At 40.0% G+C, this 144179-nt stretch overlaps 2 long non-coding RNA genes and 1 other non-coding gene across 4 annotated transcripts; all 3 read right to left on the reverse strand.

Moving 5' to 3' along the window:
- Positions 1–16188: 16188 nt before the first annotated feature.
- On the reverse strand, positions 16189–100541 carry LOC131237369 (uncharacterized). Of its 2 annotated transcripts, none has more exons than XR_009167201.1 (2): positions 100157–100541; positions 16189–16446 (listed from the first exon to the last, which is right to left on the reverse strand). It is a non-coding gene; the product is annotated as an uncharacterized LOC131237369 (long non-coding RNA). The 2 variants fall into 2 exon arrangements; XR_009167202.1 differs by lacking the exon at positions 16189–16446 and adding an exon at positions 46087–46304.
- LOC131238249 (small nucleolar RNA R71) lies at positions 24331–24437 on the reverse strand. The gene has a single exon (XR_009167655.1). It is a non-coding gene; the product is annotated as a small nucleolar RNA R71 (small nucleolar RNA).
- Positions 83732–84348, reverse strand: LOC131237370 (uncharacterized). Its single transcript, XR_009167203.1, has 2 exons — positions 84226–84348; positions 83732–84067 (listed from the first exon to the last, which is right to left on the reverse strand). It is a non-coding gene; the product is annotated as an uncharacterized LOC131237370 (long non-coding RNA).
- Positions 100542–144179: the final 43638 nt, after the last annotated feature.

The raw sequence follows: 144179 nt of genomic DNA on the forward strand, positions 1-144179 counted from the left end.
TATCATTTTATGAGGCACATGGCCCACTAATGATGATCAGCACTGTCCAAACATTATCCAGGTAAATCAGCACCATCCAAACATTTCCCATGTAAATCAACACCATCCAAACATTGTCTATGTAAATCAACACCATCTAAACATTACCTATGTGAATCAGCACCATCCAAACATTGCCTAAGCAAATTAGCACCATCCAAACATTGCCTATGCAAATCAGCACCATCCAAACATTGCCTATGCAAATCAACACCGTCTAGCCATTGTCCCTGAAAATCATCATCGTCCAAACATTAGACAGCACTGTCCAAACACTGTCCAGTACCGTCCAGCACCAACGTTATGGATGGAATAAATACATCATGGTGGGGTCCCACGAAACCTGCTGATGTCAAAATAGGTGGGACCTGCAGAACTTACTGACATCGATGGGCAGCGTCCAGCTACTGGCTGTCCAATAGATGGACGGCCCAGATGAAAATGGGTGGATGGCATTGATAATACACATGCATCATGGTTAGGACCCACCATCCATGGGCTGGACGGTGGATGCAACGCATCATCAAGGTGGTGGCCCACTAAAATTGCTGTGTACAGTAACAATATGGCTGGCTACTAACCAGCGTACACCAGCCAATCTGTTTTCCCAAAACAGGCGAGTCCCACATGGGGCCCACCACACATATATAATATAATATAATATAATATAATAATAATATTATTATTATTATTATTTTCAGGACTGAAACGTCTAGCATCCAGATGGATGACTGGATAAAATACATACATCATGTGGCCCACCGTCCCAGCCCTGCTGGACGGACGGCCGAATATAAAGCACATACATCTGGTGGGCCCCACCCTTACACATATCACACGTGTGGGGTGGGTCCCACACAAATGAATGAACAGTTAGATAAAACACATATCTCATGATAGGGCCCACAACTTGGATGGTGCAAATACAGCAGCCATCTAGCTATTGTAAGATGGATGGACGGCGTGGATAAGATCATGCATCAAGGTGGGCCACAAGCCATCACACAAAAAGAGAGAGAGTGTGTGTGTGTAAGACCCATGTCCTAGTCCGTACCGTTCCGTTGGCTTCCGCGGTCCTTCCGGTCGAATTTCAGCAATCCTCGACCCGTATCCGATGTTTGCGCGCGATCCTAAATCGGGTCCCGTATACCGAAGTCGGTTCGAACTGAAACTTGTATCTTAGCGACCGCGTCGTCGCCACGGTTCCAATGCCGCGACTCGTGCACCGAACCGATACCCAGGCCAGAAGATGTCGGCCTGCGTTTAATTCGAAGAAAACGTCGTGCGTTGATAATTTTGAGGGAATCTCTACAAAATGTCCAATCAATCACTCATGTCAAGTACAAGTCAAGTCACTCCATACCCCAAGTACAACAACCCATACCCTATCCTTACCTCTCTCTTACACAAGCTACCCAAAGTCAACTCTCTCTCTCTCTCTCTCCACCCATCACTTTCTTACAACCCATCACTTCACCCATCACCCATCACACCTCACCCATCCTTTTCACCCATCACTTCTCTCTCTTCCTCATTTCTCAAAAATCTCTCCCAAGCAACAAGCACCATACGTCCAAGTTCCCTCTCTCTCAAAGCCAAGTATGGCCCACTTTCCCTACCCTCTCATCTCTCATCCCCACCATCAAAACCCCATCAACCTCCATCAAAGTTGAAGGCAAGGAGATTAGGAGCCTAAGGGAGCAAGGAGAAGGCCTAGAGGTGGGTGATTCATAGTTTATTTCAACCTTAAGGGCCCACTTGTTGTGGGACCCACTTGATGTATGTGTTGTATCAATGGAGGGCCCATAGTGGCGGGGTCCCTCCTCTCCATCACCGTATCTCTCTCTCTCTCTCTCTCTCTCTCTCTCTCTCTCTCTCTCTCTCTCTCTCACACACACTCTTTCATTGTTGATGGCCCACCCGATGATATATATATATATTGTATCCATGCTATCCATTTAATGGACCACACTACAACCCTCCGGTGGAGCCCAGCTTGCTGTCCAAGCATGGATGAAGGAAAATACACATATTAGTTGATCCAAACCTGGGTGGGCTGCCACATGGACCCCACCATGGCAGTGCGTGGAGCCCACCATGATGTCTGTTTTATATCCATGCAGTCCAGCGTCTCTGGACGCTGGACGAGCGTGGCTAACATGGGGTGTGTGTCCTGACAGGGGTGTGTACTTACAACTAACAAAAAAAAGGTACTTTTGAGGTGGGCCACTCATGTAGGCCCTACCTTGATGTTTGTATATAATCCAAGCCGTCCATTTCATTCCCCAGCTTATTTTACGCGTTAAGCCTAAAAATGAAGCTGATCCCATTTTTTGGCGGGCCATACCATAGGAAATAGTGGTGTCTACCATTGAAAACCACCTGGATCTTCTTTTCTCGCCAAAAACAAGCCACATATTGGACTCATTTGGTCGGTCTTAAGCCGCACGATTCAATGGTTGGGCCGGATTTCCTTGATGCAAGACCCACCTGTGAAAAACCACAGGAAAACCTGATTTTTTTTAATTAAAAAAACAAAGAGGGCATCGCTGACACTGCTGCTGCAGAACGCAGGCAGCGCCTGCGCGCCTGGTGGACAGACGGCCTGGCAGGCACCCACGGTCCCAGCCGTGGGCCCCACCTTGATGTTTCTTAATCATCCACACCGTCCATTTTGATGGAGCCCCTTAGGGCTGTAATCCCCCCAAAAATTAGGCCGATCTGATGCTCAGGTGGCCCACATCACAGGAAACAGTGGGATTGAATGTATACCATTGAAACCCCTTTTTAGGGTCAGAAGTTTTGGATCAAAATGAAATTTATTTTTCCTCCTCAATCCAGGTCCACGTGACCTTATGAACAGTTTGGATGCAAATAAATATTACAGTGGACCCCCTAGTCCACGTGACCTTTTGCACGGGTTGGATGCAATTAAACATTATGGTGGGCCCTGGCCCACATGACCTTATGAACAGATTGGATACAAATAAACATTACAATGGGCCCAGGTTGGGTGGAAAATAAACATTACAGTGGGCCCAGGTTGGGTGGAAAATAAACATTACTGTGGGCCCAGGTTTGAGTGACCTTATCAATGGGTTAGATGGAAAATAAACATTATGGTAGGCCCCACATAGAACCCACTTATGTATGTATTGTAATCCACACCCTCCATTAGTGTGGGCCCCACCATGATGCATGTGTTTCATCCAAACCGTCCAATCATTTTGAAAATTATTTTAAGGCCATGTGATGAGGCCCATCTTGGTGTATTTGTAGGCCGTTCATTGAGGCCCACTTTGATTTGTATAAGGCCCATTGTTGAGGCCCACCTTAAATTATATAAGGCCCATTGTGATGTGTGCAAGGCCCATGGGTTATAGCCCATTGCAATGTACATATGGCTCATATATGAGGCCCATATGATTAAGCCCATCTTAATGTAGTTATGGCCCATCCACTGATATATATATAAATAAGGCCCATGTTATGAGGCCATTTGATGCATTAGAGGCCTATGGGTCGAGGCCCAATAGGACGTACATAAGGCCCATTGTAGTGTGATTCCACCATGGTATATGTGTCGACCCTTATGACGGGCTATGCTTTGGGAGCAATGATGGTTTGATGTCCACATTGCAAGGATGATGTTGGTTAAATGTCCGCATTGTCACTCTCCCTAAGGACAATTAATAGGCCCATACTTGCAGTGTGTAGGCCATATAGGCCCATCTTCATTTTGATCAAAGCCCATCACCACATAACATGTATAGCATAGATCCATGATTCATGATCATACGCATCATATGTATGCCTGATATGAGAAGTGACTGATCATAGCATATGCCTTCGAGCAGATCGTTTATAGGCACCCTAATAGGCAAAGTCGCCCCACTTGAGCGCTCGGTACGCGCAGGATTGTTGCATGTCTGATAGTATGATTCATGCACTTGCATTTGTGTGATTGTGATTATTGTATACCCTAGTGACACCAGGGCCATAGCCTCCACAGACACATCATGGGTGGCTGGATTGGATGCCGAAAATATTGTTACTAAGCATCAAGGCATCATAGATGTCCTTGGTGAAAATATCTAAACCTGATGGTACCAGAAGATGACTCCAACGTCGAGACTGAGTGGATATATGAGCGCACAAGGGCCGAATACCAAGAGGCCGCGTCTCCCACTTTGTCGTGGTCGGTTGGAAAGGGGTGTGGCCTTACTCGCCCGAGGGTAAGGGGCAATACTAGCTTGAATTTGACCAGCTTATGAATGGGTCCGCTATCAACATGCCGGATAGGTATTGGCAGATTATTGGCCAGGCGAATAGTGAGGTTTCTTACGCTCACTTGGACTGTGTGGCTAGGAGAGCGGCAGTGCCACTTAGAGTGTACTAAACCCCAGTGATTATCCAGAATGAGAACTGTACTGATATATGATGAGGATTGGCATGCTTGAGTTGCATCTCGCATCGCATGGCCATGTTATGGCCGATAGCATTCATATATTGCACCGCATAGCCTTGGTACGGCTGATTGCATTCATGTACTCATCACCATGATTCCACATTACTCTGACCTTATATTCTGAGCATGCGTATATTGCGCATACACTTACACCACCCTCTAAGCTTTCTATAAGTTTATGCACGATTGATGTGTGCAGGTAACACCAGGACGCAGCCGTAGCCTCGTCAGAGTTGGAGCGTGCAGTTGAGCTTTTAGAGTTTTCATTTTTTGCACTATCTTGTATTTCCTCTCAGACGCATTGTACTTAAAAGTTTTTAATCATAGTGAATTTTGTGATGGTATTCTTGTGGTTATTGTTCATGGGTTATGCTTCTGGTTTCGCTCACTACGAATCAGACTGATGATTATAAATCCTCTTTGTAGCATCCCAAGATTGGAACCTGATGTATGGGTGCCGGGAGCCGAGAATGGGGTACTATGGAGGCTGTCGGTGCCGAATTCGGTGATTGAAAATTTTGTGAGCCAGGTTTTCGAGTTCGAGACGTGACAGAGTGAGAGAGAGAGAGAGAGAGAGAGAGAGAGAGAGAGATTGGCGGTGGTGGAGGGGCCCCGCCATTATGGGGCCCTCTTTGATACAAAGCCTACATCAAGGTGGGTACCACCATATGCGGCCCCTTAAATCACAAAAATAAAATAAAATAAAAATGACAAAGATGTAGATCCAAGATCACCCACCGTCGATCTCCTCTTCCTTCTTTCGCCAACACGATCTAGAGCTGCAAGGGGTGTGATTCAACGGTCGAGATAAACTTTGGATGGTGGGATTGGGTGGTAGGAAGGTGGGCCACACCAAGCTCTCTCATGGAGGTCAGACGATTCTCATGGTTACTAGGGAGATGGGTTTAAGAAATGAGAGAGAGAGAGAGGGTTGTAAGGAGAGAGAGGGATGGGTGATGGAGTGATGGGTGAAGTGAGTGATGGGTGTACTTGATGGGTGGAGAGAGAGAGAGAGAGTTGACTTTAAGGGTTGCTTGGGGATAGGACATGTACTTGACATATGAGGTGATGTGTTCTTGATTGATGGGATTGATGTGATGTTCTTTAGGTTTTGTAAATACGCGGTGTTTTTCTCAAACTGAACGCGGGCCCACATCTCCTGGCCTGGGTATCCCCTTGGTGCGTGAGACACGACGTTGGAACCGCGGCGACAATGCGGTCGCTAGGGTACAAGTCTTGGTTCAAGCCGACTCTGGAACATGGGATACGACTTAGGGTTACGTGAAAATGCTATCTACACATCGCGGCTCGCTGGAATTTAACCGGGAGGACCGTGAAAGCCTACAGAACGGTATGGGCTAGGATACGAGTCTTACATAGATGAGCCCCATTAAGCACGTTGATGAAGATCTCCTCCTTGATGATGAAGATTCTTTAGCTCCCTTGATCCGCAACACTTGAAGATGTTCCAATAAAGGTGACGGGTTAGGTCAAGGTTATGTTGGAATTCTACTCTAATAAATGTTTTCCTACTTTAGAGATGGAGTGATTCTAAGCTTTCAAGCATTCAAGGTATCTCAGCTCAATGATTCGCCAGTAAGATAGTAACTGGATGATCCTTGAATGAGAAAGTTCATTCCTTAATCCACTCTATTGATTATCAATGATGAGGGTGGATTGAAAGATGAACTTCCATGAGAAAAATGAGCTTAGGGTAGGTGATATTCTATTACTCTCTCAAAGCTCTCTCTATTTTTTCTCACTAGCAACAAAGAACAAGCTCTCCTTATATAGCCAAAAAGTTTCAATGGAAATAAAATTGTTAGGATCTGACTAAGTTCGATATCATCGATCCTAATTCGATGTCATCGAACATATACTTTCGATGTCATTGAATCATAGATCGATGATATGAACTCTCTTAAAAATATTCTAGGAGCTTTTTGATAAACTATCGATGATATCGAATTAGATTCGATTTCATCAATATTTGAATTTCGATGTCATCGATTCATGTTTCGATTCCTTGACATTATAACACAAGAGCTTACTGGACATTTCAGACCATGATGATATCGATACTGTTTCGATGTCATCAAAATTCAAGTTCCGATATCATCAAAACCAATTTTGATTCCTCGAACTTTTTGGAATATATTCCTTGAAAGCTCGCTGGACATATTTTGTCTTGAGACTTTCTCGATATCATCAAAGTTTGAGTATCGAGGTTGTCTCGATTCTTCCAGCATTTTCATTTGATTTTCCTATCAAGATCGCTAGACATAGTCTGTGCAGATTCGATATCATCGATCAGCTCTCGATGTCATTAAAGTTTGAATTTCAATGATATCGAGGATGATTCGATTCCTCGAGTAATGCCAGAATATTTTCCAAGGAAGTTCAATGGACAGTAATCTAAGTCCTTCGATATTGTCGACTAACCTTCAATGTCATCGATATTTGAAATTTGATACTTTCGATTTATCGAACATTTTGTCCAAAAACTTTGTGGTCGTTGGACATGTAAAGACTTAATTCAATAGCATCTAGTACAGGTCGATGTCATCGAACAGGAGTGTTCGATGACATTAACACAGACTCGATATCATCAAACTTATCTAGAAAACTTAGAAAATTTTCTTGTTTAAAACTTAAGTTTTCAGACTTTTTCATCCTATATTGTTCTAAGTCTTTTAAGGCTTTTAAGATTTGGGATGTGAGGCTAATTTACCTATGACGAGTTCGGAACACACATCCATTTGAGGTAATTGTTTGATCAATCTTCATATGGGGCTCACCAGACTCATGACTCAATTTACACGCTAATTGACAAACCAGGGAACTTTCAATCTCCCCCTTTGTCAATTACGTGACAAAACACAAAACACCTAGAACGATACTTAGACCAACATTCTAAATTGTGTGTACATGAACTTTACACAATTTTATAAATGATCTATTTGAGTTCACACACAAAACGAAGTCTCCATGTAGCTGCTCCCCCTATCACCTGCATCACCATGCATATAATCCATACACACAATTGTTCTCATGGTGGGATTTGTTCTCCCACTTTTTGTCAGTAATTGGCAAAGATTAGTATATACCTATAGCAGATTTAACTGAAGTTTGAACTTGAAGAACATGGGAGAATCAAGGGAATTATATCTCCAAAATGCATAAAGCCAACAGATATCAGTTTAAACTATGTAATTATATCTCCAAAAATGCATAAATAGATAGCAGAATATTCAACATTCTGAAGAGCACATTTGCATTTGAATTAAGGTATTGAAATCATCAATGATCATTCGCAATTAAACACTTTCACGGGCATGCAATAAACAGTAGTCAGCCTATCATCATGTTATATGTATCATTTATCCCATAAACACTCAATACTAAGCTCAAAAAATCACCATTCATCCATAAGAGCATTCAAAAGAACTGCCCAAGCTTGGCAGAATTGAACTTTTAAAGTATCCAAAAATGTAGCCCATCCATGGGCACCAAAAAAATATTCTCCTCATCCAGAGGCAAAGTCAAATGATCAATCCAAAATATTCTTCCCAACCAAGGGCTAGACAACCAAAACAAATGTTAATTTGTCCAAGTTAGCTGACCATCACATACACTCATAAGTACGTAGGACATTTAAAAAGATACTCATGTCCTAAGTATGAATGAGTAATCAGTGTATGTGATGATAAAAATTAACACTATGGTGCTGGGGCTGAGTGAGATGGAGTCGTGTCATCCCGACGGCACGTCAATAGATCGACGATCTACTGTGCCGTAAGCTGTAATCCAGCCACCATCCTCTAAAAGCTAGAGAGTTGTTCATCCTGTTTATCAAGCCTGTCCTCAATCCGCGCCACTCCTCGCAAGGTTGCCCCGACCCGATCCTGATGTAACTTATGTCGTTGAGTTTGTGCAGATTCAGGTGCAGTTGGAATGGCTCGTGGATCTTGAGGTTCTCCTTCAGTCGGCGCTGCTTCATCCCCTATGTATGTTTCTCCTTGCATCTCCTCCTCAATCTGTCCTTCTGTAAGTGGATGGAACTTAAGGTCCATCTTACGGATGTTGACCTTGTTGAAATGTTGCAGTGGTCGCTCAGGATCATCCATCATGGGCAGACTTATTTCATTGCATAGCACATGGATGATATGTGGGAAAGGCAGATGAGTTTCCCTAGAAGTGTGAATCACACTGGCTAATTGGTGGACTATTAAAGTGGGTAGACACAACTTAACGCCAGACGCGATGCTGTATAGAATAAGAACCATGAAACATGTAAGATTAGCTCGATTTGTCCCCCTAGGGTATATATTTGTGGAGAAGATCCCGTGCAAAACTCGGTATTTAGGGACCATGTACTTCACTTTTAGCGCATTCCCTTGATACCAAGGGACATCTCTTTTGTTACACAAGAATTTTGTGACCATGGATCGAACCGTTAGATCATCAAGGTCAAGACTAGATAGACCAGTAGGAGACAGTGAGACCAAATATGTTTGCAACAGATTCTACTATGATTTCGACACTGAGTTCCCCAACAGTGACAATTACAGATGGAGGATCAAGGACCGGAGAATGACAATAGGCGAGAAACCAATAGCTCCTTTCATCATGACACGGGCCACCAAAATCCAAAATAAGCGACTAATCAACTGTAAACAACAGGGATTTCAAGTGGTAAGCTTGAATACATTCCCTATCAATCCGACGCTCATGCACAAGGCTCCTCCCCATATATTTTTCCAAGACATTGGCATGTGGAGGAGGAATGTCTGCAACTAGAGGAGGTATAGGCGCCACAGCAGGAGCCTCACCATGTGACGACTGTCTAGTGGTGGATCCATGGCGGCGTGGGGGTGATTCTGGAGCTCAAGCTCTTTCTCACGGAGCCATAGCCTTTTTCCTAATAGGTCGCGAGGATTCTCCAATGATTGGCTCTTTTCCTTTATTTTACGTGATTACTTTGGCAAATGTTGATACAAGATGAAGGATGAAAAAAATAGCTACTAGATAGTTTAAAATACTAAGGAACACAAAAGAGGATATTTCCAAATCAACCTTAGGATGACTCAATCAAAATGATGAATACCTTGGAAGAAACGGAGGAATATGCCTAGGGATCTTCAGATTTGGGGTCTAAGTAGCTGCTCAACTTGTTAATTGCATCAAGAAACCCCTGGAAGAAGAAACGCCTAAAAACCAGAAAGAAAATAAAAAATTGCCGCTCGTCTGCCTTTTATCGGGCAGGATTTTTTGATATCATCGAGTTAGTTTCGATGATATCGAGATCCCTGTGTCGATGTCATCGAAGAAGTGTTCGATGATAGATTGTCATGCGCAACACTTCTAATTATGAAGGATCGTCGATGATATCGATATCATTGAGGAGTCATTCAATTCATTGTCCGGCTTATCGAAGAGAAGAATATGACATTGATCTGCGTATTTCGATAACCTCTCAAATATGCATATCATAACATATTTTCTTATCAGCTTGTATACACAACAAAAATTTGTACAAAAAGTTGTGAGTCTCAAAATTATGAACATTTGTTATGTTCATTGTCAAAAAGAAATTTTAAGGTATAGAAACCTTAGATATGTCATGATTCTCAGAAAGGTTCACCATTTCTTACATCCATCCATGTCTAGATGCCATGACCTAGACTGATTTATGTATGTTCGATTGATATTAGGCAGATGGATCAACCTCTCTGTTTCCCTTAACAACATAGTAGTGATTGCTAGTGTGAAGGCCCTTCATAACTGATTTTCCTGATAGGCCCGTGATTGCACATTCTAGCTTGTTAAATGTTACCACATGCTTGTTATCACATATTTGAGAAATTCTTAGAAGGTTGTGTCAGTCCTTCTACAAAAAAAGGATTCTCATTTTTGGGCTTTTCTAATATAGCAATAGTCCTATGCCTCAGTACCTTAGCGGTGCTTCCATCACCAAAGGTGACCTTCCCATCATCAAGATTTGAATGGTTAGAGAGAAGAGTTTTGTCACCCGTGACATGTCTTGAGTGCCCGCTATCTAAGTACCACTTAGAATTATTGCCTATTTTTGGACTTGAATGAGTTACTAGGCAATTTTTCTTTTCTTTCACTACCCATTTGGTGACAAGTTTCCTTGAAGATGTTGCTTTTACTTTACTATGAACTTGTCAGGGTATGTTAGGTGACTGAATCACTTTTCCTTGTTTCATTAATTTCTCTTTTTCTAATTCAGTTGAGCCACTTGGCTTATGAGTTCCTTCATCCTTTTTGTCATTTTAGGTGGAGTTGGATGGATTCCTTTTGCCATGTACCTTGGTGGACTCATGATATTTTGCATTATTTTTCTAGTTGGTTTATATTTGCCAAGAATGTTTAACCCGAAATTGGGTTGAATCCCCCCAAAGGTAATACATTCAAATTTATAATGGCCTGAATCTCCACATGAATGACAAATAGGAGTAGCCCTTGTGTTACTTCCTGATGTAGCATTTTTTCCTACCATTGGTACTGCAGGAGTGAGGCTTGGTTTGAATTTTTCATATCCCAGTCCTCTCCTATCTTTTCGTGGTCTCCCCATCCCTAAGAGTCTTTCTAATTTTTCATTGCTTTGCGAGAATTTTTAAGTAAACTCAACAGATTTTTTGAATTTTTTTGCATCAAAAATAAGTGTGTGATTTTCATTCTTACAAAGCATGTTTTCATATTTCAATGACTAATCTGTTTGTTTAGTTTCATCGACTCAAATTTCAAAAAAGAGTTGATTCTTTCCAGCCTATCATTCTTTGAGTGGTATTGCTGAAGATCGTTAATCAAGTGTGTATTGATTTCCAAGGTTTTATTTAGATCCATTTGTAGCAATTTATTTTTATTTTCATTTATCCTAAGCCTTTTAAGTATATTGATGTAATGTATGTAAAGTTGATTATAGGCATCCTGTAAATTACCCTTTTCTTCCTCTTCTTCTTCTTTCTCCTCATCTGATGGAAATGTCCCTTCGACTCGTGGTTCATCAATTTTCTTGGTTATCAATGGAATGTTTGTAGGTGTGGAGGCCATGAGTATTTTCAGGAATTTCTAGTCTCCATCACTCTTTGAATCACTGAAGTCCGAGTTTGATTCTTCAGTGTCATCCCAAGTGGCCGTTATAGCCTTTCCTTTGGTTTTTCTGTTGGGGCATTCAGTGGACAGGTGCCAAATTTTTGGCACATGTAACACTGTGGCTCTTTGGACTTTTTAATAGGTTTACCTGTATAACACTTGTTGTCCAACTGTTTCCCTTTGAATGGTCGGCCACAGTTTTTGTGGAAGAATTTTTTGAACTGTTGAGCCAAGAGGGCCACTTCCTCATCTTCATTTTCCCTTTCACTTTCCTCCTCATTACTGTTGATATGTTTTGCAGCTTTGAGGGCATTAGTTTTGGATTTGATGGTTGGTTTGAAGTGTAGTTCAAATGTTTGTAGGGAACCTACTAGTTCTTCTACTTTCATTTCATCCAAATTTCTACATTCTTCAATGGTTGTTACTTTGGAATTGAACCGTTCTATTAGGGATCTTAGAATTTTCCTAAAGATTTTAGATGCCGGAACTTTTTCTCCTAATCCACCCATGGAATTACAAATGATGTTCAGTTTCGTAAAGAATTCCATAAATGTCTCATGTTCCTCCATTCTGAGATGTTCGAATTGAGACGTTAGAAGTTGCAGCTTAGATCTTTTTACTGTGTTTGCTCCCTCATGGGTTGTTTCCAACAAATCCCATGCTTCTTTAGAAGTACCACTCAAGCTTATTTGATTAAAGACTTCTTGGGACACTGGCATTCATTGTTTTCACTTTAGCAGTCTGTTTCTCTTTATCATATGTAGTCCACATCTCTTTGGATTTAGGTTTGTAGATAGTGGTGCCATTTTCAAGTATCACTTGATCGGTTGGGGGCAAATATCCGTTTTCAACGATGTCCCAAACATTATGATCTAAAGATCTCAAAAAGCAGTGTATCTTACCCTTCCATTAAGCATAATTTGAACCATCAAATACAAGAGGTCTAGTTACAAATGAGCCCTCTCCTTTGGCCATGATTCCAACTTCAGTCAAGATCAATCTCTAGGCAGTTAAGCCCTTAAGAGAGACTCGATTTGATACCAATTGAAATTGCAGTAAGACCGCTTTAGTAGAAGTTGGAATAGGTCAAAGTGTCCTAAAGGGGGGGTGAATAGGACTTTACAGACTTTTCTTTACAATTTAAAATCCTATTAACCCTACTCTTCATTTATCATATAGTTATCAAGATAAACTCATTTTAACTCTAATGGCTTCCAAGCGAAATAGAGGATCCAATCACAAGACTACTCAATATTCAAACAAGATGCGATAATTAGTCTAAGATGGATGAGGTTTATGACAGTGTGTGTGGGATATGATTCTTAGCAGTTATAAGCAGTCAAGTTATCATGTTTGCATGCAATTTCAAAGGTAAACATAACACAAGATCAAACAAATATCAATCTCAAAAATAGTTGTTTATAGTGGTTCAGCTATGTGCCTACTCCACTCCCGGCGAAGGCACTCATCACATGAGTGTATTGGATTTCACCAACGTAGGTTTCAAATCAGGTTCACCTCAAACCTTTACAACCTACATAAGGTTGATTCTAGGACCTACATAAGGTACCTAAGACGTGCCTACACAAGACACAAGTTTATGCCCTACACAAGAGCAAAGGTCAACACAAAGCACCTAAGTTTTATGCCCTACACAAGAGCAAAGGATCCACACTTGGAACCTAGGTTTTAAACCACACAGGTCAAGGGCCTATACTAAGGACCTAAGTTTATACCCTACACAAGAGTAAGGGTCAACACAACACCCAAACATACTCTCCCGTCGGAGGCCTCCTATGAGGACTTGAAGGGGTGAGAAGCACCTGTGACCCAATCTTACACAAATGAATGATCAACAGGGTCTCTAGACTCTAATGACTTACAGATAAGTAAATGAGCCCGTTAAGCACGTTGATGAAGATCTCCTCCTTGATGATAAAGATTCTTCAGCTCCCTTGATCTACAACACTTGATGATGTTCCAATAAAGGCGACGGGTTGGGTCAAGGTTATGTTGGAATCCACGCTAATAAATGTTTTCCTATTTTAGAGATGGAGTGATTCCAAGCTTTCAAGCAAAGGTATCCCAGCTTAATGATTTGCCATTAAGATAGTAGTTGGATAATCCTTGAATGGGGAAGTTCATTCCTCAATCCACTCTATTAAAGATCAATGATGAGGGTGGATTGAAGGATGAACTTCTATGAGAAAAATGAGCTTAGGGTAGTTGATACACAATTACTCTCTTAAAGCTCTCTCTATTTTTTTCTCACTAGCAACCAAGAACAAGCTGTCCTTATATGGCCAAAAAGTTCCAACGGAAATAAAATTGTTAAAATCTGACTGAGTTCGATATCATCGATCTTGATTCGATGTCATCGAACATATGCTTTTGGTGCCATTGAATCATAGATCGATGATATGAACTCTCTTAAAAATTATTCCGAGAACTTTTTGATAGACTATCGATGATATCAAATCAGATTCGATTTCATTGATATTTGAATTTCGAAGTCATCGATTCACGTTTCGATTCCTCGACATTATAACACAAGAGCTTACTGGACATTTCAGAGTTTAACCACGATGATATCAATACTATTTCGATGTCATCGAAATTCAAGTTCCGATATCATCGAAACCAATTTCGATTCCTCGATCTTTTTGGAATATATTCCTTGAAAGCTCGCTGGACATATTTTGTCCAGATTCGTTATCATCGAGACTTTCTCGATATCATCAAAGTTTGAATATCGATGTTATCGAGGTTGTATCGATTCTTCAATCATTTTCATTTGATTTTCTTGTTAAGCTCGCTAGACACAATCTGTGCAGATTTGATATTATCGATCAGCTCTCGATGCCATCAAAGTTTGAATTCCGATGATATCAAGGATGATTCGATTCCTCGAATAATGTTAGAATATTTTCCAAGGAAGTTCAGTGGACAGTACTCTAAGTCCTTCGATATCATCGACTAACCTTCGATGTCATCGATATTTGAAATTCGATGTTATCGAAGATACTTTCGATTTATCAAACATTTTGTCCAAAATACTTTGTGGTTACTGGACATATAAAGGCTTAATTCGATGACATCAAGAGATGATCGATGATATCTTAAGATATTGAATTGCGCTCTAGTCTTGAAATATTGAAGTGAGCTAAAGTTCCATACACTATATATTTTGTCTATGAAATTTGACAATTTACTTGCGTGCATAAAACATTAGCACTTACACACACTCACACCCCACACACCCATGCACTCACACCATAGTGAGATTTCACCACTATGGTTACTCGAACCCATGACCTCGTGCACTCTTATATACCTTCTCAGTAACAACCAAAAGGCATAAACATATAACACATTGTAAAGGCATATCATTATGATTTATTATTTTAATACTAAAAATGAATTTAATTTTTTAAGTGGAGGGGTTAGATGTAGGAAAAGTCAATGTCAATTTCCTGATGACCATGATAGAAAGCAATAGAGTACAAAGTTCATTCAAGGGTTTGGCGCACATCATACCTTTCGAGACCATACCTTGTCACTGGTTATCCATTTCATGCATGTAATATGTCATTAAAAAATATTAATGAGCCCTATATGTTAATCAATGCTAAAGACAATTGGCCTGCATATGGTTTTCTAAAACGAGGTCATTTTAGGGGTTAAATTTCATTTTCAATCAAATTTTACTACTTATAGTAAGTTAATTGTTTTTGTTATTTTATGATTAAGTTAATTTAGAAATTGTTTACTATTTTTAGTAAGTTTACTCTATAGAAAACTTTACTTTGAGAAAGTTATAAATTTAGGGTTTAGAGTTTATACAAGTCGTATCAATAGCTTTATAACCAATTTTATTTTATTACTCTTAATAATATTTTCTCTTTTTGAGATTTTTTACACTGTGAAAATAAGGTTTCCTTTAGGATTTGAATTTTATCATAGAAGAAGAAGATGGTGATCTCCTATTCCCTCTTACCACCATGCACTTGCTACACCAGAACCCAACCGATTTCAAATCTAGTTGGAGTTTTCTAGAGCTGACTCAAGTTGACGATCCTGACAACGTAACCCAACCCTACTCAACAGAACTCAGGTTGGGTCTATCGAGTTCGTTGACCTGAACCCAAGTTGAAACCCTACTTTGGGGACATTACTAACTTCCTAATTAAGGTGGGGATATTTACATTCCCCTATACAAAGAATCAAGGGTAAGATCAGTGGTGTTGATAGGGGAAAAGGCAAAATCCAATTAATGGGTTGTACGATAAATTACAGTCCACCGGCCCAGACCATGTGTGTGACATCTAACCTATCCAATTGGTTAGCCTCACCATGAGGATCATCTTATACCAAAATCAACGTGATCTACCAATCAAGTGGCCACTCCATAAAAATTAATATGTATTCCTAATCATGAATTACAATTTGGTCTACCTACTAAGGCTGATTTTGATAGAAGGTGATCCACATTGTGGGGCCAACTTATTGGACAGTTGGATATCGCATGCACTTAATGGGTACCCAAGGCTACTCAGGATCTGAATTCCAAGTCCATTAAGTATATTATTTGATTTTCAATACAATATATACATTCAATTGAATTCACAAAACATTTAGTATAAAAATAAATGGAATATAGTACTAAAATAAACCTCATTGAGATAATGTCCATTATTCAAGTCCTTACTCTTTTGACAATTCTCTATTAATCAGAAATTGAATATTCAAACTAAACCTAATGAAACTAAAATGGAACTAGAAGTAGAGGCTCGCTTGCTCGTAATATTCTAACTCAACACCTGTAAAATTATTAAACTAGGGTGAGCATAACAACTCAGTGGAATCATCTCATGCCTAAATATTAAAATTTCTCAATCTATTTTTAAAATATATAATCGCAACATATACATAAATCATGGAGTATTAATCAAAGAACATGTAATGATATGCTAAGATCACAATGATACTATGAATAGTCATGAATAATATGCGATCTTTTAGAAGAAATCCAGGGAAGAGCACTTGTGAATCTTTTAGGAACAATCTAAGTAGAGAACTTGTTTTGTGGATCTTTTAGGGATAACCTGTAAGCCCCGTATCCTAGACCGTACCATTCCATAGACTTCCGCGGTCTTTCCGGTCGAATTTTGGCAACCTTCGACTCTTAACCGGTATTTACGCGCGACCTTGATTCTCATGTCGTCAACCCGAGTCGACTCAACCCAGGACTTGTACCTTAGCGACTGCGCCGTCGCAGCGGTTCCAATGCCGCGACTCACGCGCCGAGGCGATACCCTAGTCAGGAGATGTGGGCCAGCGTTCGGTGCGAGGAAAACGCCGCACGTTGTAAAATCTGAGAGAATCTCTCAAAATGTCACATCAATCAATCAATCCCATCAATCCCATCATGTCAAGTACACATCATCTTTCACCCTTTCCCAAGCAAGCCCCAAAAGTCAAAAAGTTTCTTACAACCCATGCTTTTCTTACAACTTTTGCCACAAAAGTCAAAAAAGCCTCTTACACCCATCACTCACCACATTAACACATCCATCACCCATCCCTCTCTCTCCCTTTACAAGTCTCTCTCATTTTCAAACTCTCCCAAAAGCAAAAAAAAAAAAAAAAATCCATACGTATGAGTCTCTCCAACCCTTCTAAGCTACAAGTGTGGCCTACCTTTCCATCCCTAGATCTCTCATCCTAGCCATCCATTTCTCATCTTCCTCCATCAAAGAGAAGAACAAGGAGCTAAGGAAGCCAAGGGAGCAAGAAGATCAAGTAGTGGGTGCTTTGATAGGGTAGTTTTAATTTTTTAAGATGGGCCAAGTGAGGCCAACCAATCAATGGTTTGGATCTCACTTTGAACCCTGAGATGTGATCAATGGCCCACTGGATCATCATGATCATTCCATGATGGGGCCATTCTCCATAGACCCCATCATGATGTTTATTTTTCTTGCATATTTAGGGTCATCTAGACCGTCTAATTTAGTGGAGAAGGGATCTCCACCATTGGATTTTGATTTAATGGGCCTATATGTAATGGGACCCACTTGATGTATGATTTAGTGCAAGGGAGGGCCCATAGTGCCGGGGTCCCTCCATCACGCGTGTCCCACTCTCTATCTCTCTCTCTCTCTCTCCCTCTCTATTTCTTTTTTTATATGTGATGATAATGAGGTTGTGTGGCCCACTTGAATGGACCTCACTATGAAGTATGTATTTTGTCTAAGTCGCCTATAAGTGAGACCCACTTCATGTGTGTAGTACCCATAGCATCCATCATTGGTGGCCCACCTGAGCAGGCCCACCTTGCACGGCCAGACCGTCCAGTGTCCCTAGACGCTGGACGTTTATTAAAAAAAAACACAAATATTAGCTTGGTTCCAAGCCAATGGGGAGGCCCACTTATTTTGGCCCCACCTTGATGTATGCCTTCAATCCACGCCGTTCATTCCTTTCCCAACCTCATTTTAGGCGTTGAACCGAAAAATGGTGTCAACCCAGGGTCCTGGTGGGCCATACCATATCAAATGGTGGTTTTCACCATTGAAACCTTCCCTGATTGTTTATACGCTGAAAAATGCCCAATATTGGGATTATTTTGCTTGTCGGGAGCCATAGAGGGCCATTAGACGGAGTGGATTCTCAAGAGGTGGACCCCACCTGTGAAAACCACAAAACAATTGAAATTAAAAAAAAAATACGTAACACAGCAGCGTCGGCTGCTGTGTCAGAAGGCAGCAGGCGCTGCCTGCGCACCAGTGTCCGGGCGGACGTACAGCCACCCACAGTTGTAGTCGTGGGCCCCACCTTGATGTTTATTTGTCATCCAATCCATTCATATGGTGGGCCCTAAGGGTAGTGGACCACCCTCCAAATTTCAGGTCCATCCAAGACTTAGGCGGCCCACATCATAGGAAACAGTGTGAATTGAACTCTACCCTTGAAACCCTTTTTAGGTCCACAGAAGTTTAGGATCAATATGAAATTTGTTTTTCCACTTCAATCCAGGTCTGCGTGACCTTCTCAACAGGTTGGATGGAGTGTAAACATTATGGTGGGCCCCACGTGGAGCCCACAGTGACATATGTGTTTTATTGCCACCGTCCAGGCGGACGGTGGAACCTGCTGTGATGTACGTGTCATATCCCCACCGTCCAGGGGACGGTGGGTGTGTGCGCGTGTGCGTGTGTGTGTGTGTGTATATATATATAAAATATTATATTATATATATAATATTGTATATACTATATATAATATACTGGGTGGTGGGCCTTCATGACCCCACCCCACCGCCCCCCCCACCATGAGGCAGGTGCTGCATCTAATCTGTCCATTCATTTTTAAAATGTTATTTTATGGCATGGACATAAAGAATGAGCCAGATCCATAGCCCAAGTGGACCCCACCTTGGCATGATGTAAGGCTCATTGGTTGTATTTGTGGCCCATGGGTTAAGGCTCATTAAGATGTATTGGGGCCTATGGGTTGAGGCCCATTTGATGTACATATGGGGCCCAATTGGTGTGGCCCATTTGATATACATAAGACCCATGAGATTAGGCCCATTTGATGCATTTTAAGGCCCACGGGTTATGGCCCATTGTAATGTACATAAGGCCCATTGGTGCGGCCCATTGACGTGGCCCACTTGATGAATACAAGGCCCATGTGATTTGGCCCATTTGATGTATTTAAGGCCTAATGGGATGTACCAAAGGTCCATTGCAATGTGTGATCCCAACATGGTTTATGTAATTATGTTTATAACAGTCGTGCCTTGGGAGCAATGTTGGTTTGACGTCCACATTGCACGTTTAAATGTTGGTTAAACGTCCACATTACGACTCTCCCTAGGGCCCATTGATAGGCCTGTACTCGTTGTGTGTAGGCCGTCTAGGCCATCTGCGTTGTAAGGATAATGCATTACTTTATAACATGTGTAGTATAGCTCCATAACTCATGATCATACGCATCATATATATGCTTGATATGAAAAGTGACTGATCATGGCATATGCCTTCGGGCAGATTGTTTAAGGGCTCCCAGATAAGGGGTATTACCCTACATGAGCACATGATACGCGTAGGATTACTGCATAACTGGATAGTGTGATTCATGCATTCGCATTGTGTGATATAGTTACTGTACGCCCTAGCAACATCAGGGCCGTAGCCTCCACAGGCGTATCATGGCTGGCAAGATTGGATACTGAAAATCTTATTCTACATGGGGTGCTATAGATATCCCTGGGTGAAAGTCCCTAAACTCTTATAGTACCAAGAGATTGCTCCAACGTCTAGACCGAGTGGGTGCATAAGCACCGAGTGCCGATTACCAAACGGTTGCGCTTTCCACTATGTCGTGGTCAGTTGGAAGGGGGTGTGGCCTTACCCGTCCGAGAGGAGGGGGCAAAGCTAAGCTGAGTCTAACCAGCTCGAGGAATGGGTCTGCTATTGATGAGCCGAGCCTGATATTGGCAGGCGGATAGTGAGGTCTTTTCCACTCACCTTATTACGCGCAATGGGGCGGCAATCTGGCTTGGAGTGTAGTAGACCCCGGTGATATTCCAGATTTGAGCCGTATTGACATGTGGACTTAGATGAGGGTTTGCATGCTTGAGTTGCATTTCGCATTACATGGCCTTGGTATGGCCGACATCATTCATGCTTTGCACCGCATGGCCTTGGTACGGCTATGGTATTCTTGGCTTTCATCAGCATGTTCCGCATTACTCTGATACTACATAACTGCATTACCTCCTTAGCACACACTTTAACCACCCTCTAAGTTTTCTATAAGCTTATGCACGACCGTTACGTGCAGGTGACGTTGGATCGCAGTAGCGCTGAGGCAGGAGCACTTATCAAATCATTTTGGAGTTTTTGTTCATCATCATTGTATTTCCCTTTATGCTTATTGTACTTGTAAAAATTTTTATCATAGTGGAAATGTGATGAAGTTTTTGGTTATTATTGTGGGTTATGCCTTTGGTTATGCTTATTACGAACCAAACTGATGTTAAAAATCCTCCTCGTAGCATCCCAGGATCGGAACCTGGCGAATGGGCGCTGGGAGCCGAGAATGGGGTTATACGGAGGCTATCGATGCTAGATTCGGCAATCGGGAATTTTGTGAGCCCGGTTTCCGAGTTTGGGGCGTGACATAACCTAAGGCAAAGCACTTGTGATCTTTTAAGGACAACTCAAGGTAGAATATCTTTGATCTTTTAATGGTAACTCAAGGTAGAGAACCTTTGATCTTTTGGAGATAACCCAAGGTAGAGCACCTTTGCTTTCAATTTTAATACTCATTCAACAATAATATGTGTATAATATGAATGCAACCTCACAGGCCGCATTCTAATCTAACACCAATACTATTACCACTGCACATATACACCCATCCACATTGAATTTGGTCATTAACTTTAGATGCAACATGCTAATTCATTTAAAACTGATAGTTCAATCTTAATAAATTGGTTTAAATGTTTTCATCTTAGGGTATAAGCTCAAATTAAATTTTTAACAATGGTTAGATACAAGGCATGAAATATAAATTTATAAAATTTAGAACTAACAAAACTAGGAGGATCACCCAAATGTTTTGGTACAAATTGGTCTAAAAAATGGCTTGATCTGATTTGTACTTGATCTAAACTTGACTCAGCCCTAACTCAGTAAGTCAATGAATCGAATAGGAAAAGGGAAGAAAAGAAAATCTAGGTTTCCGAATGGGACATTGTGTGATACAGCTTACCTATTATAAGGTTGTTGACTTGACCAGACTCAACTTAAAAATTAGTGAGTCACAGAACGAGTTAACTTAGTGACTTGAAACTCCTCTCTTCTTCTCTGTCTCCTTCTCTTTCTTTCCTTCTCTTTCTCTTCTTCTTTTTCTTTTTTCCTTTTCTCATCTTCTCCTCCAGCTATGACTAACAAAGGTTTGGACATGAATTGACTCAGTTCGACTTGATAGGTTGAACTTGATTCTCTCTCTCTCTCTCTCTCTCTCTCTCTCTCTCTCTCTCTCTCTCTACTGAAACTCTTGACCAAAACTCTCTCTCTCCTCTTGGTTTCTCTTTCAAGACTTATGAAGGGATTTAATAACTCCCTAAACCCTTCTCTATGATTTTGAAAACATAACTCGAATGGAGATTGTGTCAAGTTTACACACGGAAGCTTTCAGTGATTTCTTTCCAATGTTGGATTATTGGTTTTGATGTTGTTGAATGTTATTTTTTTTTATCTTAGTTTGAATGCTCATAATGGATGTTGATTATATGGGCCTTTCTATGAACATATTGGATTTTGAATAAGTTATCTTTTAAGGATCTACAATGGGTTTTCTTGATTAAAGATGACAATGATCATTAATGGCAAATTTCTATTTGTGGTGCTTTTCGATGTTTTATCACTTCTAGATAGTACAAATGGGTCCTATCAAGCTTGTGGACGTCCAGGGCCATTTACCCGGTTCTTCATGTGGAAGAATGTTGAGTGTCAAATATTGCATATTTTCTCCCATTTATATCTTGGTTTTATGAACATGATAATGTTTAGTGGTATATTTTATACATGTTTGTGTTGCAAAGTGAGTTTAAGAACTTGGATTGAAAACAATGTTAAAATCATGAATTTGATGCTCAAGAATCACCAAGGCAAAGAATGGATCTTTAGAAAACAAAATTAAACATTTCAAGACCCCAAGATTCAAGAAAACCAAGGGGAGAAGAAAGGAAGTAAAGAAATTCACAGAATCTAAGCTTAGATGACATCGAAGCCGGTCTTTGACGACATCGAAGGCTGTTCTATGACATTGAAGAATTACAGAAAAATTGAGTTTGGTCGCTGGACAAACTGGATGCAGTCTTCGACGTCATCGAAGGTTGTTCGATGACATCGAACACTGTTAGATGACATCGAAGAATTACAGGAAAATTAAGTTTAGTTGCTGGACGAATTGGATACATTGTTCGATGACATCGAAGAATTATGCAAAATTTATGCGGAGTGAGTAAATTTGAAGCAGTTTTGCGAATCGATGCAGACAAGGCTGTAAATATGGGTTTCCTAAGGACTCTTAAGGATATCTAGGTTTTTAAGAAGCAGAGAAAAAGGATGGAGGAGCTTCCTAAGATTTTTTCTTATTTTCTTTCATATTTTTAATGCTTTCTTTTATGGTTTTAGATCCAATCATGTCTATGGTTGGCTAAACTTCTTAGCTAGGGCTAAGAGGTGAAGCTTGTAGCGTGTTGGGATGGTTTTCTTGCTTTAATTCTTGTTCTTATTGAACTTCTTTGATTCTAATTTGATATTAAAGTAATATTTTCAATTTTTTATGATTTATTGTAACTCAAATTACAATAGATGTTGTGATAGCTTTAGATATCTTCTTTTCCTGCTTTGAGATTGTGAGATTGGAAAATCCTGTTGTTCACCATCATCTCCTTGGCATGGTAGGGTGATGGAATCCCTTCTAATCATCACAATTCTCTGCCATTAAGAATTAGGTCAATGAAAGTTCAGATTTAATCTAATTGCTTTATCTTCCAATTAGATAGGATAAGACTCCAATTTCAATTGTGTTCCTTAAATCAAGTAAGGAAACATCCTGATAGTTACAAGTGGATCCTTGGCACCCTAGTGTCCTTTTGATTATTGAAATCCCTTTCAAAATTACTCCCTTATATTCCAGATTTAGATTTAGATCTTCATCTAGTTTTACTTATATGTATTTTCAGAATATGCACAAGATTAGTCCCTGTGGATTTGACCTCTGTCTCACCGAGATTATTACTACATCGCGACCCTACACTTGGGGTTGTGAACAAGTTTTTGGTGCCGTTGCCGAGGACTATGGCTGCTCTTTCCTGAATTTAATTAGTATTAAAATTAGGTTAAGACTGGGATTAACTTTCTGTTTTGTTTCTAGTTTAGGATTTTTCTGAATTTGCTTTTAGAATCTAATTTGGTTTTCTTTTTTGTAGGATTTTAACATAGCAACCGCCGATCCGGTAACCTCTTTCTAATTCTCTCTCTTAATTTTCTTAGATCTCTTATTTATCTTATTTTTCCTAATTTTCTTTCTTAGGTTGAGGTTTAGTTACTTGAAGGTTGCGAGTGTTTCATGCCTAAGTGGGTTCGTGATAACACTCGACGTCTCTTAAGTGAAGGAGGATTGGTCGAAGGGCTGTCTATCCATCACTGGATTAGACAACACTTGAGATCCTCAGAGTCGATAGAAGTGATGGCTGCAAATCAACTCAACCTCCGGTTGAGGAAATTCAAGATGAAAACGAGGTGCATAATGCACCCCCGCCTTGTACACTACGAGACTTTTTACAACTGGCGGGGGTGAGTACACTTTATATGATTTTTCCAGAAAATAAATGAAATATGGATATTAAACCAGGGGTGATCCAACTCCTCCTAAAGTTCCATGGACTTGAATCTGAAAGTCCATATCTACACACGAAAGAATTTGATGAGATAATAGCCACTTTATACTTTCCTAATGTGTCTGAGGACACAATCAGGCTAAAACTCTTTCTTTTCTACTTAAAAGAAAGAGCTAAGACATGGTAGCATTCACTATGTCCACAATCCATTGGCAGATGGAACAACATGACAAGGGAGTTCATAAAAAAATTCTTCCCATACCATAAGACGAACACCATCAGAAAGTTGATCATCAACTTCACCCAAAAGGAAGATGAAACATTCTTCCAATGTTGAGATCGGTTCAAAGATATTATCAGTTCATGCCCACAACATGACTTTGAAACGTGGCGCATAACGAATTTCTTCTACGATGGACTATCATCTTCCATGCGCCAATTGGTGGAGACAATGTGCAATGGGGTATTCATGAACAAAGATGTCGATGATGCGTGGGATTACTTTGATAAACTTACTGAAAACGCACAATCATGGGACATCTCCGAAAGACCTAGCACCACTTCTAAGCCTACTCAATCAAAGGGGGGGGCGAAATATATATATATATTGAAAGAGGAAGATGATATCAATGTTAAAGTGGCTAATCTCACAAGAAAAATTGAAGCTATGAAACTTAAGAATGATAAGACTAAGGAAGTTGTTTGCAATATTTGTGCTTGTAATACACATACAATTGAAAATTGTCCAACAATACTTGCTTTTCAAGAGGTATTGAATGAGCAATTGAATGCCGTAAACATTTACCAAAGACCTTTTAGTAGAACCACCTCAACTACAAACAACTCTAGCTGGAGGAATCATCCCAATTTCAGTTGGAAGAATGGACAAACTGCTACTCCTCAAGGATTCCCTAACCAACTCTTAAATCAAGGGAAAACTCAAGAGGATTCGGCCTTAAAACACATCCAAAACCAAGATCTATTCAACTAGAATACAACGCAAACATTCCAGGATCTCAAAACAACAATGGGAATGCTTGCATCATCCATTCAACGGATGGACTCACACTTTATGAATGGGGAGAAAGGGAAGCTTCCAGCCCAACCTCTCCCCAATCCAAAACCGCAATGTGAAATTAGTAACCCAAGCTCTTCAAATCAAATGGAGCAAGCCAAGTCTATCACCACTCTTAAGAGTGGAAAAACAATTGAAAAATCTATTCTGGAAAGAGTTGAAAAGTCTAAGGACCCGGAAGAAGATATGGATGATAGACCTAACATTTCCCCACATGGTTTGGAACCGGAACCTCAAAGCAAGCCGATTGCTCCATTTCCCTAGCGGTTGATTGCACTAAAATCTCTAGCCAATTCTTAGGATATTCAAGAGGTGTTGAAATAAGTGAAAGTTAGCATCCCTTTGCTGGATGTGGTGAAACAAATTCCATCATACGCCAAATTTCTAAAAGACCTATACACAACCAAGAGGCGGCAAAGTATCAAAAAGAAAATTTTCCCGACAGAAAAAGTGAGTATCATCCTCAAGCAAAATGTGTCATAAAAATATAAAGATCTTGGTAGCCCAACTATCACTTGTACAATTGGGAATCACCAAATTAAGAATGCACTTCTTGACTTAGGCACGAACATAAATATGATCCCTTACTCAGTCTACGAACAACTGGGTCTAAGTGAATTAAAACCCACCTGGACCACATTATAACTTGCTGATCGCTCAATTCGTGTACCAAGAGGGATGATTGAGGATGTATTGGTCCAAGTTGATAAATTCTACTATCCAGTGAGTTTTATCATCCAGGATACTCAGCCCATCGCAAATATAAGCTCTCAAATTCTTGTCATATATGGCCGCCCGTTCCTTACTACATCCAATGCTATCATTAATTATAGGAATGGGGTCATGAATTTATCTTTTGAAAATATGACATTGGAGCTCAATATATTTTTCAACATGAGTAGACAAGTAAAGGATGATGACAATGCCCACGACATAAATATGATAGACTCTTTAATGGAAAATAGAGCTCTGATGACCTTATCCTCTAACCCTTTAGAGACGTGCTTGGTACACACCCCCAATTTGGATGATGACATGATTAGGAAGATGGATGTCATGCTTGATACTGCACCGGTACTTGAAGTTAACCGGTGGAGGCCACAATTTGAGAAATTACCCCAAACTGACGCAATGCCTTTACCGTCTAGCCTCAAAGCATTGAAGTTTGACCTAAAACCTTTGTCAGCTGATCTTAAATATGTCTATTTAGGTCAAAATGAGACATACCCGGTGGTAATTTCTTCCCACCTTGAGTAAGAACAAGAGAGTATGCTTATCTCTAATCTTATTAAGCATAAAGGAACCTTTGGATGGTTGATTGCAGACCTCAAGGGAATTGACCCTTTGATTTGTACTCACCGCATTCATCTTGAAGATAATGTGAACACCTTCCGACAACCACAACGTAGAGTAAATCTAAACATGAAGGAAGTGGTTAAAGCTGAGGTAATTAAATTATTGGATGTGGGTATTATATATCCCATATCCGATAGCCAATGGGTGAGTCCAACTCAGGTGGTTCTTAAGAAGTCCGGAATCACTATCGTAGCTAATGCTAACAATGAACTCGTGCCAATTAGAGTTACTACTGGTTGGAGAATGTGTATCGACTACAGGAAGTTGAATATCATCACAAGGAATGCCACTTTCATTTGCCCTTTATTAATCAAATTTTGGAAAGGCTAGCTGGTTACTCCTACTATTGCTTCCTTGACGCATATTTGGGCTACAATCAGATAGAGATAGCACTTGAAGATCAAGAGAGGACAACGTTCAAATGCCCTTATGACAGCTTTCCTTACCGAAGGATTCCATTCAAACTATGTAATACTCCTGCCACTTTTCAGCGATGCATGTTGAGTATATTTTCTGACATAGTAGGGCAATATTTAGAGGTCTTCATGGATGACTTTTCTATCTTTGGTCCATACTTCAATGAGTGTTTGAAAAATCTGAAAAATGTGTTGAAGTGATGTGATGAAAAGAATTTGGTACTCGATTGAGAGAAATGTCATTTCATGGTTTCTAAGGGAATAGTTCTTGGACATATAATCTCATCCAAGGGAATTGAGGTGCACAAGGCTAAAATTGACTTTATCTCTAACCTACCTCCACCTAAGAGCATACGAGATGTGTGATCTTTCTTAGGATACGCAGGATTTTAAAGACAATTCATATAGGACTTTAGTCACCTCCCTCGTCCTTTATGCAATCTACTTAAAAAGGATGTACCATATGAGTGGACTGAGCAATGTCAGGAAGCTTTCACTAAGCTCAAGGGCATGTTGACTACCGCACCTATCATGCAACTACCCGACTGGAGCATTCCTTTTGAGATTATGTGTGATGCGTTTGACTATGTTATTGGGGTGGTGTTAGGCCAAAGAAAAGAAAATAAGCCCTATGTTATTCACTACGCAAGTAAAACTTTAAATCCTCCCCAAGTGAATTACTCTACTACGGAGAAGGAACTCTTGGTCGTAGTATTCACTTTGGACAAATTTAGGTCGTACTTGATCGGATCAAAGATCATCATCTACACCGATCATACGGCGCTCAAGTACCTTATTTCTAAGAATGATGCTAAGCCCCGCTTGATAAGATGGATCCTCCCTCTCTTTTAATTTTTTATAGTGTTTTTGTAAGGGCTTTCCATGTAGGAAAGGGATTGGTCTGCATTGAGGTGTCATGGAAGTTCTTGCACATATAGTGGAGGGGTTCCGCTGGACTTTTGGCCACCTCTATCGGGCCACTATGCTGGACCCACCCTTCTCGTCTTCACCGATCAACTTCTGTACTTGTGGGCCGCATGATCGAATGGGATCTGAGATTGGTGGTCGAGCTGACACTCTTTCGGCGACGGAGACAACTTGCGTTAATGGGAAATTTTGTTCATGCCCTTCTTTCTTCGAATCGTTTCTTCTAGACAGTCCAGATTAATTAGTGGAAGCTTAAGAGAGCCTAAGATGAAGGCTCCAATAGGTTCAATCAATGATTTTTGCAAAAGAAATCAACGTGAGGTGCGTCTTGGCTTCGGGAAAAATGGAAAGACACCGCAATTTTCTCACTTCTCTCATCTCCTATTCTTGTTAAGAAGCGTCGAAAATTCCTTTAAGGAGGATTGGACGGCTCAGATTCGATAGAAGATCCCAAAACTGACCGTTCTTGGTGGAGAAGTTCCCCTCGAACTCATGTTTCTCGGGCGGGAGTGGAAATAGGAAGTTTCCGGTTTGAAAACTGCTTTATGTGGGGCGTTGTTACAGCTTGCGGAAGCCACCTGCTTCTAGTTCAATTATAGTAGCCAAGTGGGGTCCACTGTGATGAGTTTTAAGAGATCCACTTCGTTCATCAATTTTGGAGGGTCCTGTTAGGCCATGGTTGCGAATATGGAGTTGATTGGGGTCTTATTTTGAAAGTTCTCTAGCGGACGTCAAAACGGACTTGATCTTAATTAACAATCAATATTTAAAGATCAGGACCCAATTTTGGGGAAGGTGTGTAGTCAATAGAGGAAAACGATTAGACAAAGTTTGGTGGTTGATCGATGGTGGAAAAAGCCCAAATCTAAAATTTCACCTTTTGCAGCAAAAGAAAGGAACTGACTTTAGCGTTCAACAGTGTAGGATCATAGATCGGGGTCTAAAATTTGTATGATATCATAGTCATGTGAGGCCAAGGTTTGGTCCAATTTTGATTTTTGATGGACAAAAGAAAGTGTTTAGATCTGAATATCTAGATGTATATAGAGTTGTTAAGCCTCAAAAGGATAACTTCCCGCCTAAGGAAAAGCCTACCAACGTGGGGTCTTCATATTTCACACTTAATCCATATTATGGACAATCCAAGTCGTTCATATGGAGGAAAATATCCTACTAGGACTATCCACGAGGTTTCTTCACTCGATGGACAACAAAATCAAAAGTTAAGGAGTTAATTTGTCAATTAGTTCACTTTTAGAATGATCTAAGGCCTGAAATTTAACATGTATAGTTAACTTATGATACATAGGCATGGTATAAGTTTTCACATCAAATGGATCGTGAGGACCATGTGATCTAGAATTCAAGGGTCAAGGTTAATGGCATTTTCGTAATTATTTCTGATATAAGAGTTTTGGAAAATCTAATGGGTCTACAAGGTTATAGACACATTTCTAAGTAATTCTTACAAAAGAACTTATATCTAAATCATTATGAATGAAGAATTATTCACCAAATTAATTAAGGGAATATACATAGATCAACCAACGTAATGGATAGTCAGATGACATGTTAAAAATAGAAAAACTTGATGGTCAGTACTCTGATCATGTATGCAAGTGGGTGTACGGTCAGTTTTGTAACCGGATTATTACAAGTGGATTTTTGGAGTGATTAATAGGCGGAGAACATGTATACCATTAGATTCAGGTGACTTGTTCATATGTGTAAGTTTCTCAGATTATAATTTTGATGGTGGGTTAAGCATATTCATAGGTGGTGAACAAGATGAACGGATCAGAATCTCAATTTGATATGTGTACGAGTAGATGTAGATATCAAGTAGTTAGTTTACTATGATAGTCCAAACTGAAACTTGACGGTCAGATATCTTTACCTATCGATGGATAGTTGGCTGAACGGTTAGTTAAGATGTACAAGTGGGAATACTTGGACATACGATGATATTGTATTAAAATCAACAGTCGAATGGCTTAATATATAGATGAAGATCATTCTCAATGGTCAGATTCATGTTAAAGAATAGATATAAGGTTAGGATAAGCTAAATTAATGACATACATATGTTTATACTAAATTAAATTTCATGGTAACACTCAAGAACTTTTAATACTCGGGTATTGAAAAGTTCGGGGTGTTACAATATACCCCCTTTAAACAAAATTTCGTAAATAAAATTTAATTATTTTTATCATTGTCACTGATTCATTATGCTTAAGTTTTCAATGTATTCCTCGCAAGATAGATATATATATATATATATAAGTACAAGTATAATTGGCTACATGAAGTCGAGACGCTACAATCTACCCCCCTTAAATAAAAATCTAGAGCATGAAATTTATATATATAATTATTTCAATTTTTTTTATGTATCTGGGCAGCACGGAAAATAGTTATAGTACAGTTAATCCTGACACACTGAACTTTTTCCTAGCCAGGGCAATGAGTTCTTTGGTACCATCCGTTCTAGGTGAGTCTCGAATTTTTGCTTGATCAAGGCATTGAGTTCATTGGTAAGTGTCCGGAATTTGGTACTTGGATCAAACCACTTATAACTTGTTTGAATATGATTTCGTAAATCCGTTGTCTCAATCGTTCTAAATCCTTGAGGAATATCATGTATATTTTTTTTCATTCACCCATAAAATTACTTTGGGTTTCCTAAAGGATAGGCCCAAATTAGTCATTCATTGTTGAACCTAAGCTTTAGTGTAGCCTTTATATAAAGGGTTGTAAATTCCCAAAATCATTTTATATTGATAGTCTGTCACTCTCAAAATTTTAATTTCTGATCCATACGTCCAATTATTGTAACTAGTGGAGATTTCATAATATGTTAAAATTTCATTAAAATAGTCAAAAATTCTGAAAAAATTAGGAAATCGCTATTTCCATATGGGAGGCTCGTCCTTCTTGATTGTGACCCTATTTAAGGATGACTCATAGTTCAAAACAAGTTTATTTGGGATTTTGGGGATTTATTATGTGGATACATAAATTCATAGTTTCTAAATACCACGTCTAACATAATATTTCCAATGGAGAACTTGAATATGGGTTTCTAATTCCTCAACATCCTAGTTTATTGAAAATTCAATTGAGTATATGTATCTAATTCATAATCATATCCTGGTCATATAAAGCTTATGATGGTTCATTCCCTCAGGCTCAGTTAATCCCATTCTCATGCTCTGATACCAACTGTAACGCCCCGAACTTTCGTGGCCTGAGTACATACTCGTGCCTGAGAATTTTGGGTGTTAATAATGTAAAATTTGGATCCTTCAAAATCACACCTTGTTTTTTTTTTTAGATCATGTTCATGAAAGTACCCAATCACAAGAATAAAATCGATTGTACTTATTATTTCATTAAGGCATAAATTTTAAATTAACTGTCTAATGCCCTCTCAATGGGAGCTTATTACATTATAAAAGTTGGCAATGGAAATTAAATAAAACTAATAGTGCACTATTCTTCTTCTCTATTTGAACCCATCTTCCACAGAACAGTTGTCATCCTTTACATCAACCGATGATTCACCTGCAACATCTGTATGGTTGGAGAGAGTCAACGCCTTACTCATAGTGGTGGTTCTCCTTTAAAGTTTATAATGATTCAAGTGATTCATAACAATAATAAAAGGGTTCCGATACATCTCGTACTCTAAAACTACAAGTGATATCAGTATGTGCAAACATTCTATATGACATGCATGCCTAGCAAAGTATGTGCAATCCATCACACTCAGCAATCATGATCACAATGTGAAAAGTAATTTAAGATATCTGACTCGCCCCACATTCTCACACTACGGAGATTCGTCGGCGTATCCCACATTAATGTGGATTTATACGAACATCTCAAGGCGACACAACAACGTGATTGGGGATTTATGTGACATAATGTGTTCATGGAGCGACTATTTGCGACATCCAATCCCGAGAAATGATGTAACACACATGGCAATTTACTTATATCGATTGTGCACCACTCACCAAACCACGGGATTACATGTCGACCAAAAGGGCCACTACCCATAACACATTACGTCCACGATATTATATTGATCATTAGAAGTGTGATTTCCAATATCATACTTATGTGCAAGATAATAATGTAGTGATGTGAATTATGTAACATTGATTCATACGGTGAACATAAACAATAAGTAAAACTTGGAACATGTTAGAAAGATGTAATCAATTAAATTGCAAAATTTAAAGGAAAAACCCTCACCTCTTAAACTCGATTACACTTTATTGTCACTAAAATTGAATATATGTGTTATCGTACCCAACTCTAGCATAATTGACATGATTCATATGTTTAGATCGTCACAGTACATGGAGTGTACGGTTAGATCGTAGCACTACATTCGTTACATAGCTAGGCTCAAAACTTAAGCTAAAGCTAGTTGAGATCTTAATTTATAGTTATTGTATTATTACACTCATATAAGAAAACTTAAATTTATATGGAATATGGACAATACTTACCCTGTTTAAGCATTTATTATTAACCCAAACAAACCCACGATCCAGCGTATGCACTTGCTGAGTTGAAAATTGAAAAACTTGATGGTTAGTACTCTAATCATGAATATAAGTGGGTGTATAGTCAGTTTTGTAACCGGATTGTCACAAGTGGGTTTTTGGAGTGATTAAGAGGCAGAACATGTATACCCTTAGATTCAAGTGACTTGTTCACATGTGTAAGTTTCTCGGATTGTAGTTTTGATGGTGGGTTAAGCAAATTCATAGGTAGTGAACAAGATGAACGGATCAAAATCTCAATTTAATATGTGTACGAGCGGATGCAGATATCAAGTAATTAGTTTACTATGATCGGGTGATCTAAACTGAAAGTGGACGGTTAGATATCTTTACCTATCGGTGGATAGTTGGCTTAACGGTTGGTTATGATGGACAAATGAAAATACTTAAACATATAATGATCTTGTCTTAAAATCAACGGTCGGATTGCTTGATCTATGGACGAAGATCATTTTCAATGGTCAGATTCATGTTGGAGAATCGATGTAAGGTTAGGATAGGCTAAATTGTTGACATACATATGTATATACTAAATTAAATTTCATGGTAATACTTGATAACTTTCAATTCTCGGGTATTGAAAAGTTCGGGGTGTTACAAAAGATCTAATAGGAAAGAGTGTAGACCAACACTTATACTATAGCATGATAAGGAGCTTACTATACCTTATAGCAAGTTTGCCTAACATTTCATTTAGCATAGGAGCATGCACTAGATTCCATGCTGAACACAAAGAATCACACTTAACCATTGTTAAAAGAATTATTAGATATGTGGCTGGGTCTACTGATTTTGGGTTTTGGTAGCCATTTGACACATGTATGCAATATCCTTGTTGGGTATTCAGATGTCGATTGGGCTGATAATATTGATGATTGCAAGTCAACTAGTGATGGTTGTTTTTACATCGAAAATTGTCTAGTGTCTTGGTATAGCAAGAAACAAAACTCTATATCATTATCTACCACTGAGGCCGAATACATTGTCACCGGTAGTTGTCGTGCACAGCTTCTTTGAATGAAGCAAATGTTGTTGAATTATAGGATTGAGCAACACACAATGACATTATTTTGTGATAATACTAGTGCCGTCAACATTTTAAAAAATCCAATTCAACACTCTAGAACCAAGCACATAGACATCCAACACCACTTTATTCATGAACTTATTGAAGAGAATGTCATTGTGCAAGACTGTGCCTACCGAGAGACAACTTACCAATATACTAACGAAGCTGCTGGATGCCAATAGATTTGGAGATCTTCAAAAATCTATTAAGATATTCGGAATCTTGTTTCATTATTGGCCCACCTGTTTTAACTGTTATATTTGAGAATTTTTTGTCTCATTAAACATTTTTGCGTAAATATGTGTTTGTTTACCTTGGTTTACTATTTGTTTGTGAGTTTCGCATGTCCTAAATAAAGTGTACAAATCTTGCATGATGTGTGTGTGTGTGTGTGTGTGTGTGTGTGTGTGTGTGTGTGTGTGTGTGTATATACACATCTTTAATTTTAAGTCGAAGCATGCTAAAAACTAGAAATTCTAGGCTTCAATGGGACATTTGATGACATCAAAGTGCTCATGGAAGATGAGTCATCGGAGAAAGTTCGATGACATAGAAAACATCTTCAATGACATTGAAACTTGAATTTCGATGACATCGAAGAAACGCAAAATCGAATTTAAAGGGTTCAGAGTATAATCAATTTTCATTTCCCCTTTTTCCTCTTTTACAACTCGTCCGCCCATCTTCCTCACCGCAAACCCTTGGAGCTCCCGAAGTCGTTCTTCCTCAAATCGATCATTTCCAGTAAGAAAACCCTCGGTTCTTCTTCATTTCTGTTTTTCGTCTAGGGTTCTATCTGTTTGGGCATTTCTTGGGTGTTCCTTCTTGCAAAATCCTTGTCTTTCTTTTTCTTAAATCATACTATGAGCAAGGGCAAGGGCAAACAACCACTTGCTAGGGAGTCATCTCGCCTAACACACACTAAACAGTGTGCTCCCCGCAAAGTCGACCGAGCCAAAGCCCCACCAAAGCCTCTGTCACTGGCATCTCCTGCCTCACAACAAGGTACACCGCGACAGGGAATGTCGGCAAAAAGTAATTTTGGAGCGACAAATCAACCTTGAGTGTATTCGTCCCTATGACGTCGAAGCCACTCTTGAGGCAGTTGGCTGGAGCCAGGTCTTGTCCTTCGGCAATACAACTCAAAAGGAGCAAGTTTACCAGTTCCTTGCATATTGTCACTCTCTCGTACTTGATCCACCGTCTGTAGATGTGACCATAGGACAGACAGCCACTCGTGTCACCCTTGGCCTCATTGGTTATCTTTTGGGTGTTCCACTATATCCAGTTGGTTTTCCAAGTCATAACACCGACTCTTCTGAAGTCGATCCACCATCACCCAGTTCTTGTGTAATGGGGTGGACAAAGGAGGAGATTGAAAGTGCTCTTATTTGTCAATTAAAGTGAAGTATAAGTCTTAGAGTCAAGTGAGCCCCGAATGAAGAAGTCAAGATTGAAGACTCATCAAGTTGGGAGGTTTAAGTACAATACAAAGGTAAATCAAGCCTCACAAACCTAACCAAACCCCCACGTTTATAAAAATCCCTTAACCATGGACCATGCTTACCTAAAACCATCTAGGAACATCTTTTAGTAAGTATGTTAAAAGCCTAACCATGTAGCTTTCAGAGTTAAAAGTTAATCTGAAAATTTTGCTACATTCGATGTCATCAGAGTGACATTGAACAAATTCGATGTCATCGGAGACAGCTTGATGACATTAAAATTGAGTCATGACTGTCCAACAAACAAAATGAAACTTTCTGGATATTGACAATGGCATTGAAACTTAATATTCATTTACATCGAACCAACTTTGATGACATCACAAATGGTCCAAAACACTCCAGTAAGCCTTTAAGAAAAATCATAATGCTCGACGACATCGAACCATGTTCAATGACATCGAAGGTAAGTCATTGATGACATCGAAGTAGGCTCGATGTCGTCATAAATGGGATAAATTGGTCCAGAGAGTTTACAAGGAAAAATATGAAACTCTCGATGACATCGAAGTGAGTTCAATTACATCGAAATTTGAATTTCGATGACATCGAACTTGACCTAGATCACATCGCAAATGTTCAACATCAGTCCAGCAAGAAAATGGAATTTATCCTGATTGATTCAATGACACCGAGCCCATTTCGATGACATCAAAATTTGAAATTTGATGACATTGAAGGATGTTCAATGACATCGTAAATGAACCTCGTTAGTCCTGCAACATCAGAGTATTTTTCACAAAAATTTTGATGACAATAAAGATCTCCTTCAATGACATCGAAGGACACTTGATGACATCGGACAGGAACTGTTAAACACCTATTTGAAAATCTTGTGCAAGGTTCTATGACATCGAAGAAGGTTCAGTGACATCGAAGGAAACTTCAATGACATTGAACCTGGCAGATTTCTGCCCATTTTTTACCGTTGAGAATTCACTTTATAAAAAGATTAGGGTTGCTTCTAGGATTTTTATGTGAGTATTGAAGAGAGCTTTGAGAGACTTGTTCGAGCAGTAAATACCCTTCCTCTAAAGCCTTCTTTCCTCATAGGAATTCATCATTCAATCCATTTTTAAATACAATCATTGTGAAACTTATTGCTTAGATTGAACTATGAACTCATGCATTCATTAATGTTCCAGCAACACATCTTAAAGGCAAATCTCTATGCTGGATACATTGAATGCTCAGTTTGGGGAATCACTTCTAATTCATAAAGATACATCATTAACTAGATAGGATCTACCCAAAACCCCTTAACTACCAACCTCGGCATCGACATTGGAGCATCTACGATTAGTTGTGGTTCAAGGGAGCTGAAGAATCTTCAACAACCAAGAAGATCTTCATCAATGTGTTGAATAAGGCTCACTAACTTATAGGTAAGTATTTGAGTCCACCTAGTATCTAAAAACCTTTCCTTGTGTAAGATTGGGATTCAGAGTTTGGTTACCACAAACTCGCTAAGCCCTTTCATAAGCCTTTGACGGGAGAATACTTATAGTGTCCTTGTGTAGGATTGTTTTGTAGTTCTTATGAAGACTTTTAGTTCTTGTGTGGAACTTGTAGCTCTTGTATAGGGCTTTTCAAGTGCCTTGTGTAGGCAAGTTTAGCAACCTTTTGTAGGTTGTAAAGGTTCATGGTTAACCTGATTTAAAACCATTGGATAGTGAAATCCGGTACACTCTAAGAGAGTGCATCAATCAATAATGAAGTAGAAATGTAGCCAAATCACTATATATCGTTGTGCAATGTGTTGAATGATTTACTTCATATTTGTGATTAATTAACTGCTTGGTATGCTTTAAACAATTCCTGCAAAATACATGTTTGATAATATACCACAACTATGTATATCACTATACTGATTTTGTTTGCACACTTATTCTACCTTAAATCTTTTTATCTAAGTGATTAGAAGTAAGTGCTTGCAAAAAGAGTTAATAAATTTTGAAAAGTCCTATTCACCCCCCTCTAGTACAAGTAGACGTATATCCAAGTTTCGCTTGTAACGGTTACCCGCAATTTCAGAATGAAGTTTTGCTTTTACAATGAAAATTATATATATTATATAAGCTCAAAAATTTCAACTTATCTGAAATAGTAATCTTTCTCCAAAATTGAAAATTACTAAAAATACTAGACATATCTAAACTGACTGAAATTCACTTAGATGAATTAAAATGAGGTATTTAAGTTATAATTGGACTCTTTAAACATTAAAGAATTAAAGAACTAGAAAAATCATAACTTAATAAATGGTAAATTTCAAATTTGAACTGATTGAAACTTGACTACTAAAAATAGTAAATTTGGCTTTGAATTTGCGTGAGATTTGTTTGTTAGCTTAGATTAGGTGCAGGATTGGAAATAGAATAATAAAGTAATTTGAAGAGAAAGAAGAATCATCTGCGTGATGGAGGTTTGCTCCTAGAAATGATAATTTGTCAGTTAATATCTCTGTTTCTATTTCTACCATTATAGGTTCTTATCAATGAATTCACTGGTGAAATTATTTGTTTAAGAATGACATATTAAGAATTGGAAAAAAAGAAAAGAAAAAGGAACTTCCACCAGGCTTACTCTAATCGTGGGTCTGCTCTCCGATTGTAACTACTATTCCAGCGTGTCCCAAAGTGGGCCGTTCATTGGAAGAAACACCATTGACTGGACAAGGTTCACGCTGGCCTCCAAATGAATGGTCAATGTTGAAGATGGTGACCGACCTCATCATGTCCACCAGTTCATTGTAATTTTGATTTTATCACCAACCAATATATTTTCGAATTTATTTCTATTTTTCTACTTTTCCTTATGGATTCGAGGAATCTTCGTGAGGAGTTCAAGAAAGCTCTATGTATTCGGAGTAATTATCCTATTGAGGAAGACGGTGATCGACCTCATCATGTCCATCCCTCCAAATTTATGGCCATCAGAACCTATAGTGGGCAACTGTTAATTTTTTCTCCATCGTCGTCCCTACAGATGGATTTGTTTCATTCTTGGACCTTCATAAAGGCCTCTGTAACTATCCCTACATCATTAAATTATCTTTCTTGATGTGATTAGCTTGAATTTATTCATTATTTGTAGATGTTTTCTAGGCTTTTATCAACAATTCATGGGCATAATGATTAGTTTATGAATGACATGTCAGAAGAATCTGAATAATATATGGGACTTTACTAAGCTTCCTCCAATTACGGGGCCGACACTATTATTTCGACTACAACTCCATCGTATCCACAGTGGGCTGTTCATCCGTTCATTCATTCAAGGAAACGCCATTGATTGCACGAGGTTGACGCTGGACTCCAAATCAACACTGAAAGTTGAAAAGGTGGAAGATTCATATTCAATGGACGGAAGTCCACAGATGGCTTGATGAATGGGACAGTCTGATGAGTGCGACCTTTGCACCCTATGGCATTTGGGAATCATAGAAGGTGGATGTCTACGAAACTATAGTGTCTTGTAATCATGGTTCCAGACTCTACCAAAACCGACCATTGAAATACATGTTCATTGAAAAAAGTAAATGAGAAGTTCAACAAAAAGAAAAAAGCAGCAACAACAACAGCTAGAAAGTCGTTCCATTAGCCGTCAAGTTAAAAATGGAACTCCGCAAGAACCCAAAAGCTTACACTTATTCAACCAGTTTGATTATGACAATGTGACTCATAGTGGGTCCCACAATTTAGTTAGTTTAATTTGAGTTTATGTATGCAATGTGTCTAATTTCTCAGTGCATGCATATCAAGTGTCATACGCTGCAGAGTATCAAATAACTCCCCTTTTGTCCTGATTGATGCATTTGGTTCAAAATCAGTAGCGGTCCAAACCCTAGGCAACTTGTGTTCAATCGGTCCCTTACGTTTTGTTTTGCTTGGGTTTGTCAAAGATGCCCATAGCTTCCTTGGCTACATCATTCAGCCATGTATGTAGGGCTAACAATAGGCCGGGTCCGGGTAAAGCAAAATCGGAATCTTTGAGCATGGGTAGCCTGGTATAGACATGTCCCGTTGACAATCCTAACATGGGCCTGGGAGAGAGAAACATAGCCCTTGGAAAGGGATTGCAACCGGTTTATCCAAAGTTAAACCGTCCAGCCCCTGAACTGAGGACCTGAGTCAGGCCCACTTCATCAATGAATAAGGATTTTGGGTTCGGTTACCCACTAGCTAAAACACTCTCAATCAAGCATGATGAATTAACCCGGTATGCAACAATGTGCTTCCGGTGCCATTTCTTACCTGTAATTGGCAAGATTGGAAAATATCTTTGATCAATCCAAATTGAACAACTGAATGGCCAAATCATGGATGGCCCACTGATAAAAAAATTTGCAGAGATAGGAGGGGCCTACACAGTCATTCAGTAGGAGTTTTTACTGGACCGTTGCTCTATCTAAACTTTTTATCTAACGTCAACATATGCATGATGGATCTTGTTGTACTTTATTTCTGCCCATTCCTTTGAGAGCCAATTAAAGAGAGATACGTGTTATTTTACATGAGATGCGTAGTGTATTTAACATATGTAGAGATATCTAAAGAAGATTTTGCTGGTTTACAACAGGCGTTTAAAGAGCAATACCACAACATCCATAAAGTAATAGTGGCTAAGCAAAACATGGTTAAGTTGGCAAGGAAGTTTGGAACGGTTATCTGCACATGTGCTAAGCTAAGAAGAGAAAAGGTTCCAAGGGTTCAATAGTGATGAAACAGTTATAGACACAATCCGAACAGGAGAAGTATCAAGAGGATCAATTTAATGTTATAAATAGCAATAGAATTCAGCAGAAGAAATCGTCTTATACTAACCAAACTAAATCAAATTTATCTTTCAATTATCCTTCATTTACATTCCTTAATATAATCTTCACCTTTATCTGTTATTTACGTTCTTTAGTGTAAGATAAAACAATAATCAACTAGTTATTAACTTTAGCTGTAATTCAAGTCTATACTCATACGTTGGATTCAGTTCGATTATCAAACAAAGTTCTTTATCCAAAGAGGCATTCTCTAGTTGTTGTCTACCGCCGACTGTAATAATTTCTTCTTCTTTTATATGTTTTTTTTTTCTATACTGCAATTCTATATATATATATATATATATATATATATATATATATATATATATATATATATATATATATATATATATATATATATCCTTCGTACGAAAGGCAAATGTGTGACCCATTTTTAGTAGATGAACTCCCACCCTTTGACAATTGCCCAATCATCTTAAAAAATGTTGTGCAAGTTGCTGAATAGGCGACCAATCTTATTAGATCTCAGTCATATACGTTTGATTTTCTATATATTTACATATCTTGGTGGGGTCATAGTTGTTCGGTTTGAATTGAGCCATACATTCAATTCTAGCACGCCCGCACTAATCACGTGAGCGAGATTGAAATAACAACAACATATTCATGATTTATCAACTTCTAGTTGGCGCAACTTTTGGGTTATGAATCATCCAAGAGTTGTCCCACTAATTTGATGGTCTAAATCTATGCCAAAGTGCACCAATCAGTGAGGCATGGGCTTGATGCCATTTGCTAGATGCAAATGAAAGCAAGGATGGACTAACGACCACATTCTAGGCACACTTGTGCGAGATGATGGCTGTCCATCTGGTTGCCCCATCTAAACGCGGATTGCGTCCTACCCTCCTCGGGATGGTAATTCGACCAGGCAGTGCTCTGTGGGGCCCAACGTGATGTAAGTATTTTATCCACGCCTTTCAATAATTTTCTTAGATCATTTTAATATATGAACCAAAAAATGAGGCAGATCCAAGGCTTAAGTGGACCACAAGGTGGGGATTGAACGTCCACCATTAAAAACTTCTTGCGAGCTGGAGAAGTTTCGGATCAAGTTGATATTTGTGTTTTCACTTCATCCACTTCTACATGTCCTTATGAATAGGTTGGATGGTTTAAAAAAACATAACGCTGGCCCAATGTCATTATCAATGCAGCCTCCTTTGTTGCGGTCCACTGGAGCTGTGGACATCCCTCATTTTTAGTATAATACCTTAAAACGATCTGAAAAAATCTTTTAACAGCGTAGATAAAATACTTACATAACGGTGGGCCCCACAGAGCCCTGCCCGGACGGATTACCGTCCTAGGGGGTGGTAGGACGCAATCCGCGTCCGCCCATGGGCCGAAAGCTGAACCGGTACGGTCCTCAGGTGGGGAACACGGATTGCCTGTGCCCAGGAAGTTCGCGTAGTCGGAAGCTGCGTGGGGCCCACACAAATTCCCATCACAAATCCACTCCGTCCATCGTTTTGTAAGACAACAATAGGACAGTATTATAAAAATCAGGTAGATCAAAAACTCATGTGAACCCACACCACATGAAAAAGCATGGATTGAACACCCGCCATTGGAAACTCTGTGGGGGACGGAAGTTTTGTGTATCCTTGTGCCTACAGTTTATCTGAGTGCGAGGGTATCTAGTAACCCTATGAATGGTTTGAAGAGTATATAAACATCATGCACGGCTCCATGAAGGTTTCAACGGTGGAAGTTTCCATTCCCACTTTTTTATTACGGTGTGGCCCAAATGAGTTTTAGATCCACGTAATTTTTAATTATTGTCCTATTGTTGTCTGGCAAAAAGGATGGACGGAGTGGATTTGTCACGGGCATCTGTGTTGGCCCCACACAGCTTACGACTACAGGAACTTACTGTGCCGGGGGGCAGAGGCAATCCGCGTCCTCAGATGTGACGAATGTGGACCCCAAGTAAAATATTCTAACTGTCCAATATTTCGTTATGAAAGGGCATATAGACAGTGGGTCCCAACCTGATCAGCAGCTTGGACCACCTAGGCAAGTAGACCATCGTGTAGGCTATTCAACTAAAGACGTGTGAGACCCCTCATCTAGTTGGGTGACTTCTGTGATTCAATGTACTCGTGGATGTATCTGTCCATGGTCCAAAAACCAACATGTGGTCCACAGCCTGCTACTATAACAAACAAACGTAGGCTATTCCTCTAATACGACTTTGGAGACGGTATATGTTAAAAAAGGGGATTTTACCGTTTTTAATGTTGTTTAACTTCAGTTGACTGGTATAGTTGAATTTCCTTAGCTGCCGACGCCCTAGTGGACACGGATTGATTACTCAGTACGCTACAAAGCCTGTGGGGGCCCACTATGATTTATGAGTCCTATTCACGCTGTCCATCCGTTTCTTAAAGTCATTGTAAGGCATGATCCCAGAATTGAAGAATATCCAAAGCTCAAGTGGACTACACAGAAGTAAACAGTGGGGATAATAACGTTTATCATTAAAACCTTCCTGGGACCTGCAGTGATGTTTATTTGTCATCCGACCTATTCGCAAGGTCACATAGATATAGCCTAAGGGAAAGGGAAAACACAAATATCATCTTGATGCAAAAATTCTGCACTAGCCTCCAGAAAGTTATCAACTGTAAGCATTCAATCCTGACCGTTTCCTTCATGCTGCCCACTTACGGTACAGATATATCCTTCAATTCTGGGCTTGAAAAATGGATGGAAAGCCTGGATAAGACATATACATCACAGTGGGCCCCACTGTTTACTTGGTATGCAATCCGCGTCTCCATTCAGATTGAAAACGAGATTTTTTTGGGTCAGTTTATCTTCCTTCCAATTGAATTTGAGAGGCAAACTAGAAACCTAAACAAGACACAACTTGCCTGAGTTGACTTAACGAATCTCCAAGTTGCATATAAGGCAATGCTACTTGTAGAAATCAGTGTAGACCCGAAAGAACCAACTAAACAATGGACTTTAGTTCTGCACCATTTGAAAAATGATGGTGACAGATGCTCCTCATGCAACGCGTGGGACCTATGCACAGTTACTCTGACAATTCAAATTGTGCACTTCATTGCTTATCTAAGCATATCTTGAAAATTAGATTCATCAAGCAATTTGACCATCCAATTAATGGCAGCAAGGTTGAAAATAAATAGTGAGTACTCCAAATTCAAAGGAAAGAAAAAGAGAAGATGTTTAATGTTATGTTCTCAATATGAGTTTTCCATTGAGTTCTATTTACAGTTAAGTGGTTTGGAACGTTTGGATCATTCTACAACTGTGCCATGTGTACATTTGAGGAGTAGAGTAACAAATCCATGGCATGGTTGATTGTAGTCGAGCATCTCAAGCAATTATCAAACCCAAATCCCTTTCTCCTTGAAGAGAAACAATTTATTTCATTCAACAACTGCATAGTTATAATGCAAACTAAGTATTTATTCTAATCTTTAAACCTAACCAATCTAAACCATTCATTTTGTATCCTAACTTTAAATTAAATTATTTATTTTAAGAAAAAGTATCAAAATGATAAAAATATCCATTAATCCGATCACAATTGTATAAGCCTTCATTGAATTTATTAAAACTCAATTAAACATTATTGGAATTACATTATCTTGGGCTTGTTGAAAGACTAACTCAATAAGCTTTAAATAGGGAGAAATTCCATCTTGTTTTAGCATCATTTAATATATGATATGTAGACTACACAAATTAAAATATGTCCAAGCTAAAAAAAAAAATATTTAAACTATAAATTAAAGAGAGAAGAATAGCCCTTGATAAGTATATGCATTTTCAGAAGAGTAGGGAGACCTATCTGAGCAAAACAAATTAAACTATAAAATAATTAAAAACACTAATATATGAATTTTGATGCAGGCCCACTAAGGTATCAATGGTCTTCAAACAATCACGACCATGGTCCTCCACAACAATGCGGCAACATTTGGGCCCAAAACTCATCTCACCTTTAATTGCCATATGGCCCACTATCAACACACTCAGTGATTTGGATTCATGTGGAATCGTGTATGGGTAGCCACCCTTGACCCTAGAGGATTGTGTGTCATCATCTGAGGTGGGACCCACATCTACATGTAAAGATTAGATTTTCTTTTATTTTATTGTTTATAGTTTCACAACAACTCTCTTATTTTTATTACTCATGTTGCATCTCACTTCTAAAGTATTAAATTATGTGAGGATGATATAAAATTGGTCTTGTTTGAAAGCTTTTGTACTTTTTTTTTTTTTAATGAGCCCAAGAATTTATGATTCTAATATTTTTTATAAGTTATGGTCAATTTATCAATGGCATTTTGGTTGAATGAATTAAGGATATTAAAAGTTAGGGTTTTGAATGAAGGGTATAGATTGATTAAGTTTAGGGTTACTAAAATACTTAGCACTATAATTAAGTGATTGTTGAATGAAAAGAATTAGAGTTTTCTCTTTCAAAGGGTAAGGTAGAAGAAGCAAACGCTGAATTTCCTTTTCTATTGCTTTTGATCTTAAAGTTGGATCAATCATCATGGCTTATAAGCTCGCAAATGAGTCATCTTCAGAGGATTTAGTGTTTTCATACTCCAGTCACTTGTCATATTCAAAATCCTCTACTAAGGCTTATATTGGTATTTTACTTGTTATCAAAGTAAGTTCGATTATGTTGTGGGATGGATTTCCTAATTATATCCATGTTCACAGGATAGAGGTAATACTAATGTCGTCATTTCATCAAAGAAGTTGCAAGATTGACATAGGAGTTCTCCAGGGCAGATTCTTGAGATGCACTTCACCCGTTTGACAAATTTCTAGATCTGCATGTCTTTGAGGGATTGCTCTTATCATTTATAAGATTCTCTACCAGTTTGATTTAATATCTGGTGTTGCTTTTGAAGAATTACCTGAGCTATGTAACCACTTCTTTTTCTATTTTACCAAGGTAAGAGCACACCAACTGTAATTACATTGCATCTGAAAACACATAGTTCATGACTAAAAATGCATATATTGAAAATCAAGACACTTAAGGACATCCCCCAACGACGCCAATCACTAATAAGAAGCATTACAATTGTTGATAAAAGGCCGTCCACCCTAAAAAAGACAAAAGTATGCTTTTTCGTTGTAATATACCAATAACCTTAAAAACCATATGTATGTCATTAAGCTGCTCCAAAGCATTCTTAAAAGACTCCCATGTACCCAAAACATAAGAAAATTAAAATTTTGTGGTAGAAACTACCTAAAAAAGATGGGCCTTAATCTAGGTAGACAAACCTGGTTGTCCAGCTGAGACCGTAGCCGTGCATGCAATCCCAGCTGCATAGCTAAAACCCTACATATTGTTCAAAACAAAATGTCTTTTGATGTTTTGACATTTCCATCAGTCGTTGAGTATTAGGTGTCTCATGTAACCAAGTTGGCATCATGGATTTAACCATACGAGCCGATGGTGTCAAATAGCCTATTAACCAGTGACGCATGGAAAAGCCAACATTTTATAGTGATGAGTGTAAGACCTGTAGCCTCGCGAGACCTTCCGTACAATTTTATTTCGACAACATGATGTTCCTGGTGGACCAGATCGACTAGTTTTGATCGCGACCCCATTTTTAGTACCGCAATACTCTAATGCTTGTACCCTAGCAACCGCGCGGGCACTACAAGTCCAATACCAACGCCGCGTGGTACGCCCCATTTCGACCCCTACATTAGAAGTTACAATTTTAGTACAATCAGAGGTGAGCCGCGAAACGCACGCGGGCCCTACTTGCACAAATTTTCATGTTGTTAAATCAATCAATCCGTTAATCCATCAATAAAGCCATCAATCAACCCATCCATCACTTATGTCAATCTCTTCATTAGTCAAACAAACTCATACCTTTCTCACGCAACACATACCCCTACCTATGTTATCCATCATTTTTCTTTTTTTCTCCCCAATTTACCTCTCTCTTTTCATAATTCGCTATCTACCCAAAACTCTCTACTACAAAAACTTTCAAACATCCTCTCATTTCTACCATTTTCGAGTAAGAGTAGATAAATATTGAGAGAGAGAGAGAGAGAGAGAGAGAGAGAGAGAGAGATTAAGTGTAACATTCTGAATTTTCGCAGCCCGAGTACATACTCGTGCTTGAGAATTTCGGGTGTTAATAATGTAAAAAATTGAATGCTTTAAAATCGCACATTATTATTATTATTATTTTGGATAAATCATATCCAGTTACATTAACAAAGGTAACCATTCACGAGAATAAAATCGACTGTATTTATTATTTTATTAGAGTAAAAAGCGTACACATAATTCTTTAATGCCCTCTCAATGGGAAATTATTACATTATCAAAGTTTGCAACGGAAAATAAATAAACAATTCGTGATATTATCCTTCTTTTCTTTTCGAAAGAATCTTCCATAGAATGATTATCGGTCATATCATCAACCTGTAATTCACCTGCAATATCTATCTAATTGGAGAGGGTCAATGTCTTACTCATAGTGATAGTTATCCTTTAAGATTAACAATAATTTAAGAGATTCATAAGAATAATGTGAGGGTTCTGATACGTCTCGTACTCCACCACTACGAGTGGTATCAGTATGCGCAACCAATCTACATGAATGCATGCCTATCATAGTGTGTGCGGTCCATCATACGTAGTGGTCATCATAATGTGGAATATAGTTCATAGAAAACCCGACTCGCCCCACATCCCATACTACAAAGATTCGTTAGTGTGTCCAACGTTAACGTGTATTTATGCAAACGTCTCAAGGCGACACAACAACGCGATTGAGAGATTTACATGACACGATGTATTCATGGAGCTACTATTTGGGACATTCAATCTCGAAAAGTGATGTAACATACATGGTGATTTACTTACATCGATTGTGCACCACTCACCAACCCACGAGATTACGTGCCAGCTAAGATGGTCACTACCCAAAACACATTACATCCACGATAATATATATGAACCACTATATATGAGGCCTATAACACATCACTTGCATCAATATAGAAATAAGTCAAACCATGAGAGTTTTGGAATTCTAAGACGCATGCTTAAACCATAAAGGGAAGTAGCACAAGCTGACCTGATAAAGGAGAAGAGTAGAAATAAACTAATTCAATAAAAGAGAAGAGTAGCAAATAGGCTAACTCAATAAAAATAAGGGGAGATGAGTAAAAGGTCATCTCAATATAGAGTGAAAGCACGCGTCGCTCTCAAAATTAGCAAAGGGCAAGGCTTGTGTCCATCACTCCACATAAATTAATAAAAATCACGCATAATCAAAATCATACCTTAACCATAATTCTCAAAATGATAAATAGTTGATGATGGTAAATTAATCAATTGCATGAAAAATCACAGTAATATGAAAGTATGCAAAAACAAGATAAATTATATCAACTCAAATTAGTGTAAGCTTTAACGGAATCACCCACCTTAGCCTTAGATCTAAACCTTAGATAGATATCCATGTAGGAAAGTTTCTACATGAATCACGACATCGCTTGAGTAAGAGGGAAACACCACACATGTGGAGAAGGAATGGGATGATGGTGTCTAGGCTCTTCCTTGGGCATTGGGAAGATTGGGCATGTGAGTGGAGAAGGGATGCACACCTCTTTTTAAAAGGAGTACGCGTGTGAGAGGGGTGTGTTTCATATCCCGCTTGGATTAGGTTTCTCCAATTTTTCCTTTTCTGACAATCTTTCTTTAAATTTAATCTGTCCATTGTGTCAGGTCGTCGAATAGAGCCGAGGTATATGATTTTCTTGGTGATCCGAAATTTAGATTGTCCAATCTTGAAAATTCTCATAACGGGTGCCAAAACGAACTTGATCTCAATTAACGATCCACACTTAATGATCATGACTCAATTTTGAAAGAAATGTTTAGTCAGAATAGACAAACGGTTGAACAAAATTTGGTGGTTAATCGATGGTGGAAAAAGCTTAAATTTAAATTTTCACCTTTTGTACCAAAAGAAAGAAACTGGCTTCAACATTCAATGGTATTGGATCATAGATCGGGGTCTAAATTTTGTATAACCTCATAATCATATGAGGCCAAAGTTTGGTCCAAATTTGAGTTGCGATGGACGGCGGGAAGAGGTTAAATCGGAATATCCAAATTTATAAAGAGTTGATAAGGCTCGAAAGGATAACTTCGCGGTTAAGGAAAAGCCTACTAAAGTGGAGTCTTCATATTTCACACTTGGCCAAATAATGGGCAATTCAAGTCATTCATATGAAGGGAAATATCCTACTACGACTACCCACGAGGTTTCTTCATTCGATGGACATTAAAATCAACGGTTAAGAGGTTGATTTGTCAATTGGGTCACTTTTACAATGATCTAAGGGCCGAAATTTGACATGTATGGTTAATTTATGATATATAGGCATGGTATAAAATTTCGCATCAAACGAATCGTGGGAACCATGTGCTTTAGAATTCAAGCTCTAGGTTAATGGTATTTTTGTAATTATTGCTGATATGAGAATTTTATGAAATCTAATGGTTCTACATGATTATAGGCATGTTTCTAAGTAATTCTTACAAAAGAACTTATATCTAAATCATTATTTATAAGGAATTATTCACCAAAGTAATTAATAAAATGTACATATATCAACCAACATAATGGATGGTCAGATGACACGTTAAAAATAAAAAAACTTGATCGTCAATACTCTGATCATGTATGTAAGTGGATGTACGGTCAGTTTTGTGAACGGATGATCACGAGTTTTTAAAGTGATCAAGAGGTAGAACATGTATACCGTTAGATTCAAGTGACTTGTTCACATGTGAAAGTTTCTCATATTGTAGTTTTGATGGTGGGTTAAGCATATTCATAGGTGGTTAACAAGATGAACGGATCAGAATTTCAATTTGATACATGTACGAGTGGATGTTGAGATCAAGTAGCGAGTTTACTATGATCAGGTGGTCCAAACTCAGAGTGGACGGTCAGATATCTTTACCTAGCGGTGAATAGCTAATTGAACGGTTGGTTATGATAGACAAGTGAGAATACTTGGGTATATGATGATCCTATCTCAAAATCAATGATCGGATGGCTTAATCTATGAATGAAGATTATTCCCAACGGTCAGATTTGTGCTAGAGAATGGATGTAAGGTTATGATAGCTAGATTGGTATCATACACATGTACATAATAAGTTAAATTTCATGGTAACACTCGAGAACTTTCAATACTCGGGTATTGATAAGTTCGGGATGTTACATTAAGAGAGAGAGAGAGAGAGAGAGAGAGAAAAGAAAGAAAAATTAGAGAGAGATTAAGAGAAAAGAAAGAGAGCTTGTGATAGGATTAGGAATAATCAAGAGAGTAAGAGAAAAGAGAAGAGTGATTAGATGAGGTTAGGGGTGGAGAGGAGCTTGGTGGACCATCAAAGTTGTCCGATCAATGACCTGACCCGATTCGACCATCCATCGTCATTGTGAGTGCATGGGATTTGACCCTCCCTTTTGTCGTGATTTTCCTATTTTGGTGGGCCCACAAGGATGGGACCCACCTTAATCATGTATAACTTATATGGTGGACCCCATAGTGGTGAGGGGCCACCCCGATGATCAGATCCCTTCCCTTGCTTCTCATTCTTTTCTCCTTCTTTTCCTTTTAAATTCATGATGTTACAGGGCTCACAAGTGGGCCACGCTATTGAAAAGCATGCCCCACACGCTATCACAGCATGGACCACCTTATGTAACCCACTGTGATATTCATTTTCCATTTAAACCTATTGATTTATTTAATTACATCTTAATGGTGGAAATATGCCAAAATTGATATGATTTAAAACTCATTGGCCCACAATGACCTGGCCAATCTAAAGGACGTAGTGGATTTGTTTAGGTGGACCCCACCACCTTGCAAACAAAAGAAAGAAAGAGAGAGAAAGGGGCAGATGCTGTTAGTGGGTGTTGGGAGGAGATCCACTCGTGGGACCTACCATGGTATATATGTTTCATCCATGCCGTCCATTAGATTTCCCTTCTCATTTTAGGCGTTGATCTCAAAAATCTAGATGATCCACCAATCAGGTGGACCACACCAAAGGTGACGGTGGGGCTAGGAGCACCCCCTCGCGTCAACCATGCGGGCGTGGGGTGGGGGCATCCCAGCCGTAGACCCCACCTTGATGTGTATATATTAGATCGCCATCCACATTTTTCTATAGATCATATTAGGTTATGGGCTAAAAAATGAGACAGATCCTAGTCCCGAGTGGACCGTACTGAGGGAAACAAATCCCAATGTTAAAACTTTCTAAGGCCCACTGTTATGTGGGTGTGTGATGAAAATCTGCCTAATCCTAGACTCCTTTGGTCCAAGGAGAGTTGAACGACAAAATGGATGGAGTGGATCATCCACTCGTGGACCCTAGTCAGCATTAAACACTATAAAAAAAATTTAAAAAAATTTAAAAAAAAAAAAAAAAAGAAAAAGAAAAGAAAAGGTAGTGGCGATGGGCATTACTGCCCAATGAGGCTGCCCCCACTCGTAGACCCCACCATGACGTATATGTTTAATCCACATCGTCCACCATCTCTTCCAGATTATGTTAGGCCATGGGCCAAAATATGAGGAATATATGAATCTAGAGTGGGTCGTACTAAGGGAAACAATGCCCATCTATTGAGAACTTCTAAGGCCCATTGTGGAGTCCCTGGTCATTCAAATCAGTCCTAGTCAATCTATTGGACCTCATTTGGAACGCCCTGAAATTCGGGGGTCGAGCATAACTCAGCTCCCGAGTTCCAAAACATCACTTATGCAACATAATTAATGAATGATGTATGTTGACTGTATTAGCACATAAACATGGGATAGATTAAGCCAAAACGCAGATATGATTCAGGGGTAAGTGAATAAAGCAAGCGGAAGACTTATAGTAAAATATGTGTACAAGTGTAAGTCTCTGAATTACATATACAACCAGATCGTGTAAAAGTGTTATTTATCAAAATTATAAGTACAAGTTACATCATTTCAGTTCCCAAAATAATCATCCCATAGATCCCGCGCAACAGACCGAGGCTCGCTAGAACCCGTCTGAAAACTGCATATAGGAGAAGGCAGCCTCGTCGTCATCCAGCTCCCGCTCTGCCTCAGACGTCGCATCCACATCTGCAACATCAGGGCCTAAGACAGAGTCTGGTGGGTGTGCAACACCGCCCCAGAAACGTGGGAGTGAGTGATCAACTAGTGGAACAATAAGGCACTGGTTAACATGCTATCAGTTCAATCAAGCAGTAATGATAAAGCAGGACAATTAAATAAATCCTAAGTACTCTTGTTAATGCAGGTATGAATGCAATATGATGCGTGCCCTCACGCGTACACCCTCAGCGTCTTCATCTTACGTTACGCATGACATCGCCTCAAAGTGCGCCACATCTACAAAGCACATGCAAATGCGGTGCATGGATATGATTACCAAGTTGTTATTAGTCCAATTCATACAGCAGGATTGGGAAGCTAAGATACCTTCCTCATATCACCATCCAACAGTGATCCATACTAGGGTCGTCAATCCTAGACATCTCATACGATCATATAGTTGAGGTCGTAGCAAAGGGCTCGTCACCAATCAATGCACGCCTTTCATGCCTTTACTACCACAGATCGGCTCGTCACCTCCTTGCGGTATCCAGGTATGCTCGAGGTCACTACAAAGGGCTCGTCACCAATCAATGTAGGCCGACAAAGACGAATATAGTGTCCCATACCACCATAATCGGCTCACGAGTTAAGTTGCTCAGGTCACTACGGGAGGCTCGTCACCCAGCGTAGGCCGACGGCTCGACCACGGTGTCCCATACCACCATGTCCGGCTCATGAGTCTTAGCGGATCAGGTACCATGGTTATTAGGATTTCACTGGTAAGTTCGGTACCCTAGATTCAAGCAGTAGCGTCCATACATGGTTAACATACACTGGACAATCGGGTTAGTTGACGAACTCGACTAGCACGAGCGCACGTCGAAATGAACGACATGGAGTGCGCAAACACTCCGCGTGGCCAAACCACTGCCGCCAACTCTAATACGACTCGGGTTCGTCTAATGCGTCTCACGTGGCGAAAGCAATCTCAACCACGACCAAAGGGTCAATTACCGATTTCCTGGACTAAGGCATAGTCCCAAACATCCTACACTACGACAGATATTCATATGGAATGTAAAACAGTAATGGAACAACCACTCAAATCATGGTGCATACACATCTGAAGAATATCAACTTAACATAAATGTAAGCATAGGAATGCTTGAATTTAAATAACTTGGAATGTAAATGCATAAGGGAAATCATGCGCATCCATAGAAGTATTGAGAATCACTTCTCAACGCCCACATTTAGTGTAATCAGTTACACTTAGATCATCCATGCATTTCTACAAACACTTAGCATACATGGAACAACATACATGACGCATGTTGAAATACATGCACTTAGACAATTCCTTTTATCAAGGAGTTGTCATACATGCATCTAGCATACATACATGACCAATAATCATGGCAAGCACAAGTGCGTATTTTATACGTATACGGTACTTTATAAATACACTTAGAATACACAAATCTCAATATAGCACATGCATATCAGGAAAGCAATGTAAACATAACATTTGACATGTGAAATCTCATCCATAACAAGAATAAATCACTAACTGGGATTGAAAGCCCTGAAAACCATAACCTATACACTTAAAGTCCGCACCTTAAGCGAAGAAAGAACCGCCGAACTGATTTAGACGTTGTCTTCGTCCACGGCGCAAGAATATCCTAAAATAAGGATAGAAATGAGATACAACAACACCAATTCTAATCTAAGCTCTAACACATGTTAGGGTTAGGTTAACTTACCCCAAAAGATCTCAGAATCGTCAGAGGAACGATTCAAAGTGAAGGTTCAAAGGTGAAGAAGAACAAGGAAGAATCAAGATGATTCACCAACCAATCTCTCTCACTAACTCTCTCTTTTCCACTCTCTTTCCAAGCTAGGGTTAGAGAAAATTCGTATGGAAATGAGAGCTAGGGTTTAAGGACTATATATAGGCCTTAAAATGATGGAAATAACCCGTGGTCAAGGTATACTTAGGTTATAACCAAAGTACGCCTTTCTCGATCCAACGAAGCACTTCGGTGGGCCTATAACCACGAAAGGTCGGACTTAAGCTCACCGACCATGGATCTAGGTCAGCCTGAGTTTTCGTTCCAATCGGATCAGATCAACCGTGGCGGACCACACTCAATTCAACGGTCACGAAACTCGATCAGTCCACAAGCACTAGGATATGCCCGGGCCAACCATCCTATTCGAGGGTGAAATTGGGTCGAATCCAACGGTCGAATGCTTAAAATCGTCGCGCAAGCGACCGACTCCGATTTCATAAAAAGCTTATTAAATTCCAACCGTTCTCACACTCTTCACTCCGAACTCAACCAAATCGACCCAGAACATCAGATCGACTTGATTTTTGAGGTGAAGACCAAGCCCAACTCAGTGACCGCAACAGCCTAAGATCATCGCCATCGGACTTTCGACGCGCGGTCTAGATCCGATCCAGATCTTCCAAAAAATCCACAGAACAACTGGATTTAGCGATGGATCCCAGATTTCAGAGTAACGTAGCGCTCACTAATCTGCACGTTTAGAGCCATGCAGATACAATTTAAAGTGATTGATGCGAATTTCACAAGCAATCAAGTAAAGCGCTAATTACCCCAAAAACAACTACTTAAGGAAAGATTAGCACAAAAATTTCCAAGGTCGTTACAATCTACCCCCCTTAAAGAAAATTTCGTCCTCGAAATTCATACCTTCGTATAATCCTCAAGGATCAGAGGGTAGGTCTTCCTGACCTCAGCTTCAGATTCCCAAGTAGCCTCTTCTACGCCATGATGCGTCCATAACACCTTCACGAGAGGGATAACCTTGCTACGCAGTACCTGCTCCTTTCTATCCAGAATACGTGTCGGTTGCAGTACATAAGTGGCATCCTCACTTAACTGCACTTGCTCCCAACTGATAATATGCGAAGGATCAGGAACGTACTTCTTCAGCATAGAGATATGAAATACGTTATGCACGCCCGCAAGAGGTGTGGGCAAAGCAAGGCGGTAAGCTACCGCTCCCACTCGATCCGAACTTGAAATGGACCAATAAATCTCGGCGTCGGCTTCCCCTTCTTACGAACCGCCGAACTCCCTTCATAGGAGAGACCTTGAGAAAAACATGATCTCCCACTACGAACTCAAGCGGTCGACGCCTCGTATCGGCATAACTCTTCTGTCGGCTATCTGAAGTCGACGTCGAATGATGTCAACCTTCTCTCAAGTCACCTGCACCAACTCGGGCCAAGCAAACTACGCTCACCAATTTACGCCCAACAATGTGGTGCTCTGCATGGGCGACCATACAACGCCTCGAAGGGAGCCATGCCGATACTCGCCTGGAAACTATTATTATACGCGAACTCTGCATACTGAAGACAATCATCCCAACTGTCTTTGAAATCCAAAACACAAGCTCGCAACATATCCTCCAGGACTTGATTCACGCGCTCCGTCTGCCCATCTGTTTGCGGATGAAACGCGGTGCTGAACTTCAGTTTCACACCCATTGCTTCCTGGATACGAGTCCAGAAGATAGATGTAAAACGCGTGTCTCTATCAGACACAATCTCCAGGGGAACTCCATGCAGACGCACTATCTCCTTGATATACAACCTAGCCAACTCATCTGCAGAGTAAGTGACTCGATCGGTAAGAAATGCGCCGACTTCGTTAATCGATCGACGATCACCCAAATAGAGTCAAATCCCTTTCTCGTACTCTGCAACCCAGAATTAACATCCATAGAGTTGTAATCCCACTTCCATTCAGCTATGGGCATGGCTGCAACAGGCCAGGAGGTCGGCGATGCTCTGCCTTGACATGCTGGCACGTGAGACAACGAGAAACAAATTCAGCAAACTGGACCATCATATTGTCCCACCAATAAGACCTCATCATATCCTGATACATCTTAGTGCTACCTGGATGCATCGCAAGCTTAGAACTATGGGCTAACTCGAGAACCTCACGCCTCAAGTCGGGATGTCGGGAACACATAACCGCCACGAAAACGTAGGCCCCCATCGGAACTAACACTCCAATCGGAGTTCCCATCTGTACCAACCCGCCGCCTCATCTTCACCAAAAGCTCATCATCCGCCTGAGCCGCAACGATCCTCTCGTCGATAACGGCCGTACACGAATGTGTGCGATAACCTCATACGGCTCAACCACCGTAAGCTTCGCTCAAAATCGCGCACGAACTCCAACATCTCCCACTCTGCTATCATCAGCGGAGCCGCAAACTCCAAAGCCTTCTTGCGACTCAACGCATCTGCCACAAGGTTCGCCTTACCAGGATGGTAAGAAACATCGAACTTGAAGTCCTTCAATGTTTCCATCCATCTGTGCTGCCTCATATTCAAATCACGCTGCGTGAAGATATACTTAAGGCTCTTGTGGTCGCAAAGAGCTCGAACTCCTCACCATAGAGGTAATGTCTCCAAAGCTTTAATGCGAAGATGACATGTGTTATCCAGGTCGTGCGTAGGGTAATTCCCTTCGTGTTTCCTTAACCGACGCGAAGCATAAGCAATCACCCTGCTGTTCTGCATCAGCACAACCTAGACCAACGCGAGAGGCGTCGGTATATATAATATACTTAACCCCTTGCTCGCAATACTAGCACAGGGCGGACGTCAACTTGTCCTTGAGCTCCTGAACTAACTCCGCCCGCTCACTCCAAGCAAACTTCAAATCCTTCCGTGTCACCTACGACAACGGTCCGGCAATCTTCGAGAAGTCCTGAATAAAGCGTCGATAATATCCTGCAAGGCCAAGAAAACTCCTCACCTCGATAACCGAACCAGGTTTCCTGCACTGCACCTACCTTGGCAAGGTCGACGGCTATACCTTCCTTGGACACCACATGTCCCAGAACTTGACTTCTTCTTTCCATAAATCACACTTCTTGAACTGTGCGAAGAGCCGATGCTTCCTAAGAGTACCCAAAACCGCTCTTAAGTGCTCCTCGTGCTCTGCCCGCTGGCCGAATAAATCAAGATGTCATCAATAAATACAATGACGAATCGAAACAGAAAGGCCGAAATACCCTGTTCATCGATCCATGAACACGGCGGTGCGTTTGGAACGAACGACATCACAAGGAACTCATAATGACCGAGCTAGTCCTAAACGGTCTTCTGGACGTCCCCATCCTTGACGCGAAACTGATGATACCCTGACTGCAGATCAACCTTTGAAAAGTACCGTGCCCCCTTCAATCGATCAAACAGATCATCAATCCGGGCAAGGGGTACTTATTCTTCACGATTACCAGAAGTTCAACTGCGATAATCAATACACAATCGCAAGGAACCATCCTTCTTCTTCACAAAGACACAAGTGCTCCCAAGGAGACACACTCGGGCCGAATAAAACCCAATTCCAACAAACCATCTATCTGCTTCCTCAACTCCTCCATTTCACTCGGAGGCATCCGATAGATGGGTAAAGAAATGGGCGCCGCACCAAGCATAAGATCGATAGCAAAATCAATCTCACGCTGAGGAGGTAATCCAGGAATCGACTCAAACACATCTTCAAACTCCTGAACTACCGGCGTACTAACCAACGCCAACTCGGCCGAACTCTCCAACAGAGAAGAATAAAAATCAATACGAAGAGGGTAACTGACCTGAACTGGGAAAGTAACAGTCTCGTCCTCAGGTCCATGGATCGTCACTGATCTCGCTTCACAATCAATCTCAGCTCGCATCCTCGTGAGCCAATCCATACCCATAATAACATCGTAGTGATAAAGCGGTGCGACTAGCAAATCAACACGGATCGATCCACTTCCCAGATCGACCAAACAATCCATACAACGCTTGCCCAAGGCAGGACATCCCCGTAGCGGTAGTAAGCGTCACTCCTTGCATAGGAACAGATCTCAAACCCAAACGCCTAACTGCCGCATAAGAAATAAAAGAAGTAGTGGACCCTGTATCCACTAGCACAGAAACCGGAATACCTTCTATATGCGCTGTCACCTCAAAGGACCTCGGCACCAAGTCAGACATAGGCGCTTCAGCTGAAAGCGCATGAACACGAGCTGCTGCTAACGATTCTGCGGAGGAACCATGGGCCGCTGAGGTGGCCTAAAGCTAGGAACTACAGGTCTGAAGGACGGATGAGCTGGCGCTGATCGAAGAGGAGGAGGAGAAATAACTAGAGGCATCGGACGGCTAACCCTCTGCGGTGGAGTAAAACCACCTGCTCGCATACGGGAGAAGCAGAAACGGTCCAAGTGTCCAACCTTCCCACAATAAGAACATCTCAGATCAGCTCTCATCTGCTGAGCGGGCGGCGCTGAACGCCTAGGAGGAGAATCAACTCGCGGCCTCTTGCCAAGGAAAGGTGCACCCTGGAAATCCGGTCGCGGCCTAGGAGGCATCGGTGCTCGCATGCGGGACGCTCTATCTCCGTCTTGCTCTGCTCGCAAGGACATGCTCACTAGCTCCGCATATGAAGAAATGCTGGCACAGCAAATCTTTGATCGGATCTCAGGTCGCAGCCCCTCAGAAAAACGCCGCATCCTCATCGGCTGATCACCCAGGATCAAAAGAACATACCGCCCCAACTCAGTAAACCGGTTCTCATACTCCGTAACCGACAACCCTCCCTAGCGGAGGCGAAGGAACTCACTCTCCTTCTCATGTCGGTACGTCACCGGGAAATACTTCTCGTGGAAGCGTGCCTCAAACGCCCGCCACGACCACACGAAGTCCTCCTCAACAGTGCGAAGCACACTGTCCCACCACAAACTGGCCTCCTTCTCAAACATGAAGGTGGCAAGCTCAACCTGCTCGACCTCAGAGCTGCAACGGCCTCGGCATCTTAGAGATGCGGTCAATCCAATACTCGGCCTCCTCGGGTCATGAGAACCCGCAAAAGTAGGAGGTCGCAAGCGCTGGAATCGCTCGAATGTGCCGCTGGCACTAAACTGGCACTGGCGCTCCCGGATGGAGGCATAGGTGAAACAGTTGGAGTCTCCCACCGACTGAGCAAAGATGCCGGCCATGGAGGAGAGGAACTCCTGCTGCTGCTGCCGCTGCTGCTGGCTGCTACTGGATCAACAACATCATCTGCTCAAACCTATCAACAGTGGAGGAGAAGAAGGTGCATGGCTCGGCTCAGAACCGAGGGTGTGACTGGAGGAGCCATAGGTGTCGACCCAACACCGGCACGAGATGGACCCGCCTGCGGATCCGACTGGCTATCGCTCAAGGGAGGAACCCCCTCAAGCGACTCAATCAGAGAAAGACGGGCCGAAGTCTTCGAACCCTTAGGAGGCATCCCTACATTAAATCAAAGGATGCAACCTGTCAGATTCTAAGTCACATAATCCATCCACACAACAACAACACAGCACAACTCCAAAAACAAACCACATGCATTCCATTAACCAAAATCGTCGCAATACAAGTAGTGCAGCAATACATGAATCACGACTAGGAAAGCATGAAAACAACAACATCTAACACTTCAAACAACCACAACTACTACAACCACTAACAGCTACAACACTACAACAACACCAACTACAAGCCAACAACGGCCACACACAGAAAGAAACACCAAACAAAGCAAAGACGGCCACGACGATGCTACTCGTCGGAGTCAGGAGACGGAGGCGGAGCACCCTTATCCTGCAAGCAACACAGGATAGACTTCAAAGTCCGGGACATCTTCTTGAACTTGTGCTTAACCAAGCCTCGAAGATCCACCATCTCCTGGCGTAAAGCAGCTTGCCCTTCTTCAAGCCGTGTAAGACGGGCATCTCTGGCAACCTGCTCTGCGCCCTGCTCTGGCACCACAGGAGGAGAGCGATCACTCGAATCCTGTGCCCCAATCTCTTCCTCGTCTTGCTCTGCTTCTTCCTCAGACTCCGCACCACCTTCAGCATAACTCTCATCATCACTCTCAGACCCGGCCTCACCCTCAGAGGCAAGCCGACCAGAACCAACCTCCATCAGCTTAAGGGTCCTCAAGTTGATATAGCGAACAGGGACCGGCTTCTCGGCTCCAAGCCTATAGCCAAACTCATGTGCGATCTTGCAAACGAGGCGACAAAGGGAAGAGACTCGGTCCGTCTACTCGAACGAGCGATGAGAATATGACGCAGGACGTACGTGGGCACACACAACTTCGCATCTTGCCCCATCGATACAGAAAATCCACCATCAGACGCGTACACTCGCTGCGGTTGCTCCACCTTGGATACACATTGAACGTAAAGATGTGGTGAAGCAAACAGAAGTCGTCCGTCATGAAAGAAGCCAGAAGACTCCTATTCGGCTGCCATTCAACCAGACGACCACACAAGGATCTGGTGCGACGATCCCTCTCACGCACACTGTCCACATTCTTCTCGTTGGCATGCACTTCCCCAAGTGGCACCTTTAAGAGTCGGGATATCAAAGCAACATTGACAATACCAACTCGACCGGTACCATAGGGAATCTTGAACTGCAGAGGATCCAGCGAAGGCTCTAGAATGTTGGCATAGAAGGCCCGAACAGTGCTAGCATTCGCGCGATACTCGCCTTCGAACAAGGGACCCCAACCTGCCCCTTTTAGGCGCTCCAACAAGAAGAACTCACCAAAAAGCCGCGGATCAACATGAGCCTCAAAAAGGACTCCACGCCCTTCATAGACTCCATGCGACAATTCCGCCAACAAAGTCCTACTGACAGGAGCTCGAGGATTGAGGTCCCGCTTCATCTGGAACTCGCGCGTGGCGGACGTGCTAGAGGTGGCACCTCTCGGCCTCCGTGCACGGGTTGGGCGGCTCGGCCCGGCTTCATCCACGGGCGCTCTCTTCTTCCTCATCAAGGAAAGAAGGGAAGAAATGGAAAAGATGGCCGTCACAATCTCAAAGAGGGCCATGAGAAATGAGAGAAAGAGAGAAATAGGAAGATGGTGAAGCTTCCACACAACTATGAGCCAAAAAGGGAATGAAAGGGCTCAAATGAGAGGGAAAGATGGAGAAATCAGCAATGGAATGGAAGATTTGAGAATGGGGTGATGGGTTTGCACGAAAATGGGAGGAAGATGAAGATTTGGGAGAGATTTGAGAGAGTTTGGAGAGGTTTTGGGAGGAAAGGAAAGCTTGGAGGTGGGTGTTGTGAAGGAAATAGATGAAAGGAAGGGTTTTAAAATGAAAACCGTGGAGGGGTGGGCCACACAAGCCCCATGGACGATCGGCCCGCGTCGGCCCGGCCCGCCAAGCCCGCTGACCGGCGATCCCTCGCCGAACCGACGATGGCATCGCCGGTCTCTGGACATATCGGCGATGCCTCGCCGATTTGGCGAGGTCCTCCTGGTCCTCCTTGGTCCAAATGATGTGGTTCCCCCACAGGTCCCACAGAAAATGCCCCGATTGGCCCCTTGTGTAGTTTGAAGCCTATCGGGTCATTCTGACAGAAATCTAAACAGCGATTTCTGAAAGGTTTAAAGATGAATAATGGGAAGATAGACCATCTACACTCATTAATAGAGGGTCTAGAAAAGATTTCGGGTCGCTGTGTGTGATCAGGTAGGAGTACAGACTCGATCTCGGCAAAGGTTTTCAGGAAACTTTCGCCGATAGAAACTACGGAGCACAAACACAAAGCGATGATAGACCCGCACCCAATTACACTATAGTGGTGACAACGTGCGGTGTGTGACCATAACCCAGGTCCAGTTTAATCCAGATCATGCTCTGATACCAACTTGTAACGCCCTGAAATTAGGTTGTAGAGCATAACTCAGCTCCCGAGTTCCAAAACATCACTTATGAAACATAATTAATGAATGATGTATGTTGACTTTATTAGCACATAAACATGGGATAGATTAAGCCAAAAAACAGATATTATTCTGGGATAAGTGAATAAAGCAAGCGAAAGACTTATAGTAAATTATGTGTACAAGTGTAAGTCTCTGAATTACATATACAACCCAGATCGTGTAAAAGTGTTATTTATCAAAATTATAAGTACAAGTTACATCATTTCGAGTTCCCAAAATAATCATCCCATAGATCCCGCGCAAAACGAGGCTCGCTAGAACCCGTCTAACTGCATATAGGAGAAGGCGGCCTCGTCGTCATCCGGCTCCCGCTCTGCCTCGGGCGTCGCATCCACATCTGCAACATCGGGGCCTAAGACAGTCTGGTGGGTGTGCAACACCGCCCGAAACGTGGGAGTGAGTGATCAACTCGGTGGAACAATAAGGCACTGGTTAACATGCTTTCAGTTCAAACAGTAATGATAAAGCGGGACAATTAAATAAATCCTAAGTACTCTTGTTAATGCGGGAATGAATGCCATATGATGCGTGCCCTCACGCGTACACCCTCGGCGTCTTCATCTTACGTTACGCATGACATCGCCTCAAAGTGCGCCACATCTACAAAGCACATGCAAATGCGGTGCATGGATATGATTACCAAGTTGTTATTAGTCCAATTCATACAGGCAAGATTGGGAAGCTAAGATACCTTCCTCATATCACCATCCAACAGTGATCCATACTAGGGTCGTCAATCCTAGACATCTCATACGATCATATAGTTGAGGTCGTAGCAAAGGGCTCGTCACCAATCAATGCACGCCTTTCATGCCTTTACTACCACAGATCGGCTCGTCACCTCCTTGCGGTATCCAGGTATGCTCGAGGTCACTACAAAGGGCTCGTCACCAATCAATGTAGGCCGACAGCACGAATATAGTGTCCCATACCACCATAATCGGCTCACGAGTTAAGTTGCTCACTGGTCACTACGGGGAGGCTCGTCACCCCAGCGTAGGCCGACAGCTCGACCACGGTGTCCCATACCACCATGTCCGGCTCATGAGTCTTAGCGGATCGGTACCATGGTTATTAGGATTTCACTGGTAAGTTCGGTACCCTAGATTCAAGCAGTAGCGTCCATACATGGTTAACATACACTGGACAATCGGGTTAGTTGACGAACTCGACTAGCACGAGCGCACGTCGAAATGAACGACATGGAGTGCGCAAACACTCCGCGTGGCCAAACCACTGCCGCCAACTCTAATACGACTCGGGTTCGTCTAATGCGTCTCACGTGGCGAAAGCAATCTCAACCACGACCAAAGGGTCAATTACCGATTTCTTGGACTAAGGCATAGTCCCAAACATCCTACACTACGACAGATATTCATATGGAATGTAAAACATTAATGGAACAACCACTCAAATCATGGTGCATACACATCTGAAGAATCTCAACTTAACATAAATTTAAGCTTAGGATTGCTTGAATTTAAATAACTTGTTATGTAATTGCATATAGGAAATCATGCGCATCCATAGAAGGATTGAGAACCACTTCTCAACGCCCACATTTAGTGTAATCAGAGTTACACTTAGATCATCCATGCATTTCTACAAAAACTTAGCATACATGGAACAACATACATGACGCATGTTGAAATACATGCACTTAGACAATTCCTTTTATCAAGGAGTTGTCATACATGCATCTAGCATACATACATGACCAATAATCATGGCAAGCACAAGTGCGTATTTTATACGTATACGGTACTTTATAAATACACTTAGAATACACAAATCTCAATATAGCACATGCATATCGGAAAGCAATGTAAACATAACATTTGACATGTGAAATCTCATCCATAACAAGAATAAATCACTAATTGGGATTGAAAGCCTCGAAAACCATAACCTATACACTTAAAGTCCGCACCTTAAGCGAAGAAAGAACCGACCTGATTTAGACGAGTTGTCTTCGTCAACGGCGCAAGAATACCCTAAAATAAGGATAGAAATGAGATACAACAACACCAAGTCTAATCTAAGCTCTAACACAGGTTAGGGTTAGGTTAACTTACCCCAAAAGATCTCAGAATCGTCAGAGGAACGATTCAAAGTAAAGGTTCAAAGGTGAAGAAGAACAAGGAAGAATCAAGATGATTCACCAACCAATCTCTCTCACTAACTCTCTCTTTTCCACTCTCTTTCCAAGCTAGGGTTAGAGAAAATTCGTATGGAAATGAGAGCTAGGGTTTAAGGACTATATATAGGCCTTAAAATGATGGAAATAACCCTCGGGTCAAGGTATACTTAGGTTATAACCAAAGTACGCCTTTCTCGATCCAACGAAGCACTTCTGGTGGGCCTATAACCACGAAAGGTCGGACTTAAGCTCACTGACCATGGATCTAGGTCAGGCTGAGTTTTCGTACCGACCGGCTCTTCAGATCAGCCGTGGCGGACCACACTCAATTCAACGGTCACGGAAACTCGATCAGGTCCACAAGCACTAGGATATGCCTGGGCCAACCATCCTGATCAGAGGGTGAAATTGGGTCAGAATCCAACGGTCAGAATGCTTAAAATCGTCGCGCAAGCGACACGACTCAGATTTCATAAAAAGCTTATTAAATTCCAACCGTTCTCACACTCTTCACTCCGAACTCAACCAAATCGACCCAGAACATCAGATCGACTTGATTTTTGAGGTGAAGACCAAGCCCAACTCAGTGACCGCAACAGCCTAAGATCATCGCCATCGGACTTTCGACGCGCGGTCTAGATCCGATCCAGATCTTCCAAAAAATCCACAGAACAACTGGATTTAGCGATGGATCCCAGATTTCAGAGTAACGTAGCGCTCACTAATCTGCACGTTTAGAGCCATGCAGATACAATTTAAAGTGATTGATGCGAATTTCACAAGCAATCAAGTAAAGCGCTAATTACCCCAAAAACAACTACTTAAGGAAAGATTAGCACAAAAATTTCCAAGGTCGTTGCATCATTCGACCTAGTCAAGACGATGGACGAAGTAGATCATCGACTTGGGGGTCATCTTGATAGTGTGGGTGTGTGTGTGTGTGGGTGTGTGTGTGTGTGTGTTAAAAAAAGGCCATGCACGTGGGCGGTAATCCATTTCTAACCAAATTTGGGTCTCACAAGTGGGACCCATATTGATGTATATATTTAATGTGAACCATCCACCAACTTCTCCATATCATTTTAGGCTATGGGCTAAAATATGAGACAAATTCGATATTCAAGTGGACCGCACGGATGGGAATAATTTTTATATTTTAAAACCTTCACAGGCCGACCATGGGTCTCTGTTCATCCAAACCAATCCTGGTCAGAGCCTATTGGCCCCATCTCGAGCTATTCTTCGCAGTGAACAAAGTAGATTATCCAAGTGGCGCCTTGAAAAGGCCAAGTTAAGAATCCTAGAGGAGGAGGTGAATAGGACTATGCCAAATTAAAAAATTAACTGTGGAAATAAACAGATATAAATAAAGAAAACACTAAACAATCCCACAAAGCGAAAATGAATAACAACCTCAAATGTACAAGTATTGAGAGGTTGATACAAATGCTGTTATAAGGATAACCTTACACCAAAAACCAATGGCTTATGGTAGGACAACCTGATTTCTAGAAAGGTCTGTGTATCAAAATCTCAAACCGATACAGAGGACTAAAGAATAAAAATAGTAAAGAAAATTAACTAAGCTACTATAGCATTCTTACACTTGCATAAAAAAGATTACAACATTCTCTACAAAGGCTTAAAAAGAAATTACAACATTCACACAAAGCCACAATCAATCATCCACCACAAGACCAGAAATTATAGTGGTTCGCTTGTGTGTACACTAACTGTTTAGAAAAATAGCCACACAACTACTCTACTCCCAATATCCTTACACAGTGGATATTAGTGTTCACTATGAAATAGGTTTTTCAAAGTTCACCTAAAACCTTCACAATTGTCTTTCAAGTGGGCTTACACAATTCAAAAACCCTACACTCTGAGTTTTTTAGATCACCTTAGACAAGCCAAAAAGAAAAAGATTTTTCCTTGCATAACCTCAAAAACTATAAAAGAAATTTACAAAAATGTAAATATACTTATCTAGATATTCTCCTTTGATGAAGCCCAGTGGAACCAATTCAAAGTACATGTTCAACGTAGATGTTCAATGTCCACACTCACTTATGAAAATGTTATAAGTTCTAGATGATTTTTTAGATTAAATCACCTTGGGCTTGCTTGATTTGATTTTGATTCCAAGAAAAGGGGAAAACTTAAATCCCTTCTTCAAATAAGATTGGAATATAAAACTCAAAATTAAATGCAAAAAAACTAAATTAAAGAGAATATTAAATGAGCACTAAATAGCTTAAGAATATCACAAAATCTCTTAGAGTGGTATCTTGATTTTGCTTGAATTTAATGAAAAACTCTGAAAATCGTGCTCTATTTATAAGTGCAGAAATTGTTCACTCGACTGGCCCAGAGGTCAGCTCGACTGGTCGAAGGACCAACAAGAATTCAAAAATTCAAGCGCGATAAGATAAGACCGTTCCACGACTGGTCGAGTGGCTGGTACGACCGATCGAGTGGCCTGCACGACCGGTCGAGCCCTGCTCTCGACTGATCGAGTGGGACCCAATTTGGTTACTGGACTTCAAGTCGAGCCTACTCGATTGGTCGAGCACTGTTCACTCGACAGGTCGAGCAGTCTCCAGGACTGGTCGAGGGTTCAACAAAATATTTTGAAAATTAGTAACAACCTTTGGACTAGTCGAGGAAATTCTTAGACTGGTCGAACTAGTACTAGGACTAGTCGAACATAAGCTAAGACTAGTCGAGAAAAAGTCTATAAAATTATATAATGACCCATTTTAAGTATGCAATCAATATGACCTAACCTATGGTCAATCTCGGGTCATTCATACCTATTAAGTGATATTCGAACATTGAATCATCATTCGCTTCAGTTGAAAGTTGATCTTGAAGTGCTTGATGTAAAGCCCGTATCCTAGACTGTACCGTTCCGTAGGCTTCCGCGGTCCTTCTGGTCAAATTTTGGCAACCCTCGACCTGTATCGGATGTTTGTGCACGATCCTAAGCCGAGTCTTACATACCAAAGTCGGCTCAACCCGAAACTTGTATCTTAGCGACCGTTCCGTTGCCGCGGATTCAACGCCACGACTCGCACACCGATCCAATACCCAGACTAGAAGATGTGGGCCCACGTTCATTTCGAGAAAAACATCTCGCGTTGCGAATTCCGAGAGAATCTCTACAACCTATCCCACCAATCAATCAATTTCAAGTACAAGCCATACCCCAAATACAACAACTCATCCCTTCCCAATCCTAAAGTCAACTCTCTCTCTCCACCCATCCCTTTCTTACAACCCAATCACTCCACCCATCACCTATCACCCATCATTCCATCCCTTTTCACCCATCACTTCTCTCTCTCTCTCTCTCTCTCTCTCTCTCTCTCTCTCTCTCTCTCTCTCCCAAACAACAAAAACATCTCACGTCCAAGCTTCTCTAAGCTCTCCCAAAAACAACAAGTGTGGCCCACCCTCTCATCTCTCATCCCCACCATCAAAACTCCATCATCCACCGTCAAAAGTTGAGCATAGGAGCTAAGGAGGCTAAGGGAGCAAGGAGGCCAATAGGTGGGTGATCCACCGTCGATTTCAAAACTCAGGGCCCACTTGATGTGGGATCCATTGGTGCATGTATTGTATTGAGAGGGACCCATAGTGGCGGGGTCCCTCCCATCTCCACCGTACTCTCTTTCTCCCTCTCTCTTTCTCTATCTCCCTTTCATTTTTTTGTGTTGATAATGGTGTGCGTGTGTGGCCCACCATTAAGTAGGTATCTTATCCATGTCATTCACCTTTGCGGGACCCGCCTGATGGATGTGTTAGATCTACACCGTTCAACCCGTTACCGAGCCTGGATAGAAAGGAAAAACACTAATATTAAAGCGATCCAAATCAGGTGGGCCACGTCCATGTGGGACCCAACATGATTCCTATGTTTATCCATGTCGTCCAGTGTCCTTGGACGCTGGACGTGATGGCAGTAGGGTGCGGCTAGCATGGAGTGCGTGTACTGACATGGGTGTGTACTAACAAGCATATATATATACATGGGCTTTTGGGGTGGGCTGCTCATGCAGGGCCCACCTTGATGCAAGGATCAAATCCACGCCATGCATCCTATTTCTTAGCTCAATTTAGGCATTGAGCCAAAAAATGAAGCACATCCGACTATCTTGCGAGCCATAGCATAGAAAACAGTAGTTTTTACCGTTGAAATCCACCTTAATGTTTTTACCCGCCAAAACACATCGCATATTGGCCTTGTTTGGTCCGTCTTGAGTCCTGGAATCCAATGGTTGGGTTGGATTTACCTTATGCGGGCCCCACCTAGGAAAAACCTCAAATTTTCTTTTTTAAATATAAATAATAATAATAAAACAACAGTAGCAGACGCTGCTACTACTGACAACCCAAGGACGCGCAACAGCGTCCTACTGCGTGGGCGCTGGAGGCAGGGGTCCCAACCGTGGGCCCCACCGTGATGTGTGTTGTCATCAACACCGTGCATTTGGGTGGGGCCCATTTAAGTAATGGGCCCCCCTAAAAAAATAGCCGTATACAAACTCAGGTGGCCCACGTCACAAGGAAACAGTGGGATTAAGCGTCTACCATTGAAACCCTTTTTGGATTGTCACAGAAGTTTTGGATCATTATGAAATTTGTTTTCCTCTTCATCTGGGTCTGCGTGAACTTATTAACAGATTGGGTGGAAAATTAACATTATGGCGGGCCCCACGTGGGACCCACTGATGTGTGTGCTTCACACCTTCCATCGATGTGGTCCCCACCATAAGGTATGTGTCTTACCCATGATGTCCATCCTTATCAGACCCACTATGATGCATGTGCTGCATCCAAACCATCCAAACACTTTGAAAGATAATTTTAAGGCTTGAGACAAATATAAGACAGATCTATTCATCAAGTGGACCACATTGCACAGTAAGGATTGAACGTCTACCATTGAAATCTTTTGGGAATGCAGAAGTTTTGGACTAGTAGGAAATTGTTTTTCCCCTTAATTCAGGCCTGTGTGACCTTATGATCAGATTGGATGGGAAATAAATGTTGTGGTGGCCTTAGAAATTTTAAATGATGGAAATCATTATCACCACTTATATTTGGGTGTGGCCCATTTGATATACATGGGCCCAGTGGTGTATCCCATTTGATGTACATATGGCCCATGTGATATGGCCCACTTGCCATTTGAGGGCCCATTTTGATGTATTTAAGGCTCAGTGAGATGTATTTAGGTCCATTGTATTGTGTGATTTCAGCGTGGTGTATATTGATGTTTATAACGGGCAGTGCCCTAGGAGCAATGATGGTTTGATGTCCACATTGTAAGGATAATGTTGGTTAAATGTCCGCATTATGACTCCCTAGGGCCCATTGATAGTCTCATACTTGTAGTGTGTAGGCCATCTAGGCCCATCTTCGTTATGACAGAGTCCATCACCACATAACATGCTTAGTATAGTTTCATAATTCATACTCATACGCATCATATGTATGCTTGATATGAGGAGTGACTGATCATAGCATATGCCTTCAGGCAGATTGTTTTTGAGACTCCCTAATAGGTGGAGTTACCCTACATGAGCACACGGTATGCGCATGATTGATGCATGATTGGATTACGTGACTCATGCACATTTGCATTTGTGTGATTGTGATTACTGTGTGCATTAGGGTCATGGCCTCCACAGACATATTGTGGATGGTCGGATTGAATACCGAAAATACTGTTTCTAGCATCGGGGCACCATAGATGTCCCTGGGTGAAAATTCCTAAACCCGATGGTACCAGAGAATGACTCCAACGTTGAGATCGAGTGCATGCATGAGCGCACGAGGGCCGTATACCAGTAGGCCGCGTCTCCCACTGTGTCGTGGTCAGTTGGAAAGGGGTGTGACCTTACCCGCTTGAGTAAGGGGACTATTTCTAGGTTGAGTTTGATCAGCTTGAGGAATAGGTCCGCTATTGACGAGCCGGGCCCGATATTGGCAGGCGGATAGTGAGGTCTCTTCCACTCACCCAGTTGTGCATTCGGATAGAGGCGGCAAGCTGGCGTAAAGTGTACTAGACTGTGGTGATTTTCCAAAATGAGAACTACACCGATATTTGCTGAGCTGTATGAGGATTTGGATGAGGATAGCATGCTTGAGTTGCATCTCGCATCGCATGGTCTTGATATGGCTGATAACATTCATATCTTGTGTCGCATAGCCTTGGTACGGCTGATTGCATTCATGTACCCATCAGCATGTTTTCGCATTACTCTGGCATTGCATTCTGAGCACGTTCATATTGCGCGCACACTTACACTGCCCTCTAAGCTTTCTATAAGCTTATGCACGATTTATGCATGCAGGTGACGCCAGGACGCAGCCATAGCCTCGCCGTAGTTAGGGTGTGCAGTCAAGCTTCTGGAGTTTTTGTTATTATCATTATCTTGTATTTCCCTTCATACGTATTTTACTCAAAGTTTTTTATCATAGTGAATTGTGTGATGGTGTTCTTGTGGTTATTATTCGTGGGTTATGCTTATGGTTATACTTATACTGAATCAAAATCATGTTTAAAATCCTCCTTGTATGATCCCAGGATCGGAACCTAGTGTATGGGTGCCGGGAGCCGAGAATGGGTACTATGGAGGCTGTCAGCGCTGGATTCGGCGATCGAAAATTTTGTGAACCCGATTTCCAAGTTTGGAGCGTGACACTTGAAGCTTGATATCTTGACATACTTTGAAGCTTGAGCTTGAAGTACTTTGAAGCTTGAACTTGAAGTACTTGTGACTTGTATTTCTCCTTGAGCTTTGAGTTCTAAAGTAAAGCACATTGTCTTAAAGTTTGAAAGCTTAATTTATCACATGATGTTGTACTTGAATCTTTTATTCTTGCACATGAAGTTTTTGATGTAAAGACCTTTATTCCTGTACTTGAATTGCTTGATCTTGAATATGAAAATGAGCAACACAAGATACAGATTCCAAGAAGTTTTGGCGCTACAAAATTTGACAATCCTAGGAGCTAGACATAATAGCATTTACACGCCTGCTTTGATGACCATATATATATATATATATATATATATATATATATATATATATATATATATATATATATATATATATATATATATATAAGGGCATCTTCTAGCACCCTGGGCCGGCGAACTCCCAGCCAAGGGTGTGGAAGTGGGGCCACTCATGGGACCTTATAGGATGTATGTATCCTATCTACTACGTTCATCCATCTTGTCAAATCATGTTCGAGCTTGAGCCCAAAACTTAGGCTGATCCAGATCTTAGGTGGGCCACACCACAAGGAAATGTAGGGGTAAAATCATCTTGGACTTGGGATTTTTTGGTTTTGGGATCCCTTGGGTCTTTGGTTATGTTTGGCATCTTGGATTGAAATCCTTAAATTAGTAGGTGTATGAATGTTGAAACTATGGTTATATTAAATCCATTTAAGCATATACCTTGTCTGAACTAATGAAATCCCAAAACTCAGATGGGCCATGAGCATAGGATCACATCCTAATGACTAATCAATGATCTGTAATCGTCAATTTACGTTAGATTTGATCAGACGGTGCATATCATCCTAATAAAGTAATTATAGTAATGTCATTGATTATTTGATTATTTTGGGGACATCATTAGTGGGTCATGTGCCCAAATGGATTGGTAGCCTAGTGACACTCGTGTTGTACATGTGGGTGTCCATTCGGATCACTCCCTATAACACCCCAAACTTTTCAATACCCAAGTATTGAAAGTTCTCGAGTATTACCGTAGAATTTAACCTGTTATGTATATGTGTACGGTACCGATCTAATTAACCTAACGTTACATCGAATCTCAAACGCGAATTAGACCATTGAGAATGATCTCCATTCATAGACCAAGCCATCTGACCGTTGAATTTAAGACAAGACCATTTATCAGGTGAATTGACATATGTACATTTCTCTAAATGATTTAGCGAATAACATTTTATCTGTAATGATTTAGATATAAGTCCGTCTATAAGAGTTTCTTAGGAAGATGCATACGGCCCCATAGAACCATTAGATTTCACAAAAATCATAAATCAGCAATAATTACGAAAATGCCATTAACCTAGACCTTAAATTCAAAATCACAAGGTTCCCACGACCCGTTTGATGAGAAACTTTATACCATGCCCATATATCATAAATAAACCATACAGGTCAAATTTCAACCCTTGGATCAGCAAGATTAATGATTAAAATAAAAATTCACCGAAGGGTGGCCCACTTGAGCTTTCGACCTTCCTGATCTCTGACCAGGGACCCCATTTGGACCCTAACCCTAATACAGGTGGAAAAAACAAATGGACGGGGTAGATTTCTTAAAAACATCGCAGTGGACCCTACGCATAACCCTGACTGTGCATAACGCATGTGCACCGGCATCGCACTAAACCAGAAGTCGAGTCAAACAAGGTTTGACCCGATCTCCAAAACGAACTCGTATTCCCGCAGTTGAGAATTTAAACGGATAGCATCCGTTTGAGAGATTTGTGGCCCACCATGATCGCCCATCCGGATGATTTGGACCATCCATCATGTCTAGGGGGCAGATTCGACCATACCATAGGTCGTTTCACACACAGACAAGCTCCCACGCACACAATCTCAGCCACAAGTTAGGTTGTGTGTGGTTGATTTTCTGAAAACGGAAAGATTCTGTTTCCTACTCCTTTCCACGACTGGAAATCCGCGTGCCCTCGCCATTTCATCTTAACTGCACAACCTAAGACATCCTAGCCCTTCGTACTAGGGCTTTACCAATAACCAAACTGATACCCACCGCTGCCACATGCGAATCTCGAACCCATCAGGTAAAAGCTTATCGTCGTCCGTTCGATGGATCCCACAGTAATCATAGGGCCTATCCACATTGTTTATACGATATGGATCCTAATATCGACCATTGATTGATGATCTGCCATTACTGGCTGGATCATCCTCACCATTGGACCGAGAACCCATCTTCGAAGGATGGGCCTCATTTTTCAAACCGGGGTCGTTCATCATATGGCCCACTGTGTCAAGAATCGATCCGATAGCAAACGACAACCATGCAGGGGTTTCGGTCCAAGATCGCGCGGTTAATCTTGTGGGAAACAGGAAGTTTCCATGAGTGTTGGGATGCCGAACTTCAAGGGATCCCGGATTTTTCCAACCAAGAAAGGTATCAAAGAAGCCGAAGAAGAAATGCCTCGCCTTTCCTCCGCTTTTCATGTTAGAACCACGTTTCCGGAAACAAGGTCGCAAGCCTCTGAACGTCATGCTCACAACGTGATCGAATCATGTATTCGGTGGGCCAAGAAGCAACAAACAACAACCTGAACCATTCAACAAAACAGATCCAATGTAGGAAGGACTGCGAACTAAACTGCCGTTAAAATAGAGGTTCGGCTAGACGACCGGGAGATGATCGCGGATATCCACTTGATAGCCATTCATCAAGAAAAACTTCCCCAGCAATTGGATGGGATCGATTGCCAAGACCAGGCTGTGACTCAAAGTCCCTGCACAGACCAGCGGCATAGTCTCTGTGCGTAAACAGAGCTGCAAAGGACGAAAGTTCAGTGAAATCACTACAGCGTGTGCACGTAGGATCACGCACAACACGTTCAGCATATAATCTACGCAGGAACACCCTAAAAAAATCCTATAAATTCCTCCCCTCCCTGACGTTAGAGAACGTACTCAGCAAACAAAAGAAAAGAAAAGAAAAGAAAGAGAAAGAAGGAAAGAAGTGAGAGAAAGAGACCAAGAGAAAGAGAGAGTGTGTGTTGGACAAGCACCGAGTCGACTCAGCTTGACCGAGGCTAAGTTAGGCCAGGTTTTGATGTCCATCACCGGACCTTTTTTAGCAACAAAGGAAAGAGAAAGGAAAGAGAAGGGAGAGAGAAAAGAGAAAGGAAGAAAAGAAAGAGAAGAAAAGCCTGCATCAACTCACCGAGTTGTTGCATGAACAACCAATTCCAATTCTACTAGTAATATATTTTATTTTTCTTTCTTTCTTCATTTTCTTTCCTTTTCAAATCCCTTCTTCCAACAAAAGAGGTGGAAGAATGTGCCTAAACCTTCTAGGCTAAAACTCACCAACGAAGGCGACACAGAGTACATCTAGATCTAACCAAGTTCTCTCATATTCACTAAACCTAGATAAATCTAACAATTTCCTTAACCAATTCAAGTTAGGCGAATAAGGACATGATTAAATCCTAAAGTGCATCTCCGAACATCTAACATTAGTGGATGATTGATGCAGGACATGAAAATTAAATATGATATGTGAGATTTCAAGCTTAAGATCACGTTAGTTCAGAAACAATTACACAAATTCCATGTCCCACATGAAAGTCCAAACATTCAATTAAGGGGAATCTATGCGGGTCCAGGCCTACACATGATAGGACTGGATCAATAAAAATTATGAACCAAACGATACTCAAAGATAAGAAATAATCATCCACGCATGCATAATAATTAGTAACTAATCCAAGGGATTCAGAAATTCCAATTCGGGGAACCCTAGGGTAAGAAAATTGGCAAATAACTTAGGGAAAACGTAATCTAGGGCTAGGATTCATGAAAAACGGCTATGAGAGGATAAAAAAGGGTAAAAACCTGAGCCAAAAGACGATCCTGCGTGTGGACAGTGGGCTTGGGGCGCTCGCACGTGCGCAGGTACCTGGCCGCACGTGCGAGGGGACGTCGATGACAAAAAAGCTCTCCTTGACCCTGGTCGGCAAGGGGTATGCTCCAAAACTCCCAAATCTCAGCTCCATCCGATGTACAGTTTGTGCGTGGTGCTCTACCGAAGTTTCAACTCGCCTACGGGCCGAAATCTGGAAACCTACTGTAATGAAGAAATCTGATGCAACAAAAGGACGAATTCGAAATACGGATGGTGAGAGAAGATGGAAAAAAAGATGATAGAGGATGGGGGTAAATCGGGATCGATGTGGCTTCGCACCACGGTAATTAGCTCTTCGAAAAGGGAGGGCTTCGCACCCACTTTTCAATTCTTCCACAACTCACAAAGAGAGCAGAAAAATAAAGCAGGAATTTTTTTTATTAACTTCAATGAATCAAAAGAATTACAAGGGGTGCCTATTTATAGGAAAAATCTTATACCCCAAAACTCGCACTATGTGCGCAACCTATTACTTGGCGATGAAGTAAACTAAAATAAAAACCAAACAGAGAAATCTAAAATGTTCACAATGTTCTAAATAATAACAATAAACAAAACCTAAAATATGAAATCAATCCGACAAGTGGGCCACAATCATGAAATCCCATGATGGGCTTTTCTTGATTATCGGGCCCAATCTTTTAAACCAAACTTCATCTTATAGGTAGGAGGCCCTCCCTAGACGTCGTCATCAAGACAAATCGATGGTGGGGTCATCCTACTCCGTGCCTACGTGCATAGGTGAGGCCGCGTGCGTGCACGTATGCGCGAGATGTCCCCATCAATTCTCTTCGGTTGCGAAGATTTCGCCACTGGCGAAATAAAACTCCTGAACCACTCCAGGACGTCAAGATCAAGTCTCTGAAGCTCCTCCGCAGTGAGTCGTGCTGTCTGAAGCTGGGCGTGACTTTTACTTGATCAGGTACTTCTGAAACTTGCCGTCCGACGTTAAAACTATCTGATGGTCCAGGATATCCTCTATTTCCTCTCTGGGTGTGTGAAGGTTAGGTATAGGAGAGAGTGACTTAGAAGAAATGTCAGGAAGAATAGGCATGGGAGGTAAAGGCTGAGAAAATGGAATAGGATGGGTAGGTATGAGAGGTAAAGGCTGGAAAAATGGGTCGGGACGGGTAGGTATGGGAGGTAGATGCTGGAAAAATGGGTTGGGAGGGGGCCATGGATCAATGGAAAGATCTGATGAATCAGGATGGTTATGGGAAAGACTAGACAATGCATCAATGGCCCCTTGAAATGCAACTAGATCCTTCACATTGAACGTGGAACTAATTCCCATGAAGGGTGGAAGATTTGCCACATGCGCATTGAGACCGTTTCGTTTTATAATTTTGACGGGTCCAGCACTACGCGCGTGTAACTTACGAACGGCCCCCGGAGGATACCGCTCGGGCCTGATGCGGACCATCACAGAGTCCCTTACATTGAACTCTTTGAAACATTTATATTGGTCTGCAGAAAATTTGCAATGTTCATTACTAGTAATGATCTTTTGCCTGATTTCTTGATGTCATGAATAAATGTGATGCACAAAAGACTCTTCAGGCTCTGACGGCCTATGGGACAGTGACATAGGGACAAGATCAATAGGTTTCTCAGGTTTATAACCAGTAACGACTTCATAAGGACTGAGACCTGTGGACCGATCGACAGAACTATTAAATACAAACTCGGTTGTAGGTATCACGGTGTCCCATGTTCTGGTGTGCTCTATATCCCTCCTAGGGGGAGACTCATCCGATAGATCATCAGGAAAGACATCACGAAACTCATCTACTACCAGAATGACCTCAGTGGGTAACTCTATATTAGCCTCTGGGGCACTCTCTCTAGCCACAAGGCCGTACGTGTTGTGCCACTCAAAATAGTAGTCTTGATGCCCTTGTTGGGTGGGTGCACCAGTGCATGCCCATGACTAACTCTTTGGCCACCTCCATTCATTAGTCTATCCTCCTAGCCACCTGCCTGAGATTGGACATCTACCCCAATGCTAGAATTTGTCCTGTGGAGGCCTTTAGTTGGGTAATGCGCGCATCAAATTGATCAAAGCGTTGGTATATATATTGTTCATAGCACTTACCCAAATACTCAATTTGCTGGGACAACGTGTTCATTGGCTCTAGCAATTGTTCCATGTTTAGTGTAGGGTGCAAGCCAAAACCATGACCCGTACGTGTGGGCATACACTGGCTAACTCAACCTAAGGACTTTCTATGACAACTATATGCATCTAAAAACTAAATGACCCTACGAGACTCTATATGAAAGAGACTACACGCCATTACAAAAATTCAACTATATATATCAGGGACTACGGTTTTCTAGCAGCTATATATGATGGACTGGATGCATGAATGACTCAAACAAACTAAACCCTAAATATGTGGTGAATTCCCCTACAAGAACCCTAGGCTTTGATACCAAATTTAATGCATGACATGAAAATTAAATATGATATGCGAGATTTCAGGCTTAAGATCACGTTAGTTCAGAAACAATTACACAAATTCCATATCCCACATGAAAGTCCAAACATTCAATTAAGGAGAATCTATGCGGGTCCAGGCCTACACATGATAGGGCTGGATCAATAAAAATTATGAACCAAACGATACTCAAAGATAAGAAATAATCATTCACGCATACATAGTAATCAGTCCCTAATCCAAGGGATTCAGAAATTCCAATTCGGGGAACCCTAGGGTAAGAAAGTTAGCAAATAACTTAGAAAAAACGTAATCTAGAGCTAGGATTCATGAAAAACGGCTATGAGAGGATAAAAACCTGAGCCAAAAGATGATCCCACGTGTGGACAGAAACAATGGCCCAAACGAACGTGAGTGTGATCCCGGCCGCACGTGTGTGGGGCCCACTATTCAGAAAAGGTCACCTTGGCCCTGGTCGGCCAGGGATGGTCTCCAAAACTTCCAAATCTCAACTCGATTCGATGTACGGTTTGTGCGTGGTGCTCCGCCAAAGGTTCAACTCGCCTGCCAGCCGAAATCTGGAAACCTGCTGTAATGAAGAAATCTGATGCAACAAAAGGACGAATTCGAAGTACAGATGTTGGGGGAAGATGGAAACAAAAGATGATGGAGGATGGGGGTGAATCAGGATCGATGTGGCTTCGCACCACGGTAGTTAGCCCTTCGAAAAGGAAAGGCTTCGCACCCACTTTTGAATTCTTCTACAACTCACGAAGAGAGCAAAAAAATAAAGCAGAATTTTTTTTATTAACTTCAATGAATCAAAAGAATTACAAGGGTTGCCTATTTATAGGGAAAATCCTATACCCAAAACTCGCACCATGTGCGCAATCTATTACTTGGCAATGAAGTAAACTAAAATAAAAACCAAACACAGAAATCTAAAGCGTTCACAATATTCTAAATAATAACAATAAACAAAACCTAAAATATGAAATTAATCCGACGAGTGGGCCACGATCATGAGATCCCATGATGGACTTTTCTTGATTATCGAGCCCAATCTTTTGAACCAAACTTCGTCTTCTAGGTAGGAGGCCCTCCCTGAACGTCATCATCGAGACAGATCGATGGTGGGCCCCTTCTACTCCATGCGTACGTGCGTAGGTGAGGCGGCGTGCATGCACGTATGCGCGAGATGTCCCCATCAATGATCGAACAACCAAATGTGAGGGTTTTTATCCTTTAAGCTTACTTGATTTAGAGATGATATCATCTTGACATTTACATGCTTTCATGACACTGTGAACTTCCTCATATTTGTTTAATCTATCAACACCAACTATTTATCCTTGGGGAATAGTGGTTAAAGTGTGATGTTACTCTTCGTGGCCTTTTAGAATTAATGTGAAGGTTTTTCCTTAAAGTTGACATTAATTTAAGTTAATGTGAATTACCTTGCCTTTTACATGCTCTCATGATTTCCTTCCTACAATTATTTAATTTATCATCAACAATTATTTACCCTTTGGAAATTATGATATGATGTTAATTATAAGTTGTCTTTATAAATTTATGCAGAACGATGGATACAGGCCTTACTATTGCCTTTATCAATTTGTTGAGTTAGCCCTTATTACTCTTCTCTTTATTGAGTTGGCCAATGTTACTCTTCTTGTTATTGAGTTGGCCATTGTCACTCTTCTATTTATTGAGTTAGCCATTGCTACTCTCCTTTTATGAGTTGACCATTGTCACTCTCCCCTTTATGAGTTAGCCATTACTACTCTCTTCCTTACTTTACTAGCCTTATATTATTTACCTTTGAGGCTTGGGCATGTGTCTTGATATTTCAAAACTCCCGTGATTTGACTTTGTTCTCTTTAAGTACAAGTGATGTGTTAAGAGGTATCACAACTAGTGATTCAAATATTATATCATGGACGTCATATGCTCTAGGTAGAAACCCTCTTGGTCGACACGTAATTCCGTGAGTTTCTGGATAATGGTATACAAATTGATGTAAGTAATTCGCAATACGTGTTACATCACTTCCAGGATTGAATGTCGCAAATAGTCACTCCATGAACAAATCGTGTCACGTAATTCATCTGACTCATGTGTTGTGCCACTTTGAGGTGTTTACGTAAGTCCATGGTAGCGGTGACCATGCTGGTGAATATCCGTAGTTATAGGGTGCGGGTCGAGTCGAGTTTTATATGAATCGTATTTCACATTGTGATAATCAGTACGTATGATGAGCCACACACACTTTGCTAGGCATGCATCTCATGTAAGTTATTTGCGCATGCTGATTACCCTCATATTAGTGGAGTACGGGATGTATCAGAACCTTTATATTACTCTTATAAATCTCTTGAATCATTGTTAATCTTAAAGGATAATCATCATTATGAGTAGGGCGTTGACCCTCTCTAACCATACAGATGATGCATATGACATACAGATTGAAGACTTAGAGTATTATCTCCTTATGGAAGATTATGCTAAAAGAATAAGAAGATACTTTTATAATTTAGTTTTATACTTCCGCTGCGAACTCTGAAATTGTAATAAGCTCCCATTGAAAGGGCATTTGACAATTTGCTAAATTCTTTTATTATTATAGAATGAGAATTACAATTGATTTCATTCTCGTGAATGGTTACCTTCATGAATGTGACCGGATGTGATCTAAATGAAAAAATAATAATAATAAGGTATAATTTTTAAAGCATCCAATTTACACATTAATAACACCCGATTTTCTCAAGCACGAGTATAAACTCTGGCTGTGAAAATTCGGGATGTTATACTCCCAGTGAACCTCGCCTTGGTGTATATATTTTACCCATGCCTTATAGGCTACATAAGGAGCCGATTCTAGTCTCAAGTGGGCCATGCCACATGGACCTTTACATTTCTAGTGAGGCCTGTCATTCAATTCCAACTCTTTGCATATGATGTGTCAATTAAGGCCGATTATCTTATGAATGTCTAATACAATGTTCATGTATTTAGCCCGGTAGGACACACTAATAACATGCTTAGTGTAATGGATATCATGCCCAATTATATGCTCATACACATCATTTGTATGCTTGTTGTGGATGACGATTGTTTATAATATATGTCGTTCATCTTGAGACACTTAGGGTACTCTATATGAGACAAGGCCACTCCACATTATTTGCGCGATACGCGCAGGTTTCATGCATGCCTCGGATAGTGTGATTCATGCATTCATACATCTACTCCCCAAAGTCACCAGGGGGTGGTCCCGTAGCCTTGTTATGGCTGGCAGATGATGGATACCGAAAACTACTAAGGTTACAGGGTATCACAGGCATCCCTAGGTGAAAGTCCTTAAACCCAGTGGTACCAGTAGGATGCTCCAACATCTATACTGTGTGGATTCATGAGCGCACGATGGCTGGATACAGATAGGTCGGGTCTCCTATTGTGTCGGGGTTGGTTGGAAGGGAGTTTGACCTTACCCGCCCAAGTGTAGAGGGTTATATGCTAGGTTGAGTTTGACCAAATCATGAAATGGCTTTGCTATCGACGGACAGGGTGGTTTTTGTGTACCACTGAGGAGGCGAATAATGAGGTCTTTTGCACTCGCTTGGTCTTGTCCGCGATGGGCAGCAAGCAGTGTCAAAAGTGTACTAGACCCTGATAATGATCCAATTGAGAATTATTCTGACATGTGGACTAGTGGAGGATTGGCACATTGCATTGCATATTTAGCATATGACATTTGGCCATGTAAGCCTTCGCATTGCATAGCCTGGGTATGGCTGATAGCATTTATAGACTTGTCAGTTTAGCCCTCCATCATTTTTGCTTACTCTGATTTTTGTATGCTTGGCATATGTATTGTGCACACACGCATGCACTGTCTAAGCTTCGTAGTAATCTTATACACGTGGTTTACATGCAAGTTATGCTAGACCACAACAACAGTGAAGCAGGAGCACGTGCCTGATATTTCGAATTTTTTTTTTTTGATCTTATATTTCCCTTTCAACATTGTACTCAAAGATTATATTAGTAGATATGTGGTGAAGATGTTCTGTAACTTAGGTACACTTGTGGTAATGCTCCTTTAAAAAAAAAAAAAAAAAAATCACCCTGAAAATCCTCCTTGTAGGATCCTAGGATTGGAACTTGGTGCATGAGAGCTGGGAGTCGAAAATGGGGGTACTACGGAGGTTATCAGCACCGGATTCGGTGACCGGGAATTTTGTAAGTTCAATTCTCGAGTTTGGGACGTGACATAAGTGGATGGATTATTTCTTATTATGAATCTATGAGTGGATGATGAAGGGTTAGAGTCATGTGTAACATCATGATTGAGTTATGATCGTCCCTCCATGAATGGTGTCATGGAAAGGGTAACGACTATCTTAGGTTGTGGTGGACCATGGGAATGGGTTATGGTGGTGACATGTTGACCGTGGACATTGTTAAACCAACTGGATGCTAAATCAAATTAATTAAAGGATGGAGTTAATCTCATGCATTCACTATAAACCTCTCTGGGTGTTACAATAAAAGGTAGTGAGATCACTGTTTCTAGTTATACACTAACTAGTGAAAGTGATGGTTTCCCCATTTCATTAGTTAGGTTCTTTTAGAGTATGCGAGAGTGGTGGGATCACTGTCTCATTTATGGCTCGGTAAACTCTGATGACTAGTGGCTATTAAGAGTGGTGGGATCACCGTCTTATTTAGTCAGTGCATGCATATCATGCATTACATTAATCAAGATTTTCTTATGAATGTGTTGTTTTGTTATTATATATGAGATGATTATGTTATTATTTTGATAATCTTAAGGGGATGCACTCATTGAGTTGAACTTGGGTAACTATTCATCTTATTAGAAAAGCAACTGTAGGCTATGTAATGTGGGTAACAATCTAGTAAGCGATCCAGAACTTCAAAGTGAGCAATACGAAGGTTTATTGCAGCAAATGATGGATGATGAAACCGATGCAACTTAAACAAGAATCATTTATTTTATTTTATATTGCTCTTCTATGATTAGTTTATTTGCATTTGAAATTGTAATAAGTCCTCCATGGGAGGGCAAAACTTGAACTATGTTATTTAGTTTGATTGAACACTGGGTGAATGGAACCTATCGTAGAGAACTTAATGGAATAAGATTTATTTTCCATCATTTATACTATGAATGCCATGAAATTATGAAAATTATGAGAATGCATGGAATAAGTTTATACCCTTGAAATATTCAAATTAACAACCAAGAACTCGACTTTTTGTGTCATCCATGAGAGTTAAAATTTTGGGGCATTCAGAGTGGTATCAGGCATAAAATGGAACCTTGGGCTTAAAACCCAATCTATCACATAATGAACTCATTTTAAGAGTTAGTGAAATTGCGTGTGGTGAGACACAAGGGGCTATTCGCGGAAGCTTGATGGAGCTAATAAATGAAGGCTATATCCTAGGGGGTGATTAGGATCAATTAAAATTTTCATCTTTTTAAACTTAATTACCTACTTAAGCTAATATGCTAATTAAAATAAGCAAGATAATTAACTCTAAGGCTTTCAAGCCAATAGAAGATCCAATCACATAAATTACAAATGATATGCCAACATACATGTGTGTGGAGGATGTGGTAAATATTATCTCATAGCATTTATTTAATCATGCATATATATAATTTAAACATTCACTACATAAGCATAACTAAACAAGTGCTCAAATACAATCCCAAACACAAGCATATATAGTAATTCGGTTTCCCTACTCCACTCCCGACAGAAGCACTCAACCCATGATTGTATCAGATTTCACTATATGATGTTTTAAATCAGGTGGACCTCTAACCTTTACAATCCTACACAAGGACCGGCTCTGGCAAGAGACTTTGCATGATTTTCTATAGGCTCGCCATGAACCCCAATCTTAAACAAAAACCTACTGACATACACTCCCGTCGAAGGCTCTCACAAAAGACGTTAGTTAGTTTTCTTTACGCTAACCAACAACTTTGGTCCTAATCCAAGGACATACGTTTACTCTCATCAGAAGCTCCTACTGATACTGACATGCAAACACTTGTGCCCAATGGCCTACACAAGAACTTGATTTAGGCCCTACATAAGAGTCAAGGTCCTACACGAGAACCTAATTGAGTTTGGCAATTCAAACTCTACACTTAAATCTATACAAGGAAAGAGTGCACACGTACTCTAACAATTGACAACTTGTTAGATTGAGCCACTTTCGTATCGCCTTCGTAGGTTGTTTGATTAATGTTATCCTGTACTTCAATTAACTCTCTTTTGCTCCCCCGATCATAATGTTGATATTTTGCCAAGACTTCAGTTCCAAGATCAAATACCTTGCATGTAGTGCTCTAATGCGATGACCAAGGTAATGGGAAGTTTGTTAAATTTCCTACAACTAATGAAAAGTTATAATTCCAACGAGATTTACCTAGATGGGTCTTCTAGAGGATTTAAACAATTGCATGCCTATAGAGGTTGAGTCTAATATCTAGAAAATATTAGAGTTCAAGCTTATCTTCATAGTGGGGGTTGGAATCATCATAAGAGTGTTAATTTTAAGGAAGATGACTTATAACTCATTGGTTTAGAGGCTTGAGATGAGGGATATGATCATGAAACATTCTAAGTTTCTATTGGACAAAAAATCAATCCTTATACTCAAGAACCGAATGTCCTTTATAAGAAGTTTGAGTTTCAATGGTAAAAAAATGGGCAAATAACAACTGTTTCGATGGGATCAAATAGGGCTTCGATGGCATCGAAGAAATCATATTTCTAGCTAAATTGTTGCTGGACAGTTTTACACAGTGTTATCCGATGTCATTGAGTGGTCTTCGATGGCATCGAAGGTATCCTTCGATGTCATCAAAAGTTCCTCAATTCTATCGAAAAACTCCGACAACTTGCTAGATATATTTGAGTTACCTACTTGATTTCATCGATATGTCTTTGATGTCATCGAAGACCCCTCGAGGTCTACTCGATGACATCGAGCAACACTCGAAATCTGTTATTTTAGGTGTATGATTTCATAGCAGCTTCATACATCTTTGAACATTTCTTATCATGTTCCAATTAGGTTACTAAAGCTAAGGGATGATCAACAAGGTTTACTTATTAAGCCTAGATCATCTAGAGGTTCAAGGGTTATTTTGAGTCAAAGCTTAAGGTCACCAAGGCACCTCATTTACTTGTTCTTTTCTTCTTAATGCTATTGTCCTCTAATGTCTTCCGTCTTCACTTTTTAGAAGCTCAACTAACTATATGACACATGGGCGTACAAATCAGCATACTAACAATTCATTCATTGTATTAGTGACAAATACGCTTAGAAATCTCTCAAATTTATTTTTGTATATGGTTGAACATAAAAACTCACGTCTAGATTTTTCCATAAGAACTTTAAGTTAGCCGTTCAGAAACTCTAATTTTAGGACCTTGGGAAGGAAATTCCCATTTAATTTTCTATGTTATGCCTCTCATAAATTCTTATGCTTAAATCAGTGTTCTCGTTGCATGGACTAGTTGGCACCTATTGAAAACTTTAGTTTCCTAAATTTCTTTGATTTTTATTATTATTATTATTTTATTTTTTTTGCCATATGGCAAAGTTTCAAACCTAGCTGTAGAGACCCTATTGAAAAATAACCAAAATAGGTTGGTAAATTTTTAGGATTTTTTTTTATGTCCCTAATTTGAGCCTTAATGCTCCTGTAAATTTTTAGGACCATTGGGCAAGTACAAAATTTAGGAAAAGTCCATAAGTGACCTAATTCTTGTATAAAACTGTGTTGACCTGCAATATTTCTGTCCTTAGGCTTGGTGAAACTTTAGGTTCTCCAGTGAATCTGGATCTGTAAAAATTCAAAGACGCTGCAAATCTAATTAGTAACCTACATGGGTCCGTACTCTTGCTCGGGTGGTAGACTCTCAGGAGTTTCAGCACCCGGTCAAGGGTTCGAGTACCCATAGGTGGTGAAATTCCACTAGCGTGAGTGTGTGGGGGGATGTGTGCGCGTGTGTAAAAAAAATAAAAAATAAAAATAGTAACCTACATTTCAAATTTAGGAGGCATTAGACATCTGAATTGGGTAGAGTTTTCTAACCAGGTATCCTTGCTTGGCGGGCTCTTATGGGTTCTTTTTACGGGTAGGTACAATTTTATCGGAGTGTGTCAAGGCTGTGAGTTGTGGTACAATTTTATCGGAGTGTGTCAAGGCAGTGAGTTTTGGTGATGGCTACCTAAGTGTTGTTGTCGTGGGACTGGAAGTTGGCATGCAATCTCTAGATCAGGCCGGGTAATTTTATCGAGGACGAGACATGGGTTCTGCTTCTAACTTGCTTTGGTCGTCTAACGGTGATTAGGGAGGTTAGATGTGGCTTTATTGAGAGCAGTAGTGTCTTTATGATTTAGATGCGACATGCATGGATCTAAAAAATTGATGTAGATCCAAATCTCATACAGAAACAGTGGCAATAGACCATTAAAAGCTTCTCGTGGGCCACAAAAACTTCGGATCAAGGTGATATTTGTGTGGTCTCTTCATCCCCGTAAATAGGTTGGATGGAAAGGTGGAATCCATGAAGTTTTTAATGGTGGGGATTCAATCACAACGGTTTCCTATTGTGTGGCAGACTTAAGATTTCGGTATGCTTTCATTTTTCCGATCATGCTCTAAAATGAGCTGTCAAAATGGTTGAACGGTGTGGGTTTAAGGCATTTACATCACTGTGAGCCGGGTTCCACCCAGCTCCATGGAAGCCGCATTTTGGACGCGGTTTGGCTGGTGACCCCACCATCAGCCAGCTAACAAGCTCTGTGAGCTCCACTATGATGCATGTGCTTCATCCACATCGTCCATCTATTTTGGCAGCTCATTTTAGGTTATGGACCCAAAATTGGGGCAGATATAAATATCAGGTGGACCACATCAGCCGGAAACAGTGGTGATTGATATCTCACCGTTAAAATTTTCCTAGGGCCCGCTGTAATGTTTGTTTGTCATCTAACCTGTTAATTAGGTCACATGACCACGGATGAAGGGAAAACACAAATATTAGCTTGACCTAAAACTTCTGTGGCTTCCAAGAAGATTTTCAATGTTAAGAATCAAATCCTCACCGTCTCCTGTAGTGTGGTCTACTTAAACTTTTGATCTACATCGTTTTTTGGCTCAAGCACTAAAATGAGCTGGAAAAATAGATACCACATGTTTAACACAGCAATCAGGGCCCACGGAGATTTGATACCAGCTAGCTGGCTGGTGTTGGGATCAACAGCCAAACCGTGTCTACCGTTTCGGTGGTGTGAGGACTCTCTAATACCCACCTGGTGCAAGGACTTTGTGGGATTCAGTGTGGCACGTGGTGTAAGGTTCCGTGACATGATCCCAAAATTGAAGGATATGTAAAGCTTAAGTGGACTACCTTACAGAAAGTAGTGGGGACAATAACACCCACAGTTGAAATTTTGTAAGGGCCCACCATGATATTTATTTGCCATCCAACCTGTTAATAAAGGTCATAAGGTGCTGGATGAAGTTTAACCCAAACCCTTATAACCCCAAAATGTTTTCCCTTCATCAAGGACTTTTATTACCTTATTAATGGTTTAATAAGTTGGATGGCAAACAAACATTATGGTTAGGGCTGAAAGTCCAGACAGGTTCAACCCAACCAATCCGTGACCGACCCGATACTAGGTTGGGCTCGAGCAGGATGTATCGGGTTCAATCTCGGGCTTGGGCTATACAAACACCAACCTGATAAAACTTGGGTCGAGCTCGGGTTGCCCGACCCAACCCGAACCTGATCAATGTACAAGTTATAAATTATAATTGAGTATAGATCGTTAGTGTTGAAAGCATATGAAATTCCTGTCTCATCAAGTCTCATTGGTCCACGTCATTTCCGATGACTCAAGGTAATAAGATATGCCGGATTTCTCTCCCAAATGGATTGGGTGCTACACAACATGACTTTTAAAGGAGTAGTCCTATATTTTAGTTTGTTTGTTTAGAAAAAATGAAATTTTTTACTATAAATAACTACGTATATAATTGATAAAATCATAGGTACAAAAAATAAGACGTGTATTGAAATATACATAATAGATTAACGTAATAATGAAAATATTAGCAGACATGAACCTGACAGAGCCCGCTTGGGTTGGGCTTGGGTTGGGTTAGGGTTGAGGTATAAGAACCTTGGGTTGGGCTAGGGTCGAGCACCAACCTGATGCCCGACTTTCAGCCCTAATTATAGTTAGCCCTTGGAAGGTTTAAATGGTGAGTGTCATTATTCCCACGGCTTTCTCTGAGGTGGTCAACTTGAGCTTTGCATCTACCCTCATTTTTTGATTCATACCATAAAATGATATTGCAAAATGAATCAATTAATGGTATGCATGTAACACAAACATTATGATGGGCCCACAAAGTTTGCCTCATTAGCATACGGTTGATATGTTAAATGCGGACACAGATTGGGTACAACCCATCCTGTTTCTGGGCTCCAAACATGCTGGGGCTTCTAACAGCCCACCTTGCTGTATGGGTTTATCAATACCGTCTATTTTTATTTTTTCATGTCATTTTAAAATACAAGTAAAAAAAATGAGACAGATCCAAAGCTTAACTGAACCACACCACAGGAAGTGGCAGGATAATGACTAGGGCAGGTTGGGTTGGAGCTCAACCCTAGCCCAACCCAAGATTCCTATACCTCAACCCTAATCCAAACTAACCCAACCTCGGGTTGGGAATTCTCAACCCAAGCTGGCTCGGTCATGTTGGTCAAGTTGATACATGCTAATATTTTCATTATTACATTAGTCTATTATATTTCAATACACGTTTTATTTTTTGTACCTATGATTTATTTATTATATATGCAGTTATTTATCATAATGAACTTCAGTTTTTTCTAAACAAACAAGCTAAAATATATATTTGGGAGAGAAATCCGGCATATCTTGTTAGCTTGAGTAATTGAAAATGGCGTGGACCAATGAGACCCAACGGCATTAGAATTTCCTATGCCTTCAACATAGACCATTTGTACTCAATTATAATTTATAACTTATATATCCATTGGATTCGGATTGGGTCGGGCAACCCAAGAACTCGCCCTACCTAACTTTTATCGAGTTGGTGTTTATATAACCCAAGCTTGAGACCAAACCTGATACGTTCTGCCGAGTCCAACCCAATGTCGGGTCGGTCACAAGTCAGTCGGGTTGACTTTCAGCCATAATAATGACCCCAGTGTTGAAACTTTCTTAGGGTTTAGAGTGATATTTATTTTCCATCGAACCTATTCATGAGATTACATAGTCCTAGATGAAGCCAAACACAAAGATCAGCTTAATCTAAAACTTGAGTGGTTTCCAAGACGGTTTTGATGGTAGGAATTTAATCCCACTATGTGGTCCACATGAGCCTCAGTTATGCCTTATTTTTTAGGCTATATACAAAAATGATATTAAAATAATAATAATAATAATAAATGAATGGACTGTTGATAAACCTATACATCATGGTGGCCCCTCGGAGCCCCAACCAGTTCCGAGCTCATGTTGGCACGGGAGAGACCTACGACGTGGATTAATTAGAGGAGACACATGAACTCGCGGCTCCTTCAATAGAGAAAGTTTTGAAACATTCATGCACATAAACCAATGCAGAGTATCGATTTTAGCTGAAAGCCTCTATGTTCTCCACAATTGCGGGTCGTTTCTCCCTAGCTGCTTCGAGGCTTATAGCTTTTCAACCTAAGAAGATTCGGAAGAGATCTTTTTCCTTTCATACAGTCTGTACCGAAATATTCTCCAGCGACGCGGATTGCGTCCTACCCCCGCCCCACGGTAATCAGTCCGAGCAGGGCTCTGTGGGGCCCACCGTGATGTAATTGTTTTATCCACGCCGTTCATCATTTTTCTCAGATCATTTTAAGATATAATCCAAAAAATGAGGCAGGTGCAAGGCTTAAGTGGACCACAAAGTGGGGATTGAACGTCCACCATTAAAAACTGGAGCTGGAGAAGTTTCGGATCAAGCTGATATTTTTGTTTTCACTTCATCCATGTCCACATGACCTTATGAATAGGTTGGATGGTAGAAAAATATCGCGGTGATCATTGGAAAGGTTTCAACGGCGGGTGTCATTATCACTGCAGCTTCCTTCAGTGTGGTCCACTGGAGCTTTGGACCATTTCAACGGTCAGTCAACTTTAAGAACTTTTTCATTGAATTTGCATTGTGGACCATTTCATTTATAACCCTCTTTTGATTGCCATTAATTGATAACCTGTGGGCCATAGCATACTACGTTGAATCATGCGCAACAACGGTTGCAAAAAGTGAATTCATATTACTGTGGTTCAATGGTTTGATATGCAGAGGCTTAGAAATTACCAAGGAATTGCATACGTGGAAAAAAGTATCAAACTTTTCAAATTAAGGGTGCCAGTTTAGATGTACCATGAAACAAAAATTACATTTACTTTATATATGATTATTAGATTGGTGGACATTTTGTTCTATGGTTTAAGCTAAAAATTATTCCATGGCCTGATTTCAAAGGACAAGTATCCATGAATGATGGGTTAGGATTGATTAATCAATTTGATTTTGGTATTTTACTTAGTGAGTGTTCCAAAATTTAGTGGGTTTACTTTCAATTAATGTATAATACTTGTACTGTTTTTCTAGATGCCTGTGTTAGGATTTATGGGGCATTATCATACGTGTTTACACATTTTACTTTTATTTAAAATCTAATTTATTTGGAGTGATATATATTCTCACGTGGTGACGAGGGAGATATTATTATACTGAGAGTTGCTTCTTTATTATTATTATTATTATTATTATTTTGTCCAAGTGCATAGTAAATTGAAGTGAATTTGTGGATATATCAAGAGAGAATGAGTTAAATCTCTATATTGTCTTTTCTCTATTTTCTTTTAATTTCAATATTGTTGTGTTGTTGATGTAGAGCGGATCGTGGACAGTTTCATGGCCAAGATGGATCAGAAAAGGCCCGATCGGAAGTGGAGGTAATCCAGACCGTCAGAACTTAAAACAGACGTATCTTGCAAACCAGAATGAGCTATCAGACATACTTATCTATGATTTTGGGGTAGGACGAGCTACTTTAGCCACCCAACCTAGCAAAGCATGCCGAATTTGCGAAATATCATCAAATCGACGGTCGAATCCAAGTTTTAATTTCATTTTTACTATTTATAGTAAGTTTTAGTTTAAGTATAACTCTTCATCCGTTGGGCTTTAAGAGTTGCGCCCAACATGAAAAGTGCTTAGAATAATTAGGGGAACATCATGATTCGGCCAAATAGGACACTTACTATTTTTAGCCGAAAACCATGCGCACTTGTAGAGATCATGACTATCTATAAATAGTAAGTTTACTATTTATAGTAAGTCGTGAATTCTAGGAGTTCTAGTTGTGGTTTGATTCCAAAACTTCTTCCATTGCTTAGTATCCCTATTTAAAAGGGTGTATACTCGTTTATTCAATCATCAATCAATTTACGAATTTTATTTCTATTTTCTTGTTTTTTTTCCTCGTGAATTTGAGAAGTATATATGAGGAGTCCAGAGAAGCTTCATGGATTCGGAGTGGTTATCCCCTTAAGGAAGACGGTGATCGACCTCATCATGTTCATCCCTGTGTCAGTTGTTGAGAAGAAATTCTTCTCCCAACATTTTATATATGGGGGCTAAAACTCCACTAGAGTATTAAAAATCTTACCATTTTGTAGCCAATCAAATTGGAAAAGGAATCCTTTCAAAATAACAAACGGTATTAGTGTACAATTTTTGTGTGTGAATAGAACATACATCAGAGACTGGGCGAATGACAGGTTTTAGAGATCTGGGCCACTCATTGGGTAGCTATACCGTGATCATGACATGACCAAAAATAAGTCTAGTCTGCTGATTAGGTAGACAAATCTTGAGTAAGAAAAAATTGGCCGTTAGAAGACGCCCGAAGTCCATATTCAACATGCATAGGCAGCATACTTGTTGTGTGCACCACCCTAGCTTTCACTGCATGTAATTTTCAAAGTAAACCTTACTTGATGAATAGCACAGATCTCTAACACTATACATGCATGTCGATCTGATGCGTGTTTTGCCCCCCTCAATTGATGGTTGCCCGTTAGTGTAAAACACATGCTAACCGAACGCCTGTATTGTTGGATTATTTGGTTGAATCCAATAGACTATTAAAAAATAGAGAACCAAAAAAGAAAATAAATTTTGAGATAGATGACTTATAGAGTTGAGTCACTCAGCTTGAAATCGAATTTGCTCCCCTTGGACAGCGTCCCAAGTGCAACAAGTTTCCAGAGCAATCGACTTCCAGGATACAATGACTATGATCCAGTCCCAGCGGTGCACTCACTGTATGCGGGCTCGAACCACTTGCAGTTTAACCTGAAAGTATTGAGTTAACTCGGTGACGAACTCAGCAACCAAAACTGGTAAACCAGAAGATAGAGAGAGTTTTCACAATAGAAGAAAATATTTTTCGTGGTTTTAAAACTAGAATGGAAGTCCTTATATAGACTCTGAAGTGATGCAATAAGTACCCTTTTAAAAAGGTTTAGTCTGTTGGGTTTAAACCTAACAGGTGCAACTATCCGAACAGTCACATCTCTCTGGTTTAAAATGAAAAACGAAAAGGCGCAAGTGTTAGTACACTCTAGCATAAATAAAGTCCCACGAGTACCTATACACACCTGCACCCATCCCGTCACGCACACGGACACAGAGTCGGCTCGGCGCGCGTGTGGTCAATGACATAGATAAGAGCTATTAGCATAGCCCTCCCACATGACCAAATTCACATGCAAATAAGGCTCAAGCCCAAGACAAAAGGTCTATCTTATATGCAAGAAGATTTTCTTTGGTAAATCCAATGTAGAACAAAACCCACGACTCAAAAGCACCAAGAATTTCAAATGTGGAGGGAAATTAAAATATTTGAAATTCCAATTTTAATATAAATTTTGAAACAAAATACAGCATTTAATACATGCAGAAAGGAATTTGGAAGTCAGAATTGTGCAGAATGATTTGAAAAAATAATGCCAAATAGGCCCCTATTTCTAACTAGTGCTGATGAGTATGGTTAATGAATTATATTAATGTTATTTCTAATGATTATTTCTCACTACTCTCATCAATTTTCCCTTGCAAAACTAGAGCAGAATAGGTGAGACCCTGTACTCACCCAGTACAATGCGGCCCCTACCATAAGGCCCACCTTGATGTATGTATTCTGCATCCGTTTCTCCAGATCATTTTAGGCTACATTATCTAAAAATGACGAAGATCCAATCAGGTGAACCGCACCATAGGAAACAGTGGTTATTGACCATTAGTGGGCCACAAAAGTTTTGGATCAAGTTGATATTTGTTTTTTTCCCCTTCATCCAGGCTTATGTGACCTTGTCAACCATTTGGATGGAAAATAAACACTAATTAAACATTAAGGTGGGCCCTAAGAAGTTTTTAGTGGTAGGGGGTTCAATCACCACTGTTTCCAATGATATGGTCCACCTGATAATTGGATCTGCTTTATTTTTAGGATAATACCCTAACATGGTATGTAAAAAGGGATGGACAGCGTGGATAAAGAATAGATATATCAAGGTGGGCCCCATGCTAAATGCCGCACCTTCTTGGTTGGGGTCGCTCTCTTGTAAAACACTGTTTCCTTTCTCACAATTTAATGCAAAAATAATTTTAAGAGAAACGCTATTTTCTTCTCCATGCTTTTCACGAATCCAAACAGCCCTTGTGTATTTGCAACTGCGCATGCAGATGCCCGAAATACAAGCATCCCACACGTCAATCTGGCTTACATCTACCAGATCTAGGATGATTCACCAGGGCGAGGGCGTAGGTGATCTGGCGGCATGCATGCAGATGATGCTTTATTAGCACCATGAATTTGGGGGGATTTCAAATTCCCTAGTTGTTTGGCAGCATAAAGCAACTGGGGGTTTCAAATCCCCTAAAATAGGGGGTTTCAAATCTACAATGAGAGCTTGGATCACACCTAAAATCCTTTCAATAGTTGCATGTGTAACATGTGTGTCACCATACTATTATTCTATTGGGCTCATGGCCCACTAATGATATCCAAAAATAATTAGATTATCAATTGCATCACTATAATTACTTTAACATCATGATCAACACCGTCCAAACATTGTCCATGTAAATCAACGGCTAAAAATAGTTGGTTAATCACTCGGACATGATCTTGTGCTTGTGGCCCAACCGAGACTTGGAATTTCATCATTTTCAGGCAAAGCATATATTTCAGCAGGCTTATTACAACCGTTGTGTCAAACATTACATATGTCACTAATTAGATATATTAAAGTTGATTTAGTAATTAAATTCAAACCCCAGTAAATATACCATGCATAGCTATTTTTGGATTAAAGTTGATTCACAATCCAAGTGCCAAACACAATAGGAGGATTTCAAATCCAGGGGTTCCAAATCCATGCTCCCAAACAGGCCCAGTATCCTTTTTTAGACGTGTAGCCCACCCAATAAGTATACCAGATTTTCAAAACGACCAGCCTTTGACATCGGACATGCCCAATAAGCATACTGGCTGTGTGGTGCACTTGTGTTTGGAACTTGCAACCGAGTAGCTATAATTAGCACTGCTATGAAATGCATTTTGTCCCATGCAATTACAAGATGTAGCACGGAACAAGGTATTCAACAACACTAAAGGTCAGCGTGACGGCCAGCTTATGTACCATTTTGTTACAGGCTGTAACCACATAATGGAAGAACTTTTGTTTTTCTTTTAAGAAAAATGTAAAAAGTTATTTAAAGTTTTTAAGAGAAAAGAAAGGATTTCAAAGATATATTCTGTTTTTTTGCTTTGAACATTTTTAGGATGGTGTAATGGATTATTCTTTGATAAAAAAGTTGTCACCCGTCACCTGATGATTTTATTAACCTAAGGGCCTTTTTGGGAGCCTAGATTTGGAACCTGTTGTATTTGGCACCCTGGTTTCAGAATCCCCTGTAATCCAAAGTAACTATGTATAATATATTTACAGGGGTTTAAATTTAATTACTAAATCAACTTTAATATCTCTAATTAGTGTACGTATGTATGTAATGTTTGACACAATGGTTGTAATAAGCTCGTTGAAATATATACTTTGCCCAAAAATGATGAAATTACAATTCTCAAATGGGCCACAAGCACAAGATCACATCAAAGTGACTAACCAACAAATTTTAACCGTGGACTTACAAGGACAATGTTTGGACGGTGGAGATCATTATGTTAAAGTAATTATAGGGATGCAATTGATAATCTAATTGTCTTGGGATATTATCAGTGGGTCATATGCCCAATAGATTAATAGTTGAGTGACACACATGTTACACATGCAACTCTTGGAAGGATTTTAGATGTAATCTAAGCTTTCACCTTAGATATCAAACTTCCTATTTGAGGGGATTTGAAACCCCCAATTACTTTATGGTGCTAAACGTAGCAGGGATTTGGAATCCCCCCAAATCCATGGTGCCAAACAACCCCTAAGAGCCTTAGATTGACTTTAAAACACTTATATTTATTTTTTTAAATATTTAATAGGAAATTTAAAAAAATGTACTTAATTATTATTAAATTTATATTCTAATACTTTTTTTTAATGTTTTCAATAAACTACCTTATTAATCTAAGTAATTATCATTCCAGTATCTTTTGTTAGATTTCTTTAATGGTTGATCAGCTTTACCATGTGAGTAAATGGTCAGGGGCTCAAGTAGACCTAACCGTGATGTTTATGTAAAATATACCTGGACTACCAGATGCATCACCCCATGCAGGTACAGGTCTAAAAATCAGCCCCATTTATGATTTAGTTGGATTAGAATGCTAGAAACATTGTATAGGATAACGCATACCCTCCCAACTATTTTACTTGGTGTGACCTACTTGAATCAGGAATGGGATTAATTGTTGGCTCTCAAGCCTAAATTTTGGTACAGCATTTAATAGTCTAAGTGAATTTTATATAATTACCATGGTGGGCCTTATAAAAATCAAGGGTATACATCTCTCCTAGATGTTTCCTTTGGTGTGGCCCACTGGAATCACAAGTCAACCTGTTTTATAACTTGGGCATAACATGGGATTACACATATATGGTCAAAGTAGATTTTACATCCACATGGGCACCACCAAAAATCAAGGGGGTGTCCCTCTCCCATCTGTTAAAAGGAAGGGGGAGAGAGATTAAAAAAGAATTTCATAAGATGCCCTACCAGGATTTTTTAAGGGCCCCACTGTGGTGTATATTGGAGATCCACTCCAACAGTTAGATATATAATCCCATGTTAGGCCTAAATCCAAAACATTAGGTTGACCAGTGATTCAGGTGGGCCACACTAAAGGAAATAATTGGGAGAGAGATGGCCACCATTGATTTTTACAGGGCCAACTGTAATGCTTATTTAAAATCCACTCCAAGCATAAGATGCCACACTAAAATAGAGGCTTGGGGCCCAAAACTCAGGTATTTCAATGGTTCAAGTGAGCCACACTAAGGAAAACCGTTTTGAGTGTAGGCGTTGTCCTGTACACTATTTCCAATCTTGTGGTCTACCTGAATATGAGATGAGCCTGATTTTTGGGCCTCAGGCCTAAACATGGGATGACACACCTGGTTGTTAAGAGTAGATTTCACACAGCCAACCCGAGTTGTCGTTGAAAATTCTAAGGAATGATAATTAATTAGATTAATCATATTTTAGAAAGGTACTAGAATGTAATATATATATATATATATATATATATATATATATATATATATATATATATATATATATATATATATATATATTTTCATAAAATTCTTTATTTAATATTAATGATTCAATATAAATAAAATTATATGAGCATAAATCTAATGATAAAACACTTATATATTTATATAATCATTTAACTATAAGTCAATAAAATTTCATTGCAAGATGTCTGAGAAATTTTTTTAAGCAAACAACTAAAAAATTTGTCACCAATATTCTCCAAAAAATTACCTGAAATTACCAAAAATACTAAATAAATATAAAAAAATGATGAAATGCACTGATTTAGTGTATGCGTGAGTAAATTTAAACTCCTATATATATTTAAACAATCTACTATCTAAATATTATATATATATATATATATATAATATTAAATTGCTAGAAATTAAATCAAAACTAATAAAAATACAAAAGAAAATTGAAATTTTATACAAACATGACCAAATTGAACATAAATATGACAAGATTTGGTCTATTGGATAATATAATTTTAAATCAATAAATTTGCAACAAGAACAGATCAGAAAATTAACCAGTATCATAAAAGAAGAAACTGGAAAAGGTCGTGAATCCCTTGTTTGAAAAGCGCCCAATGCAGTTTGGGATCAAAGGAGCATTTCCTCCAACATAGGGATGACTGAAACTCATCTAGATCCAGTGACAGTGGAAGATCCTTAAGGAGGGGTTAAAGGTCCAGCTAGTATTGAACCAGTTCATGAAAACGTTGGACAAAATTATCACAACAAATCTCTTTATGATGATTGTCAAGTGCATGGCCTGAAGACAAAGCTGCAAAGATCTTTAAGATGCTTCTCAAGTACAGGCCTGAAGACAAAGCTGCAGAGAAAAAACATCTGCTGAAGAAGAGGGCTCAAGCCGAGGCTGAGGGAGGGGAAGACTATTTAGTTCAAGAAGCCTATTCTAGTTAAGTATGGCTCAATCATTTTACATACCTTCTTGAACAAAACCAAGCACAATATGTAGTTATCGTTGATGATGTGGACCGTCAAACTTATCCTTAGTAGGTCAACGGGCCAGCCTGGGTTTGGTCTTGGCCCGGTTTAGAACTATTTCGGGCTGGGCAGTTGGGCCGGCCTTATTCAAAATGTCGATTTTGCATGCCCAACCCCGTCCTATTGACTGCACCAGTCGTTAGGTTGCCTGCTTTGAGCCGGAAGATGCAGATTCCTTGATGCACTATGAAGGAAAAGGAACGCTTGGGAGCTTTTGTTCATAAGAAAACTGCAGCCGTGTTGTGTCTGACCACTACGAAAAATGAGATCAAACTGGAATTCAGCATGATCTTAGAGGCTATCAAGGCCAACTTCAATGACAAGTACGAGGAGTATATGAGGAAATGGGGAGGAATGATCATGGGATTCAAATGGCAAGCCAAAACTAACACCAAGGAGAAGCTGCTGGCTAAGGAAGTTGCCCAGAGGCTTTCACTCTCTCACAAACTCCATTCCCCTTTGATTTTGTTTCAAGATATCCTTTAGTAGCCGTTATCATGTGTTTGCCTTAGCTGCCTTTTGTTTTTTATAAATGGGAAAATATCTTTTTTCTTGTTCAAAACTTTTTTAGAATCTAGGATAAGAAGTTATCACTCCCCCTATTTTTGTTTCTCTTGTAAAATAAAATAAAATAAAAACCATAATTTTGGCTTTTTTTTCAAATTTGTCATAATCTTCAAATTTTCAAAAACTATTTAAATCTTGTGTTCTCTGCTGGCTAAGGAAGTTGCCCAGAGGCTTTCACTCTCTCACAAACTCCATTCCCCTTTGATTTTGTTTCAAGATATCCTTTAGCAGCCGTTATCATGTGTTTGCCTTAGCTGCCTTTTGTTTTTTATAAATGGGAAAATATCTTTTTTCTTGTTCGAAACTTTTTTAGAATCTAGGATAAGAAGTTATCACTCCCCCTATTTTTGTTTCTCTTGTAAAATAAAATAAAATAAAAACCATAATTTTGGCTTTCTTTTCAAATTTGTCATAATCTTCAAATTTTCAAAAACTATTTACATCTTGTGTTCTCTGCTGGCTACGGAAGTTGCCCAGAGGATTTCACTCTCTCACAAACTCCATTCCCCTTTGATTTTGTTTCAAGATATCCTTCAGTAGCCGTTATCATGTGTTTGCCTTAGCTGCCTTTTGTTTTTTATAAATGGGAAAATATCTTTTTTCTTGTTCAAAACTTTTTTAGAATCTAGGATAAGAAGTTATCACTCCCCCTATTTTTGTTTCTCTTGTAAATAAAATAAAATAAAAACCATAATTTTGGCTTTTTTTTCAAATTTGTCATAATCTTCAAATTTTCAAAAACTATTTAAATCTTGTGTTCTAGTAAAAATGGTTAATAATGTCCCAATTTTATTTATTTTTTAAAGGTAAAAATTTCGAGGAGATACGAAAAAAGAATTGAAAAATAGCCCACCGAGAAATTAAACTTACATATACGTGATGGCCCATAGTGGTTAGGCAACATTATAATGAACCGTTATGACCCTGTAATGGATAATGGCCCATCTCATTCCCCTTACACAATGACTGTTAAAGCTGTTATGAAACAAATTTTTTTTGTAATATCTTGGAATTGAGTTAGTAGAAGATTATGACTAGGGCTGAAAATGGGTTTGGCTCAGGTTGGCCATAACTCAGCCCAAATCCCTTAACCGCTGGTCCTAATTGACCTGAAATGTCAGTGGCCCTACTCTCTAGCCCTATAAGGAAAAGATTCAAGTGGTCAAAGGTTTTTAATCAATCAAATGTAAGAAGTTTTTGAGATATACTCCATCAAAAATAAATCTTATGTATAAATGGTTTGGATAATTTGAAACACAACTTAGATCCAATGTTCATCTTTAAACTACATATGTATGTCAAATACGAACAATTAACAAGTGCCTCAAAAAAACAATATAACGGTGGCCTGCTTAATGAGTGGATTTGGCCAATGAGCCCTACATTCATCATTGCCCCGCTCTGGCCTCACCCATGAATCAGGCCTAGATTTTAGGGCCAAAGGCCTGGCCTCAGGCCAAGTTTAGGGACCAAAGACGTCGCCCTATAGGCCCCTAACTATAACCTGATTGGCAATACCACAAAAATAATATTATTTCCATGAACCTGTTCCTATATCTTTTGGGGGTTTCCGTACATGTTGTGCGCCTATGGTTGCCACCACAACTTGAGGTGGCTGCTGTGAAGCCAACGTAAAATGTACATCAGATCTATCATGCCCATGTGCCCTTCTGTGTTGGGCCACATGGCCAACAATCAGTCCAGGGGAAACTTATGTGTGCGATGCCACAAATAAATCTTTCTACACTGTTCGTAGAATCCATTACGTTGGATTTGTTCTTTATTCAATATCAAGCAATTCTTTCAAGAGATGCATTCGTGCAGCTGCTCCTACTGACTGATTGTGAGTTTTTTTTTCCCTTTTGTTTGATTTGCACTGATATTTTGAAAGTCCTTTCTTGTGAAATGCACAAAATAACCCGTCTTCGAAAGAAGAACCCGACCCTCCGATTATTGGTTGATCATTATAAACTGTTGTAAGTGGCTGAGTAAGAGATCGATCTTCTCAGAATTTGGTCATACGCGTTCATATTAGAATATATCCTCTTATTTTGGCACTTGGGGTCAAAGCTGATCAATTTAGATCGAGCCATTATATCAATTTTGGTATGCTCCTAGAATAGAAAACAAGTCGACAAACCAACACTAATTAAGTACAACTCCTTTACAACGTAAGGATTTTAAACGACCTATTAGGAGTAGCAAGGAAAGGCAATGAAAGGGCACAAAAAATCAGGTCATTCAAAACACATGTGGGCCACTCCATGTGAATTTAGAAGTCATGGGCATGATTTTACATTGTTCCCTCTACTGTGGCTTAACTGAGTTTTGGATCAACCTTATTTTTAGTTTCAGATAAAGGGGAGAACATGATGGACACGGAGGCTAGGGCCCACAGAAGTCCGGTCCCACAACAAGTACTTCTTTATACATCAATACTTACTAATTGAAGTTCCGCATCCTGGTCCATAAATAAATCATGGTATTTGCATTTAAGTACCTCATTGATTCAAGTACGTTATATCCCCATCCGTTTTGTCAGATATGTCTAATGCTTGTAACCTTAGGTTGCAAAATTATTAAAGAGTAATGATCTAGTTTGTTGTGTATGGAAACCTTCCCATGCATATAGTTACATTTGGACTTCTTAGCATTTATATTACTTAGATGAGCCGTCCATTAGGTCCAGTCCCCGCTTCTTCCGCTACTTGTAAGATCTTTATAAGGTGGGCCTTATTGATCAACGGTCGGGATTGTTCTAAAGGTTGGATATGTAATCGGGTAAACCATTGGGCCCCACTGCACTGTGATATATCCTGAGATTTGTGTAAGGGGTGGAATGCTATAACTGTGATATGCACACAGTATTTTAGAACAATTGGGATGACCAAGCATGTGGGAGCCTTGGGGAGATGAGTTTTGATGGTTACAAACTCTTCATCCCTCCAACCTATGTTAACAAGGCTGGGTCCCCAATCCTATACCACGTCAGAAAGATAATCCCATTATATCTTCTCTAAGGAGGTGCTAAGGAAAGGAAGATCCCAGCATCCGAATTCTATTATCCGGCATTCTTCTACAGCAATGGGGTCTCAGATAGGTAAGCCGTCTAACTCTTCTGATCTCCATGTCCGATGCACAGCAAGGTCCTTCGGGAATTCCGCAGTATCAGAGACACTATGCATAGGTGTGGATGATCAAATACAGCAAACCCAGTGATTGGGATTTTGAATTCGATCCTCAAATCGAGATCAGTTAGGGACTTCGAGTCTCAAATCCCAAATTGGGAATTTCAGGTGCTGATCCCCAATTCCAGTTATTATTTTAGGAAATTCATCCCATATCCGAATTAGGGATTTCCAATTCGAATCCCATATCAGAATTAGGGATTTCCAATTCAAATCCCATATCAGATATTGGGGATTTCGGATTCGCATTCCCAAATCCAGTGATTAGGGTTTCTACACCCAAATACAAAATTTCCAGTATAGGGTTCTCTATATACCCTTACCTGTGTCTTTAGTAGAGATAGCCATGGATGACTCTATCCACCACCAGCGTTGGGAATATCCTCGATTCATGGCCGTTAAACTCGTAGTATAACCATCTTCTTCATCACTAATCGTTCGCAGCCACATCCCCCAGCCGCGGCAGCCATTGTTGTAGCTGGAGATATGTATTATCCATTCGAACATAATGTTGAACCCACTCCTTTGGATTTGGGGAAGATGCCAGTATCGACCACTTCCGATCGGCCATGAGCTTCAGCAACGGAGAGAATATCGCTTCTTCTATTTTTTCCTTCTCTTTCTCTGCAACAGTAGCCTCCCCTCTTATACAGGCGGGTACTGCGGACCCGATTAAAGGTTACTCGGATCTACTGGACCCGCAATACGTGACAGGTTGGGGAACCGATTAACATGGATTCGGGTCAGCGGTCAGGATTCGTAACCTGGACTTTTGTTCTCTATGGGCCTGAACTCCTCTTGGGCCCACTAATCCTAAGTTTATATCACTCCATGTCACTCCCAATTTTGAAATACATTTTCATATCTACGCCATCTATTTGTTCACTATGAACTTATTGTGCTCATTACGCGTCCTGATAATGATAAGTTTTGATTCAACCCAATTATAAGCCCATTATCCATCTTTTGAGAGTTGATATAGACCATTGGATTATACAGAACAAAACATATCCGACTATTTCTCTAAAAGGTTCCCATATTTTCTAATGATCAATACCAACCACCTTGTAGGCCATATCAGACTAATTTAGATATAACCTGTTGAGGGCAGGATTATAATCGCAATCTTAAGTCTGTAATCGTAGAATTGGATTCGGTTGTGTTAGCCACCACAGTGACCTCAATCGGTGAAAATTATACAAGCATAGACTTGTGACATTGGGATTAAGAAGATTGCATGCAGTTGCATTCACGTTTCATGCAGATGGTGACAAAAACACAAACAATCACCGTTTGGCAGAAACATGAACAGGTAGAGTAAATGGTGTTAGTAATATAAAGTTGAAATACTTATCCTACCCACAGGTATTGAGTTTCTCAGATTTACATAATTAGTATCGCTTAGCTTCATGTTCAGGAGAGTCACTTACATGTTATCATTACCTCCCACAGGAGGAATGATGATGATGTAACCGATTCTCGCCAAGGTTAGATGGTTTGGCCCATCTTCATCTTGGAAAATTCAATTGATACCCCTCTTAGCAACTGAATTGATAAGTTTTACCTGATTTTTGTTACTATTCATAAACTATTTTACGAAATAATGCACTAATGTGAGTATATATCTCTTTTATTTCAGTATTTATGCCAATTCCAGCGTACCATATTCCTGCCTAACTGGATCTATGTAAGGCCCGTATCCTAGTCCTTACCATTCCGTAGACTCCCGTGATCCTCCCTATCGAATTTCGGCAACCCACGACTTGTAATTAGCATTTGTGTGCAACCTTGAGTCGTATCTCGTAGATTTGAGTCAGCTCGAGTCAAAACTTGTACCATCGTGACCACACCTTCACCGCGGTTCCAACGTCACGTCTTGCTCATCGATGCGATACCCAGGCCAGGAGTTGTGGGCCCACATATATTTAGAAGAAATGCCGCGCATTGCGAATTCCAAGAGAATCTCTACAACCCATCATATTAATCAATCAAGTACACAACCCATGCCTCTTCCATCCCTTTCTTACTAACAAAGACAAGCACCTCACCCCCCATAAGTCAACTCTCTCTTACACACACCCATCCCTCTCTTACACTACCCATTCCTCTCATCACCTCCTTCTTACCCAACACCACTCCTCTCTCATTTCATTCCATTCTCTACCATTTTCCAAGCAATCATGAGAGAAAAATCCTAAGGAGAGAAAACAAGCTAAGTGTGTGGCCCACTTCCTACCTAAAATCCCTTATCCTAGCCCTTCAATTCTCATCTTCCACCATCAAAAAGAGAGCTAAGGAGTTTGGCATTCCATAGAACCAAGAAGATCCAACAGTGGGTGATTTATATGTTAGATTTTGTTTTGATGATGGACCAAGTGGGGCTTACCGATTGATGGTATGGATCCTATCGGGACTCATCTTAATGTATGCTTTGTATCATGTATTAAGGGACCCATACTGGCGGGGCCCCTCCATCACACGTTTCTCAATATCTCTCTCTCTCTCTCTCTCTCTCTCTCTCTCTCTCTCTCTCTCCCTTATTTGATGGCTCACCCGGTGAATGTATGTATTTTTATCCATGTTGTCCACACATGGGACCACTTGATGTAAGTGTTTCATCCACCGTCTGCACGTGTGGACCACCATGATTTATGTATTGTATCTGTACCGTCCAGCAGCAGGCGCTGCTGGAGATGCAAGATACAAATATCAGCTTCATCCTAATGCAGGTGGGCCACACGTGTGAGACCCACCTGATATATATGTTATATCCATGCCACTGTCCAGGGACGTGGACTCCACAGGAAGCATATTGGTCGGAGTACCGCGTCCTAGCTATATAGATGATGTATTGACGTCAGTAGGTGGGCCCTGATCATGATCATGAGGGATGTGTTATATCCCAACCGTTCATCTAGGGACCCATGAGCAGCAATATAGTTGTTGTAATAAGCGTAGCAGATCTGTGGGTCCCGCATGATGTATGTGTTGCATCTATACCATCCAACCATAGATGGAACCCACCTTTAATGTATATGTTTTACATCCAAACCGTCAAATCCAGACTGTCCATCCACCATCTGGACGAGCAGCCCATAGCTGCTGGAGGAACGTAAAAAAGGTCAGTGGGTATGATCTGAGGTAATAGAGAAGCAAACTAAAATCATATATTCACCTAATGACACTACGTGAAAAATGTAAAAAAAATGACGGATTTAGAGACGGTTCTGGACTGTCTCTAAAATTGCTTGGTTTAAGGACGCTTTAGAGACGGCCGTAGACTGTCTCTAAAATTTTAGACGGCCCTCGACCGTCCTTACTATTGTTTTAAAAATTTGAACGTCCAAAAATCATTTAAGACGGTCGTTGACCGTCTTATATGCGGTCATCTAAGACGGTCATTGGTCGTCTGCATTAGAGACGTTCCTTGACCGTCTTATATGCGGTTATCTGAGACGGTCATTGGCCATCTTTTACTTGTAATCTGAGACTGTCAAAGACTGTCTCTATTAGAGACGGTCCTTAACCGTCTTATAGCCTTGTCAAAGACCATCTCTGTTAGAGACGGTCCTAAACCATCTCTATTAGAGACTGTCAAAGACCGTCTCTATTAGAGATGGTCCTAGACCGTCTTATGTCCCTGTCAAAGACCGTCTCTATTAGAGACGGTCCTAAACCGTCTCTATTAGATGCTCAGGTAAAAATGAAAAAACTCAAAAAAATTATGAATTTCGAAAAAAAAAAAGTTGAGAAGCTTGGAAAAATAATTAAAAATGTTTACGAAAAATTTAAAATTTGAAAAAAAAAACTATAATTTTATAAAAATCTAGATTTAAAAAAAAAAAATTAAGAACTTTGAATAATGTTGATAATTTTGAAAAAAAAATCGATAAAAATATGATATTTTGAAAAAGAAAATTTAAAAAATTAAACAAAATTGGGAAAAAATTGATAAAATGTAAAAAAATATATATTTTTTAAAAAAGAAAAGTAAATTTTGTATTTTGACAACAAAAATTGAAAAGTTATATAACAAAAGTGAGATGAAAAAAATGATATTTTGAAAAAGGAAATTTAAGAAATTAAATAAAATTGTGAAAAAATTGACAAATTGTAAAAATATATATTTTTTAAAAAAGAAAACTAGATTTTGTATTTTGACAATAAAAATTGAAAAGTTAGATAACAAAAGTGAGATTTTGATGATTTGTTGTATATCCTTACCACCCATACGTTTCTCCAACTCATTTTTGGGCCAGGTATAAAAAATTGTGTAGATTTAAATCTTAAGTAGACCACACCATTGGAAATAATGATAATATAGTACCTCGCCATTAAAAATTATAAAGAGCCCATCGTAAGGTTTTAGTAATATTTATTTGCAATCCAACTTGTTGATATTGTAAAGGAGATCTAGATGAAGGTAAACTACAAAGATCAAATTGATCCAAAACTTTTGTGGCCTTCAAAAGATTTTTAATGGTTATTCATCATTGTTTTGATTGGTATGGCCCACCTGAGATTATTGAGTTCTTGTGATTTGAAATCACATCCTAAAATATGATGGAAAAATATATGGACAGTGTCGATATACATAAAATATATCAAGGTGGGCCCTATACGGTTAGAGTAACACCCATGAAGGAGTTACCTAAATAGTGAAATGGTACTATAAGGTCACCTCATGGGAACTTCCCATGAGGTTAATCTGTGTAGGCCCCACCATGATGTGTGTAGAACATCAACACCATGCATTTGATGTGTCCCCTTTAAGTCCAAAAATCAGTCATATACGAGAGTACTTAGTGGGCCATAGCATCTAAAACTATATGAAGACATCCCTAAAACATATAAAAGCATTTGGTGGGGCCCACATGAGTTTTAGATGTGTATGAAACTTGGTCTGACTCCTCATCCAAGTGGGACACACATAATGAATTAATGGGCTGGATCTATGAACCACATCTAGGTGGGCCCAAAAAATGATTATGAATGTTTTAATGGGAGGGTAACCCTCTCAACTATAGTATGTGGTGTGGCCCACCCAAGTCATGGATTGACTTTATTTTTAAGCTTGTGGCCTACCATGGAATGGTGCATCTGATTGACAAGGCAGATCCAAAGTTGAAGTGGACCCACCATAGAAAAGAGTGGGACAGTGACACCCACTATTGAAACCTTCTTAGGGCCCGCCATGATGTTTATTTGAGATCCAATCTATTTATAAGTTAATACAGACATGGATGTGGTTGAAACTTGGTCTGATCCCTCATCCAAGTGGGACACACATAATTAATGAGTGGGTTGGATATGTGAATCACATTTAGACAAGCCCAATATATGATTATAAATGTTTTGAGGAAACCCTTCTCTACTACATTTAGGTGAGTTACTCGTTACCCTTACTAGAGTAAACTCTATGGGGTCCACTGTTATTTATTTATTTTATCCACTCCATTCATCCATGTTAACAGATAATTTGAGGTCTAAAGAACAAAAAGGAAGCATATCCAAAACTCAAGTGGACCACACCACAGGAAATAGTGTGATTGAACCTCTACCATTTAAAATTTCTTGGAGGCCATAGAAGTTTTGGATCAAGCTGAAGTTTGTGTTTTTTTATTCATTCATATATTTTTGATATTATGAACAACCTTTAACCATTTTTGGATAGTCTGATCAATCCAGATTGAAGAGTAATAACTTCAGATGTTTAAATCAAAATTCACTCAAATTGTTGATCAATCTTGTTTGCCCAATATCTTTCTCATATGTAACATGATCAGGGCGAGTAACTAGTCAATTTGAGGGTAATGATCAGTAAAATAGAGTGAATGGACCAGACATGTAAAATGGATTAAATATTCTAGTCAAAATTGTAACCCAACTTATTGACACCCTGAGACTAAGAATTAATGTTAGTAAGTTTTGTAGGGCCCATCATGATGTGTGTCGAACATCAACACCGTGCATTTGATAGAAGTTTTGGATCAAGCTGATGTTTGTGTTTTCCCTTCATTCATATCTTTTTGATATTATGAACATGTTGGATGGCAAACATTACTGTGGGCCCAAGGAAGGTATCAACGGTGGAAATCATTATTCCACACTGTTTTGTGTGACATGGTCCACTTGAGTTTTGGATTTACCCAAAATTTGGGATCAACACACATCGTTCATCCATTTTTCAAGATCATTTTACAGAATTATCTAAAAAATGAATCATATTCAAAATTTAAGTGGATCACACCACAAATAAGGGGAACAGATTGCTACTCCCCTTACACCATCCAATGGCTGACTAAAAGCATTTGGTGGGGCCCACATGAGTTTTGGATGTGTATGAAACTTGGTCTGACTCCTCATCCAAGTGGGACACACATAATGAATGGGCTAGATCTATGAACCACATATAGGTGTGCCCAATAAATGATTATGAAGGTATTAATGGGAGGGTAACCGTCTCAACTATAGTATGTGGTGTGGCCCACCCAAGTCATGGATTGACTTTATTTTTAAGCTCGTGGCCCATCATGGAATGGTGCATCTAACTGACGAGGCAGATCCAAAGCTCAAGTGGACCCACCATAGAAAAGAGTGGCCACATTTCACCTAAACAGTGTGGAAACAATGTTGAAAGATCATCTTATGGTATGATTATAAATGTTTTAAGGAAACCATTCTCCACTAAGTTTAGGTGAGTTACTCGTTACCCTCGCCAGAGTAAATTCTGTGGGGTCTACCATGATGGGTGTCGAATATCTGCCTAATCAGTCAGATGCACCATTCCATGGTGGGCCTGGGGCTTAAAAATCAAGTCAATCTATGACATTTTTGGGTCACACCACATACAAAAGTTGAGAAGGGTTACCGTCCATTAAAATATTCATAATCATTTGTTGGGACCCACCATGATGTATGTGTTTCATCCATTCTGTTTTATCCATTTTTACAGATCATTTTATGGCTTGATCCTAAAAATGAGAGGGATATAAATCTCAGGGGGACCACACCATTTGAAAACAATAATGATTGGATATCCACCATTAAAATCCTCATAAGGCCCACTGTACTGTTTATTTGACATCCAACATGTTGATTAGGTCATAGAGGCCCAGATGAAGGGAAAAAACAAAAATCAGCTTGATCCAAAACTTTTATGGCTCCCAAAATATTTTTAATGGTCAACACTCATTCAACACTGTTTCTTATAATGTGGTCCACTTGAGATTGGGATATACCCCATTTTTTGTCTCATGCCATAAAATCATTTGTAAAAATAGATGGATGGCATGGATGCAACACATACATCATGGTGGGTCCCACAGAACACTGACCACCGTTTCCCAAATTCGGGCGCGCGCTCAAAACAGAGCCGCGCCCAAAAACACCATTAAAATCTTCTCTGGATATGAAAAATTTTGGATATAATCAGCTGATGCTCCGGCTCTCTCTCTCTCTCTCTCTCTCTCTCTCTCTCTCTCTCTCTCTCTCTCTCTGTTCTCAAATCCACGTCTCCATCTCTTGCGGTCGGTTGCTGAACGCCCTACCCACGCACTCCCTACCCGTGCGGACGCTGAAAGATGGAAGATGAAGGACAACATCTCCATATTTTTCGATGATACGCGACTTGCTGATTGGCCGGAATCTCTAGTAGGACGCCGATTAATGGAAGAGAGGGAAGATCGAGAAGAGGGAGGTCAGGCCTAAGATCGAGTAAGGGCAAGCTGAATATACTGATTTTGAAACCCCTACTCTTTGGATTTGGGGTTTGAAGATCCCTAATTGGCATCTGGATTTGGGGATCTGAATTCAAAATCCTTGATTTCACAATATGGGATACGAATCTGAAATCCCTAATTTGGGGTGGAAATCCCTAATTCCTGATATGGGGATTCAAATCCCTAATACCTGATTCAGGGATTATGGATTCCAAAATCCCTAATTGAGTGATTTAAATCCCTAATCCATGAACGAATATAGGGGATTAAGGATCTAAAATCCTAATTGCAACTGGATTAGGGATCTGGGTTCCGAAATCCCTAATCGGAATCTGGAATTGGGAATGGGGATCTGAACTTCCCAATTTGGGATTTGGGATTCGAAATCCCTAATTGCTGTATCTGGGATTTAAATCCCTAATTTTCTCAATTTGGGGATTTGGGGATATTGGGCGTGTTTGGGCAGTGGGATTAGAAGGGATTAGGTTTTTTGACTCAATTGACTCAGTGGATGGGATCTTCCAATCTTAGGGACTTCTGGTGCAAGGTCCATCCTTCGTGAGGCACATCATACCTCTGTTTGGATCACTAAAGCACGGACCCCACCTGAACAAACTGAAAACACAAGTGCACTGTGAAAACTTTCATATAGAATAACTGACAAAAAGATAAGATGCTTCAACCTGACAGTGGAAGAATCAAATAACTGACAAAAAGATAAGATGCTCTAAACCTGACGGTGGAAGAATCGCCTTTGACCTGCTTCCCCAGCTCACTCAAATACAGTCGGAACAAGGTTGACCTCCAAAACACTCGTAACCATCTTCAAGCATTACACCAGCACTCCGATGTATTTAGTGACAACTTGGAATTTTTTCTTTCTAGCTACAAGATAAAGTGAGAACCATCGATAATGATTTTCTTTTCTTTTTAATGCAAGGCAAGATATAGCTGAGGTTACATTTGAATGCACTAATGAATTGAATTGCAATAACTACTTCAAAAATGTGAAAAGGGCCATATTGCAATTGTCTTCAATAACATTTCAAATTTTGCAATTAAGGTCCAAAAGAATGGAACATCGGTTTGAGGGCTACTTCCACATTATGAATGCAAAGGAAGGTGAGCACAGCTCGGCTATCTCCTCTTTATTGAACTTTATTTGGGATCTTGAGTCATTAGAGATCGAGAATTGGCATAAGTGGAAGAATTTGAAGCTTTAATTTGGGATATGTTCAGTCTGTTCAGTTGAGTGCGTGAGTGGGTGTGAGTGCGTGTGTATAAAAAAGTTGATTGCAGATTCCTTTCACTTTTGCTGCATTAGGGTAGCTTGATTAGTTGGAGATTTAATTCATGCTATGTTGTTCATTGCAGAAAAATCAGATGGCTATATCAATAACAGGGGCAACAGGTTTTATAGGTAGAAGATTGGTCCAGAGGCTTCTTGCAGGTTACAATCACTCCACAAGTTACAACATAGTGAAAACTGCAAACATTTTTTATGGAATGTTTAATTGATAAGTGATTCAAGCAAGAAAGCAAACATTTTACTTGGTAAGATTTTAAGCTGAAAATATGCGTGCTTATGGAATAGTTTATGGGTTCACTACTGCATCCTGGCTCTTGATCACTGGACTATTTGGTACTAATCAAATGTTGCATCCCACGATTGGTCTGATAAATCAGTCTGGCCAAATTCGTTAGCTCCACAAGTGATCTGTACAGCTACATGTGTTGTCCATACAGCGTGTGTCTCACAAGCCACACGGCCAAGCAGTTGGTCTGTTTGACCAAAATGTGGGTCCCATATGGTCCTACTGATGACGATAGTCAGAAGCAACTTCTTTATGCAGAGAATCTTAGTCTAATTTTATTAGCAGTTTTTATTTCAAGACCTAGTTGGTTCTATTTAGTTGATTGCTTGTTCTTTGAGCTTTCTATTTGAGTCTTCTTCTTCTTCTCTTTTATTATTATTATTATCATTTTTTAAAAAGAAGGATTAAGGCTAAAGGTTGCAGAGGCTCATGTAAACACTTGCGCGTTAGAATTATAGAGATACATTTAGTGAATTAAAACTCTCGTTCCTTTGATTCCTGTAACTGGAAATTTCTGAATTGTGATTCTTTAGCGTTGGTGGGATTCCATGTGTTCCTGGGGAGATTTTTCAAAAACGGTTTGCTACTTACATGCAATTTTTCTAGTTCTATTGTTTGTGCATAATTCAGATAGATATATTTCAGTCTGGGGGGTATTCTGCACGCGTGTAGCAGCTTTAGTCATACTGTGCATATTTTCAGATTCTTACTTTAGGCTAATATGTTGCTTTTTCACTTTGGATGTGCCCCATGAATTTTGGTATCGGAGTTCTTTGAACTGACTCTGAACATGTCTCATCACATTCTGGAACCAGCCAGCTTGTTTTCACCACATTGCAAAGTGGGACTGCATGGAACAACTTCCCGACAAATCAACAATCATTGTTTGGCGGTCTAAAACACAATGAATGGTGATTTGGAGTGTGAGCTAATTTTAACTGCTAATGTGTGCTACTTCATGAATATAAAATTGCAGTTCGGTCCTCTTTAAGCTGGATTGGGCTTGGGCTGACCCTCTGGTTGGAATTGGTCAGGTCAAGTATGGTTACCTGATTTGCCAATTTTGCTTCGATCCTTGTGCTTCTCTGTTGGAATGTAACTCTTTAGAGATGGTAATATTTCAATGTGCAGTTAGTGTATGTATAACATTCAATGTGCAGATGGCTGCCTGTAATATTTCAATATGCAGTTAGGAAAATCTTTTTCCTTGGGCCACCCAAATGCCAAGATTAGTGTCCTCCATGCAGCCCTGTCTTTTGAAGCCCCCAAATTATTTAAATCTTGTGATGTGCCGAAGAATGTAGCAGCTTTAGTCATATTGTGCATATTTTCAGATTCTTACTTTAGGCTAATATGTTGCTTTTGCGGATACATATAGATTCATGTATTGGTTGCATGGATCTATATATAGGTTGCATTATAGGGAAACATTTAATGATGTGTCATACAGGTTGTGGCTATCAAAAATATAATATCACCTCCTTATAGGGAAACATTTAATGATGTATACAAGTAAATTCATTTTTTTCTTATTCCTTATATTGTTTCCCAGTTACATTTGTGTTGGTTTCAGAGTACAGGTAGCAATAGAAAGTGTTGGTCAATTGTGGCTTATAGACAAATGGATGAGTAACCAACAATACGAATCTGGGAGGCCTTCCCCAGGTATCCAGATGCTTTTAGATATAATTATGTTGTTTTTAAATGAATTAGCTCGAAATTAATGGAGTAGACCCGGATGTGCGTCGAGCTATCCGGATGTTGAGCGGGGGTCCCTAGAAGGTGGGAACCGTTATGACCATGATGAAGTTGTCCATTTCCTATGGACAACATTGGAGTGGCTCGACCATTTGGACAGCCGTGTTTATGTATTAACTCAAAATTGATGGAGCAGACCGGATGTGCGTCGGAGCTATCCAAGAGCGGGGTTTTCTGGAAAGAGGGAACCGCTATTATGACCATGATGAAGTTGTCCTTTTCTATGGACGACATTGGAAGGGCCTGGCAATTTGTGTCGGATGGCCGTGTTTATATCTCTGCTTTGCAGGACCATACCCTTAACCTAAACCAAAACCTATGACCTAAAACCTTAACCTATAACCTAAACTTCAACCTTAACCTAAACCTAAACCTAAAACTTAAATGTATTCTCAAATCCCTAAACTTAAACCTACACCTAATCCTAATCTAAACTCTCTAACTTAAACCTAAACCTAAACTTGATAACCCAAACCTAAACCCGATTTCCTAAACCTAAACCTATAACCTAAATGTATTCTCAAATCCCTAAACCGAAACCTAAACCTATACCTAAACCTAAACCTAAACCTAAACCTATAACCTATAACCTAAACATAAACCTAAAACCTAAATGTATTCTCAAATCCTTAAATCTAAACCTACACCTAATCATAATCTCAACTCCCTAACCTAAACCTAAACCTAAACTTGAAAACTCAAACCTATACCCGATCCTGAACCCAAAACCAATTTCCTAAACCTAAACATTAATGTATTCTCAAATCCCTAAACCTAAATCTACATCTAATCCTAATCTCAACTCCCTAACCTAAACCTAAATCTGAACTTCAAAATCCAAACCTAAACCCGATCCTGAACCTGAACCCGATTTTCTAAACCTAAACCTTAACCTATTCTCAATTCCCTAAACCTATTGCTTATAACCAAAACCGAAACCTAAACCTATACCTTAACCTAAACCTAAACCTATAACCTATAACTTATAACCTTAACCTAAACCTAAAACCTAAATGTATTCTCAAATCCCCAAACCGAAACTTACATCTAATCCTAATCTCAACTCTCTAACCTAAACCTAAACCCAATCCTGAACCCAAACCCGATTTCCTAAACCTAAACCTTAACCTATTCTCAATTCCCTAAACCTATTGCTTATAACCTAAACCGAAACCAAAACCTATACCTTAACCTAAACCTAAACCTAAACCTATAACCTATATCCTAAACATAAACCTAAAACCTAAATGTATTCTCAAATACTAAAACCTAAATCTAAACCTTAACCTAAACCTATAACCTATAGCCTTAACCTAAACCTGTAACCTATAGCCTTAACCTAAACCTAAAACCTAAATGTATTCTCAAATCCCTAAACCTAAACCTACACCTAATCCTAATCTCAACTCCCTCACCTAAACCTAAACCTAAACTTGAAAACCAAAACCTAAACCCGAACCCGATTTCCTAAACATAAACCTTAAACTATTCTCAATTCCCTAAACCAATTGTTATAACCTAAACCGAAAGCTAAACTTATACCTTAACCTAAACCTATAACTTATAACGTAAATATAAATCTAAAACCTAAATGTATTCTCAAATCCCTAAACCTAAACATACACCTAATCCTAAACATAAACCTAAACTTGAAAACCAAAACCTTAACCCGATCCCGAACCCGAACCCGAACCCGATTTCCTAAACCTAAACCTTAACCTATTCTCAATTCCCTAAACCTATAGCTTATAACCTAAACTTAAACCTAAACCTAAACCTATAACCTATAACCTAAATATAAACCTAAACCTAAACCTGTAACCCATAACCTAAACCTAAACCTAAAACCTAAATGTATTCTCAAATCCTTAAACCTAAATCTAAACCTTAACCTAAACCTATAACCTATAGCCTTAACCTAAACCTGTAACCTATAACCTAAACAAAAACCTAAAACTTAAATGTATTCTCAAATCACTAAACCTATACCTACACCTAATCCTAATCTCAACTCCCTCACCTAAACCTAAACCTGATCCCGAACCCGAACTCGATTTCCTAAACCTAAACCTTAACCTATTCTCAATTCCCTAAACCTATAGCTTATAACCTAAACCAAAGCCTAAACCTAAACCTAAACCTAAACCTAAACCTGTAACCTATAACATAAACCTAAACCTAAACCTAAACCTGTAACCGATAACATAAACCTAAACCTAAAACCTAAATGTATTCTCAAATCCTTAAACCTAAACCTTAACCTAAACCTATAGCCTATAGCCTTAACCTAAACCTATAACCTATAACCTAAACATAAACCTAAAACCTAAATGTATTCTCAAATCCCTAAACCTAAACCTACACCTAATCCTAATCTCAACTCCCTAACCTAAACCTAAACCTAAACCTAAACTTGAAAACTCAAACCTAAACCCGATCCCGAACCCGAACCCGATTTCCTAAACCTAAACCTTAACCTATTCTCAATTCCCTAAACCAATTGCTTATAACCTAAACCGAAACCTAAACTTATACATTAACCTAAACCTATAACCTATAACCTAAACATAACCCAAAACCTAAATGTATTCTCAAATCCCTAAACCTAAACATACACCTAATCCTAATCTCGACTCCCTAACCTAAACCTAAACCTAAACTTGAAAACTCAAACCTAAACCCGATCCCGAACCCGAACCCGAACCCGATTTCCTAAACCTAAACCTTAACCTATTCTCAATTCCCTAAACCTATAGCTTATAACCTAAACTTAAACCTAAACCTAAACCTATAACCTATAACCTAAATATAAACCTAAACCTAAACCTGTAACCCATAATCTAAACCTAAACCTAAAACCTAAATGTATTCTCAAATCCTTAAACCTAAATCTAAACCTTAACCTAAACCTTTACCTAAACCTATAACCTATAGCCTTAACCTAAAACCTAAATGTATTCTCAAATCCCTAAACCTAAACCTACACCTAATCCTAATCTCAACTCCCTAACCTAAACCTAAACCTAAACCTGATCTCGAACCCGAACTTGATTTCCTAAACCTAAACCTTAACCTATTCTCAATTCCCTAAACCTATAGCTTATAACCTAAGCTTAAACCTAAACCTTAACCTAAACCTTAACCTAAACCTATAACCTATAACCTAAAACCTAAACCTCTACTTATAATCTAAAACCTAGACCTAAACCTAAAACCTAAATGTATTCTCAAATCCTTAAACCTAAATCTAAACCTAAACCTAAACCTTAACCTAAACCTATAGCCTATAGCCTTAACCTAAACATATAGCCTATAACCTAAACATAAGCCTAAAACCTAAATGTATTCTCAAATCCCTAAACCTAAACCTACATGTAATCCTAATCTCAACTCCCTAACCTAAACCTAAACCTAAACTTGAAAACTCAAACCTAAACCCGATCCCAAACCCGAACCCGATTTCCTAAACCTAAACCTTAACCTATTCTCAATTCCCTAAACCTATAGCTTATAACCTAAACTTAAACCTAAACCTTAACCTAAACCTTAACCTAAACCTATAACCTGTAGCATAAACCTAATCCTAAACCTAAACCTATAACCTATAACCTAAACCTAAACCTATAACCTAAATGTATTTTCAAATCCTTAAACCTAAACCTAAACCTTAACCTAAACTTATAACCTATAGCCTTAACCTAAACCTATAACATATAACCTAAAACCTAAATGTATTCTCAAATCCCTAAACCTAAACATACACCTAATCCTAATCTCGACTCCCTAACCTAAACCTAAACCTAAACTTGAAAACTCAAACCTAACTCGATCCCGAACCCGAACCCGATTTCCTAAACCTAAATCTCAACCTATTCTCAATTCTCTAAACTTATAGCTTATAACCTAAACCGAAACCAAAACCTATAACTTAAACATAAACCTAAAACCTAAATGTATTCTCAAATCCCTAAACCTAAACCTACACCTCATCCTAATCTCAACTCCCTAACCTAAACCTAAACCTAAACTTGAAAACTCAAACCTAAACCCGATCCCGAACCCGAACCCGATTTCCTAAACCTAAACCTTAACCTATTCTCAATTCCCTAAACCTATAGCTTATAACCTAAACTTAAACCTAAACCTTAACCTTAACCTAAACCTATAGCCTATAGCATAAACCTAAACCTAAACCTAAACCTGTACCTATAACCTATAACCTAAACCTAAACCTAAAACCTAAATGTATTCTCAAATCCTTAAACCTAAACCTAAACCTAAAACCTAAACCTAAACCTAAAACCTAAATATATTCTCAAATCCGTAAACCTAAACCTAAACCTAATCCTAATCTCAACTCCCTAACCTAAACCTAAACCTAAACTTGAAAACTCAAACCTAAACCCGATCCCGAACCCGAACCCGATTTCCTCAACCTAAACCTTAACCTATTCTCAATTCCCTAAACCCATTGCTTATAACCTAAACCGAAACCTAAACCTATACCTTAACCTAAACCTATAACCTATAACCTAAACATAAACCTATAACCTAAATGTATTCTCAAATCCCTAAACCTAAACCTACACCTAATCCTAATCTCAACTCCCTAACCTAAACCTAAACCTAAACTTGAAAACTCAAACCTAAACCCGATCCCAAACCCGAACCCGATTTCCTAAACCTAAACCTTAATGTATTCTCAAATCCCTAAACCTAAACCTACACCTAATCCTAATCTCAACTCCCTAACCTAAACCTAAACCTAAACTTGAAAACCAAAACCTAAACCCGATCCCGAACCCGAACTCGATTTCCTAAACCTAAACCTTAACCTATTCTCAATTTCCGAAATCTATAGCTTATAACCTAAACCTAAACCTTAAACCTTAACCTATAACAAAAACCTAAATGTATTCTCTAATCCCTAAACCTAAACCTACACCTAATCCTAATCTCAACTCCCTAACCTAAACCTAAACCTAAACTTGAAAACCCAAACCTAAACCCGTTCTCGAACCCGAACCCGATTTCCTAAACCTAAACCTTAACCTATTCTCAATTCCCTAAAACTTTATCTTGTAACTCAAACCTAAGCCTAAAGCTATACCTAAACCTGTAACCTATAACTTAAACCTAAACTTAAAACTTATTGCTTATAAGCTAAACCTAAACCTAAACCTAAACCTTAACCTAACCCTACACCTAATCTTAATCTCAACTCCCTAATCCAAACCTAAACCCGATCCCGAACCCGAACCCGATTTCCTAAACCTAAACATTAACCTATAACCTAACATAAACCTAAACCTATTACATGCACTTATAACCTAAACCTATAACCTAAACATAAGCCTAAAACCTAAACCTAAACCAAAAATTGAAATGTATCCTCAATTCCTTAAACCTAAACCTACACCTAATCTTAATTTCAACTCCCTAACCTAAACTTAAACCTAAAATTGAAAAGCCAAACCTAAACCCGATCCCGAAGCCAGACCCAATTTCCTAAACCTAACCTTAACCTTAACCTATTCTCAATTCCCTAAAGCTATAACCTATATACTATAAACTATAACTAAAACCTAAACCTTAACCTAAACCTAAACCCAAACATATAACCTAAACCTTAAACCTATAACCTATAACCTATAACCTAAACTTATAACCTATAACCTAAAACCTAATCCTAAACCTAAACCTAAACTTAAAACCTAAACCTAAACCTATTTTAATAATCAGTTTTATTTTTAAAAAGTGCCCACTTTTTTTGAAGAAGTTTATACAATTCTTCATGATTCTAAATTATAATGTTTTGTTGGTTTAATATTTTTTTTTCAGGTGAAAGACAAAAAGAAAATTGTTGCTGATTTTTTTCTTTTTTTATTTATGATGTTAAACCTATATGTATTTATATGTGGATGAATGTAATGTAGATAAGATTGCTTGTGTTTGGATGGATGTAGTTTATGTTTGGATGAATGTAGATTATGTTGGATTTACGTAGTTTGGGTTTAGATGGATGTAGTTTATGTTTGGATGAATGTAGTTTATGTTAGATTTATGTAGTTTAGGTTTAGATGAATGTGAATGTGAATATGATGAAATATATTAGATGAATGTGAATGTGAATATGATGAAATATATTATATAACAGGTGTTTATCAGGAAGAATATGATGTAACAGGTGTATATTGACCTCTTATAAGGGACGGTCGATGACAGTCCTTTTTAAGGACGGTCCATGACCGTCCTTTTAAAGGACGGTCCGTGGCCGTCCTTTTAAAGGAGGTTTGTGGCTGGCCGAAGGCCTATAAGAGACGGAGTATGACAGTCCTTTAAAGGCTCATTAGAGACGGTCTACGACAGTCTTTTTTAAGGACGGTCTATGACCGTTCTTTTAAAGGACGGTCGATGGCCGTCCTTTAAAGGCTCATAAGAGACTGTCCAAGACCGTCCTTTTTAAGGACGGTTCACGACCGTCCTTTTTTAGGAAAATCTATACCGTCCGTCCACCATCTGGATGAGCAGCCCATAGCTGCTGGAGGGACGTCAGCAAGGTCAGTGAGTTTGATCTGAGGTATGGTTATATCCATAACCGTCTATCCATTTCAGCGCACGTGTGGGCCCACCCACACGTGCTGCACGTGTGGGATGGGACCCACCTATTTTATATCCACACCGGCCATCTGGACGGTGTAGTGTGGGGCACACCCTGATGTATGTGCTTTATTCACACCGTTCATCTATGTGAGCCACACCAGCTGATTAGCTGCTGATGACGTCAGCAAGTTCCGTGGACCCCACATTAATGTATGTATCTTATATCCACATCGTCCCAATCCCTGGACGGTGGGAGAGGACTAGCTGGTCTACCATACACCCACTATATAAATGTTGTACATGTCAGCAAGCTCTGTGGGTCCCACCTGTTATCCAAACCGTCCATCTATATGGACTGCAGCAAGTTTTGTGGGTCCCGCATGATGTATATATATCCACACCGTCCTTCCATGCCAGCAGATCTAGCTATCAAGTGGACCACACTGCAACCATCAATGGAGGATTGAACATCTACCGTTGAAACCTGTTTGGGGTTAGAAGTTTTGGATTGATATAAAATTTGCTTTCCTCTTAATTCAGGTCTTTGAGACCTTATGAACAGATTGGATGGAAAATCAACGTTATGGTGGGTCCTGTGATTGCTAGCAGTGAAAATCATTACCTCCACTGCTAGTTGTAGTATGGTTTGGATGATCTTTCAATATGATTCATTTTTTTGAAAATGTAAGAAGCCCATGTATATGAGGCCCACGTGATGCAGCCCACTTGATGTATATGAGGCACATTGGTGCCGCCCATGTGATGTGGGCCACTTGATGTATATGAGGCCCATTGGTGCAGCCCATGTGATGTGGCCCACTTAATGTATATGAGGCCCATTGTGATGTATTTGAGGCCCACGGGTTGAGGCCCAATGTGATGTATATAAGGACCATGAGTGAGGCCCAATAAGACGTATGTGAAGCCTTTGTGTGGGGCCGAATGTGATGTATATGAGGTCCATTGCGATGTGTGATTCCACCATGATGTATGTAATGATGTTTGTGGTGGGTCATGCCTTAGGAGCAATGATGGTTCGACGTCCACATTGTAAGAGCAATGATGGTTAAATGTCTGCATTATAACTCTCCTTAGGACCCATTGTTAGGCCCATATGAGGCCCATTGGTGCGGCCCATGTGATGTGGCCCACTTGATGTATATGAGGCCCATTGTGATGTATTTGAGGCTCACGGGTTGAGGCTCAATGTGATGTATATAAGGACCATAAGTGAGGCCCAATGAGATGTATGTGAAGCCTTTGTGTGGGGCCGAATGTGATGTATATGAGGTCCATTGCGATGTGTGATTCCACCATGATGTATGTAATGATGTTTATGGCGGGTCATGTGCTATAGTTTCTATCCTCGTTTGTTGTCAAATTTGTAGTGCCAAAATCACTATTATACTGCTATATATAACTTGCATAAGTGAAGCTCTCTCATAAACAACCTAAGCTCACAACAAGCAAAGCTCAAGATCTTGAATGAAAGAACTGCTCACAAGACTCAAGCTGAAAAGAAAAAGAAAGTACAAGGCAAGACTCAAGTTGAAAGTCAAGCTGAACTCAAGACTCAAGTTGAAAGTCAAGTTGAACTCAAGACTCAAGCTGAAACTCAAGCCACTTTCAAGATTGAGCTACTTCAAGGTTTAGTCTACATCAAGACTTCAAGGCTCATTCTTCATGGTCTCTTGTTTCAATGTCCATACTTCATGATTGAGGTTTGTTTGACCATAGGATGACCTTAGAAGTAGGTCATTTCGGATATATAAGCCGAATGTTATTTTACATGTGATTGGTCTGTTTCTTCGACTAGTCCTAGGGCTTCTTCGACTAGTCCTAGACTTGCTTCGACCGCCTAAGAAAATCCTCGACTACGTAAGTTTGTTACAAATTCCGGATAAAATCTTAGCCTTCGACTAGTCCTAGAACTGCTCGACTAGTCGTAGGAATAGTGTCGACCGATCTTCGACCGTCGTACAATCTACGACTCGAAGTCCAACGAGCACAGGACCTACGACCAGCCGAAGGAAACCTACGACCATCGTAGAACGGTCCCGAGCATATCCCGCCGAATTTTTCAAATATCTGCTTAGAGCTTCAACTAGTCGAAGAGCACTCTAGACGAGTCGAAGACCCGATCTTCTCACCTATAAATAGAGCACGAATCTCGAAGAAATCATCGATTTAATTAAAGTATTCACGCCAATCTTCGTCGAACTTCCGAGAGATAATTTCGTGCTCCATCTAAGCTAAGTGTGCTTATTTAATATTCTCTTTCCTTAGCTTTATTTAATTGATTTTGTTTCTTATATTCCAATCGATTTGATAAGAGGAATTATTATTCCCTTTCTTTGGAATCAAAATCAATTAAGGCAAGCCTTATTTGGTTTAATTTAAAATCTATTAGAACTAGAACCATTGTAATCGAGTCTTGGACATTGAACTTGGACATTCAATCATCTACTTTGATTTGGTTCTACCAGCCGCTACAACGAAGGAGATTTTCGGTATTTTACATATTGTAAATTCATTTCTATTATTTTGGTTTCTTTCAAGATTTGCCGAAAAATCTTGTTATTTTGGTTATCCGAGGAAAGCCAGGAAAACTCGTAGTGGGGTTTTTTTAATTGTGTAAGCCCACATACAAAGACACAATTGTAAGGGTTTTGGGTGAACCTGGGAAAACATATTTTTAGTGAACGCTAATATCCCCTGTGTGAGGATATTAGGAGTGGAGTAGCTTTTGTGTGGCTGTTGTATAACAGTTGGTGAACACACAGGTGAACCACTATAAACCTTTGAGTTGTGGTTGATTGATTTATTCTTTTAATCTTTTAATTAATTTTTGTGGGATGTATGTATGGTGGTGAATGTTGTAATTATTTCAAGCTTTGTGAGAATGTTGTAATAGCTTAGAATTTACTTTCTGCTATTCCTTTATAAGCTTGTTTTTCAATTTCATTTGAAAGTTGTTCCAGCAAGGTTGCCCTGCCATTTTTATGGTGTATGGCTGTCCCTAGAACAATACATTTTTAATTACAAGTTATTTCATTTCAGTTTATATTTAATTCTGTATTCCTCTTCGATTTGAGACTTGATACAAAGACCTTTCTAGAAATAAGGTTGTCCTACCATAAACTCTGTTTTTGGTGTAAGGTTGTCCTTAGAATAACGTTTGTATCAACCTTTCAAGATCTGAATTTTGAGGTTGTTTTTCTTTCCTGCATTATTATTTAATTTGGCTATCATTTTCTTTATTATTCCGCTGTTATAATTTTTTATTTGGCATTGTCCTATTCACCCCCCCTCTAGGACATATAGCTTGGCCTTTTCAAGTGGTATCGAGCCTAATAGCTCGTTTTTTTTTGGATTTAATTCTGAGCTAACGATTTAAGCTATTTAAGATGTCAAATTTTGATAGCCTTTCACTACTAGGCCTCCACCCTTTGATGGCTCCAACTATGCTTATTGGAAAGCCGTAATGAGGATCTTCCTCAAATCAATGGATGAAAATGTGTGGCAAGCCACGGGATCGAATGGAATCCTCCTATCATGAAAGTTACTGGGGTTGATGGTTCAAAATCTATGAAAACCACACCATATTACCAATGGACCACCCTTCAGAAAAAGTGAGAGTAGTGCAAATGCTAAAGCACTAAATGCAATTACTTACGCACTATCACCGGATGAGTTCAAAAGAATCATCTCTTGTGATACTGCAAAGCAAGCTTGGGATGTATTAGAAATGACACACGAGGGTACTACAATTGTCAAAAATCTAAAGTCCAACTCCTCATAACCAGATTTGAAGAAATTCATATGGAGGAAAATGAAATGTTTATGGACTTCTACACTAGATTGAATGACATTGTAAACTCAATGTGGGGTCTTGGCGATAAAATCCCATAAAGTAAAGTATGTGCAAAAATATTACGCTCACTTACTGAACGGTTCAATTCTAAAGTAACCGCAATCCAGGAACTTCGTGATACGGATAATATGAGGGTTGAAGAACTAGTTGGTTCTCTACAAACGTACGAGTTAAACTTTAAAGCTCCTAAAGGTAAATCTATCGCACTAAAATCTTCTAAATGTAGTTCAGAAGAAATTCAGAAGATGATATGGCTCTTTTAGCTAAAAATTTTACAAAATTTTCAAAAGCAAGAAAAGAGTTAATTTTCAAAAATCAAATGACAAAAAGAAGTTTAAACCCAAATCTCGAAAATCTTTGAAAGATAGTCAATGTTACAACCGTCTAGAATATGGGCACTTAGCAAATAGATGTCCTAAAAGGGACAAACCCAAGAAGAAGGGTATGTTGGCTACATGGGATGAATCATCCGATTCTGAAGGTTCTTCTGATCAGAAGATTCTGAAACCGAGTAGGGCAATGAGGTCAAAGCTCTTATGACTCTAGCCAAATTCACATTTTCAGATAATGACTCTACAAGTGAAGAAAATCAATAGTGAATGTGAAAATGAAGATGATCTTCAAGACGCTTACAATGCCCTATATAAGGAAAGTTGTAAAATTGTGACAAACTTAAACTTCAAAAAGAAAAGTTTTCTAAACTCAAAAATTGTTTTGATTCACTTGTTTTAGAAAAATCACAAATTTCAGATTGTTTTGAAAAATCAAAATGCGATTTGGAATTCAAAACTCCCTAATTGTTGATTTAAAATCTGAAATTGAGAAACATAAAACTGAAGAATCTTCTCTTCTGAGTATAAAGTACCCAAGGAAATAAGCCCAAGGTGATCAAAAATTAGAAAAACATTTATCAGGATCAAGAAAATGAGGCGATCGATCCGGTTGGGCTATGATAAAAATCTACCTCCCAAACAAAAGTATACTCCTCCTATGTTTGTTAAAGGAGAGTCCTCAAACTCAAAAGGGAAAAGTACTTATCAAGATTTTTCTAAAAATTCAAAAACTTTTCAAAAACCTAGAAACATCCATGTCAACTTTAATCAGAAACGAAATCCACTAGTTGAAAAGATAGTTGATTTACTCAAGGAGCTATTAAAATCTAACTCTATAGGTCATTCCTACAAGTATACACAAAAGAAGACCAACTATGTTCCTAAACCCAAAAGGTTATGAAATGGGTTCCTAAAGTCACATGCTTGGTTGCTCACACCGCTTTCAAAGCAACAAGTCATTCAAAGTGGTACCTAGACAATGGATGCTCCAGGCATATGACAGGTGACAAAGCCTTATTCACCGATCTGAAAGATATGACTGAACCCCAGTCTCGGCTCCCAGTGCCCATTCGCCAGGTTCCGATCCTGGGATGCTACAAGGAGGATTTTCAACATCAGTTTGATTCGTAATAAGCATAACCAAAGGCATAACCCACAAACAACAACCAAAAACTCCATCACATTTCCACTATAATCAAAAACTTTACAAGTACAATGAGCATAAGGGAAATACAATGAAGATAGACCAAAACTCCAAAAGAAGATCAGCCACGCGTCCAAGCCTCAGCGCTGCTGCGATCCAACGTCACCTGCACCCAACGGTCGTGCATAAGCTTATAGAAAGCTTAGAGGGTGGTGAAAGTGTATGCTCAAGGTGATAATGTAGTCATGCAGTATCAGAGTAATGCGGAACATGCTGATGAATGCTAAGAATCCCATTAGCCGTACCAAGGCCATGCGGTGCAAAGAATGATGTCGGCCATACCAAGGCCATGCAATGCAAAATGCAAGTCAAGCATACAAATCCTCATCTAAGTCCACATGTCAATACGGCTCAAATCGGGAATATCACTGGGGTCTAGTACACTCCAAGCCGATTGCCGCCCCATCGCGCGCAATAAGGTGAGTGGAAAAGACCTCACTATCCGCCGCCAATATCGGGCTCGGCTCGTCAATAGCGGACCCATTCCTCGAGCCGGTCGAACTCAGCCTAGCATTGCCTCCTACTCTCAAGGGTAAGGCCACACCCCTTCTAACCGACCACGACATGGTGGAAAACGCAACCGTCTGGTAATCGGCAATCAGCGCTCATGCATCCACTCGGTCTAGACGTTGGAGCAACCTCCTGGTACCATAAGGGTTTAGGGACTTTCACCCAGGGATATCTATCGCACCCCATGTAGAACAACATTTCCGGTATCCAATCCTGCCAACCACGATACATCTGTGGAGGCTACGACCCTGATGTCGCTAGGGCGTATAGTAACCATATCACACAATGCGAATGCATGAATCACACTATCCAGTCATGTCATACAGCAATCCTGCGCGTATCATGCGCTCATGTAGGGCAACACCCCCTGTACGGGAGCCCCTAAACAATCTGCCCAAAGGCATATGCTATGATCAGTCATTTCTCATATCAAGCATACGTATGATGCATATGATCATGAATCATGGAATTAAACATGCTATATAGGAGGGATGATGTACATAACGAAGGTGGGCCTAGACGGCCTACACATAACACGCACGAGCCTAACATTGGGCCTTAGGGAATGTCATAATGCGGACATTTAACCACACTATACTTGCAATGTGGACGTCAAACCACCATTGCTCCCAAGGCATAGCCCTGACGTAAACAGTAAACATCATCATGTTGGGATCGTACATTGCAATGGACCTTAGGTACGTCCCATTGGGCCTTAAATACGTTAAATGGGCCATATCATATGGGCCTTGTATTCATCAAGTGGGCCACATCATTGGGCCGCACCAATGGGCTTATGTGCATTGCAATGGACTATAAACCGTGGGCTTTAGAACGTATCAAATGGGCCTAATCTTATGAGCCTTATGTGTATCAAATGGGCCACACCAATGGGCCCCAAATGCACATCAAATGGGCCTCAACCCATAGGCCCCAATATGTCTTAATGGGCCTTAAACCATGGGCCCTTAATACCTCAAATGGGCCTTGACCCATGGGCCCATAATACATCAAAGTGGGCCTCAATCATGGGCCATAAGTAATTGAAATGGGCCTCCCACCATCAATAAATTATATATAATATAATATATATACATATATATATATATATATATATGTAACATATAATATTATATATAATATAATATTGTATATATACATATAACATATAACATTATATATAATATAATATTATATATATATATATATACACACCAACACACACGCACCCACACACACGCACACGAGCACCCACCCACACAGTGGGCTCCACGTTCAGTGGGCTCCACATCCACTGTCCAGCGGACGGTGAAACACATACATCATTGTGGACTCTATGTGGGGCCCACCATAATGTTTATATTCCATCCAAACCACTGGTAAGGTCAAGCAGACTTAGATGAAGGGGGACAAAATTTTTCACCCTGATCCAAAACTTCTGTGGACCCAAAAAGGGTTTCAAAGGTAAATGTTCAACTCTACTGTTTCACACGGTGTGGGCCACCTGAGTCTTGGAGCAGGCTGATTTTTGAGATGGGCCCACTTCAGAGAGTGGGCCACCTGATGAACGGATTAGATGACATATAAACATCAACGTGGGGCCCACGGCTGCAGCCGTGGGTGGCTGTACGGCGGCCAGTCCGCCCGCCCGGTGAGCGCAGGCAGCGCCTGCTGCGGCTCTGACACAGCAGCAGCAGCTGCTGTGTTCATTTATTTTTTTTTTTGATTTTTGGGTTTCTTAAGGATTTTGCAGGTGGGGTCCACCTCTTGCAGATCTGCTCCGTCCAATGGCTCCCCATGCCTCGCGACAGTCAAAACAAGCCCAATATTGGGCCTGTTTCAGCGTATAAAAGGGTTAGGAAAGGTTTCAATGGTGCAAACCTCCATTTGCCACGGTATGGCCCGCCTGAAGGTCTGATGGATCCCATCTTTTAGGTCAACGCCTAAAAAGGGCTTAGGGAAGGAATGGATGGTGTGGATTTAATACATACATCAAGGTGGGGCCTACATGAGTGGACAACCCCCATTGGCAAGCTAATATTTATGTTTTTCCCAAAACGTCCAGCGTCCCTGGACGCTGGACCCTTGTAAATATATTAGGGGTGGGCCCTGCTTAGGTGGGCCACCTCATGGAAAATGGTGTGGATACTACACACAAAGTGGGCCCCACTTGTAGGTGATTTGGATGGAATACATACCCTATGGTGGGGTCCATTCAAGTGGGCCACACAACCTCATCATCATACAACAAAATAAAATAAAATGAAATAAAAATAAAATAAAAAGGGAGAGAGATAGAGAGTGAGACCGTGTGATGGAGGGACCCCGGCACTATGGGCCCTCCCTTGCACTAAATCATACATCAAGTGGGTCCCATTACACGTGGGCCCAATAAATTAAAATTCAACGGTAGAGATCCCTTCTCCACTAAATCGGACGGTCTAGATGACCCTAAATATGCAAGAAGGTAAACATCATGATGGGGTCCATGGGGAATGGCCCCATCATGGAATGATCATGATGATCCAAGTGGGCCTTTGGCCACATCATAGGGTCCAAAGTGAGATCCGAACCATTGATCGGTTGGCCTCACTTGGCCCATCTTAAAAACATCAAAAACTATCCTATCCAAACACCCACCGCTAGATCTTCTTGCTCCCTTGGCTTCCTTAGCTCCTTGTGCTACCCTTTGATGGAGGAAGATGAAAAATGGATGGTTGAGATGAGAGATGAAGGGGTAGGAAAGGTGGACCTCACAAATGAAGTCTTCTCACCATGGGGGATACGTATGGTGCTCTCTCTTGGATTTGGATTTTTGAAAAAAATGAATAAGAGAGATAGTTGTAAAGGGAGAGAGAGAGAAAGAAAGAGATGGGTGATGGAGTGATGGGGGATGGTTTGGGTTGAAAATTGTAAAAGGAGGTATGGTTGATGTTGAAAATGGGAAAAAGAGGAGTGGTGAGGTGGAAAGAGGGTAGACTTTTGTAAAAGGTGGAGATGGGTTGTTGTACTTGAGGTATGGGATGCTTTAATGGTTGATTGATGGGACTAATTGTAGAGATTCCCTCGAAATCCGCAACACGCGGTGTTTCTTCGGAATAAACGCCGGCCCACATCTCCTAGCCGGGTATCGGTTCGGTGCGCAAGTCACGGCGTTGGAACCGCGGCGACGACGCGTCGCTATGATATAACTTTCGGATCCGACATCGGTGCGCGGGACTGGCTTAGATCGTGCGCAAACACCGAATACGATGCGAAGGTTGCCGAATTTGACCGTAAGGACCGCGGAAGCTAACGGAACAGGACGGATTAGGACACGGGTCTTACATGGATGCTCCAGGCATATGACAAGTGACAAAGCCTTATTCACCGATCGAAAGATATGATGATGGTTCATCACATTTGGTGATGGTAGCAATCGCAAGATTATAGGTCAAGGTACGGTTCAACTTTTTAATCTTCCTGTTTAAAAATGTTTTATACGTTGAAGGCCTAAAGCACAACTTGCTTAGTATATCACAAATATGTGATAATAATTATAATGTTCGGTTTTCTAATCAAAGCTGTGAAATACTAAACAATAAGGGTTCTGTAATATTAACTGGACGTAGAACGTCTGAAAATTGCTATATTATTAGTGAATCCAGCTCATCTAATCAAACATGTTACATGGTCCATACAGACGAGACCGACTTATGGCACAAACGTCTTGGACATGTACATTATCGAAATCTATATCGATTGAGCAAACGAGAACTTGTAAGAGGTTTACCCAAACTACAGAAATTAGATAAAATATGTGGGGAGGGCCAGATAGGCAAACAACCAAAGAACTCACATAAAAAGGTGAATTCAAATACCACATTTAGACCAGTCGAACTTCTCCACATGGACCTGATAGGACCTACCAGAACGGAAAGTCATGGTGGTAAAAAGTACATCTTGGTAATAGTTGATGACTTTACCAGATTCACTTGGGTAGTCTTCTTAAGGGATAAATCTGAAACCCTTGAAGAAGTAAGAAAAGTTCTCAAAAGGATTCAAACTGAAAAATCTTCTCAAATCAAGTAAAATTCGTAGTGATCATGGATCTGAATTTGAGAATAGCAATTTTGAGAAGTTCTGACCGACCAAGGAATATTACATGAATTCTCTGCTCCCAAAACTCCACAACAAAATGGAGTTGTAGAAAGAAAGAATAGGGTGCTTCAAGAAATGGCTAATGTCATGTTGAATAGCATGAAGCTCTCTAAAAATCTTTGGGATGAACACAACTTGCTATATTATTAACCGAGTCTACACTAGAAAAGATAATAATAAAACGGCTTACGAATTGTGGTTCAATAAAAAGCCTCCTGTTAAATACTTTCGAGTTTTTGGCAGGAAGTGCTATATTTTACGTGATCGTGAAAATTTGGGAAAGTTCGATACGAAGAGTGATGAAGGTATTTTTCTAGGATACTCTTTAAACAATCGAGCTTATAGAGTTCTGAACAAAAGGACTGGTGTGATTCAAGAATCCATTAATGTTGTCATTGATGATCACTTAAACACACCAATTTCTAATTCAGATAATGATGAAGTACTAATCATTGATAAACCCGATACTTCATCAAATCAGACTGATTCTGAGTTGAGGACTGTTAAAGATCATCCAACCACACAAATTCTTGGAAACCCTCTCACCGGTGTTCACACCTGTAGACAACTTGAGGATATATGTAATTATGTATGTTTTACATCCCAAATTGAACCATCTAACGTAAAAGAGCTCTGGCTGATGAGAACTGGATTGTTGCGATGCAAGATGAACTTAACCAATTCATAAGAAATGATGTTTGGTATCTCGTACCAAGACCTAAAGATAAACACATCATTGGAACAAAATGGATTTTCAAAAATAAGTCTGACGAATGTGGAAATATAATTAGAAACAAGGCTAGACTGGTGGTACAAGGTTATACTCAAATTGAAGGGATTGATTTCGATGAAACCTTTGCACCAGTAGCACGTCTTGAATCTATCAGACTATTTATATCCATTGCATGTTTTAGAAAGATAAAGATCTATTAGATGGATGTGAAAAGTGCTTTTCTAAATGGCGATTTACATGAAGAAGTCTATGTTGAATAGCCAATGGGTTTTGAAGATTCCAAAAATACTGATCATGTATATCGGCTTAAAAAGGCACTTTATGGATTAAAACAAGCACCCAAGGCATGGTATGAGAAACTAACAAAATTTCTTTTAAGTCATAATTTTCAAATGGGATCTATTGATAAAACTCTATTTGTTAAGAAACATAATGATCATATCTTAATGGTGCAGATTTATGTTGATGATATCATTTATGGATCAACTTGTACTGACTTGACTACTGAGTTTGCAGATTTGATGAAATCACAGTTCGAAATGAGCATGGTTGGGGAATTGACTTATTTCCTTGGATTGCAAGTAAAGCAACAACTGGAAGGAATATTCATTTCTCAATCTAAGTATGCCTTAAACCTAATCAAGAGATTTGGATTTGAAAATGGTAAAAATTTTGATACTCCTATGAGTACTACCCGAAACTATCAAAAGACTCTAATGGTAAAAATGTTGACTCAAAACTTTATCGGAGTATGATTGGTAGTTTGTTATATTTAATGCTAGTAGACCGATATTTCTCTAAGTGTTGGTATTTGTGCAAAATATCAATCGATCCAAAAGAATCTCACTTGATTCCTTCCAGCGAATTATTAGATATGTCGCAAATACTTTAATCTCGGTCTCGGTATCCTCATGAAACCAATGTCCAATTAGTTGGGTACTCGGATTGGGCTGGCAATCTAGATGATAGAAAATCAACCGGTGGTGGTTGTTTTTTCATTGGAAATTGTCTAATTTCCTGGTTTAGTAAGAAACAAAATTCTATATCACTTTCAACAACTGCTGAGTATATCGCAGCCGGTAATGCATGTACACAGCTCGTTTGGATGCAACGAATGCTAAGTGATTATGGAATTAAACAGGATTCTATGTTATTACACTGTGATAATTCCAGTGCGATAAATATTTCAAAAAATCCTATTCAGCATTCTCGTACTAAGCACATTGACATTAGATTTCATTATATAATGGAATTAGTAGAAGAAAAAGTTATATCTCTAGAATATATTCCTACGAAGTTCAACGAGCTGACATTTTCACAAAACCTCTCGATAAAAGCAGGTTCAAAAAGATGAAATTTGATCTTGGCATGTGCATTTTAAATTGATAATTTATGCCTTCTTGTATAATATTGTATATATTTGCTAGATTGTATTTCAATTTTTGTAAAATTTGCAAGTAAATTGAATTTTTGGGGTTTATACGACCAGTCGTGAGTATACATGACCAGTCGTACTACGACCGGTCGTAGATACCCACGACCAGTCGTGGAGCACGGGTTTCACTTCAAATTGGAGATTTTTCTATTTCTTCCTCATTTCTTCTTTCTTCTCCTTAGAGCCGAACTTCGACTCGTCGAACCCATCCTTTAAGTTCTTTAAGGTTAGTGTTCCAAATCCGTTTTTCTTGCATATTTGTGTCAAGATTGCTTCCTTTTCTCTCTTGAAGCTTTCTATCTTGAAAATCATTGAGATTTGGGGTTTGGGTTGTGAAAAATCTGTTTTGAGCAAACCCTCTTCTCAATCCTTTGCAACTTCTTTATTCCTTTAATTCCTTGTTGCAAATGGCTTCTAGAGGAAGAAAAACTACTTCACGTGGTCCTTCTTCTTCCTCCGATCAACCCCTATCTCTAAACGTCATCTCTTGTTCCCAATGATGATCCATCATTTGTTAGGGACATTAGATCTCGTAAGGTTATCGTTGAACATCCTGTTGATGTCAATCACATTGCTCCATTTGACATCCTTCCTATGCTTGAAGATGTAGGTTGGACTAACTTATTGCATTGGGGTGGGCCTGCATACCGGTCCATTGCCCAATCCATGTTTTCATGTATTAGTGCATTTTCACAGGATAATTTAACTTTCCAAATTTCTACTAGAGAAGGGCCATTTGACGTTGATCGTCATTTAATTTCAGCCCTTATGGAAATTCCTGTGAATGATGAGGGTATTCCAATTCATAACTTGACTGATAAACCCTCAATGGCTGAAAAACGTATGCTAACTAAAGACTTGTGCAATATGGATGTTCAATGGACTCAAAAAGGGAATGCGCTCCCCGCAAGGTATTTGTTACCCAAATACAGAATTCTCCACAGAATCTTTGTGTCTAATTTGTATCCTCGTTCGGGTAATAAATCTGACCTGACTTCTTTTATGGTTCGTGTTATCCATGCTATCTCAAATGGTACTCAGATTTGTTTGCCTTCCTTAATCTGTCATTTTATTCTTCAGTTTCGTCTCCATCCTGGTCATAGTGACATTCCATTTGCATACTTTATGACTGTATTGGCTACTCATATGTTAGTCGATATGCCTGTTGATGAAGCACCAATCCATCATCTGATCTTCAACAATACAAATATTAATAAGATGAAGTTGGATCTGCTTCCTGAACAAGGTGGTGGTGGTGGTGGTGGTCCTGAAGAAGCTGGTGTTGATATTAATATGGATGACATTTTTGAGGAACTAGATTCTGACTCAGCTAATGATCCAGATTTTGTACCATCTGATGTTGATGCACGTCTGAGTGCATTAGAAGGTAGAGTTGAGGATATAAATGTTAAGTTGGAAAACATGTCTGTTGCTCATGATTTGCAATTCAAGTATATGCGCAAATATCTTAGGCGCTTGAACAAAGGCATGCACCAACTTGATCCTTCTATTCCTGCTCCATCTTCAAGTTCTAATTCTGACTAGTTTCTATGAGACTTTTGGGTTGTAATAACTTTATTTCTTTGCTCTTGTTTGATTGAGTTTGAGTTGGATTTTATGCTGGATATTTGTTCTTAATGTAATATTTATGCTGAATATATGTGATGCTATCTTGAGTATCTCTATGACTCTTTTGCTATACTCTATTTCCTCCTCATGTTTACTCTCATTCCTTTATTTAGTTCTCCTTTGTCATATTGTGACAAAAAGGGGGAGAATGGTTTGTTGTTAATGTGATTGTGAGAGGAGTAGCATTGGTTATGTTACTCAGGGGGAGTGGGGTGTCAAGGAGAATATATGTTTGAGCTTATTATCTGTTTGCAGGTATTAACCAGTTGTTTTACTTTTTATCATGGTTATGTGTTTTGTCACTAATTTGACAAAGGGGAGATTGTAAGTGCTATAGTTCCTATCCCTGTTTGTTGTCAAATTTGTGGTGCCAAAATCACTATTATACTCTGTTATATATAACTTGCATAAGTGAAGCTCTCTCATAAACAAGCTAAGCTCACAACAAGCAAAGCTCAAGATCTTGAATGAAAGAACTGCTCACAAGACTCAAGCTGAAAAGAAAGTACAAGGCAAGACTCAAGTTGAAAGTCAAGCTGAACTCAAGACTCAAGTTGAAAGTCAAGCTGAACTCAAGACTCAAGCTGAAACTCAAGCCACTTTCAAGATTGAGCTACTTCAAGGTTTAATCTACATCAAGACTTCAAGGCTCATTCTTCATGGTCTCTTGTTTCAATGTCCATACTTCATGATTGAGGTTTGTTTGACCATAGGATGACCTTAGAAGTAGGTCATTTCGGATACATAAGCCGAATGTTATTTTACATGTGATTGGTCTGTTCTTCGACTAGTCCTAGGGCTTCTTCGACTAGTCCTAGACTTGCTTCGACCAGTCTAAGAAAATCCTCGACCAGTCGTAAGTTTGTTACATATTCCGGATAAAATCTGTTAGCCTTCGACTAGTCCAGGAATCTGTTCGACCAGTCGTAGGAACAGTGTCGACTGATCTTCGACCAGTCGTACAATCTACGACTCAAAGTCTTTGCAGGACCTACGACCAGTCGAAGGAAACCTACGACCAGTCGTAGAACGGTCTGAGCATATCCCGCCGAATTTTTCAAATATCTGTTAGAGCTTCGACTAGTCGAAGAGCACTCTAGACCAGTCGAAGACCCGATCTTCTCACCTATAAATAGAGCACGAATCTCAGAAGAAATCATTGATTTAATTAAAGTATTCACGCCAATCTTCGTCGAACTTCGAGAGATAATTCGTGCTCCATCTAAGCTAAGTGTGCTTATTTAATATTCTCTTTCCTTAGCTTTATTAATTGATTTTGCTTCTGCTATTCCAATCGATTTGATAAGAGGAATTATTATTCCCTTTCTTTGGAATCAAAATCAATTAAGGCAAGCCCTATTTGGTTTAATTTAAAATCTATTAGAACTAGAACCATTGTAATCGAGTACTGGACATTGAACTTGGACATTCAATCATCTACTTTGATTTGGTTCTACCGGGCTGCTACGAAGGAGATTTTCAGGTATTTTACATATTGTAAATTCCTTTCTATTATTTTGGTTTCTTTCAAGATTTGCCAAAAAATCTTGTTATTTTGGTTATCTGAGGAAAGCCAGGAAAACTCAGAAGTGGGGGTTTTTAATTGTGTAAGCCCACAAACAAAGACATAATTGTAAGGGTTTTGGGTGAACCTGGGAAAACCTATTTTTAGTGAATGCTAATATCCCTGTGTGAGGATATTAGGAGTGGAGTAGCTTTTTGTGTGGCTGTTGTATAACAGTTGGTGAACACACAGGCGAACCACTATAAACCTTTGAGTTATGGTTGATTGATTTATTCTTTTAATCTTTTAATTAATTTTTGTGGGATGTATGTCTGGTGGTGAATGTTGTAATTATTTCAAGCTTTATGAGAATGTTGTAATAGCTTAGAATTTACTTTCTGCTATTCCTTTATAAGCTTGTTTTTCAATTTCATTTGAAAGTTGTTCCAGCAAGGTTGCCCTGCCATTTTTATGGTGTATGGCTGTCCCTAGAACAATACATTTTTAATTACAAGTTATTTCATTTCAGTTTATATTTAATTCTGTATTCCTCTTCGATTTGAGACTTGATACAAAGACCTTTCTAGAAATAAGGTTGTCCTACCATAAACTCTGTTTTGGTGTAAGGTTGTCCTTAGAATAACGTTTGTATCAACCTCTCAAGATCTGAATTTTGAGGTTGTTTTACTTTCTTGCATTGTTATTTAATTTGGCTATCATTTTCTTTATTATTCCGCTGTTATAAGTTTTATTGCGATGTGTGATTCCACCATGATGTATGTAATGATGTTTATGGTGGGCCATGCCTTGGGAGCAATGATGGTTTGACGTCCACATTGTAAGAGCAATGATGGTTAAATGTCCGCATTATAACTCTCCTTAAGACCCATTCTTAGGCCCATACTTGTTGTGTGTAGGCCGTCTAGGCCCATCTTCGTTATGAAGATAATTCATCATCATATAACATGCTTAGTATAACTCCATGATTCATACCCATACGCATCATATGTACACTTGATATGAGGAGTGACTGATTATAGCATATGTCATTGAGCAAATTGTTTATGGGACTCACTGATAGGAGTTGCCCACATGAGCGCAGTACGCACATGATTGTTGCATGACTGGACAGTGTGATTCATGCATCTCGCATTTGTGTAACATGATCACTGTACGCCCTAACGACATCAGGGCCATGGCCTCCACAGGCACATCGTGGATGGTTGGATTGGATACCGGAAATATTGGCTCTAGGATTGTAGGCACATAGGATGTCATCGAGTGAAAGTCTTAGAACCTTTTTGGTACTAGGAGATGCTCCGATGTCTAGACTGAGTAGATACATGAGTGCACGAATGCCGAATACCAGTAGGTCGCGTCTCCCACTGTGTCATGGTAGGTTGGAAAGGGGTGTGGCTTTGTTCGCTCGAGTGAGGAGGTTGTAAGCTAGGCTGAGTTTGACCAGCTCGCAAATGGGTCCGCTATCGACGAGCCGAGTAGGTATTGGCTGACTACTGGTCAAGAGGATAGTGTGGTTTCTTCTACTCGCTGGGCTGTGCGGTTAGGGAGGCGGCAGTCAGTGCAGAGTGTACCCGGTGATATCCCAGATGGGAACTGTACTGATAGATGTACTTGATGAGGACTGGCATGCTTGAGTTGCATTTTGCATATGACATTTGGTTACGTAGGTCTCGCATCGCATGGCCTTGGTATGACCGATAGCATTCATACATTGCATCGCATAGCCTTGGTACGGCTGATAGTATTCATGGACTTACCAACATATTTCTGCATTACTTTGATATTGCATACTTGGCACTTGCTTTGCGCACACACTTACACCACCCTCTAAGCTTTTCGTAATCTTATGCACGACCGTTGTGTGCAGGTGATGCTAGTCCGCAACAACACTGAGGCAGGAGCGTGTAGCTGAGCTTTTGGAGTTCAGATATCTATATTTATATTTCCCTTTCTGCATTGTACTCAAAATTTCTAATATATTGGATATGTGTTGATGTTGTTTTATGACTTGGTTATGCTCCATTACAACAAAAAAAAATCATATTGAAAATCTTCCTTGTAGGATCCCAGAATCAGAATCTGGCATATGAGTGCCAGGAGCCGAGAATGGGAAACTAAAGAGGCTATTGGTGCCGGATTTGGCGATCAGAAATTCTGTGAGCCCACTTTCCGAGTTTGGGGCGTGACAATCTAACTATATTCATTGAAATGAATTAATTGAAATTGTCCTGGGTTGCCTATAATTAGACCTTGCCTTGGCAAAACCAGAACCTCCAAGGTCACTTAATGATGCCCCTGAATCAGAGGTTGACTGTTATGAGGCTTGGCCTAAATCTAATGAAATGTGCCTCAAAATTATAAAGTATTTAGTTTCTGAGTCCATGAGAGGTGCCATGCCTAATGTAGATAAGGCCAAAGTTTTCTTCATCGAAATGGGGAACCGATTCAAGAAATCAGATAAAGCCGAAGTGGGTTTTCTCCTGAATAAATTAACCTGCTCAACCTACGACAGAAAAGGAAATATTCATGAATACATTATAGTGCAGATCGAAGTCGTATCTAAAATTCGTTCTCTGGGCCTTGAAATTACTGATGACCAATTGGTTTACTTGGTCATGAACAACCTACCTCCTCAATACGGTACGTTCTTAGTGAACTATAATACTCTAAAAGAGAAGTAGACATTGGACGAACTGATTTCTCAATGTGTTCAAGAGGAGGATAGGATTAAGCAAATGGGCAAGGTGTAAAATATAAATATGGTAACCTTAAGACAAGGACATGGACATGGGCATAAAGGGAAATGGAAAATGAACCAATGTTCTAATAATGGATCCTTAGGTCCTCCGACAGGGAATTAGGAAAATCGACCTGGGAATGGATCGAGCCGCAAGCAGGCTAAAGGTAATAATTGCTTCTTTTAAAAGAAGTCAGGCCATCAAAAGAAAGACTGCGTAAAGTATAAGAAATGACTTATAAAGAATGGTAATGATTCTATTCTAGTATGTTTTGAATCTAATCTAACTGATTTATTGGTGAATTCTTGGTGGATAGATTCAGGAACTACTATTCACATATGTACTTTTATGCAGGACTTACTACAAACTAGGCCACCAACTGATGCAGAGCGCTCAATATATGTGGGCAATGGTGTTAAAGTCGACGTAGAGGCAATTGGAGTCTATAGGCCTAGGTTAGAGTCTGGTTATTTATTGGATTTGGAAGATACATTTTGTGTGCCTTCTATAAGGTGTAATTTAATCTCTATTTCTCGTTTGGATAAATTGAGATGTTCATTTCAATTTGAGAATAAATGATTCAGTATTTACTTTAATTCGATTAAAGTTGGCATCGGCTTTATGGTGAACAACCTATACCAGTTAGACTTGATTGCCTCACACGTCTATAATGTTAATGTCTTGTATGGAAATAAAACAGGATCTAAATGTAGACTAGACTATGAGAATTCCTCCATGTTATGGCACAGGCGATCGTGTCATATATCTCGTGAGAGATTGGACAGGCTTATGCGAGAAAGGATTCTTCATTCTCTAGACTTCTCCGACTATAAAGTATGCATTGATTGCATAAAAGGAAAACAAACCAGAACCAGAAAAAAAGGTGCAACAAGGAGTGTAGAACTCTTCGAGGTGATACATATGGACATTTGTGGACCATTCCCTACAGCTTTCTAGAGTAGACACAAATATTTAATTATGTAAGACCTGTATCCTAGTCTGTACCGTTTCGTATGCTTCCGCGGTTCTCCCGGTCAAATTTCGGTAATCCTCAACTCGTATCCAGTGTTTGCGCGTGATCTTAAGCCAAGTCCTGCATGCCGAAGTCGGCTCGAACCAAAACTTGTATCATAGTGACCGCGCCGTCGCCGCGGTTCCAACGCCGCAACTCGCGCACCGAACCGATACCCAGGCCATGAGATGTAGGCCAGCGTTTGTTTCTAAGAAACGCTGCGTGTTGCAAATATCGAGGGAATCTCTAAGATATGTCTCATCAATCAATGTCAAGTACAACCATACCCCAAGTACAACAACCCATCCCCACCCTTTCAAAAGTCCACTCTCTCTCTCTCCCCTCACCATTCCTCTTTTTCCCCATTTTCAACCACAACCATACCTCCCATCACCTTTTCCTTACAACCACCACATCATCCATCCCTTTTAATATATTTTTTTCTCTCTTTCCCTCATTCTATCTCTACTCTCCCAAGCTCCATACGTCCAACCTTCCCAAGCAATTCCAAGAGCAACAAGTGTGGCCCATTTTCCCTACCCTCTCATCTCTCATCCCCACCATCAAAACCTCATCAACATCCATCAAAGTTGAAGGCAAGGAGCTTAGGAGTCTAAGGGAGCAAGGAGAAGGCCTAAAAGTGGGTGATCTACCGTTGTTTTCGATTTTAAGGGCCCACTTGTTGTGGGACCCACTTGATGTATGCATTATGTTTGGGATGGCCCAATAGTGGCGGGATCCCTCCCCTTCACGTGTCTCTCTCTCTCTCTCTATCTATCTTTCCCTAGAATGATGTGGGCCCCACCGAATCATGTTAAATCTACTCCATCCATCAAACGGTGTGGCCCACCACATTTCAGGTGAAATCCACCATCCATTTTGGGATGGTGGGAAGTCCCACATGCTATATAATATGTTTATCATATATATATATATATATATATATATATATATATATATATATATATATATATATATATATATAACATATATACATGCATGGTGGGCCATGTACATGTGGGACCCACCATGGTGCATGTGTTTGTATCAACGCTGCCCAGCGTCCAGGGACGCTGGATGCGGCTCCACCATGAAGCATGGGTTGACGTGAGGGGTGGGTGGCTAACAGTGAAGTGTAAACTGACGTGGGGTGTACTGGGCTTGGGATAGGCCACGCATGCAGGCCTCACCTTGATGTATATATATAATCTAAGCCGTCCATTCCATTCTCCAGATCATTTTAGGCGTTGAGCCGAAAAATGAAGTTGATCCCATTTTCTGGCGGGCCATACCATAGGAAATAGCGGTATTACTATTGAAACCCACATTGATCCTTCTATTCGCCAAAAACAGGCTATATATTAGACTCATCTGGTCGGTCTTGGACCGTGGAATCCAATGGCTAGAGTGGATCTGCCCAATGCGGGCCCCACTTAGGAAAATCTGTAGAAAAATGGATTTTTTTTTAAAAAAAGGGGGGCAGCCGCTGCTGCTGCTGCTGAGGATGCAGCAACGTCCTGCGCAGGCGGGTGGGCGACGGGCTGGGCCTCACGGCCCTAGCTGTGGGCCCCACTGTGATGCGTTTCGAACATCAACTTCATGCATTTGATGGGTCCCCTCGGATCAGGAGGCCATCTCAAAAATCAGCCGTATACGGAACTTAGGTGGGCCACACCATCTAAAATCATGTGAAGACATGCCTAAAACATATAAAATCACTTGGTGGGGCCTACCTGAAATTTGAATGCTGCTGAAACCTGGTCTAAACCCTCAGCCAAGTGGGACGCACATAATGGGTGGGCTGGATTTGTGAACCACATCAGGGTGGACTCCCTGTCCACGTGACCCTATCAATAGGTTGTATGGCAAATAAACATTACAGTGGGCCCCCTGGTCCATGTGACCTTATGGACAGATTGGATGCAAATAAGCAGTACAGTGGGCCCCCATGTCCACGTGACCTTATAAACAGGTTGGGTGCAAATAAATATTATGGTGGGCCCCCAGGCCTGCATGACCCTATCAACAGATTGGGTGGAAAATAAACATTTCGGTGGGCCCCAGGTTGGGTGGGAAATAAACATTATGGTGGGTCCTACTTGGGACCCACTTGTGTATGAATTGTGTCCACACCTTTCATCAGTGTGGACCTCCACCATGAAGTATGTGATTTATCTATGCCTTCCATCCCTATGGGACCTACCATGATGCATATGTTTCATCCTAATCGTCCAACCATTTTGGAGGATATTTTAAGGCCATATGATAAGGCCCATCTTGGTGTGTTTGTGGGCCGTCCGTTGAGGCCCACCTTGATACATACAAGGCCCACCTTGATTTGTATAAGGCCCATATTATGAGGCCCATTGTGACGTATGCAAGGCTCATGTGATTAGGCCCAGCTTGATGTATTTGTGGCCCGCCCACTAAGGCCCACTTGAGATATATGAGTCCATGGTTTGAGGCCCATTTGATGTATTTGGGCCCTTGGGTCGAGGCCCAACAAGATCTATATAAGGCCCATTGCAATGTGTAACTCGTGGCAAGCCGTGCCTTGGGAGCAATGATAGTTTGATGTCCACATTGTAAGGATGATGTTGGTTAAATGTCCGCATTGTCACTCTCTCCCTAGGGCCCATTAATAGGCCCATACTTGTAACATATAGGCCGTCTAGGCCCATCTTCATTTTGATCAGAGCCCATCACCACATAACATATATAGTATAGATCCATGATTCATGATCATACGCATCATATATATGCCTGATATGAGAAGTGACTGATCATAGCATATGCCTTCGGGCAGATCGTTTATGGGCTCCCTGACAGGTGGAGTTGCCCCACATGAGCGCTCGGTACGCGCAGGATTGTTGCATGTCTGATAGTATGATTCATGCACTTGCATTAGTGTGATTGTGATTACTGTATGCCCTAGTGACATTAAGGCCATAGCCTCCACAGACACATCGTGGGTGGCTGGATTGGATATCAAAAATATTGTTACTAAGCATCGGGGGCGCCATAGATGTCCCTGGGTGAAAATTTCTAAACCCGATGGTACTAGAGGATGACTCCAACGTCGAGACCGAGTGGATATATGAGCGCATGAGGTCCGAATACCAGGAGGCCGCGTCTCCCACTGTGTCATTGTCGGTTGGAAAGGGGTGTGGCCTTACTCGCCCGAGGGTAGGAGGCAATACTAGGCTGAGTTTGACCAGCTCGTGAATGAGTTCGCTATCGACATGCCAGATAGGTATTGGCAGACTATTGGCCAGGCGGATAGTGAGGTTTCTTACGCTCACTTAGACTGTGCGGCTAGGAGAGCGGCAGTGCCACTTGGAGTGTACTAAACCCCAGTGATTATCTAGAATGAGAACTGTACTGATATATGATGAGGATTGGCATGCTTGAGTTGCATCTCGTATCGCATGGCCGTATTATGGCCGATAGCATTCATATCTTGCATCGCATAGCCTTGGTACGGCTGATTGCATTCATGTACTCATCAACATAATTCCACATTACTCTGACCTTGCATTCTGAGCACGCTTATATTGCGCACACACTTACACCACCCTCTAAGCTTTCTATAAGCTTATGCACGATCGATGCGTGCAGGTGACGCCAGGACGCAGCCGTAGCCTCGTCAGAGTTGGAGCGTGCAGTCGAGCTTTTGAGTTTCTGTTATTATCATCATCTTGTATTTCCTTTCAGACGCATTATACTTAAAAGTTTTTTATCATAGTGGATTTTGTGATGGTGTTCTTGTGGTTATTGTTCGTGGGTTATGCTCATTACAATTAAACTGATGATTTGAAATCCTCCTTTTAGCATCCCAGGATCGGAACCTGGTGTATGGGGCCGGGAGCCGAGAATGGGGTACTATGGAGGCTATTGGCGCCAGATTCGGTGATCGGGAATTTTGTGAGCCCGGTTTCCGAGTTTGGGGCGTGACAAATTGCCTTTATAGATGACTACTCTCATTTTGGGTACCTCTACCTTATCAGTGAAAAATCAGATGTCGTGGATGCTTTCAAAATATATAAGGCTGAAGTTGAAAATCAACTCGATAAAAGGATTAAAGTTGTCAGATCAGACCGTGGTGGCGAATACCATGGTAGATATAACGAATCAAGTCACAATCCAGGGCCATTCACTAAATACCTACAAAATTGTGGCATTGTCGCCTAGTACGCTTTGCCTAGTACTCCAGAGCAGAATGATGTAGCTGAAAGGCATAATTGCACCCTTATGGATATTGTGTGAAGCATGGTTAGTAATTTGACATTGTCAGAATCTCTATAGGGTGATGCGATCAAAACTGTAGTTCATATCCTTAACAGGATGCCTAGCAAAGCAGTAAGCAAAACTCCTTTTGAACGGTGGAATGGGAGAAAACCAAGTCTCCGATATCTATATGTTTGGGGATGTCCTGCTGAAGCCAAAATTTATAACCTACATGAAAGGAAGTTCGATCCTAGAACCATAAGTTGTTTCTTTATTAGATACCTAGAAATGTCAAAAGGCCATCGATTTTACTGTCCTTCCCATTCTATCAGGATTATTGAGACTGGGAATGCCAAATTTGTTAAGGATATTGAAAACAGAGAGAGCACGAACATTAGAAATTTTGTATTTAATGAAGAAATGATTATGACTCCAGTCATAGTCACTCAAGATCACGTGGACAAAAATGTTACAGTCGACCCTGCAGTCACTGCAGAACACTACGTTAAACCTCATGTGCAACCCACTGATGAGGATAATCAAAATCTCACCCAACAGGCTGAACCATTGAGAAGATCTGAAAGAGAGAGAAGGCCTGTAAATCGAGATGATTACATCGTATACTTATAAGAGCACGAGTTTGACATAGGGTTGGAAAAGGATCCTGAATCCTTTGCACAAGTCAAATAAAGTGCTGACCCTTTTCGTTGGTTTGATGCTATGAAAGATGAGTTGAAATCCATGAATGATAATAAAGTATGAGATCTTGTTAAGTTACCTTCTGAAATAAAACTAATTGGTTGTAAATAGATATTTAAAAATAAGCAGGAATCGAAGGGTAATGTCGAAAGATATAAAGCAAGACTTATTGCGCAGGGTTTTAACTAGCGTGAGGGCATTGACTTTAAGGAGACCTTTCAACCAGTATCTAAGAAAGACTCATTCAGGATCATAATGACTCTTGTAGCTCATATGGATTTAGAGTTACATCAGATGGATGTAAAGACAGCATTTTTCAATGAGGATCTGAATGAGAATGTATATATATTGCAACCCGAAGGTTTTGTAGCCCATGGCTCAGAACGTTTGGTTTGTAAACTAAAGAAATCCATATATGGGTTGAAACAGGCATCAAGACAGTAGTATCTAAAGTTTCATAAAGTAATTTTCTCATATGGTCTTGCAAAAAACACTGCAAATGAATGCATCTATATTAAAATTAGTGGGAGTAAGTTCATTGTAATGATTTTATATGTCGACGACATTCTGTTTGCTAGCAGTGACATCAGGATGTTGAGCGACATCAAGAAATTTTTATCTCAAATATTTGAAATGAAGAAACTTAGTGACGCCTCTTATGTCATTGGCATTGAGATTTATCGTGACAGATCTCATGGATTGCTCAGCTTGTCACGAGGAGCCTACAATATTAGGATACTCGAAAGGTATGACATTCAAAATTGTACTCCTGGACAATCACCCATTATAAAGGGTGATAAATTTGCCAATTCCAGTGTTCCTAGAATGATTTGGAAAATAATCAAATGAAGGAACTCACATATGTATCAGTAGTAAGGAGCATAATGTATGCTCATTTTGTACGCGATTGGACATTACGTTTGTTCTTGGAATGTTAGACAGATACCTGTCCAATCCAGGAATGTAACATTGGATAGTTGCAAAGAAAATGTTGCGGTATCTACAGAAAATAAAGGATTTCGGACTCACATACAAAAAATCTGATTATTTGGAGTTAATTGGATACTCAGACGCGGATTTTGTAGGCTACGTTGACACAAAGAAGTCTACCTCAGGGTACATATTCATGATGGTTAGAGGAGCTGTCTTGGAAAAGTGTGAAAAATCTACCACAGCCTCATCCACCATAAAAGCTGAATTCATTGTCTGTCACGAGGCATCTAATCAGGCGTTATGGTTACAAAATTTTTTCTCAGGTTTGCGAGTACTGGAGCATATCTCGAAACTATTGAGAATATTTTGTAATAATTCAGCCCCGATTTCCTTTTCTAGTAACAACAAGCATTCATCAAGGTCGAAACTTATCGACATCAAGTATCTTGTTGTAAAGGAAAGAGTTCAGAATCATCAAGTGTCTGTGGAGTTTATTGGCACTAAGCAGATGATTGCAGATCCGCTCACTAAAGGGCTCCCGATCACGCCATTTTAGGAGCATGTGGCATCCATGGGAGTCATTGACCCTACATATATTTTCAATTAGTGGGTGTTTGAGCGTGTTTTATCCTTCAGACATTAATGAAGATCTCATTTAATAAAGTTGTTTGATGAATCTGATATAAAGTCAATTTTTACTTCTCTCTAAGTATGCACATTCTATTTTGAGCAAGTACAACTGCAGTTATGTCTCATTGGAGACATTTCGAAAGCTTCAGGACCTCTTAAGGATAGGCACACATCATCACACTACGTGTGTAATTCTTAGACCACACTTCCTAGTTCCTAATATATGTCATTAAGACTGATAGTATCAGTGACCGCGCTTAGCCTCACTTTGCTTAGATTAAATGTTGTGATGACCACCGCAATCTAATACTAGCAGTCTTGATGGACCAGATTGTAATAGCATTACTCGTATTATCCGATAATTGCATTGGTTAACCATTTTAGATGTTTTCTCAAAATCAAAACAAAATTTTAAAAAATTAATCATTGACATTGATCAATGTGGCCCAAGTGGGAGAACATAAGCTCTTTATAAGATGGGCCTTATTGATCAATGGTCTGGATTGTTCTAATGGTTGAATATGTAATCGGGTAAACCAGTCGACCCCATTACATTGTGATATATCTTAAGATTTGTGTAAGGGGTGGAATGTTATAACTGTGATACGCACACAGTATTTTAGAACAACTAGGATAACTGAGTGTGTGGAGCCTTGGGGAGGAGTTTTGATGGGTTACAAACTCTTCATCCCTCTAACCTATATTAATAGGGTTGGGTCCCCAATCCTACACCACGTTAGAAAGATAATCTCATTATTTCTTCTCTAAGGAGTTGTTAAGGAAATGAAGATCCTAGCATCTGAATTCTGTTATCCAGCATTTAAATTCTACAGCAATGGGGTCTTATATAGGTAAGCCGTCTAACTCTTTTGATCTCCATGTTCGATGCACAGCAAGGTCCTTCGGGAATTCTGCATTAAGAAAATCTAACACTACTGGCTAAAAATCACAGCAACCATGTGGTTCTTAACTTCTAAGGACTAGACCTATCTTCCATGAATAATCTTCTACACCGATTTTGTATGTTATTATGATTACGGTTTGGTCC

The sequence above is a fragment of the Magnolia sinica genome, chromosome 2 (assembly GCF_029962835.1).
Source record: "Magnolia sinica isolate HGM2019 chromosome 2, MsV1, whole genome shotgun sequence".
NCBI classification, from domain to species: Eukaryota; Viridiplantae; Streptophyta; class Magnoliopsida; order Magnoliales; family Magnoliaceae; genus Magnolia; species Magnolia sinica.